This window comes from Pelobates fuscus, chromosome 3 (genome assembly GCF_036172605.1).
Source record: "Pelobates fuscus isolate aPelFus1 chromosome 3, aPelFus1.pri, whole genome shotgun sequence".
NCBI classification, from domain to species: Eukaryota; Metazoa; Chordata; class Amphibia; order Anura; family Pelobatidae; genus Pelobates; species Pelobates fuscus.
The window spans coordinates 209,549,886-209,694,064 of NC_086319.1; positions in this window are offsets into that span (position 1 = coordinate 209,549,886).

Here is a 144,179-nt window from a genome sequence, read left to right on the forward strand (position 1 = left end):
TGAAGACAAGTAACTGCTATTCAATCTATAACAGTGAAAAAAGTTTTTGTGTTTTAAATGCACGCTATTGTGACACCAGATATGAGTGGCAATATGCACTGGCAGAGGTTGGCAGAGTACATGCTGTAGGCCTGACACCCGCTTGAAGACAACTAACTGCTTTTCAATCTATAACAGTGAAAAAAACTTTATTGGTTTTAAATGCACGCTTTTCTGACACCAGATATGAGTGGCAATGTGCACTGGCAGAGGTTGGCAGAGTAAATGCTGTAGGCCTGACACACCCGCTTGAAGACAACTAACTGCTATTCAATCTATAACAGTGAAAAAAGTTTTTTGGTTTTCAATGCACGCTATTGTGACACCAGATATGAGTGGCAATGTGCACTGGCAGAGGTTGGCAGAGTACACGCTGTAGGCCTGACACTCGCTTACAGAAAACTAACTGCTATTCAATCTATAACAGTGAAAAAAGTTTTTTGGTTTTTAAATGCAATCTATTGCGACACCAGATAAGAGTGGCAATGTGCACTGGCAGAGGTTGGCAGAGTACACGCTGTAGGCCTGACAAACCCGCTTGAAGACAAATAACTGCTATTCAATCTATAACAGTGAAAAAAGTTTTTTTTGTTTTAAATGCACGCTATTGTGACACCAGATATGAGTGGTAATGTGCACTGGCAGAGGTTGGCAGAGTACACGCTGTAGGCCTGACACCCGATGGCAGGCAACTAACTGCTATTCAATCTATAACAGTGAAAAAAGTTTTTTGTTTTTTAAATGCAATCTATTGTGGTGGAATCTCAGTAAAAATAAATTTACTAGGACAAGATTGCCACGTGGTATGTGCACTTACATATGTTGATGTATCAATTAGTCAGTTACACGTAGCTAAGATACAATCAGTAGTGTAAGGAGCATATGTAGGAATACAGGATATACAAGTATTTCCCCTCCTCCATTGTGCTGGGCAAGCCATGTGGTCAAACAGGAATTTAGTCTCTATTCGGTTGATTAGATAAGAGTATGTGTAGGTTGAACTGATTATGGGAGGAGCTACATGCCTATATAAGGGACCTGCACTGTATGATCAGGACTCAGACTTTGCTGTTTTTTGGTGACATTCGTCCCTCTGAGTCCCGGTCGGTGAATCGAATAAAGAATCTCTTCCTTCCTGAAGAAACCTGTGTCCATCTCTCTGTGCTTGGCTTCCATCAGTTTCTCCGGTATCACTATTGCGACACCAGATAAGAGTACAACCAAAAAAGGTAAAAGCGCACACACACACCAAAAAGGAGTGATTACCTGAGATATGGCAAATAGTAGGTATCTCCTCCTTATACACAATGAATAGATTCACTTATAGAAAATCCCTATACAAAAAATATAAACACAGAGAAGGACATAGTGCAACCTGTATATTATATACAATACAAAGGGAAATTCTGAGATGGAATCACTCACACTTTAATGAGCCGTTTAGAAGTAGGCTCAGGACTTATGCAGCTTTCATGTCACTTAAATGGGACATGCACATTTCTTTGAATCCTCAGGCAGGTTCCCCTTGAGTCTCAATAATCGTCAAGTTTGGAGTCAGGAGCCAGGAGCCAGGAGTATCAGGATAAGTAATTTATTTTTAAAAAATAAATAAAAGATAAGCTATAAAAAGCAATATTGCACAGCGCGTTTCAACCAACTGTTAGTGGTCTTCCTCAGGTGCTCTTCCAAATTACAATGAATATACCACAACTTATATAAGGGGTAGTATTGCAAGCTTAATTACTTAATTTACAACACTTGTATAAGCAATTACCTTATATGGTCCGGACCGGATGTGGTCTGCCACCTCCAACATGGCTCCACATCCGGTTCGGAAAAACACATAGAAGGACAGAATAATACACGAAAAACAAATAGCATCAAAACACAATATTAATAATTCGTATCCTCCTCCCAACATAGTCAACATACATGATATGGTAAGATCATGTGTGACTATGGAGATAGGGGTGTTATGAGTCCATTCCGGTGTTCCGTCACGTCACTTCCGGTGACGCGTATAACAATGGAGTCCGTCCGTCGCGTCACTTCAGTATATATAGTGGTGATATACTTGGTTTTGGCTGCACCATTCACCTATTTGACCCTTTAGCGCCACCCGCTTGAAGACAACTAACTGCTATTCAATCTATAACAATGAAAAAAGTTTTTGGGTTTTAAATGCACGCTATTGTGACACCAGATATGAGTGGCAATGTGCACTGGCAGAGGTTGGCAGAGTACACGCTGTAGGCCTGACACCCGCTTGAAGACAACTAACTGCTATTCAATCTATAACAGTGAAAAAAGTTTTTTGGTTTTAAATGCACGCTATTGTGACACCAGATATGGTTTCTTACGCTCAAACATGTCCTTGACAGACACCTGACTGTGGGCAGATGAGCAGAAACTGCTCAAGGCAAGAGATGGAGGGGCGGATGGTTGAGAGGGGGCAAGGAGGACAGCAGTGGTTAACGTGGCTGAAGATGCTGGACCAGGAGGAGGATGGCTGCTTTGAGTTTGTGTGCTGCTTGTACTCATGTGTTGATCCCATATGCGTTTGTGATGTGCGTTTGTGATGTGCGCAAAGCAGTTGTACCTAGGTGGGTGTTGGACTTCCCATGACTCAGTTTCTTTTGGCACAGGTTGCACATGGCATCGCTGTCAAAATGCCACACTGCTGAGCTCTGCAATGACGGCATTCTGGTGGTGGCAACAGCATGCGCTGATTGGCGTGCTGTCTGGCTGACCCCGGGTGCCGATGCATGCTGTCTGACTGTGCCACTGGCTCCTTGCGACGACCTCCCCCTGCTTCAAACTCGTCTCCTCCTCCTCTCTGTCTCCCCATCTGAACTTTCGCCCTGTTCTTCTTCTTGCTGAGCGGGCACCCACGTGACATCCATGGATGCATCATCATCATCAACCGCTTCACTTGTATCTGACAACTCAGCAAAGGAAGCAGCAGTGGGTACAACATCATCATCATCATCACACCGTACGTCCATGTGTGTAATGCTGTGTAATCTACATCCTCTGGCAATAATGGTTGCGCATCACTCATTTCTTCAAACAGATGTGTAAATAACTCCTCTGACAGATAAAGTGAAGCGGCTGTGGTGCTAGTGTTGGTGGTGGTGGCAGGTGGGTGAGTGGTATCTTGAGAGGTGCCTGAAGCTAATCTGGAGGAGGATGGTGCGTCAAGGTTCAGAGCGGAAGCTGTAGAAGATTGGGTGTCCTGTGTTAGCCAGTCAATTATGTCCTCAGAACTTTTCAAGTTCAGGGTACGTGGCCTCTGAAAATTGGGCATTATTCTAGGGCAAAAGGGAATCACAGCACCACGACCATGACGGCCACTGTGGGGTGGCCTGCCTCTGCCTGTCATTTTTTTTTTGGATTAGTGGTACTATGCATGCAAGCTACTGTGAGACCAGATATGAGTGGCACTGTGCAGTGGCAGAGGTTGGCAGAGTACACGCTGTAGGCCTGACACACCCGCTTAAAGGCAAGTAACTGCTATTCAATCTATAACAGTGAAAAAAGTTTTTTTTGGTTTTAAATGCACGCTATTGTGACACCAGATATGAGTGGCAATATGCACTGACAGAGGTTGGCAGAGTATACGCTGTAGGCCTGACACACCTGCTTGAAGACAAGTAACTGCTATTCAATCTATAACAGTGAAAAAAGTTTTGGGGTTTTAAATGCACGCGATTGTGACACCAGATATGAGTGGCAATGTGCACTGGCAGAGGTTGGCAGAGTACACGCTGTAGGCCTGACACACCCACTTGAAGACAAGTAACTGCTATTCAATCTATAACAGTGAAAAAAGTTTTTGTGTTTTAAATGCACGCTATTGTGACACCAGATATGAGTGGCAATATGCACTGGCAGAGGTTGGCAGAGTACATGCTGTAGGCCTGACACCCGCTTGAAGACAACTAACTGCTTTTCAATCTATAACAGTGAAAAAAACTTTATTGGTTTTAAATGCACGCTTTTCTGACACCAGATATGAGTGGCAATGTGCACTGGCAGAGGTTGGCAGAGTAAATGCTGTAGGCCTGACACACCCGCTTGAAGACAACTAACTGCTATTCAATCTATAACAGTGAAAAAAGTTTTTTGGTTTTCAATGCACGCTATTGTGACACCAGATATGAGTGGCAATGTGCACTGGCAGAGGTTGGCAGAGTACACGCTGTAGGCCTGACACCCGCTTACAGAAAACTAACTGCTATTCAATCTATAACAGTGAAAAAAGTTTTTTGGTTTTTAAATGCAATCTATTGCGACACCAGATAAGAGTGGCAATGTGCACTGGCAGAGGTTGGCAGAGTACACGCTGTAGGCCTGACACACCCGCTTGAAGACAAGTAACTGCTATTCAATCTATAACAGTGAAAAAAGTTTTTTTTGTTTTAAATGCACGCTATTGTGACACCATGTCAGGATCGGGTCAGGGATCCAACACGCAGAGTACAAAGAGTAGCAGATACGTATACCGGTCCTTAGAATGGCCGGACTAACGTATAACTACAATAGAATGGTCAGAGACAAGCCGAGGTCGAGGGAACGAGAGGACAGGTAAGCGAGAGACAAGCCGGGTCAAGGATAACAGAAAGGCAGGAGAGTAAACAACAAAGCCGGGTCAGAACCAAAAGACAAGTGAATAATAAAGCACTGTGTGACTAGGCAGACTAGAACCACGACAGGGCAATGAGTGAATGAGAGAGCCACTGTTAAGTATCCTGGCTAGGGAGAGAAGACACGCCTCCGGCGAGTCCTGATTCGTCTCCCGAGATTTGAGTGGCAGGACGTTCCGGGTTGGCGTCATGACGTCTACCTCCGGTCCTCCTGTTATAAAAGGAAGTGACTCCCTCGCGGCCGGCGTTAGCAAGACCGAGTGAACCGCGGGAGGAGACATGCCGTCCGGACGGATAAACTTCTAAGTCTCTACCCCTCTCAAAGGTAGAGACTTCAGGTACCCTGACAGTACCCCCCCCCTCAGATACGCCCACCGGGCGGAAGGAGCCGGGGCGAGATGGAAAGCGGGAGTGAAATGCCCTGCGAAGACGAGGAGCATGAACATCCTCTTGTGGTACCCAACTCCTCTCCTCAGGACCATATCCCTTCCAGTCAACTAAATATTGTACTCGCCCCCGGGAGACACAAGAATCAATAATGGAGTTAACCTCATATTCCTCCTGACCCTCCACCTGAACAGGGCGCGGAGGGGCGATTGTGGAGGAGAATCTGTTACAGATTAGAGGTTTCAGCAAGGACACGTGAAAGGAGTTCGGGATGCGTAAATTAGCTGGGAGAGCCAGACGATATGCCACTGGGTTAATTCGAGTCAAGATCCTGTAGGGGCCAATATAACGAGGAGCGAATTTCATGGAAGGAACTTTAAGACGAATATTCCTAGTACACAACCACACTCTATCGCCTGGAACAAAATTCGGAGCCGCCCTTCTACGTTTGTCAGCATGTCTCTTAACCAGTACAGAATTGTGTAGAAGAATCTGTCGAGTCTGATCCCACAACTTCCTCAAATTGGCCACATGGACATCAACCGACGGCACTCCTTGGGAAGGAGAAACCGGGGGAAGAATAGATGGATGAAAGCCATAGTTCATGAAGAAGGGGCTTGAATGCGTAGAGTCACAAACGAGATTGTTGTGCGCAAACTCCGCCCAAGGAATCAAACCGACCCAATCGTCCTGGTGTTCGGAAACAAAACAACGTAAGTATTGCTCAATCTTCTGGTTGGTTCGTTCAGCAGCTCCGTTAGATTGAGGATGATAGGCGGACGAAAAATTCAATTTGATGCCTAATTGAGAACAGAAGGACCTCCAAAAACGTGAAACAAATTGGGAGCCTCTATCAGAAGTGATCTCCGAAGGAATCCCATGCAAGCGAAAAATCTCTTTAGCAAAGACCTCCGCCAATTCCGGGGAAGTCGGGAGTTTAGGCAAGGGTACGAAATGTGCCATCTTGGTAAACCTATCGACTACGGTGAGGATAACAGTGTGCTTTTTAGAAACAGGCAGATCCGCAATAAAGTCCATTGCCACACAGGACCAAGGTTTGTCAGGTATTTCCAGAGGTTGTAGAAGGCCACAAGGAAGCGAATGTGGTAGTTTAGTTTTAGTACAGACCACACAAACCCCGATAAAATCCTTAATATCCTTCCGTAACGACGGCCACCAGAAATCCTTGGAGATTAAAGAATACGTCTTGCGAACACCCGGATGACCCGCCACCTTACTCTCGTGAAGACACTGTAAGAGCTCCAATTGGAGTTCAGGAGGGACGAAAAGTCTGGAAGCCGGAGTCAGTCTAGGTGCCAGATGCTGCAAGTTCCTTATCTGATCAAGTAGCGGAGAATGAACTTTGAGAGTAGTGTAAGCGATAATGTTACACTTGGGGACTATAGAGGACAAAACCGGCTCAGATACAGCAGCAGGTTCATATTGGCGAGATAAGGCGTCGGCCTTAGAATTCTTAGAACCTGGCCTATATGTGAGTACGTAGTTGAAGTGAGTGAGAAATATGGACCAACGAACCTGTCTAGATGATAGTCGTTTAGCCTCTCCAATATAGGATAAGTTTTTATGATCTGTCAAAATAGTAACAGGATGCAAAGTACCCTCCAATAAATGTCTCCACTCCTTCAAGGCCATTATAACCGCTAGTAGCTCCCTGTCACCGATGTCATATCTGCTTTCAGTACCTGACAATTTTTTGGAAAAGTAACCACAAGGATGTAATGGTTTATCTACACCCAACCTTTGGGACAGAACAGCACCTATACCTGTCTCAGAAGCGTCAACCTCGAGTAGGAAAGGTAGAGTAGTATCAGGGTGAACTAAAATTGGTGCGGAAGCAAACAGCTCCTTGAGTGTCTTAAAAGCCAGAAGTGCTTCAGTAGACCAATTCTTAGTCTCAGCCCCTTGTTTGGTCATATTGGTGATGGGAGCAATGATAGAGGAGTATCCCTTAATGAAACGTCTGTAGTAATTAGAGAAACCAATGAATCTCTGGATAGCCTTGAGACCCTTAGGTAAAGGCCACTCTAATATGGATTGGAGCTTCTCCGGGTCCATTTCAAACCCCTCCCCAGAAATCACATATCCAAGAAAGGTAGTTTGGGATTGGTCAAAGCTGCATTTCTCTAGTTTGCAGTATAAGCCATGCTGAAGAAGTTTGTGTAAAACCCTTCTGACTTGTCTGTGGTGAGTCTCAATATCCCTGGAATGTATAAGTATATCATCAAGGTATACAATCACACAGTCATCTTGAAACTCCCTAAGAACCTCATTAATAAGGTCCTGAAATACCGCCGGGGCATTGCAGAGACCAAAAGGCATTACAGTATACTCATAGTGCCCATATCGAGTATTGAATGCAGTTTTCCACTCGTCACCGTCGTGGATTCTCACCAAATTATAAGCACCTCTAAGGTCTAACTTAGTGAAAATTTTAGAACTTTTTAATCGATCAAAAAGCTCGGTGATCAAGGGAATCGGATATACATTTCTGATGGTTATCTTATTAAGGCCTCGGTAGTCAATGCAAGGTCTTAAAGAACCATCCTTCTTTTTAACGAAAAAGAATCCAGCCCCAGCAGGAGAGGAGGATCTTCTAATGAACCCCTTGTCTAGGTTTTCACGAATATACTCTTCTAGAACTAAGTTTTCATTCGTAGACAAAGGGTAGACATGACCCCTGGGGGGCATGGTACCAGAAAGTAAATTAATTTTGCAATCAAAAGGCCTATGTGGTGGTAAGGTATCAGCCTTTCTTTTGTCAAATACTGCCTTTAAATCTTGATACAAGGACGGTATCTGTACTTTGGTAGAGTCGGTAGCGTTATTAAGTGAGTTGACACTACAAAGAGGTGACACTTTCTTTAAACAATTCTCTTGACAATTCTGACCCCACGAAACTATTTCCCCTGATCTCCAATCTATAACAGGGTTATGTCTCTTAAGCCAGGAGTATCCCAGGACTATGGGAACAGAAGGAGATGAAATGAGTAGTAAGGATATTTCCTCCTTGTGTAGAATACCAGCAGTTAAGTAAAGAGGTGTGGTTTCCCGGAAAATCACAGGCTCAACTAAAGGTCTACCATCAATGGCTTCAACAGCCAAGGGTGTCTTCCTTAACTGGGATGGGATAGTGTGTTTGGTGAGAAACTTTTGGTCGATAAAACTCTCAGCAGCGCCGGAGTCTATCAATGCCATAGTCTCTAAGGTTCCCTTCTCCCAAGTTAAAGAGACCGGTAATAGGAGTCTATGTTCTTTGTAGTTATGAGTAGAGGACAAAATCGAAACACCCAAGGTCTGTCCTCTAGAGAAACTTAGGTGCGAGCGTTTCCCGGACGGCTGGGACAGCTCAAACGTACATGACCTCTGACCCCACAATACATACACAGTCCCTCTCTTCTCCTGAACTGTCTCTCTTCCTCTGAGAGACGAGTAAGGCCTAACTGCATAGGTTCCGAAACCTGTGGATCTTTGGTTTCAGAAATTTGAAATGATGGTGCTAGTCTAGAGGAAGATTTAGCGGTTCTATCTCGAGTATTCTGTCTCTCCCTTAGACGTTCGTCAATACGAGAGATAAAGGAAATTAAGTCCTCCAGGTTCTCGGGAAGCTCTCTTGTCGCTACCTCATCAAGTATTACAGCAGATAATCCATTTAAGAATACGTCTATATAGGCCTGTTCATTCCATTTTACCTCTGACGCCAAAGACCTGAACTCTAGTGCATAATCCACAAGTGTTTGGTTGTCTTGTCTAAGGCGCAACAGTAATCTGGCTGCATTGGCCTTCCTGCCAGGAGGGTCAAAAGTTCTTTTAAAAGCAGCTACAAAGGAATTATAATTATAGACTAATGGATTATCATTCTCCCACAACGGATTAGCCCATCTCAGAGCTTTCTCAATGAGTAAGGTAATAATAAATCCCACCTTTGCCCTATCAGTAGGGTAAGAACGGGGCTGTAGCTCGAAATGAATACTGATCTGGTTCAAAAAGCCACGACACCTCTCAGGGGAACCAGCATAACGTACAGGTGGAGTAACTCGGGAAGAAGCACCTACAGTAGCTACCTCTAACCCCGAACCCACAGAAGAAGCAGACGTATTACGCATCTCCTCAGGTGGATTAATAGGGCGAGACAGCAGCGCCTGTAGTGCTAGAGCCATCTGATCCATCCTATGATCCATGGCGTCAAGCCTAGGATCAGGAGAACCAAGCTGACAATTTGTACCTGCAGGATCCATGGCCCTGTCGTAATGTCAGGATCGGGTCAGGGATCCAACACGCAGAGTACAAAGAGTAGCAGATACATATACCGGTCCTTAGAATGGCCGGACTAACGTATAACTACAATAGAATGGTCAGAGACAAGCCGAGGTCGAGGGAACGAGAGGACAGGTAAGCGAGAGACAAGCCGGGTCAAGGATAACAGAAAGGCAGGAGAGTAAACAACAAAGCCGGGTCAGAACCAAAAGACAAGTGAATAATAAAGCACTGTGTGACTAGGCGGACTAGAACCACGACAGGGCAATGAGTGAATGAGAGAGCCACTGTTAAGTATCCTGGCTAGGGAGAGAAGACACGCCTCCGGCGAGTCCTGATTCGTCTCCCGAGATTTGAGTGGCAGGACGTTCCGGGTTGGCGTCATGACGTCTACCTCCGGTCCTCCTGTTATAAAAGGAAGTGACTCCCTCGCGGCCGGCGTTAGCAAGACCGAGTGAACCGCGGGAGGAGACATGCCGTCCGGACGGATAAACTTCTAAGTCTCTACCCCTCTCAAAGGTAGAGACTTCAGGTACCCTGACACACCAGATATGAGTGGTAATGTGCACTGGCAGAGGTTGGCAGAGTACACGCTGTAGGCCTGACACCCGATGGCAGGCAACTAACTGCTATTCAATCTATAACAGTGAAAAAAGTTTTTTGTTTTTTAAATGCAATCTATTGTGGTGGAATCTCAGTAAAAATAAATTTACTAGGACAAGATTGCCACGTGGTATGTGCACTTACATATGTTGATGTATCAATTAGTCAGTTACACGTAGCTAAGATACAATCAGTAGTGTAAGGAGCATATGTAGGAATACAGGATATACAAGTATTTCCCCTCCTCCATTGTGCTGGGCAAGCCATGTGGTCAAACAGGAATTTAGTCTCTATTCGGTTGATTAGATAAGAGTATGTGTAGGTTGAACTGATTATGGGAGGAGCTACATGCCTATATAAGGGACCTGCACTGTATGATCAGGACTCAGACTTTGCTGTTTTTTGGTGACATTCGTCCCTCTGAGTCCCGGTCGGTGAATCGAATAAAGAATCTCTTCCTTCCTGAAGAAACCTGTGTCCATCTCTCTGTGCTTGGCTTCCATCAGTTTCTCCGGTATCACTATTGCGACACCAGATAAGAGTACAACCAAAAAAGGTAAAAGCGCACACACACACCAAAAAGGAGTGATTACCTGAGATATGGCAAATAGTAGGTATCTCCTCCTTATACACAATGAATAGATTCACTTATAGAAAATCCCTATACAAAAAATATAAACACAGAGAAGGACATAGTGCAACCTGTATATTATATACAATACAAAGGGAAATTCTGAGATGGAATCACTCACACTTTAATGAGCCGTTTAGAAGTAGGCTCAGGACTTATGCAGCTTTCATGTCACTTAAATGGGACATGCACATTTCTTTGAATCCTCAGGCAGGTTCCCCTTGAGTCTCAATAATCGTCAAGTTTGGAGTCAGGAGCCAGGAGCCAGGAGTATCAGGATAAGTAATTTATTTTTAAAAAATAAATAAAAGATAAGCTATAAAAAGCAATATTGCACAGCGCGTTTCAACCAACTGTTAGTGGTCTTCCTCAGGTGCTCTTCCAAATTACAATGAATATACCACAACTTATATAAGGGGTAGTATTGCAAGCTTAATTACTTAATTTACAACACTTGTATAAGCAATTACCTTATATGGTCCGGACCGGATGTGGTCTGCCACCTCCAACATGGCTCCACATCCGGTTCGGAAAAACACATAGAAGGACAGAATAATACACGAAAAACAAATAGCATCAAAACACAATATTAATAATTCGTATCCTCCTCCCAACATAGTCAACATACATGATATGGTAAGATCATGTGTGACTATGGAGATAGGGGTGTTATGAGTCCATTCCGGTGTTCCGTCACGTCACTTCCGGTGACGCGTATAACAATGGAGTCCGTCCGTCGCGTCACTTCAGTATATATAGTGGTGATATACTTGGTTTTGGCTGCACCATTCACCTATTTGACCCTTTAGCGCCACCCGCTTGAAGACAACTAACTGCTATTCAATCTATAACAATGAAAAAAGTTTTTGGGTTTTAAATGCACGCTATTGTGACACCAGATATGAGTGGCAATGTGCACTGGCAGAGGTTGGCAGAGTACACGCTGTAGGCCTGACACCCGCTTGAAGACAACTAACTGCTATTCAATCTATAACAGTGAAAAAAGTTTTTTGGTTTTAAATGCACGCTATTGTGACACCAGATATGGTTTCTTACGCTCAAACATGTCCTTGACAGACACCTGACTGTGGGCAGATGAGCAGAAACTGCTCAAGGCAAGAGACGGAGGGGCGGATGGTTGAGAGGGGGCAAGGAGGACAGCAGTGGTTAACGTGGCTGAAGATGCTGGACCAGGAGGAGGATGGCTGCTTTGAGTTTGTGTGCTGCTTGTACTCATGTGTTGATCCCATAGGCGTTTGTGATGTGCGTTTGTGATGTGCGCAAAGCAGTTGTACCTAGGTGGGTGTTGGACTTCCCATGACTCAGTTTCTTTTGGCACAGGTTGCACATGGCATCGCTGTCAAAATGCCACACTGCTGAGCTCTGCAATGACGGCATTCTGGTGGTGGCAACAGCATGCGTTGATTGGCGTGCTGTCTGGCTGACCCCGGTTGCCGATGCATGCTGTCTGACTGTGCCACTAGCTCCTTGCGACGACCTCCCCCTGCTTCCAACTCGTCTCCTCCTCCTCCTCTCTGTCTCCCCATCTGAACTTTCCCCCTGTTCTTCTTCTTGTCGATTGGGCACCCACATGACATCCATGGACGCATCGTCATCATTAACCACTTCACTTGTATCTGACAACTCAGCAAAGGAAGCAGCAGCGCGTACAACATCATCATCATCACACCGTACGTGTGTAATGCTGCCTGACTGAGACATATCCCTGTTATCTACATCCTCTGGCAATAATGGTTGCGCATCACTCATTTCTTCCAACAATGTGTAAATAACTCTTCTGACATACCAAGTGAAGCGTGAAGCGGCTTTGACAGCACAAGCATTTCATTGCCTAACCAAGCTCCAGCAATAGACTCCTCGGTTCAAAATATGCTACACAATCTGTAAACCTCAATGCAGGCTGAATTTGCCAAATTGGCCAGAGATGTGAGGTCAGATATCCAAGTCATCACAGAGAGAACCAACCAAATAATTGAAGCTCATAATACACTGGCAGACTCATATTTATAGCTACTCGCCAGAATGGGTAAGCTGGAAAACAAAGTGGCTGACCACGAAGATCGGGACAGGCGAAGCAACATCTGCCTGAGGGGCATCCCAGAAGAAATCCTTCCTAAAGATCTGGCCACATATACTATGGAGCTTATTCAAATGCTAGCCCCAGAGCTCTCACATAGAGACCTTCTCCTAGTCAGGATCCACAGGCTACCTAGACCACAAAACCTGCCGCAATCACTGCCTAGGGATGTGATAACCAAGCTACATTAATTCACAGCAAAAGAAAATATCATGCAGGCCTCACGCTGCTACCGAGAATCCCTCCTCTGTGCTTGGGAGATAATTGAATCAGGAACTGTACTAATCTAACCCTATTATCTCCATGCACAGAAAAACATACAATTTTATGAAACCCCAAAAAGTACCTTAAAAACATATAAAACCCCATAAAAGAAAATCACCCAGATCAGTTCAGGGGTTCAGGAATTTCCTGGAAGTCATAGTTTTGACCGACTGTGCACATAGTCCTATGCCCAAAACAGTTCCAGTGCTAACAGTCGGTCAAGTTTGGTAGTCTTTTAAAGGTTTACATGATGGGCCCATAGTCTGTGGGCAGGAGGCTGGCAAGCAGGCTCCTCCAGGAGCTCGTGGCAAACTCACTTGGAGAGGGGAGTTTATCACATATCTTCCCCCTTCCCGGGAGACTATCCAGACCCCAGACCTTTGGCTCTGGTGGCCTTTCCCAAAAGGCGTAGTTGTCCAGACGGCCTTCTGCCACAAGTACCCATTTGTACATCCGGTGTCCTGTGGGGAAACAACCTGGATGCACTTCCCCCTGGTGGGACCAAGTACTGACTTGGGATCGAGGGTGCAGTTTCCCTCTTCCGTGCCTGGTGGGCAGAGGCCAGCCGCTCTCTGTCCCGTAGCCAGCGGTTCAGCTGGGTTGGTTTGTGGGTCATCAGGCCACAGAACAAAGGGCTACTAGGGAAAAGGCTAGGGAAAAGGCCAGCTGCGCTCTGCCCAGATGCCAGCTCTTCTGCTGGAAGGAGGTCAGTAGAGGCAGTAGTTCCCTCTCCTGCACCTGGACCATGGCTAGGAATGGGCAGCTGTGGATCTGGGTAGGCTGCCCAGCATCCCTGTAGAGGGCCTGTCTCTGGGTGACAGCCCCAACCACTGGGGAGTGGGACTGATCATCTCCACTCCCTGTAACACACACTGCTGCTGGGGAGAGAGACCGACCGTTTCCTCTCCCAATAATACACTCTGCCACTGGGGAGGAAGGGCAACACCATTCTCTCACTGGACTTGTCTCCACTTCCTGTAACACCCTTGGCTGCTGGAGATGGAGCACACTGCCACTGGGGAGTGAGACCAGCTATTTCCACTCCCTGTACCTTACTCTGCTGCTGGGGATGGAGGACGATACTCTCCTCTCCCTGTAACTTTGTCTGCCGCTGGGCTGTGCTGGGCGATATACTCTACTCCTTGTAGGATACACTGCCGCTGGGGAGGAAGGACAGAACACTTCTCTCCCTGGGACTCCCCTACTGCTGCTGGGGAACAAGACCGTGGGTCTCTGTTCTCTGTACCTCACACTGCCGCTGGGGAGTGAGACCGACATATCCACTCCCAATAACTCTGTCTGCCGCTGGGGAGAGAGAGCGACTGTCCCCACTTCTAACATCTCCATCTGGGTTTGAAAATCTGGGCCGGCTGCCCATCACCCCCGTAGGGCTGGTGGAGAGACCTCGGTCCCATGTCCAACTGCCAACTGGAGGTCTTCCCAGGTCGATAAGGTCTTCTATCTCTGGGGTTAGTTGGGAAGTAGGTGGTATGGTGCCCTGGTCTCCCGATGACAGGCTTAATTGCTGGGGAGGAGTTACCCATTGGAATAGGCAAACATAATCCTGTTCTAGTTCCCACTCCTGGTTGGCAATGAAAGATATGTATGGTTTAATGGCAGAGATCTCAGTAAGGTCCCAGTTGTCTGCCCGCTCAGCTAGGATGGACCAGAAGCGAGCAATGTCGGTTTCTCTGAACCACAGACTAATTTCAATAGTATCCCACAACAAACCAGGACCGTCGTAGTCTCCCCCCTCAATACACTTGTACTCAGCCACACCTCAGTCTCAACTAGCGTCTCCAGCTTGCTTATCCATTCCTCTGAGGGCTGGTTTCCCAAGAATGGCATCCGCAGCTCTAGCTGTTCCGCTCGGCGCTGGTTGGTGGTCAGGATTTCCTCACTCTGGAAGGGTTGAATTTCATCGAGGTCCTCCTTCCAGAGATCTGTTCGAAGCACCACCCTCCACTCTGTCTCTCTATCCTCCGGGATAGGGTACTCCAAATTTCACAGCCCACCCTGTAGTCGCTGCTGGAGTCTGGCGTCGAAGCCGTATACTGCCCAGCATTACATGCCTTCCATACTGCAGTAGTGCTGGTTTTCCCAGGGCTAGGAAGCCATCCCACCACTTGCCACCAAATGTGTAGGACCACCTGGCGGCCCGACCGTGTGCCTCTGTCAATCAATACTCCAGGAATTTCCTGAACCCCTGCTCTGATCTGGGTGATTTTTGGATATGTTGTTCACCCAGATCAGAGAATTTATGGGGATATGTTGGAGTTTTAGGGGTGTTTCTGTACTTTGGGTAAGAATTTGTGTTTTCCTGCCTGTGGATAATTAGGTTATTGTATACCTTAATTGTATCACAGGCAGAGTGGAGGGAGTTTGACTGTGTGTTGGAGTGTTACAGTGTTAATTATTTTTCCCATTGGTTTATGTTCCTTGTGTCACTGTTTTCCATCAGATCCAGGAGGTGTGCCTCTGGCCTGAAAAACTGTATATATTCCAGGCTGTGGCAATAAACCTTCTGTTCTACTTCACCCTCAATCTAGAGTCCTGTCTCTTATTGGGGGCATCTGCTAAAAGGGATTGCTATGCTCTTCATACTCCCTTGAATAATCACTAAGCTCTTGTAGGAGCTTGTTCCTGGTGCTGCTTCACTCTCTGGGGAAAGAGAGGTTGACCCACTGGAACCTGAAGCCATGTCGAAGGTCCAGGTTGGGTAGAAGACAGCGAGAACCCAACCAAGCGGTTCGTGGGGTCTGCAGTGCTTATGGTGTCAAGTGGGGTGCTTGGAGCCCAAGAGTATCCATCAATGGAGGTGCCCAGTCGGGGTGCCAGGCGATCCTTTACAGTGGCCATTTGATTATTTATGTCCTGGGGGTTTTACATTTCTTTGTTAGTGCGTGATATTAAATGTGGTTTTTTAGATTGTGCTTGTTTTTTCCTCAGCATTGTTGCTAGGTATTTCTGTGCTTTGTTACCTTGTGTGTAATTACGCATTTTTAGCCATTGAAGTGTGTAGGATGTTGTGGCTAGGTGTATTTCACATATGCGTTTGGTTGCATCAGTGATGGTTTTCAGCTGTGAATCTGCAGGTTGCAGAATGTGTGCATTTGTGGCATCTCGTAGAGAGCACAGCAGGTCTATGTATTCATGGTGGGACTTGGGTTTCAGAAATTAGGCTCGGCTAATTAGAATGCCTCTAATGGTAGGTTTATGTGCCTGCCAAAGGGAGAGAGAGGATGTATCTGTGGTGTCATTTATGATAAAGTAGTCGTCCAGATTTTGTGACACTTGGGAAATGAACTTGGGGTCTTGTAGAAGGGAGTCATTGAGACAATACGGTACCTTGTCCTCTATGTGGGAATTGGTCTCTAATCGTCAGTGCAAGTGGTGCATGATCTGACCACACTATCTCTCCAATAGAGCACTGTGTGATCCCTGGCAGAAGGTGGCCAGATATTATCTATCCGGGAGAATGACTTGTGTACACTGGAGTAGAAGGAAAATTCTCGACCTGTGGGGTTAAGTGTTCTCCATGAATCGTATATGCCATGTTCAGACATGAGTTTAGGCAGGGCTTTGCTGTGTGTCCGTAGTGCTAAAAGGGGATGAATCTGGAAGAGTTGTATCAGCATTCGAATGTAGAACATAGTTAAGGGCTTTACGAACGAGGAGGGAGCTAGACGGTGCCACAGGAAGTCTGGTGAGCACTTTGTGTAAAAAATGTATTTGGTAGTCATTGGTGCCATAAATCCCCACCAGGGTGTGTTCTGCTTCATTTACCAGGCAGTGTAGGATAAGGAATCTCCCTTGGTTATCTTTCTTAATTTGTAACAGCTCAAATGATAAGGAATGGTGTATTAAAAAAGAGACCCCTTTTGTTTTAGAGGTGTGCGTTGCATGGTATTGGTTTGGGTAGTCACGTAGGCCAAACTGGGGGACCCTGTTTGTAACAAAATGTGTCTCTTTTACACAGAGTATGCCTATTTTGGCCCCTCGTGCCTCCCCGATGAGGATGCGGTGCTTATACGGGTGGTTTAACCCCCTTGTGTTATGTGATTGTATTTTCCCGGGCATGACATACCCTGACTAGGGGATACAATTTACTGCCGACCTCACCCATCAGTTATGGACAGTCTGCTCGGCTCCCCCTACCATCCCCAGACTAATGTTCTCTGTGAGCATTTTAATGGTACCCTCAAACAAATGCTGAGGACTTTTACTGACGAATACAGAGACTGGGAGCGATTCCTGCTGCACCTCTTGTTCACTTATTGAGATATACCCCAGGAATCCATTGGGTTGTTCCCCTTCGAGTTGCTGTATGGGAGAAGGTTGTGAGGCCCCCTGGATCTCATTTGGGAACACTGGCATGGGGGAATGGAACATGAGGGAAGCCCCATAGTGCCATATGTGCTGGAACTTCGGGACCGCATGGCGATGTTACCCCAGATCTCAAAGGCAAATCTCTAGGCAGCCGAGGGGTGACGGAGAGTCTGGTACAATCAGGGCATTCATCAACGTACATTCCAGGTGAGCCAAAAAGTCTTAGTACTAAAACCCACTAGACAGGATAAGTTGCAGGCGGCATGGCAGGGCCCTTATAAGGTGGTGGAACAATTATGTGACACCACCGATATAATTGCCAGCTGTGCTGATGAGAGCACCGTAGATCCTTCCACGTTAATATGTTAAAGGAGTATCAAAGAAAGGCACGAACACATAGCAGCGATATGTGCCCCAGCCACCGACGACTTCGACAATCTGACCTCCTTAGCCAGGTAAAGCTATGGGACCAGTTATCGCCCGTAGATAGGGTTCAGGTCCACCATTTACTGGACCTTCTCCCAAGAACCTGGGTTCACTACGCTAGCCACTCATAGGGTAGAGTAGAAACTCCTGGACAAGCCCCCCTCAGACAACCCTCTTATCGTATTCCTGAGGCCGTTAGAGATGGGATGCGAGGAGAAATACAGGAGATGCTAAAGCTAGGGGTTATTGAAACCTCTGACAGTCCGTAGGCCTCATCGGTAGAAAGATGGACCCACCTGGTTCTGTGTGGACTACCAGCAACTAAACAATCAGACTGTAACCGATGCCCTGGGTAGATGAACTATTAGATCGTATAGCCAGGGGAAAATATCTGACCACCACAGAGCTCTGCAAAGGTTATTGGCAGATTCCCCTGGCCGAGGAGGCTATCCCCAAGTAGGCTTTTGGCTTGTACCAATTTAAGATTATGCCATTCTGGATGAAAAATGCCCCAGCCACCTTTCAGCGCCTGGTGGTGCCTGGTGGCTCCTCAATGGCTTCCAGGAATTCGCCTGTGTATACCTGGATTACATTGTGATCTACAGTGAGTTCTGGGAGGAACACTTAGTCCATGTGGGGGCAGTGTTGGATCAGATTCATGCAGCCAGCCTGATCCTGAAGCCAGGCAAATGTCACCTTGGTATGGCAGAAGTCCCCACACCAAGACCTGAATATTGGCCTTCTTGGGGACAGCAGAGTATTATAGATGTTTTGTGCAACAATGCTATCGCCAAACCCCGGACTAAGAAGAATTTGCCTAGGCAGGTCCTCTGGTCTCCTGCCTATGAAACTGCGTTCCAATCACTAAAGACAGCACTAATTCATGCACCTTCAGGCAGTTCTAAGCCAAGTGGGAGAAGATGGAGGAGCGCACGCTGTTGCGTACCTCAGTAGGAAACTGTTACCCTGAGAGGTGAGCTATGCAGCAATGGAGAAGGAATGTTTAGCCTTGGTGTGGGCTCTGAAAAAACGTACCCCTTATCTGTATGGCAGAGAATTTACCCTAATGACTGACCACGACCCGTTGGTGTGGCTTAACCGAGTCACAGGCGACAATGGCAGATTATTGCGGTGGAGCTTGGCACTCCAGCCCTACAACTTCACTGTCCAGTATCGGCTCGGTAAACAAAATAGCAATGCCAACGGGTTGCCACGACAAACTGAGCTCAGCAACTAGAAGAAGAGTCTGGACATCCACAAGTTGACCTGAAAGAGCCAAGCCTTGTCTGAGTGTTTCACATGGGGGGAGCACTGTAACAGATCACCCTGTCCCATTAATACTGCAGTTCCATCCACTGATTGGTATACAAACCTAACCGAACAAGATTGCCTCGTTTGGTTCGTATACTGTACTAGGTGCCAAACACCTACACCCCCCAGAACTGTTGAAACACTTGAACTTTGTAAGTGGTTGGCTGGGTGTCCACCGTTCTAATAGCCCAACACGAGGTGACGACCATCTTTTTTTGTCTAACGCATCCAGCAGGGTTTGATCGTCGAGTGCATGGAACTATTATCGTACACTAGATGGCACGAACACCACTGAGGCTTCCACTCACACTTACGTTCGACTCTATTCATCTGAGAAAAGTAGCATTCGGTGAAAACAAGCTCCCGAACAAGAGACACTGGGTGAACATACAAACAAACAGTTTATTCATCTATTTTATTGGATTTTGGTACTCCTGAAAAAGACCTACCGCACAGCCTAATTTCATGGAAGTCTTTTGGGCAGTCTCCTTGTGTGCGGTCGGTCTAAATAATACCCTTGTGGCGTTCAATTACATTCGTGGGATCTGGGTGATTTCGACATATGTGGGGCGCTCAGATCCAGGCTTTCCGGGGATATAGGAATTGAAGGGGTACCTCATTGTTAACTGTATATTTTGGGGTAATTGTTGTTATGCAAGTCCTGGACTTGAGAGGTAATATAATTATGTGTGTGCTTATGTTGCTGTCCCCTCTCAGGTCCAGTGGGGAATGCCCCTGGAATATGTCACCAGAAATCCCTTGCATGAGGACAGGTCCAGTGGGGAATGCCCCTGGAATATGTCACCAGAAATCCCTTGCATGAGGACTTTTAATGGAGCTGTGGCTCCATTAAAATCAGTTCCAGCTTTACCCTCAACATAGAGACTTGCCTCGTGATTGTAGGGACCTGCTATACCTGCTTCTGTACCGCTTGGATTTATACTTGGGAACGCTTCAGCACTCTTCATACTAGGGGGAGAGGACATCTCTGGCGGCGGAAACCCCTCCACTCATGGGGTGGCTGTTACAGGAGTGCATAATTCCCTTCCCAGAACTACAAAGCAAATATAACCTACCAAACTCCTATATATTCAATTATCTCCAGCTAAAAAGCGTTATTGCAACACATGTCCACTTGTTCCCATTCGCCAAACAGTGGACCAGGGAGTTCTGCTACGAGCTACCACCCAAAGACTGGGTCTTGGCTATCAATGCTTTAAAAGGGGTCACAAGATGTTATTCCCTCATATAGGCTCACAGAAAAATTATATATCGGTGGTACCTCACACCACAACAACTACACAAAATGTTTCCCAAGACCTCTGACCTATGCTGGTGCTGTAGACAGAGTGAAGGCATCATGACACATATATGGTGGTTGTGCCCAACCATAATTCCATTATGGGATAACGTGACACAGATATTGACTGGAATTGGAATAACCGATTTGAACACCACTATAGGCACTTGCCTACTGTTGAAACTATCAGAAACCATATCTAGAAACGCCAAGATGAAAGGCCCCTTAATCATCATGGCTGCCATGGACCTCATTGCTCTTCACTGGAAGCAACAAATCTGACACTCTAGATCACAGCCTCTTGAAAAAATACAACTGTTTTACACATAGGAAAGAATGGTTGCAGAGTCCTATGTCCGATATGCCCCACAACAGAAAGTGTGGCAACATTGGGTAGCCTACTAAACCAAAGAATACACACACACTATGCACCACTGATGTTAGTCCAATATAAGAACTACGGACCGACCATGGTTTAGTAATTTCCCCCTTCTTTATCCCACGCCCTTCCTCCCTTCCTAGATATCCTTCATCCACCGGTTTAACATGCAATATGGCATAGACACAACCCATGATACAAAGGGTGTGACTGTAAATTCACAAACCAACCTAGAAATTACTAATTTGAGATGCTAAGCGATACAATGCCTTATGTTACCAACAACGCCAGTACTACACTTGGCTTTTGAACCGGGCCGGTGGTAGGTCTCATTTATATGTCATGCAAAACCAAAGATACTAATAACATCCGGTTGGTCAAGTCACTCAGTGCTGTCCCCACAAAGGGTTCAGGTGGACGGAACCACTGTTATAAATGTTATGTAGTTATAATGTCCATGAACTACAGAATGCACACTATAATCACTTATGAATAAAAAATGCAATCTATACTGTACATAAATAGTACCACACAAATAATACAAAAATAAGTAAACAAAAATTACAGCAGCAAGGGCAAATACAATAGCAATTAGTACAATACCAACAAAGCTCCACACAGCCCTAGGACAGAAACACGAGCCACAAAACCCCCAATGTTTCAGCAACCAACTGCTGCCTTTATCAATTATTACCCTTGATAAAGGCAGCAGTTGGTTGCCGAAACGCTGGGGGTTTTGTGGCTCGTGTTTCTGTCCTAGGGCTGTGTGGAGCTTTGTTGGTATTGTACTATGTTCTATTGTATTTGCCCTTGCTGCTGTCATTTTTGTTTACTTATTTTTGTATTATTTGTGTGGAACTATTTATGTACATAATAAATTGCATTTTTTATTCATAAGTGATTATAGTGTGCATTCTGTAGTTCATGGATGTTTGGTTACTTTGAACACCTGAGGGAGTGTTTATATGGTTTGCACCTGGATTGTTTATGTGTCTTGTCTCTCCATGTGCTTCTTATTTGTAAAATGTAGTTATAATGTATCACCCAACCTATGTTAAATAATACTAAGAATTGCTGTGCAATGAACAAAGGTACCTAAAATGTATGATGTATAAAATATACAATGAATTACTCCCCCCCCCCCCCCAAACCCCTCTCACTTTTTTCTGTATCCCTCACCTTTGTTTTATAAAACAATAAAATATTAATCTCAAAAATAAGACCTAGAGCTAGCACATAAATGTAGTACTAAACTGCAATTTTGTATACAGATGGTTGCTATGGAATTTGCATAAAACAAACTCATGCTAATATACACAATTTGATATTATTCACAAATAGCCTTGCAGGCTATTGTCTCTGTAGATCATTCAGGTGGCATAAAAAAAACAAAGAAAATTGGAGCGTGGGAGACAGGGGGAGGGGGGACAGAATAATTTCAGCCCACCATGGTAGACATTATGTTTTCTGTAGTTTTCTACAACTAAATTATATATTACCACTTGGAAGTCTAGGTAATATGACAACAGTATTGTTCATATTACTTGTCCATAATTCAAATCTATACAACTTAATAGGATAATAAAAGCATAGGATATATTTAAGAAATAAAAAAATATTAAAAAAAAAAATATTGCTATAATGAGTTAAAATTGTCATTGGATTATCTGTGCTATTATCTGTTCCCCAACTCCCATCAACCTTTCACTTTGGCTCTTACATTCTTACCTTTGGTTTTACATTCTTAAAAAGAATGGATTTTATTTAAATTTAGCAATTTCATTTTTTGCCAGTTTGCCACCACATTTAAAGCATTCACTGTAATATAAAATTCTAGAATTGCTCTGTTGTGTGCTGCACTTTTTTTTTTACAGTTAAGATTAAAAAATGTAGATAACAATAGATTGTTGAAGTGATTTAAAGTGAACTAAGGATTACATTGCCAAATAGAAACCTAAATACAAAAGTCATGAAAAATTCCAACTCAGCTGAGTTTTTTATAAACTTAATTTATCTTAAATATGCAAGTAATGTCTCAACTCACCACAACTTGTTCAGAAAATGGATTCAAGCAAGTTCATGTCTCAGATATCCAATAAGTGTCACTGGAATTCAAATAACTATTATGTAGCTAAACTTGTGTAAAGTTAAAGTGACATTGTTATAACAATGTCTTCCATTTTACAAGCCTTACTATTGACAGAAATATCCTGAGCAGTAAATAAATCTGGACAGCTCTCTTTAGGCATCAGATAGTCAGCAATTCTTACGTCCAGAGTTTGAGTTGACAAAACTCATTTGTTATGGCATGTAAAATACTGTTTCAGAAACTGATACAATCAATTGGAACAATACATGTTGGCATTGATGACTATAGTATGCATTTGCCAACAGTCCATTAGAGAAGACAGCGCATACTTTTTATTTTCTCTCACTGCTATTCTTCAGAATAATCTATGTAAAGTCACAGTCAGTAACTATTGTTTTCACATTTTTGTAATTAAATTACTTTTGTTACTCAAATTTCTTAAAGGATAGAAGTCTGAAGTGAAATTCGGCTCCTTGAAATCTAATTTAACACTTCCGATTCTGCTTTCAAACCCCATCTACTGCTCATTCTGTCTCACAAATTTAGAATGTATTGATAATTACCTCTTCTCACTATCAGTAAACACAAGAGAGCTGTTGTAATAGAAATGTTAAAATATATTCATGAAAATACAGCATTAAAAATGTTTAAGAAAAAATTCTGCAAGTGATTTGCACTTAAAACTTGTGCAGGGGGGAAATGTTAGGTTTTTTTCTGAAACACTTTGGCAGAAAAAAAGTTTTTAAAAAAATGAGTTAGCAGAATTTAGTTCTTAACGCTGTTTAGGTTAGCAGAAATTTTGTTCTTAATGCTGTTAGCAGAATTTTCGCTTGCGGTCGATCTAGATCAGTAGTTTCAAAATTAACAAACAGAGTCAATAGTCTTACACTGGAGCTTGTTCTCCTCATTCAGATGAACGATTTCACCGAACAGTGCCCTTCTAAGTTGTATAGAACCAAACGCAGGCGACGACGGAAGTCCAGCTGTGTTCGGGAGTTTGTGTCCGATTTTAGTTCCATGAGATTCATGCCCAAACACCACTGCCTGCGTTCATGGGAACAAGATGGCTGCCACCTCATGGTTGTCCATAGGAATTGCAGCCACCCAGATGAACAATTAGAACCCTGCAGTGAGAACAGTTCCAAGTTATTAATAGGTGTTAACAAGTTTCAGGGTGGTCTCTGGTTTGTGCGGTTGTTCGGTAACCTAACCATATAATCCCAATTGCACGAACAGAGCCTTTTTAAAGTATTTTAGCCAGGTCTATTGCCGGGGCCATAGTCCAGAGGCAAGCGGCTGGCGAGTAGACCCCTCCAAGAACTAGTGGCGAGGTTCTGTTCGCCACAAAGCCTTTTATTTGCATGCAAATTTAAATATGCTGGAGTGTATTCTGTTATGGATGTAAATTAGAGTTAGTAAAATGCCTATTTACTCATGTATACTCATATTCAATATTTACTCAAAATGGCTGCTCGAGACAACCCCTCCCATTGACTATCTACCTCGTGTAACAAGATTGCGCTGGAATCCGGAGTAGAATCCCGTGATGACAGTAACATCACGCCTTGTAGGATGTGCATTAGATAAAACACTTAACACCTAACCAATTATTGATGTATTTTCTCTGTTATCTATAATTTTGCATATGATGTATTCTTGAAACTTGTGTCTGGTGTGAATTACTTTAGGAGCGTGCACACATTAAATATCAATAATTTGGACAGGGGCAGATATTCAAATAATCAAACACTTGGTTTGGACCACAACATTTGGCACCCAATGTGGAGCTCGAGCTGTGACGGATCTTATTATTACCCTGCCCACGTTTTGCCTTCCCTACCCGCCCCAGTCACGCCTCCCCTTCCTGTCTCTGTCATGCCACCCCCTGGTTTGCCCACTTCCTCTTTGCCTTTCACTCCTACCCCTGCTCCACCCTCATTTCTGGTTCCCGCTACCTCCACCCTCACCCCATCCCCATCCCCTCGCTCTGATACTTCCACTCTGGTTACTCCTCTACCCCGATCCCGTCACCTCTACTCTTACCATACCACCTCTTCCCGCATCCGCCTTGCCTGCTCCTGCCATGGTCGTCACTTCCCCTCCAAGCATCCCTCTGGTCACTTCCCCTCTTACCCCTGCATCCGTTTCCATCCCCGTCCCTGTCATGGCCGCCTCCAGTGTGTCTTTCCCTATTATGACTGTTGGTTCTGGTGAATCTGTCGCGTCATCACATCATCCCCTGGTATCGCAGCCTTCACCACCCCAAGGCCAGGCACCCCACACCCCATACACCCCACCTGTACACAATCTCATTGCTGGGGCCGCGCAAGCCCCAAGTTCATCCGACACCGTCAGCTTCCATGTACCACAAATTCCCTCTGATGATGGCAGTATACATGGGGAAAGCCAAGCACAGCCCCCAAATAATACTCCTCAAGTACCTCCGGCCAACTCCCAAGCTGCCCGACTTGCCACGGATGGTGTACCTTTAATGTACATAACATTCAACCCATCCCAGCCCGCAACCTTGGTAGCCTCCCTCCCAGACCCAGAGAAGCAACCCATGCCCTTCTTCCGAAGGATTGCTCAAATCCGTAAAACATACTCTGCCGCATGGCATGATTTGTTAAGTCTCTGTGAGATTAAAGCTGAGGATGCCTACTGGCCCATAATGGAAAGAAGTTTTGATGATGCCCTTCTCACTAGCGACACAGATTTCCAGTCAGACATAATATTCTGTGAACAGCTCCGCGCATGGGCTCAGGATAAATTACCCGATCATGCAACTTGTATTAATGATATTGTTCAAGAAAAAACAGAATCAGTAGAGAAATATCACTCGAGGTTGACAGAAACCTTCTCTGATCTGGATTTTAATTTATATAACAAGGCCCACACCCAGATGTTATCAGCAGCCTTTGTGACAGGCCTCAAAGAGCCCATAAAGAAAGGCCTGGTCCTGTCCCGTCCTGAGTACGGGACAGGATACACTCCTCCTGGTTGCAAAGGGCCTGGAGTCTTCCCAACTGCCTTTGCCGAGGAAGTCTGCTCCCCTTATGTTTTCCTTCCATAATCCTACAAACAGGCCTGCTCCAGCCCCTGCTGGGTACCCCAGCCCCCAACTCCGGGCCCACTCATGTCTCAGACTCCTAGACCACAGAACAGAGCCTGCTATAATTGTAACCAGCAAGGTCACTTCAGGAAAGACTGTCCTTCCCCCATGGTTCCTAGGCAACAACCACAGGCTTTAAGACCACCCTACCCTGTGGCTGGCTACCCACTGGCTGCCTACCCTCCACCTCTAGCCCCAGGTTATCCCATGGCTGGCTATCCTCTTGCTCCTAGTTATCCTGTGTCTCATGACTATGCTGCCAGTTATCCCACAGATGACTATCTTTCCGATGGTTACCCACCCGTGCCCATCCTGCACCCATTCATCAGCGCTCTGCACAGCGTGCTCAGCAATCTAACCATCCTGCAGAAACCAATCGCCCCTGCACAGGCCCTGATCAGGCACATCTAGATCTTGTACAATAGATAACTGGCAAATCTGTGTCCCATGCCCCTGTCATGGCAGTGTCTACAGGGGATAAAGGGGGCCCCTAGCTACAGTGGTCCTACCCATTGAAGGTCACCCACCAACCTTCTTAGTTGACACAGGCGCAGCCCGTAGCGTTCTCAGAGAACAAGACCTGCCTGACTCCTCTTTCCTGTCCAACATTGATGTTTCATGTGTAGGTGAAGATGGTACCCCCTGCAGTAACCCATTAACTAAGCCCCTGCAAGTGGGTACTTTCCTAGATCTCCTCACACAGTTTGTGGTTTCCTCTACCTGTCCTATTAACCTGTTAGGTGCTGATGTTTTCCTGTGTACAGGCTTCTATCTCTTTCACTCCTGATGGTCAGGTACAACTACTAACTCCCCTGTCTAAAAAGATACTTCAGCTCTCTGTTCTCTGCCTCTTCTGCTTCACATGAAATCTTCCCGCAGGGATGAAAGGGTCCTAGATGATCCCCCCAGTGCACTAGACAGAGTCCCGGCTAAGTTATGGTCCACTGGCCCCGAAGACATTGGACGTCTCCAAGTTCCTCCAGTAGTTGTGAAATTACTCCAAGGTGCTAACCTACCCCGAAGGCCGCAATATCCCTTGAGGCCTGCTCAGGCTCTTGCTATCTCCAAGCAGGTTGAAATCCTACTAGAGAAGGGCACACTTTTCAAATTTGAATCTCCATGTAACACCTCTTTGTTTCCAGTGAAAAAGAAGACTGAAAAGGGTGAACCAGACAAGTATAGGATGGTTCAGGATCTCAGAGCTGATACCCCCATCGTTCCTAATCCTCACACTCTTCTGTCAAGTGTTCCTCCTACTGCTAAGTTCTTCACGGTGGTTGATCTAGCAAGTGCCTTCTTTAGTGTACCTTTGGATTCCTCCTGCCAATATTTATTTGCATTCACCCATGACCGCCAGCAGTATACATGGACTATCATGCCTCAAGGAGCACAAAATTCACCTAGTCAATTTGCAAAAGCCATGTCAATCATTCTGGAACCATGGCAAAAGACCCACACTGATGTGGTTCTCATCCAATATGTGGATGACCTTCTCCTCTGTGCAGATGACCTCCCAACTGTTGAACGTACCTCAGAAGATCTGCTTTGTTTTCTGGCAGAACAAGGCTGCAAGGCCTCCAAAAAGAAGCTACAATGGTGCCGGCCCTCTGTGGTCTTCTTGGGACATTGTCTTTCCCATGGCACCCGTTACCTCACTCGTGATAGAGTACGAGGCATCACATCCATCTGTCCACCACCAGCCCACAAGCCTCTTCATGCTTTCCTGGTCCTCATCTCCTACTGCAGGGCCTGGCTACCCAAAGCATCCACCCTAATGCAGCCTCTCTATGATGCACTCAAGACTGAACCTTTTTCTCTATCTCATAAAGCCCTCTCTAGCTTCTACACTTTACAACGTGCTATCTCCTGAGCCCCTGCATTGGGCCTCCCCAACTACCAGAAGCCCTTCAAGCTCTTTGTATCAGAACGGTTGGTTCATGCATCTGGTGTTCTTACAAAATCCCACGGTTCTCACCAACGTCCAATTGTCTATTATTCCTGTCAACTGGACCCTGTGGCAAGAGGAGGTCCTTCCTGTCTGTGAGCAGTCTTTGCAGCCTGTGCACTTCTGGATAAGACTAATGATCTAGTCCTTGGACACAAGCTCACTATACTTGCACCTCATGGCATTACTGCCATCCTCAATCAAGTCCTGCCGAAGCATCTCACATCTCAGAGACACCTGCAGACTTCTCTTTTCCTACCATACAATGTCACCTTGCAAAGATGTTACTCACTCAACCCGGCCACTCTTCTGCCACTTCCCGGGGGGGGAATACCGCACTATTGGTATAGCCTTGACATAGATTCTGACTCTGCCTTTGAGCTACAGGTACGAAAACCCACCATTCCACATGATGAGCAGCCCTTCCTACATCGCACTCTGTGGTTTAGAAATATTCCAGGACAAAGAACCGTGCACTGCAAGACAAACGGTTACCCTCAATATCACACATATCACAAATATGTGTGGATGCCCCTCCCACGGACCAAGATCCTGATGCTCCTCATGACTGCTTTAAACAGATGAAAATGGAAGCAACACATCTCCCAACACATCTCCCAACAGTACATGAGACTGCTTTACTAGAACCAGACTTCACACTGTTTGTAGATGGTTCCAGATATGCCGATGAGTAGGGAAAGTACAATACTGGATTCGCTGTAACCACAGTGGATCAGGTTCTTCAAGCATCATCGCTTCCCTTATCCATGTCTGCCCAAGAAGCTGAACTGAAGGGTCTCACCACAGCATGCCAAATGTCTGAAGTAAAACATGTCAATATCTACACCGATTCAAGATATGCCTTGGACGTAGCACATGACTTCGGATTAATCTAGAAACTGGTACGCCAGTCACGCATGGTACAGCTATCAAAAAGTTGATGGATGCACTACTGCTTCCTGAATAGGTGCCATACTGAAGGTGGCCCCGTCACCCATGGGAGACTGAATTCAGAGGAAGCATGTGGCAACTACCTAGCTGACCATGCTGCACATGCACCAAGGGAAGTGGACAGAAGAGTGTCCGCTGAAGAAACCCCCATATTCACTATGCAGACTTTACCTTCAGATCTCAAGTTCCTGAAAGAGCAGCAAGCAGCTGCTAACCCAGAGGAAAGACAGAGCTGGAAACAGAAGGGAGCAACCCTCCAAGATGGAATATATACCATTAACCTCAAGTTCTGTTTACCTAAAACCATGTACCCAGCAGTGGTACAGTGGGCCCATGGAGCAGAAACCCTCCAAGATGGAATATATACCATTAACCTCAAGTTCTGTTTACCTAAAACCATGTACCCAGCAGTGGTCCAGTGGGCCCATGGAGTAGCACACCTGTCCAAGAATCTCATGAACTCCCTGATCAACAAGCACTTTGAAGCACCAGGCATCACTTCTCTGACCAAGAACTACTGCAGATCCTGCACCATTTGTGCCAAGTGCAACCCTGGGAGAGTGGAAAAAGCTCCTCTCAAACATCTAGCCAAGCCTCAATATCCCTTCCAGAGGATCCAAATTGACCACATCCAGATGCCAAAGAGTGACCGGTATGAATATGCACTAGTCATAGTAGACATGTTCTCAGGATGACCAGAAGCTTTTCCAGTCACCAATATGACAGCCAAAACTACAGCCAAGCGCCTGCTCACCGAAGTTGTCTGCAGATATGGGGTTCCTGAAGTAATAGAGAGTCGCCAAGGCTCATCTTTTACTGCACTGGTAACCAAGGAAATCTGGGCAGCACTGGGGGTGACCCTTGCATTCCACACACCCTATCACCCACAGAGTAGCGGTAAGGTAGAACACATGAATTTCACCTTAAAGGCCAGAATGCTTAAGATGGCCTAAGAAACTAACCTATCCTGGCCAGAGAGTCTCCCAATATCTCTGTTTAGTGTGAGGTATACACCAAGAGGGAAGTTTGGCCTGTCCCCATATGAAATCTTGTTTTTCTCAGCCCCCAGACTTGGCTGCTATTTTCCTCAGCAGCTCCAACTCCAGTCAGATGTGTTGGTTGAATATGTAACTGCCCTCTCTCGGGCTTTGACCAAAATCCATGCACAAGTGATTTCTTCCATTCCAGATCCAGAGTCTGATACAGGCACCCACAAGTTACTTCCTGGTGATTGAGTTCTGGTTAAGAGGTTCCTGAGGAAAAGCACTCTTGAGTCAAGATATGATGGTCCTTTCCAAGTCCTCCTAACCATGTCTACTTCAGTGAAATTGGCCAGGAAGAAGACTTGGATATATGCCTCTCACTGCAAGAAAGTTCCAGCTCCAGAGGAAGCAGATCTCGCTAAGTCATGAGCTTCCTGTAACTTTTTCTGCTGCTAGAGCTTATAGAGGCCCAACAAGTTGCTATCACCAAAGATAATCATGTTTACACATTTTGGTACAACTCTTACAACACACATGTAGCCATATATACATTTGACTACTGTGATATTGTCACTTGTACATTCCCACAATCATTGCTATCAACAGTATACAAAGATATACCTAGTAAAAAGGACCCATACATATGTGTGACCGATGACTATTGGGGATATGACTGTAGTTCCTGGAAGGCGGCAGGTTGGAATACAGGATTAGCATTGGGTTATAAACCACAAAGTGCCCTAAACAGAGTGGACAGAAATGGGAAGTCCTTACTACACAGAATGACCTTACGGAAACCAACAGGGGCAACTCCAATGAAACTTGCCTTAAATATAGAGCACCCTAGCCCTGGAGATGCTGGTGAGTACGTAATGGCAATGAACAGAAAAGGGGGGGGGGGGGGCATACAACAAATTAGTGACTTTCTATCTACAAGACATGTACCAATCACCTGAATGGGTAGACACCCAAAACATGACGGTTAACCCCCTCAAACCACACATTAAGACTCTCAAAGACATGGTAGCCATAGCTAACCCCACATTTGAAGACACTATGGCAGTAGAAACTGGCTTCTCAGACACTAACCTATGGCTTGAATGGATGAGATATAATGCTAACTCACATAATAGAACTAATTGTTATGTATGTGGAGGAGCACAACCCCCTTTTGGTACCGTGCCCCTAGACTTACCCCCGAGGTAGAAACTTGTTTTTTGAGTCTTTATGCTTATCAGAAAACTAATTGGTCAGCATGTGAGTCGTGGAAAAAGGAATATCCCATAATTACCAGGAACATTAGGCCACCTGAAGGTGTCACTATATATTTCGGGAACTACACCTGCTACGCTATACACGGTGGGTCAGGTACATTTCTGGGAAATTTCCCTAAAGGCTATTGTGCTACATACAGAACACCACCTCCAGTTGTCCTCTTAATGAGACAAGTCAAATAACTGGGAGACATATTTTGGTTGTGTGGGGATATGCAACTCAGATCCAGATTGGAAGGTCTATGCTGGGGGGGAGGGAGGGGGAATGTGCCCTAGCTAAAGTTATCAGATAACCACCAAAGTCCTCTCGACACACCACACATGTACTTCAGAGCCAAAAGAAACACTCCTGTTAAAGGCAGTTTTGACCCACATATATATATATATTAATATATATGTATATAATATATATATATATATATATATATATATATGCCATAGGAGTGCCAAGGGGCTCCAAATGAATTCAAGGCAAGAGACGAAGTTGCAGCAGGATTTGAATCCATGATCCCACTAATCAACGCCAATAAGAACGTGAATTGGATTAATTATCTATTACAATCAACAGCGCTATGTCAATTACCCCAGAAATGCCCTCCAGGGTCTGGCACAGCAATTACAGGCTACCTCACAAATAACCTTCCAAAATAGAATGGCCCTAGATATGATTTTGGCAGAAAAAGGAGGAGTATGTAAAATACTTCCAGACACTATGACATGTCGCACTTTTATCCCTGATAATACAGGCCCTAATGGGAAGGTGACCCTGGCAATAGAAAAGTTAGAAAGAAGAGTTAAAGAGAAACTCAGGAGTCACTAACTCAGATGGTTCGGATGGTTGAGTGGCTGGCAGAAAGTGCTTATCCAAGTGGGTATGGTTGTCTTGATCATGATGCTTCTCTTTGTTATCTTTGTCTGTTGTGTGTTACCATGTGTTCAGAAATACCTGCAGAAAACAGTCGACCAGACAATTGACTGGACTACCCCAACCCTCCTCCACCAGGAGTTAGATGATGAAGACTATGATAAACCTCACTCACCTCATTCTCCATTGCAGTCCTTTCGCACCACCCATATAACCACTTCACTTTAGGGATCATAGGGATAGCGTCTGTCTTCACGGGCAAAGTCTGTAGCGGGGGAGGTAGTGGACAAGCCACTACTTGTCTAATGTGCAGCACCCAGAAGAGTTTGAGAGGCCTGTGGGACAGATGTGCGGCAGCCTATTAGGGACAGTATTAGGGATAGCTTGACTTTGTGCTTAGTGTAGTTGTTTAGTAAATAGTCATTTTAAGGGGGGACTGTTATGAACGTAAATTAGAGTTAGTAAAATGCCTTTTTACTCATGAATACTCATATTCAATATTTACTCAAAATGGCTGCTAGAGACAACCCCCTCCCATCGACTAACTACCTCGTGTAACAAGATGGCGTTGGAATCCGGAGTAGAATCCCATGATGACAGTGACATCATGACTTGTAGGATAGGCATTAGATAAAACACTTAACACCTAACCAATTATTGATGTATTTTATCTGTTATCTATAATTTTGCATATGATGTATTCTTGCTTTATAAGGGGCATGCCGGCCCCCTGAATAAACATTCCGGAAGTTTTTCATCAACCTGAAACTTGTGTCTGGTGTGAATTATTTTAGGAGTGTCCACGCATTAAATATCAATAATTTGGACAGGGGCAGATATTTAAATAATCAAACACATGGTTTGGATCACAACAATTCCCTACTACAAAACATCAGTTGTTGAGGGAAAATAGACATTAACTTTGAACCACTTGGCAAAGATTAGCTCTCGAAGATATCATAATTAGAAATATATGTTCTACTTGTTGCCTTTTTCCTTTAGTAAAATAAATTCAATGAAAATAAGATTAATTAAAGAAAATTGGCAGTTAATGAAGTAAAACAAGTAAAAAAAATAGATTAAAAAAATAAACAAAAACAGTATGCATTCCTGTTTATCTTAAAAACTGTGCATGAAAACACTTCTCTGAGGAATTCAAAATGTTAAATATGTTTATGATTGTTTACTACAGCATATCGCATGTAGACTTACACTTAAAAAGTGCTAGACATAGAGTTTTGTTTCAGTTTGAACTATAATTTGTTCAGATTTGCTACGATTTGGTGATCTCTGAATTTTAAACTTTTAACCGAAATGTTCACAAATCACAAACCAAACAAACCACGTAATTGCCAAGCATGTTTTGATTTGTGAGTCCGATTTCTGCCCGTGGCACCAAAAAAAGAATGATTGATTGGAAAAAAGACTATTGATGGTTAAGGGACAGTCACTAAATGTTGATTTTATTCGTAGTTGTAGTGAGGCATGAGCATAGAGGGAGATAAAGAGGAGCAGTTAAAATATATTTTTATATATACCATATTTTTCCTTGTATAAGACTATGTTTTTTTCTAAATTTAATTTGTCTAAAATTGGGGGTTATCTTATACACTGAATGTCACTGCAGGAGTTAAAAAACAAACAAACAAAAACTAGTTGTATGTGGCCGGAGCTCCTTCAAAATCTAATTATTAAAACAAATACTTACGGTACTTACTCAATTTGGGCACAAAACGTGGGTACTCGCTGACAGAACACTCTGTTCTGACTGTTGGGTTCGCTACTGCCAGGTTCCTGCAGCATAGGTTGTGTTGTACACCTCTGCGACCTGCTGACATCCTTGAAGCAGAGGAAGCACTTTTCCGTGAATTTGATCGATTATATGCGTGTGTCTGTAATATCTTGTGGAAGCGCATGCTTCTTCGTATCACTCTGGACCACGCGAAGACCTCATGGCTCCAGACTACAGATAAACATCGCAGGGTGAAGCCTTGCCTAGACAAACCCTGTAGAGGGAAGGCATTGTTACCGCCAACAGCAGGATGGTGGTCCAGGTCTTGATGTGAGGGGGCCAAGGACCGGTGAGGACCTCACTGCTATAGATAGTATTTATTTCTTATTTTTTGGCAAAAAAAATAGGGGTCGACTTAAACATGGGAGCGTCTTATACATGGAAAAATATGGTATTATATACTATAAATAAATAGAGTGTTTTACTGCTCCTACTGTTTTTCCATCTTTTGGTTACATTTTCTCACTTGATATATAAACCAAATGGCAGAAATATGCTCCTATTAGTGTACTGCATAGTATGTAGATATTATTATATTGTGTATATATTTGCAGTACATTAATTTGCCTATTTTTGTTATAATTTGTTCATGAATCAGGTTTTTGCCAACAAAGTTCTGTAGAGCTGAACTAACGTATAGCTAAAATTCCGTAGTCCTGATATTATTTTTATTTTTGGTCTGGTTTCAGCCAGACCAAATTTTCTTGCCATACACAAGCTTAACTGCTACTTTATAAGATACAACTGCTTGGTAAAATAAGCTGTCAAATAACAAATGATACTGCCCATTATATGTTTAGGCTCTTTATTCTGTAATTTCCTTATTCTCTAGGCCCAAAAATGGAAAAGAGTATGATAAGGTTAATTTCTGGGTTACTCTCTAGTTTTAAATGCAATGTATAACAGATGGAATATCAAATAAGCCTTTAATTTAGATAAGGTTTAAATATGCCATAGTGTATTCCCTACTACAAAACATCAGTTCTTGAGGGAAAAGGGACATTAACTTTGAACCACTTGGCAATAATAAGATCTAAAAGATAACATAAGTATGAATGTATGTTCTCCTTGTTAATATGTCTTTTTTGTTTCTTTTTTTAGTAAAATAAACTCAATGAAAATAAGATAGATGAAAGAAAATGGACAGTTAATGAAGCAGAACAAGTAAAAAACAAACAAAAAAAACTGTTTATGGTGAATACTGTGCATACATACAATTCTGTGTGAAGTTCAAAATGTTAAATATGTTTTATGCCTGTGTGCTACAGCATATCTGATGTAGACTTATACTTAACCAATACTAGGCATGGAGTATTGTTTCAGTTTGGTACGATCTGGTGATCGGTGAAATTAGCAAACTCTGAGCTGAAATGTACACAAATAACACACCACCAAACAAGCCACAGAGTGGCCAGTCATGTTTGTTTTGGTTCATGAGTCTGAATTCTGCCTGTGGCACCAAAAAAAGATGATTGATGGGGGAAAAAGATGATTAATGGTTAGGGGACAGTCACTAAATGTTGATTTTATTCACTGTTTGAGTTAGATGAGCAATTGAGGGAGATAAGGAGTATAAAAACATATATTTTTATAAACAGTATGTCATATATTGAAAATGATATAGGCTGCTGAGGTAGCTCACCGGGCTAATGCATCATCAATAGAATCTGTTCAACCTATAGGGGTTACAGGTTCAAATACCAGCAGCGTTGACTCAGCCCTTCATTCTCCCAAGGTAGATAAAATGAGTACCATTAAATTGGGTAATAGTAACAACCCCTGGATGTTGAGCAAAATTAACATGCATTTGGAAACCAGAGTAATCTGAATGTACCTTGCCTGGTTGAATATATTATTATATAGTCTGTACTGCTCCTGCTGTTTTTCCCTCTATTGGTAACTTGATATGTGAATCAAATGACAGGAAAATGTTCCTATTAGTGTACTGCATAGTATAAACGTAATATTATTTTATGAATATACTTGCCGTACATTTATTGGCCTATTATTGCTCCATTTTAGTTCATATAATTAATCTATGAGTCACGTTTTTGGCACCAAAGTTCTATAGAGCTGAACCAACATATACGTGAAATTCAACTTTCCTGAAATTGTTTGTATTTTTTGGAAATGGTTCGGCCAGATAAAATCTAATTGCAATGCACATGTTTGACAGCTACTTTATAAGATACAACTGATCAGTAAGATAAACAGTCAAATAGCCTCTTTTTTAGACTCACTCCTCACTTGAATTATTTATTGCAGTGTATCTTTTTTTTTTTTTTTTATTATGTCTTTATTGAAAAAGTTTTTCATTGTTATTTAACATAGACAACGAGTATGCTGAAACTAATACAGATCAACAAGTGTACACAAGTATCAAACAAATATATAAGTAATAGATGGTACATAATCAAACACAGTAATCGCATATTCAATTATAGACCAGCATAGCAGCATAGCAGCATACTAACATAGATTGACCACGACAGAAAAAAAAAAAAAAAAAAAAAAAGAAAAAACAACAACAAACAAAAAAAAAAAAAAAAAAAATTCCTTAGAGCATCCTAACAAACAACTCCCTTTCCATGAACTGAGGTTATTGGCTTCTGTTTTAATTTTATCCCTTCTTTCTCTATCTATACAGATATCTACTATAGCCATAGGAGAACTATCCAAATAATATACTATATTTGTCTAACCATTCACAATACCATCTCTTTTTCTTAGAAGTAAAAGTCGCATTATTGATCAACTCATATTCCATTGATAATTGAAATCTAATTTGGTCTATCAATAGTCTTTTTTCAAACGACTTAGATACTTTCCAGTGTCTTGCGATAATGATTTTAACCGCAACCAAAGAATGAATGGCAAAACAGAAATCTCTTTGTGAATCGAAAGACAAATTCAGATGTAAAATAGCCGAAGCAGCATTCTCCGGAATTCTGTTTGTAGTCATTAATGAGAAAATATTAAACGCCCAAGACCAGATAGACTTAACAGCTGGACATGTCCACCAGATATGTATGTAAGTACCTAAATGGCTACCACATCTCCAACAAGTTGGATCAGAAGAGTGAAACATTTTAGCTAGTCTAGCAGGTGTATAATACCATCTATAGAGAACTTTGAAGTGGCATTCCGACAGGTTCAGACAATGGATATATTTATTCACCCAACTCAAAGAGGAGTTCCAGTCGTCTAAAGAAATTTGCAGTTCTAAATCTTGTTCCCACTTCTTAATCAAACTATATGGGGACTCTTTAAGAACTTCCAGCATTGATAAGGCGACAGACATGCTCTTTTTAATGGGTTGAGACTTAAATATAACTTCCAACTTTTTCGCATAGATAGAAGACGATTTGAGCACATTTTTATGGATATAGTTTTTTATCCGCAGATAAGTAAAAATTTCCCTGCGTGGAATGTGGAAAATATCAATAATGCTCTGAAATGGCAAAATATTATCTCCTTGCATAATTTGTGAAAACTTTATTCTATCAGCGTTAGCCCAATTCTTTAAAGAGAGATCTTCTATAAGAATTTGCAGTATGTCAATTGTGCATGATTTGGGTATCATATTTCCTAGGGCTAGTTTTTTCTTAATTAATAACCACTCTTCTAGGATTTGGAATAGTATCGTTGAGTTCTTAAACAAATTCATTAGAGAGTTCTTTGTAACTATCCACATCGAGTGTTGCAGTCTGTCTGTTTGGACCATTTCAGATTCAATAGTATACCATGATTCTAAGACCTGCTCAGGGTCCTGAAGGAGGTAGATATGTCTAATAATATTAGCATGATAACTGTAGGTAATACTAGGAAAGTTTAAACCTCCGTTGGACAGTTTTCTAGTTAATATCTTTTGAGCAATTCTAGGTTTTTTATTATTCCAGATAAAATTATTGAAACTGGATTGAATCATAGCCAGCCAGGGCCCAGGGACTTTGAGTGGAATCATAGAGAATAAGTATAGCCATTTAGGCAATATATACGCATTAATAATATTTATTTTGCCTTGCCAGGAAGTTTCTAAATTTTTCCATCTTTTTAGTTTGAGATTCATATTTCTCATAAAGAACATTATATTCCTCTCCATTATAGCTGTCACTTTGGCAGTTATATATAGTCCTAGATAATTTAATTCCAAGTCTGTCCATACGAATTTATAGGCGTGGGCTAAAGTGTTTACCAGGTCATTGTTCATATTCACATACATTACTGTGGATTTGGTTAGATAGTATTTATTTCTTATTTTTTGGCAAAAAAAATAGGGGTCGACTTAAACATGGGAGCGTCTTATACATGGAAAAATATGGTATTATATACTATAAATAAATAGAGTGTTTTACTGCTCCTACTGTTTTTCCATCTTTTGGTTACATTTTCTCACTTGATATATAAACCAAATGGCAGAAATATGCTCCTATTAGTGTACTGCATAGTATGTAGATATTATTATATTGTGTATATATTTGCAGTACATTAATTTGCCTATTTTTGTTATAATTTGTTCATGAATCAGGTTTTTGCCAACAAAGTTCTGTAGAGCTGAACTAACGTATAGCTAAAATTCCGTAGTCCTGATATTATTTTTATTTTTGGTCTGGTTTCAGCCAGACCAAATTTTCTTGCCATACACAAGCTTAACTGCTACTTTATAAGATACAACTGCTTGGTAAAATAAGCTGTCAAATAACAAATGATACTGCCCATTATATGTTTAGGCTCTTTATTCTGTAATTTCCTTATTCTCTAGGCCCAAAAATGGAAAAGAGTATGATAAGGTTAATTTCTGGGTTACTCTCTAGTTTTAAATGCAATGTATAACAGATGGAATATCAAATAAGCCTTTAATTTAGATAAGGTTTAAATATGCCATAGTGTATTCCCTACTACAAAACATCAGTTCTTGAGGGAAAAGGGACATTAACTTTGAACCACTTGGCAATAATAAGATCTAAAAGATAACATAAGTATGAATGTATGTTCTCCTTGTTAATATGTCTTTTTTGTTTCTTTTTTTAGTAAAATAAACTCAATGAAAATAAGATAGATGAAAGAAAATGGACAGTTAATGAAGCAGAACAAGTAAAAAACAAACAAAAAAAACTGTTTATGGTGAATACTGTGCATACATACAATTCTGTGTGAAGTTCAAAATGTTAAATATGTTTTATGCCTGTGTGCTACAGCATATCTGATGTAGACTTATACTTAACCAATACTAGGCATGGAGTATTGTTTCAGTTTGGTACGATCTGGTGATCGGTGAAATTAGCAAACTCTGAGCTGAAATGTACACAAATAACACACCACCAAACAAGCCACAGAGTGGCCAGTCATGTTTGTTTTGGTTCATGAGTCTGAATTCTGCCTGTGGCACCAAAAAAAGATGATTGATGGGGGAAAAAGATGATTAATGGTTAGGGGACAGTCACTAAATGTTGATTTTATTCACTGTTTGAGTTAGATGAGCAATTGAGGGAGATAAGGAGTATAAAAACATATATTTTTATAAACAGTATGTCATATATTGAAAATGATATAGGCTGCTGAGGTAGCTCACCGGGCTAATGCATCATCAATAGAATCTGTTCAACCTATAGGGGTTACAGGTTCAAATACCAGCAGCGTTGACTCAGCCCTTCATTCTCCCAAGGTAGATAAAATGAGTACCATTAAATTGGGTAATAGTAACAACCCCTGGATGTTGAGCAAAATTAACATGCATTTGGAAACCAGAGTAATCTGAATGTACCTTGCCTGGTTGAATATATTATTATATAGTCTGTACTGCTCCTGCTGTTTTTCCCTCTATTGGTAACTTGATATGTGAATCAAATGACAGGAAAATGTTCCTATTAGTGTACTGCATAGTATAAACGTAATATTATTTTATGAATATACTTGCCGTACATTTATTGGCCTATTATTGCTCCATTTTAGTTCATATAATTAATCTATGAGTCACGTTTTTGGCACCAAAGTTCTATAGAGCTGAACCAACATATACGTGAAATTCAACTTTCCTGAAATTGTTTGTATTTTTTGGAAATGGTTCGGCCAGATAAAATCTAATTGCAATGCACATGTTTGACAGCTACTTTATAAGATACAACTGATCAGTAAGATAAACAGTCAAATAGCCTCTTTTTTAGACTCACTCCTCACTTGAATTATTTATTGCAGTGTATCTTTTTTTTTTTTTTTTATTATGTCTTTATTGAAAAAGTTTTTCATTGTTATTTAACATAGACAACGAGTATGCTGAAACTAATACAGATCAACAAGTGTACACAAGTATCAAACAAATATATAAGTAATAGATGGTACATAATCAAACACAGTAATCGCATATTCAATTATAGACCAGCATAGCAGCATAGCAGCATACTAACATAGATTGACCACGACAGAAAAAAAAAAAAAAAAAAAAAGAAAAAACAACAACAAACAAAAAAAAAAAAAAAAAAAATTCCTTAGAGCATCCTAACAAACAACTCCCTTTCCATGAACTGAGGTTATTGGCTTCTGTTTTAATTTTATCCCTTCTTTCTCTATCTATACAGATATCTACTATAGCCATAGGAGAACTATCCAAATAATATACTATATTTGTCTAACCATTCACAATACCATCTCTTTTTCTTAGAAGTAAAAGTCGCATTATTGATCAACTCATATTCCATTGATAATTGAAATCTAATTTGGTCTATCAATAGTCTTTTTTCAAACGACTTAGATACTTTCCAGTGTCTTGCGATAATGATTTTAACCGCAACCAAAGAATGAATGGCAAAACAGAAATCTCTTTGTGAATCGAAAGACAAATTCAGATGTAAAATAGCCGAAGCAGCATTCTCCGGAATTCTGTTTGTAGTCATTAATGAGAAAATATTAAACGCCCAAGACCAGATAGACTTAACAGCTGGACATGTCCACCAGATATGTATGTAAGTACCTAAATGGCTACCACATCTCCAACAAGTTGGATCAGAAGAGTGAAACATTTTAGCTAGTCTAGCAGGTGTATAATACCATCTATAGAGAACTTTGAAGTGGCATTCCGACAGGTTCAGACAATGGATATATTTATTCACCCAACTCAAAGAGGAGTTCCAGTCGTCTAAAGAAATTTGCAGTTCTAAATCTTGTTCCCACTTCTTAATCAAACTATATGGGGACTCTTTAAGAACTTCCAGCATTGATAAGGCGACAGACATGCTCTTTTTAATGGGTTGAGACTTAAATATAACTTCCAACTTTTTCGCATAGATAGAAGACGATTTGAGCACATTTTTATGGATATAGTTTTTTATCCGCAGATAAGTAAAAATTTCCCTGCGTGGAATGTGGAAAATATCAATAATGCTCTGAAATGGCAAAATATTATCTCCTTGCATAATTTGTGAAAACTTTATTCTATCAGCGTTAGCCCAATTCTTTAAAGAGAGATCTTCTATAAGAATTTGCAGTATGTCAATTGTGCATGATTTGGGTATCATATTTCCTAGGGCTAGTTTTTTCTTAATTAATAACCACTCTTCTAGGATTTGGAATAGTATCGTTGAGTTCTTAAACAAATTCATTAGAGAGTTCTTTGTAACTATCCACATCGAGTGTTGCAGTCTGTCTGTTTGGACCATTTCAGATTCAATAGTATACCATGATTCTAAGACCTGCTCAGGGTCCTGAAGGAGGTAGATATGTCTAATAATATTAGCATGATAACTGTAGGTAATACTAGGAAAGTTTAAACCTCCGTTGGACAGTTTTCTAGTTAATATCTTTTGAGCAATTCTAGGTTTTTTATTATTCCAGATAAAATTATTGAAACTGGATTGAATCATAGCCAGCCAGGGCCCAGGGACTTTGAGTGGAATCATAGAGAATAAGTATAGCCATTTAGGCAATATATACGCATTAATAATATTTATTTTGCCTTGCCAGGAAGTTTCTAAATTTTTCCATCTTTTTAGTTTGAGATTCATATTTCTCATAAAGAACATTATATTCCTCTCCATTATAGCTGTCACTTTGGCAGTTATATATAGTCCTAGATAATTTAATTCCAAGTCTGTCCATACGAATTTATAGGCGTGGGCTAAAGTGTTTACCAGGTCATTGTTCATATTCACATACATTACTGTGGATTTGGTTATATTTAGCTTAAAGTTCGAAATTGTAGAATATTTATTAATTTCGATCATTAGAAATTTTAGAGAAGACTCTGGGGATGTAAGAGTGAGTAACGCATCGTCCGCGTATAATGATATTTTAGCGTCCATCGAATTCGTATGGACACCTTGGATCAAAGGATTATTCCTAATATTGATTGCCAAAGGCTCAATAGACAAGATATACAGCAGGGGGGAAAGAGGACATCCTTGTCGTGTGCCGTTTTTAAGTGCAAACCACCCTGCTGTGATATTTGGTCCTACCGTTCTCGCTGTAGGGGAGGAATACAGAGCCATAATGGCGTCGTGTATCCATCCAGTGAACCCAAACGCAATAAGAAGTTCGCTAAGATAACCCCACCCGACCCTGTCGAATGCTTTTTCGGCATCTAATGACAGGGCCAGGAAGGGAATCCGATATCTGTTGGCCCAGTCTAGAGTGTCAATTATTCTTCTAGTGTTGTTTGATGCTTGCCTACCCGGGACAAACCCTATCTGATCTGGATGAATCAATGTCGCAATAATAGTCTTAATTCTGTCAGCAATTATGGCCGCATAGATCTTCATATCCACATTAATCAAAGCTATAGGTCTATAATTACTAGGGTTGTTACTAATTTTATCAGGTTTCAATATCGGAATAATATTAGCCTGTAGTAATTCAGTTGGAAAAAGTTTGTTTAGAGCTATTTGATTAAACATGTCTGTTAAAGGATTGATTAATAAGGACTGCATCTGTTTATAATATAGATTCGTAAAACCGTCAGGGCCCGGGGTTTTATTAATAGGGAGTCTATTTATTTGGAATTTAACTTCATCAGCCGAAATAATCCTATTTAAAATTAATAGATCATGCGCTGAAACTTTTGGGATCTGAGTGTCCGCTAAATAGTTTTGAATATCCATTAGATTAGGGGACATTTTGAGGTTATATAGATCTTCATAAAATTGATTGAATCTCTCCCCTATTGCAGCGGGTGTTGAATAGACCTTTTGGCCCTCTATCAGTTGTTCTACTCGATTTTTTGCGTGGTAATTTTGTAGTCTTTTTGACAAATTTTTATTAGCTCTGTTACCTGTACAATAGTTTTTTAATCTTAATTTGTAAATATTTAATTTAATTTTTTCTTCCACTTTTAAATTAATTTGTTTTTGTACATCATTTATTTTAGTTTTCATTTCTGCAGATGGATTTTGTTTATTTAACTTAGACAAGTTATAGAACTCGATATACAGATCAGATAGGGTCTTACCCTTCATAGATCTCGTTATATGGGCTAATTTAATTAGATAACCTCGCATAACTGATTTGTGTGTACACCAGTTATTTGCCGGCGATGTATCAGAGGAGCTGTTTTCTAACCAAAAAAATTTTAATAATTGGGTTAATTCTTCCTTATTTTTCGTATCATTGATAAGAGCATCATTCAGTCTCCAAGTAGTGCGCACCCTAGAAGATCTCTTGCCAAAGTCTATTAGAATGAGACTATGATCAGACCATAGACTCTCTTTAATTTCAATTGAATTACATAAGGGTATCGAATTTGCGTCTAATAGACATAGATCAATACGTGAGTATGAGCCATGCACACACGATTGGTGGGAGTAGTCTTTTTCCAGTGGATGTAATAGTCTCCAAATATCATGTAAATTATATTGTTTACAAATGTTATTAAATTTTTTAGACTGTTTGACCATTCTTTTATCAATTGAAGTAGTCGGAGTATATGTCTTATCCATTTTAGGGTTCGCCACACAATTAAAATCTCCAGCTATAATTAGATATCCCTTAGATACTTTATCAACTCTATCCATTATAGATAGAAACTTTGTCATAGGGTCGACATTCGGTAGATAAACATTTACTAAAGTATAGGACAGTTTATCCATTACACAAACGATAATTATATATCTAGCTTTTGGGTCCAATTCGATATATTCAATTTGCAAATCTATATTGCTGTTGAAAACAACTGCAACTCCTCTTTTTTTCTTGTCTCTTAAGGAAGCATGAACTATATTAACCAATTTGTCTCCACCCCATCTTTGCTTAAGACCCTGCAGCCAATGTGTTTCCTGTAAGAATGCCACTTGAATGTTATGTTCCCCAAGAGTATCATATAATCTGCTCCTTTTTTTATTGGTATTTAACCCTTGGACATTTAAAGATAGAAATTTTAACATTTCTGTTTGTCAATAAGTTATTCGAATATACTTATGTTGAAACCCCCAGTATCCATATGCAGGAATTTTAATATCTTTTGTTGTCCTGGATTTATCAAAAAATTCATATGCTCTAAAAAAAGAAAAAACAGACAGAAAAAAAACAACACAACAAAACACCAGACTACACCAAACACAAACAAGTTAAAATTGGATCGAAACAGATCCATCATCTTCATCCAGCCGATAGCTAGAGAAAAAATCAGAAAAAAGAAAAAAAAAAAAGAATTAACCGTAGATCTCTGGTAGTAATAGAGATCAACGGAAACAGTGTAGTATCACTACACCAAGAGGGGCAAGCCGGCCACTAGGCCCAGCGAGCTGTCCTAGCAAAGTCAACTATAACTAATATATAAATGAGGAGAAAAAAAAAAAAAAAAAAAAAAAAAATTATCTTTCAAACAGAACTTATATCATAATTTGTACATTGTGTGTCCCCAGAATCTACACCGTGACCAATTTCTTAAATTATTCTATTATTAAGGCTATTATTCTACTATTGAGGCTATTATATAGCAAATATACTATTCGTGATTAGCCAAAAATGTTTATTAACCTCGTGAAGATATTCAAACATATCCTATTTCATAAAAAAAATATATCGCTATATTATATTGTGTTATGTCGTTTTATCAATGTGTCCCTCTATTATATTATATTGTGTCATTTTATCACTGTGAAACCGAATATACCCGTGGGTATCCTTCCACAGTAGTGTTAAAATACATAATAAGTAACTACTTATATAATTGTGACATTACACACGTTACTGTTGTAGGGGAGAAAAAAAAAAAAAAAATATCAATTTGTGTTGGTATAAAAAAGGAGCCATCTTAATATTAATTTGACCGTTTATACACCTAATTTACAGTTTCCTTCCCCTTCTTTCTTCAATATCTTATTCCTATTCCACCCTGTCCTTTATATTTTCTTTGTGCACCTTTACTATTTCCATTTTCTCTTTACCTTTTAACCTAATACCCATCTTAAAAATCAAGCATTCCTTTAAAGTAGTGTCATTTTAAGTTAAATTCAACTGTGATGCACCAACCATTTACTAACACACATGTATTTGCCAAGTTATCAATAGACCCATCAATATTCAAAACCTATAATAGGGCTTGTTATCCTCAGTGACCATTTCATTAGGCTCATCTAGGGGTAGAAATGTAAGATTTTCAAAAAAGAAACTTTCTCTTTTTTTTTTTTTTCTTTTTCCCCCTTCCTTCTTTCCTTTCTCTTTCTACCCATTAACCCTGAGGGGGAAGGTTATTGATAATTCTTAACAATCATTGCACCCATAAGCCCTAGACCGTTCACGTTGCCCGAAGGGCAACGTGAGAGAAAAAAAAAAAAAAAAGAAAAAATATGCATATATATTCTGGTCTCCGACCCCAACCTTAACCCTTAGATCATCTATTTACAAAGTCAAATTGTTCCTTTTCAGCCAGTCTATTAATTTGGTATTGGACTCGAATAGCTCTCTTTTCCCTTCGTATGACAGACTTATTTTGAGAGGATAGAGCCACCTGTATTTTATTTCATGTCGTCTAAGAATTTGAGTAGCTGCGCTAAACGATTTCCTTTTTGTTCTCGTCTCAAACGATAGGTCCTGGAACACTTTTACATTTTGGAAACACCCCGAGGTTAACTGATTCTCTCTTGCAGCTTTCCAAATTTTTTCTTTGAAATCATAAGTGATAAAACATGCAATGATGTCTCGCGGAGCCTTGTTCTGAATGGATTGAGGTTTAAATAGTCGATGGCACCTTTCTATATACTGATTGTGTGAGTTATACTCCACACCCAGAGCTGAAAAATATTCCATCAAGGTTTGTCTTAGGTCTTCCGTTCTTCCCTTTTCTGCGATATTCCTAAAGCGCAAGTTTTTACATCTGGACCGGTCTTCGAGATCATTCATTTTAAGTTCCAGATCTGCGATCTTATGGTGAGCCTTTTGGCATTCTTCTGCTAGATTTTTTACATTAAATTCCAAATCTTTAATTTGATCTTCAAATTTATCTATTTTTGCCGCTAGTACATTTATTTCTTGTTTTATTTCTGATTTTATTTCTGCGGCAGTTGCGGCGAGTTCCATTTTTATCTGTTGCAGATTGTCCTTTAGGGTAGAGCATAGGAAAGTAATTGTTAAAGGCTCCTTATTGGCCTCTGAATCAAGGATTTCCAAGCTAGCATCAGTATCATTCATCTTCTGTTTAAGACTTTTGTGTTGAGGCGAGAAATACGTTGACAGAGATTTGTCCTGGGATGTATCTTTTTTCTCTTTCCTCATAGAGGATTTTGAGTCTTGTGCCTTTTTAGCAGCCATAGTATGGAATTAGCTAAATTGCAGTCACTCCAGTAATAGGTAGGCTGACTTTAATAAAAAAGTATATAATCTGACTTTGGCAAAATATATCCCCCAATTGGGATAAGTAACCGGACTAAATATATAATAAATGAGTATTGATTCACATCAAAAAAAAACGAAGAAAAAAAAAAAAAAAAAAAAAAAATATATATAAAAAAAAAAAAAAAAAAAAGTTATTTTCTTTTTCTCCTTTCCCCTTCCCTCCAATTATTACAACTGCAGCGTTGTATGTCAGTATTTTATGACAGTATTTTATGTCAGCAGGTACCACTCCAAAGTAGAATAAACTGCAGCCTCACATTATAACAGCTCAGCGGCTGATTTGTATTTTTTTTTTTTTTTTCTGCGGCTACAGATTAGATTAGATTGAAACAGCAGATTGAGACAGCTCGGCGGCTGATATATATTACCACAGTAAAGCGTCTCTGAAGATCCGGTTGTCCCGTATCAATTTTCAGCGTGGCTGATCATTAAGAGCTGAGACACGGGAGTCCTGGAATCCAGCATGGTTGAGAAGCTGGCTGTCCCTCTAGTGATTAGAGGCTGCGAGAGGTCAAACTGCCCCCGATATATTTCCAAATTTCTGCAGTTCTAGATGACCCCTTTCTGATGGCATACGGTATTGGAGAGAAAGAGACCTGGTGCTTCTCGAGGTCGTCTCCCGCCGGGCGCACCAGTACATGGCGGGCCGCCCCTCCTCTTCCGTCATCACGCCGTCAGCGCGTCAGCACGCCTCAGCACGTCTGCACGTCATGACCCACTCCCCTCTCATCACTCTATTGCAGTGTATCTTAATGCAAAACAAATAATACCAGCAATTAAACATGCCCCTCTAAATCACGTTTGGTGTAATTTGTATATTTGTAATTTCATATCTAAATGTTTAATGATATTGAACATGTAGCATTCAAATAGCTGGGAATATCTGTACATTTGACTGCTCATAAATTGTATATGCATGTACAAAGCATATGCAGTGCCCACCACTAATATTTGCACCCTTGGTTAAAATAACCAAAACAGACTGTGAACATTGTCTTTATTCTTTTGATTATGTCTTTTGATCTTTTGTAAAAAAAAAAATACACAGATTTATGGAAAACAAAATCTTTGTGAAATATATGTATTTAACAATTATTCACACCTTTTTACTCAAAACTTTGTGCTACCTCCCTTTGTCAAGGTAACAGCTCTGAGTCTTCTCCTATAATGTCTGATGAGGTTGGAGAATACATGGCAAGGGATCTGAGACCATTTCTCCATACAGAATCTGTCATGATCATTAACATTTTGAAGTTGATACTGGCGGATTCAGGGCCGGCGCTTCCTATAAGGTGCACTAGGCAGCCGCCTAGGGCGCCATATAGGAGGGGGAGCCTCAGGCGGCTGCAGCACTGCCTCTCTCCTCATCTCCCCTTCCCTGTAGCATGGCCGAGCTCCTCTCCGGTCCGCGGTACAGGAACATCCGTTTCCTGCACCCAGCCGAACTGATAGGAAGTGCTCACTGAGTGTGCACTTCCTATCAGTCCTGCCTGGTACAGGAAACAGAAACTCCTGTACCGCGGATCGAAGAGGAGCTCGGCCACACTACAGGGAAGGGGAGGTGGAGGGGGTGTGAGTAGTGAGACCACATGGAGGGAGGGGGGGGAGTAAAGAGAACACAGGGAGGGGAGGATGGGGAGTAAAGAGAACACTGGGAGGATGGAGGGGGTGAGTAAGGAAAAGACGGGGGGGGGAGTAAAGAGACTACAGGGAGGGTGTGAGTAAGGAGAACACAGGGAGAGGGGGGTGAGTAGGGAGAGCACAGGGAGGGGCGAGTAAAAAGAACACAGGGGGAGAGGGAGTAAGGAGAACACTGGGGGGGAGTAAGGAGAACACTGGGGGGGAGTAAGGAGAACACAGGGAGGGAGAGTAAGGAGAACACAGGGAGGGAGAGTAAGGAGAACACAGGGAGGGAGAGTAAGGAGAACACATGGGGGTGAGTAAGGAGAACACAGGGAGGGGGAGGTGAGGAGAACACAGGGAGGGGGGTGAGAAGAGTGCACTAGGGAAGGGGGGGACTCTAAGGGAGAGCTCTATAGGACAATGGGCTGGACAGGGAGCTCTTTCAAACTACGCGCACACACACAATACATCCCTATACATACACAGAAACACACAATGCATACCTACACACACATGCAAACACACACTGCTTATCTTACATACACACAGAAATACAATGCATCTCTTACACTCAATGCACCCCTTACAGACACACACACTTCATCACTTACAAACACAGAAATACACCTTGCATCTCTTATGCATACAAACACAGATTCACACAATACATCTCTTACATACAACCAGAAACACACAATACATCCCTTATACACAAACACACACTGCATCACCTACACAAACTGGTATCCCTATACACTACATTCCATAAGCACACACATTAGATCCTCTACAATAACACATAACACATCCCCTACATACTCCACTCCCTGTGAGTGAACTCATGGGTGGAACATGTAGGTTGACTTATGCGTGGGCCTTATGGACATACTCACCGTCAGGCCCTGGGGCCCAGACCTTGAGCCGTGTAAGGGGCCCCGAAAATGGATCTGCTTCCTGTTCTCCCAGAACATTGAATTTTGTGACCACAGTTACAAACAGCCTCCAGAGATCCTGTTCTACACCAGACCAGTAGAGCCAAACTGTAGCCAGAGTAAGTAGGCAATCTGTTCGTGGGATCTGGGCGCAATTCGTATGTTTGATCTGAGCTACCGAACGATTCGTGGAATGAACTATATTGTCTATAAAATGCCAAATGTATGTATTTTTACACTGTTTTCTCAGATACAATAAAGCATGGTCTTTTGGGCGCTTGGAGATAATTAGATTGTATAACCGTTGGCCTCATTATCTCCAAGCTGGGCAGGTATAAGTTTGAAAGATACATTGTATTGTGATTGGTTGACTAGTTGCATTGTACCTGTATCCCATCAGGTCCATAGGGCATGTCCCTTGACCTGGGGACTTGCATAAATTGCCATGCTTGTGTGCCATTAAACTCAGTTCGTTTTACCCTCAACTCGCAGCCTCGACTCATGTTGTAGGGATCCGGGAATCCTAGCGTTACTATAGTTAGTGGGATATACTACATTTACAGGTGTCTACCGATTGGAAACTCGTTCGACTCTCTGACTTCAGGAACCAGGACATCTAAGCGATCCAACCTCCTGCTAGACCGGAGGCAATCGGAACACACACATTTTAATAATTACTTAATATAATTGTATTATTAATGTGTGATATATGCTTACTTAATATAATTGTATTAATGATGTGTGATATCTGCTTATTGATTGTATAATCAATGTGCTAGCTAGTAACTGTTCTAATATATCAACCCAGTGTACATAACCTAAAGGTTTGTGTGATTTCATGCGTATACTGTTTAAATGTTTATTTACTGTGTGAATATTTGTAAGGTGCATTAATTGTTATCTACCTTTCTCAATACACAATTTAAAAAACTCTGGAAATGGCAATATTATATGGCATTAATTTGCTGTATATTTGAAAAATGATTTAAATTACTAGAATGTCTTTTTTTTCATACTTTTAAATCCTACCAAACAGGTCTTTTCTAGATGCTGTCAGAGATACCCAACATTAAACTAAGCTTGTGCCAAGTCAATGAGCTTTGCAATTTCAAAACAAAATTGTCCTCCATGACTGGGTATTGGTTTACTCAAATCCTAACAGCCTAAGTCAAATATACCTGCCTGAAATACTACAATTAACATTAAACAAAAATAATATTTCTAATCCCCATGTTATTTAATCAATCTTAAATAGCACAGGATGTATACAAAATGTTCTCTTATAACACATTAAACCTATTTTTCTCATTCTCAGTAGACTTCTGTTTTTCTTTGTCTGTAATGAAAATGTATAACACACTGTGGGAGTGCTACTTTTATTTTCGGTGTCTGCATTTTCCAATAAATATTCAAGTTGTTCTCCAAAGCACTCAAAATCTGCAGAATCCACACAGTTAATCAATACCATCAACTGAACATGCTGCTAAATTCTTATCAGCTCAAGTGCTTTGTCAAACACAAACTTGTTCCTTATTCCAGATCTCTTTGTGCTCTACAAATTTGTTTGGATGTTTGTTTAACCACAAGGGAATAGATAACCCACAGATTACCTCTTTACTGACTAAAAGAAATAAAAATAACAGCATTTACATTTTTTTCATAAAATATATAAAATACAAATACAAGTATTTATAATCCATTATAGGTTCACAAGATTTGTTATTACCTACACCTATGCTTTCTGTCATCACAAAATAAAGGATTTAAAAAAAAAAAATCCATTATAAATACTATATCAGTAAATCTTGTAATTGGTGAATGTTAAATACAGATATATTTATTTAAATATTATTTACAGTCTGTTATTCCAGCCCTAAATGTATATTTTGGTATGCAGGGCAGTGATAACAGGTTAATGTGTCAGGCATGGACTCTATCCCCAAAACCTAAAGCTTTAGGTTTCGGATGAAAATTATCAAAACTATGGAAATAAATGTTCTTGGTCATACATCCCAAATATGTATGTTTTAATACTTATTATATTAAATGAAATGTTATACAAGACTCTCGTCTTACATACTTCCCTAACTAAGGGTTTTCTGTATACATTCCCCTGTTCTATTCATGCCATATTCAGTGACAAATTAGTCATATTATACTATTAAATTAAAATACCCCTGTTCCTTCCTTCTTGCCCACCAACTAAAGAATGAATTATATTTGGTACCTAGTTTCAATGTTCAAACAAAAGTTAGACATACAACTTGTCAACTTAACTTATATTGCATCTTTCCTAGTGTATTTAAGAAAAGTAGGCATATGTTTTAACGAATCAGTTTACAGAGGCCTAATAACATCATTTTGTGTGCACTACACCGCTAATATTTATTTTTATTTATTTATTATTGCCATTTATATAGCGCCAACAGATTCCGTAGCGCTTTACAATATGACAGAATGGGACAGATTAGCTTATACTGAGCAGTGGAAGGCTGACTTAGGTGAGACCTTAGAAGGATCTGAATGGCACCACATATGGGAGGCTAACAAAACCACCTTGATTTGCAACTTAATACAGGAACAGTCCTGTACAAGACCATGTTTCTCTGGTACACAATGCCGGTCCAGCTGTACAACATGCAGAAAACTCCAGATGACCTTTGCTGGTGGAGATGTGGACATAAGGATACATATCTCCACAAGGAGACATATCTCCAGATGACCTTTGCTGGTGGAGATGTGGACATAAGGATACATATCTCCACAGTTGAAGATACCTTTTGGAGAGGGGTGGGAGACTTTTAAGCCCTGGTGCTCCAGCAGAACGTTGAGATTGACCCTTGGGTCTTTTTACTGTCCAGGCCGAAAAAAAGACTGGATGAAACCAGAACATAAATTGACTTTTAGCTGCCAGAAACATGACTGAAACCAGAAACTCCTTCCATCGACCTTGTAATACACAAAATTAAAGATACCTGCCTTATGGACAAACATACAGCACAAGTCAGGGACACTTCTGGGACATTTAAAAGAGTTTGGGAACTGTGGCTAACTAGTGATGTGAATGCTTAGAGTGGGGGAGGGGATTTCTTATTGTTTCCCTGCTTCGGCTAACATTCTCACCATTCCCACCTTTCCAAACAAGGATCCCTAGACTTCGTCTTGCAAGCAAACATCATTTTTGGCACCACATAGTCCACTGCCCATCCCCAACAATTGAATATCCCATTGCTCTTTATTACAACTTCTATATGAGGATACATCTCTATCTCTTTCTGTTGCTCTTTTCTAATATTCTTCCACTATCTTTATCTATGAGATACGCTTACAAGAAAGGGTGGTGTTCATACTTTAACTAGGTTGCTTATCACTTTATGATACTACCCGATCTTGCCTCATTAACATGAAGCACATGCTTTTTAATTTTTCTAAATTACATTGTTTTTAAGTTTTGTTAAAACCATTAGTGATGTGTGCATAAAATATGTAAATGTCAATGCTTGGATTACTCTCTACTTGATATGATGCATCGTTGTTTTATTTTTAAATTATTGTAAATAATTTTGAGCAACTCGTATGTCGCAACACCCAGACTTTTTACTGTTTTTCTTTATTGTGTGAGTGTTATAACAAGCGGTATCATTTTGCCAATACTAAAATAAAGAATGGAGAAAAAAAAGTAGGAATAACTCTATAAAAAAGAAATAAAAAACTGTACAAAAATAGTGTAGATTGAAAATAAATATAGCTGCTATCTACACTATGTATGTGTTGAACTCACAAGATGGTGAGCATTTTAAAACACTCAAAATATATATCCTCAATTTTGCTATTTCAAATGTACATCTTCATTTTTTGTAATTATTATGCATACATACTCCCATAGTGTAGTATGTACAAGCAAGCATTGTATGTAAAAAGTTAAAAGAAATGGGGCAGAGCCAACTGAAGACTAGAGCAATTGCACTCCTTTGACCTCTTGATACCTAAATAAAGTAACTTTCAGGTGGAATCTTGGCAAATATAAGGCTGAAATACCAGCAGGGTAACATGGATTGCAATTCTAAAAAGGAAAAAGCAGGTAAAGTGGTGGCCACGGTGGGATGTTCCTTTTCCCTGGAGTTCGAGCTTGACTTCAGAATTACCTTGGATAAGAAGCGGCTGGAGATCGGTTACTCTCAGTGCTAGCTGCTGGAAGCCAAAGGAGGATTTGCAAGCAACAAATCCGAAAAGACGCTCATCACCAAACTGATGGAGCTAGACCGAGCCAGCTCAGCGTCTTCAGCCTCTTTGGCCCCAACCAAAGAAACAGAACTGATGAGTGAGATTCAGAGCCGTCTGGCCCTTTTTGGCCTGAACCCATCCCAGGATGTCAACTTAAAGTTACTAGCTGATACTGACACTACGACCAAAAAGAAACAGGAATATCAGCTCAGAATCATTCAGATGCAGCGAGCAGGGACATCTCTGGGAGGCAGCCTGAATTCTCAGCTGGACACGCAAAAGGTTTCCTTTGCAGCTTTCAAAGTGTTTCAGGAATCTGAGAAAAAGATTGATGGGTACCTAGCAGATTTTGAATGCCAGTGTGCCTTACACAAGTTCCCCGATGCAGAATGGGTTCCCATCTGCGATGGACCGCCTGTCTCCCCGACTGGGTACCTCCATCAAGATCGCTTCCTAGCTCTCCACTGGGACAAAGGAGTGCTTCAGCCCCTAGCTGCTGCAGCTTGGCTGGCATCTCTCCGTCACTTCACACCCTGGAACAGGGTCCTGGGTACAGCTTCAAGTGATTAAACTCTCCTGCAGTAATCCAGACTGAGTGAAGAGTAAAAGGGAACTGCTTTATTATGGCCAAGTTGCCTGTTTATATACACAACCCCCAGCAAGGGGTCTTCACATAATACAATGCAAACCTCTCCCAAAGATCTCTGTGCCTGTGAGGTAATTGAGTTAATGAGTAGAAAGCTAATTATCTCCCAGGAACAAAGAGACAAACACAAAAACATAAAAATACCCCAAAACATCATAAAAATATACAGTACCCCACATATCACACATTCCTTTATAGCCCTGATCTGAGCACCCAAGTTCTCCAAATAGCGCTCAGATCCATGCAGTGTAGGGGAAACGCCACCGTGTTAAAGTTCTGACAATCCGCACACGTGGTCCTATGCCCAAAACAGTTCCATGGAATTTGGTGCTTTTGCCAGTCAACTTTCGGGAGCTCCTGCGACCGCTATTTCGGGTGCTCTGCCTGGCTCTCAGGTAGCGTTTGTTCCCCTTTGTCTCAGGCACCTTCCCTTAAAAAAGCGCTCTCCTGGCGGGTTGCAAAGTCATTCAAAACCTCGGAACAAAGTTGTCCGGGAACCACACGGTCACCTCATGCAGAAAACAGTTTCATAACATTCGCGGCTAAGTACCGCTTAGGTGACCGGGGACCCACAAAGTTCTCATGCCAAAATGTGTTCCATAGCGGTCGCGGCTAAGTACCACTAAGAAACTTTAGTGGGTTTGGTTCAGTACGGTGTGTTCAGTTCCATTCCAATGAAGGGAAAGTGCCGAACCAGGGGCACACAGGGAAAGCTGCTAATGATGACTTGGCAGGGTAACTCAAGAACAGTGTCACAGACCTGGACTATAGTTATTTAGCAGGAGTAGAGCTTGGGAATAGTAGATAAGGCCTCAGGAGAGCCTTTGCTGGTTCAGAGCAAAAAATAGAGCTTCAGAGCAAAAATAGAGCTTCAGAGCAAAAAATAGAGAAATAACACCCAGCAAAAATTGAGAAATCCCTTGAATCAAGGGGGTCCTAAGATGATCTCTCTAGTAACACAGAGATACCCCTATCTAGAGAAACATTAGAACGGGTATAGAAACAGTATCCAGGTACAAGTGGTAAGAAAGGGGGGGGGGGATAGTAGGCAGTATAGGCATGAACAGGGAGGGTACTAACCTCTAATAAGTATATATCACCCCCACACTTAGACCTTACAAAGAAACCCCCCTCCCAGAAAAGTAAAAAAAAAACATTAATAAAGCATGAAAAAACCTAGTGCTACCAAGTGAAAAATAAAATAAGAGTGCTCAACACGCGTTTCGGCGCATCTACACGCTGTCGTCAGGAGCTAGCTAGCTGTAGATACGCCGAAACGCACGCCGAGCACTCTTATTTTATTTTATTTTTAACTTGGTAGCACTAGGTTTTTCATGCTTTATTAAGGTTATTTTACTTTTAAGCACAATTTTTCCTAGGCAGGGGGAGTGTGGTCTAGGTAGATATTAGTGGAGTCTTCCACGGTACCGAGGCAAGGTGATAGAAGTAAAGACGAACAAGCAAAGCAGGCATTTCATGTTAACATAAGGGTAGAGAGGAAGAGGTGGCCGCTGTATGGTTGTATGTGCCACTGCCTTTGTAGACCACAACAATTTACCCCTACCGGATCTATTACTGCCTTTCCCCAAAAATAAGAAAAGGTCTTATATTCATTTTCTCCCCCGAAAAACGCACTAGGGCTTATTTTCTGGGGGATGTCTTATTTTGGGGAAAATCTGTAGCAAACATGTGCTAGAAAGCAGGTCTACGTTCCGGGAAATTCCCCCGAACATAGACCTGTTCACTAGGACATGGAATTCCGATAAACTTTACCGAACATAGATTAGTTTACCCATGAATGGAATCTCACAAATCTATGTTCAGGAAAACATCCCCGAACATAGATTAGTGAACTAGTGACTAGGGCTTATTTTCAGGGTAGGGCTTATATTATGAGCATCCCCAAAAAATATGCTAGGGCTTATTTTTGGGGGATGTCTTATTTTCGGGGAAACAGGTTACAGGTGACCCGATGCAGTATCTATATAGCTAGTCCAGCTAGAAGACAGACTAGGACCCCAGGTGAGGATCCAAGACATTCAGCTTCTCAAAGCCAAACAAGCCACTTTCTCAAAAGATCCGGGGTTCACTACGTTGGCTCTACACAGGGTAGATACTCCCAGGCATGCTTCCCTGTGCCAACCCTCTTATCACATTCCCAGAGGCAGTCCGGGAAAGAATATGAAAATAAATTAATTAAAAGCTTAGTTTGGGAGTCATTAATGCATCCAAAATCCTGTGGGCCTCGACGGTAGTCTTGGTACCGAAGTGGGACAGAACGACCTGCCTCTTTATGGACTATTGATGACTGAACGATAAAAAAGTCACAGACGCCTATCCAATGCCCTGAGTATATGAATTGCAAGACCGCATAGCTAGGGGATGCTATTGTCAGGATCGGGTCAGGGATCCAACACGCAGAGTACAAAGAGTAGCAGATACGTATACCGGTCCTTAGAATGGCCGGACTAACGTATAACTACAATAGAATGGTCAGAGACAAGCCGAGGTCGAGGGAACGAGAGGACAGGTAAGCGAGAGACAAGCCGGGTCAAGGATAACAGAAAGGCAGGAGAGTAAACAACAAAGCCGGGTCAGAACCAAAAGACAAGTGAATAATAAAGCACTGTGTGACTAGGCGGACTAGAACCACGACAGGGCAATGAGTGAATGAGAGAGCCACTGTTAAGTATCCTGGCTAGGGAGAGAAGACACGCCTCCGGCGAGTCCTGATTCGTCTCCCGAGATTTGAGTGGCAGGACGTTCCGGGTTGGCGTCATGACGTCTACCTCCGGTCCTCCTGTTATAAAAGGAAGTGACTCCCTCGCGGCCGGCGTTAGCAAGGCCGAGTGAACCGCGGGAGGAGACATGCCGTCCGGACGGATAAACTTCTAAGTCTCTACCCCTCTCAAAGGTAGAGACTTCAGGTACCCTGACAGTACCCCCCCCCCTCAGATACGCCCACCGGGCGGAAGGAGCCGGGGCGAGATGGAAAGCGGGAGTGAAATGCCCTGCGAAGACGAGGAGCATGAACATCCTCTTGTGGTACCCAACTCCTCTCCTCAGGACCATATCCCTTCCAGTCAACTAAATATTGTACCCGGCCCCGGGAGACACGAGAATCAATAATGGAGTTAACCTCATATTCCTCCTGACCCTCCACCTGAACAGGGCGCGGAGGGGCGATTGTGGAGGAGAATCTGTTACAGATTAGAGGTTTCAGCAAGGACACGTGAAAGGAGTTCGGGATGCGTAAATTAGCTGGGAGGGCCAGATGATATGCCACTGGGTTAATTCGAGTCAAGATCCTGTAGGGACCAATATAACGAGGAGCGAATTTCATGGAAGGAACTTTAAGACGAATATTCCTAGTACACAACCACACTCTATCGCCTGGAACAAAATTCGGAGCCGCCCTTCTACGTTTGTCAGCATGTCTCTTAACCAGTACAGAATTGTGTAGAAGAATCTGTCGAGTCTGATCCCACAACTTCCTCAAATTGGCCACATGGACATCAACCGACGGCACTCCTTGGGAAGGAGAAACCGGGGGAAGAATAGATGGATGAAAGCCATAGTTCATGAAGAAGGGGCTTGAATGCGTAGAGTCACAAACGAGATTGTTGTGCGCAAACTCCGCCCAAGGAATCAAACCGACCCAATCGTCCTGGTGTTCGGAAACAAAACAACGTAAGTATTGCTCAATCTTCTGGTTGGTTCGTTCAGCAGCTCCGTTAGACTGAGGATGATAGGCGGACGAAAAATTCAATTTGATGCCTAATTGAGAACAGAAGGACCTCCAAAAACGTGAAACAAATTGGGAGCCTCTATCAGAAGTGATCTCCGAAGGAATCCCATGCAAGCGAAAAATCTCTTTAGCAAAGACCTCCGCCAATTCCGGGGAAGTCGGGAGTTTAGGCAAGGGTACGAAATGTGCCATCTTGGTAAACCTATCGACTACGGTGAGGATAACAGTGTGCTTTTTAGAAACAGGCAGATCCACAATAAAGTCCATTGCCACACAGGACCAAGGTTTGTCAGGTATTTCCAGAGGTTGTAGAAGGCCACAAGGAAGCGAATGTGGTAGTTTAGTTTTAGTACAGACCACACAAACCCCGATAAAATCCTTAATATCCTTCCGTAACGACGGCCACCAGAAATCCTTGGAGATCAAAGAATACGTCTTGCGAACACCCGGATGACCCGCCACCTTACTCTCGTGAAGACACTGTAAGAGCTCCAATTGGAGTTCAGGAGGGACGAAAAGTCTGGAAGCCGGAGTCAGTCTAGGTGCCAGATGCTGCAAGTTCTTTATCTGATCAAGTAGCGGAGAATGAACTTTGAGAGTAGTGTAAGCGATAATGTTACACTTGGGGACTATAGAGGACAAAACCGGCTCAGATACAGCAGCAGGTTCATATTGGCGAGATAAGGCGTCGGCCTTAGAATTCTTAGAACCTGGCCTATATGTGAGTACGTAGTTGAAGTGAGTGAGAAATATGGACCAACGAACCTGTCTAGATGATAGTCGTTTAGCCTCTCCAATATAGGATAAGTTTTTATGATCTGTCAAAATAGTAACAGGATGCAAAGTACCCTCCAATAAATGTCTCCACTCCTTCAAGGCCATTATAACCGCTAGTAGCTCCCTGTCACCGATGTCATATCTGCTTTCAGTACCTGACAATTTTTTGGAAAAGTAACCACAAGGATGTAATGGTTTATCTACACCCAACCTTTGGGACAGAACAGCACCTATACCTGTCTCAGAAGCGTCAACCTCGAGTAGGAAAGGTAGAGTAGTATCAGGGTGAACTAAAATTGGTGCGGAAGCAAACAGCTCCTTGAGTGTCTTAAAAGCCAGAAGTGCTTCAGTAGACCAATTCTTAGTCTCAGCCCCTTGTTTGGTCATATTGGTGATGGGAGCAATGATAGAGGAGTATCCCTTAATGAAACGTCTGTAGTAATTAGAGAAACCAATGAATCTCTGGATAGCCTTGAGACCCTTAGGTAAAGGCCACTCTAATATGGATTGGAGCTTCTCCGGGTCCATTTCAAACCCCTCCCCAGAAATCACATATCCAAGAAAGGTAGTTTGGGATTGGTCAAAGCTGCATTTCTCTAGTTTGCAGTATAAGCCATGCTGAAGAAGTTTGTGTAAAACCCTTCTGACTTGTCTGTGGTGAGTCTCAATATCCCTGGAATGTATAAGTATATCATCAAGGTATACAATCACACAGTCATCTTGAAACTCCCTAAGAACCTCATTAATAGGGTCCTGAAATACCGCCGGGGCATTGCAGAGACCAAAAGGCATTACAGTATACTCATAGTGCCCATATCGAGTATTGAATGCAGTTTTCCACTCGTCACCGTCGTGGATTCTCACCAAATTATAAGCACCTCTAAGGTCTAACTTAGTGAAAATTTTAGAACTTTTTAATCGATCAAAAAGCTCGGTGATCAAGGGAATCGGATATACATTTCTGATGGTTATCTTATTAAGGCCTCGGTAGTCAATGCAAGGTCTTAAAGAACCATCCTTCTTTTTAACGAAAAAGAATCCAGCCCCAGCAGGAGAGGAGGATCTTCTAATGAACCCCTTGTCTAGGTTTTCACGAATATACTCTTCTAGAACTAAGTTTTCATTCGTAGACAAAGGGTAGACATGACCCCTGGGGGGCATGGTACCAGAAAGTAAATTAATTTTGCAATCAAAAGGCCTATGTGGTGGTAAGGTATCAGCCTTTCTTTTGTCAAATACTGCCTTTAAATCTTGATACAAGGACGGTATCTGTACTTTGGTAGAGTCGGTAGCGTTATTAAGTGAGTTGATACTACAAAGAGGTGACACTTTCTTTAAACAATTCTCTTGACAATTCTGACCCCACGAAACTATTTCCCCTGATCTCCAATCTATAACAGGGTTATGTCTCTTAAGCCAGGAGTATCCCAGGACTATGGGAACAGAAGGAGATGAAATGAGTAGTAAGGATATTTCCTCCTTGTGTAGAATACCAGCAGTTAAGTAAAGAGGTGTGGTTTCCCGGAAAATCACAGGCTCAACTAAAGGTCTACCATCAATGGCTTCAACAGCCAAGGGTGTCTTCCTTAACTGGGATGGGATAGTGTGTTTGGTGAGAAACTTTTGGTCGATAAAACTCTCAGCAGCGCCGGAGTCTATCAATGCCATAGTCTCTAAGGTTCCCTTCTCCCAAGTTAAAGAGACCGGTAATAGGAGTCTATGTTCTTTGTCGTTATGAGTAGAGGACAAAATCGAAACACCCAAGGTCTGTCCTCTAGAGAAACTTAGGTGCGAGCGTTTCCCGGACGGCTGGGACAGCTCAAACGTACATGACCTCTGACCCCACAATACATACACAGTCCCTCTCTTCTCCTGAACTGTCTCTCCTCCTCTGAGAGGCGAGTAAGGCCTAACTGCATAGGTTCTGAAACCTGTGGATCTTTGGTTTCAGAAATTTGAAATGATGGTGCTAGTCTAGAGGAAGATTTAGCGGTTCTATCTCGAGTATTCTGTCTCTCCCTTAGACGTTCGTCAATACGAGAGATAAAGGAAATTAAGTCCTCCAGGTTCTCGGGAAGCTCTCTTGTCGCTACCTCATCAAGTATTACATCAGATAATCCATTTAAGAATACGTCTATATAGGCCTGTTCATTCCATTTTACCTCTGACGCCAAAGACCTGAACTCTAGTGCATAATCCACAAGTGTTTGGTTGTCTTGTCTAAGGCGCAACAGTAATCTGGCTGCATTGGCCTTCCTGCCAGGAGGGTCAAAAGTTCTTTTAAAAGCAGCTACAAAGGAATTATAGTTATAGACTAATGGATTATCATTCTCCCACAACGGATTAGCCCATCTCAGAGCTTTCTCAATGAGTAAGGTAATAATAAATCCCACCTTTGCCCTATCAGTAGGGTATGAACGGGGCTGTAGCTCGAAATGAATACTGATCTGGTTCAAAAAGCCACGACACCTCTCAGGGGAACCAGCATAACGTACAGGTGGAGTAACTCGGGAAGAAGCACCTACAGTAGCTACCTCTAACCCCGAACCCACAGAAGAAGCAGACGTATTACGCATCTCCTCAGGTGGATTAATAGGGCGAGACAGCAGCGCCTGTAGTGCTAGAGCCATCTGATCCATCCTATGATCCATGGCGTCAAGCCTAGGATCAGGAGAACCAAGCTGACAATTTGTACCTGCAGGATCCATGGCCCTGTCGTAATGTCAGGATCGGGTCAGGGATCCAACACGCAGAGTACAAAGAGTAGCAGATACGTATACCGGTCCTTAGAATGGCCGGACTAACGTATAACTACAATAGAATGGTCAGAGACAAGCCGAGGTCGAGGGAACGAGAGGACAGGTAAGCGAGAGACAAGCCGGGTCAAGGATAACAGAAAGGCAGGAGAGTAAACAACAAAGCCGGGTCAGAACCAAAAGACAAGTGAATAATAAAGCACTGTGTGACTAGGCGGACTAGAACCACGACAGGGCAATGAGTGAATGAGAGAGCCACTGTTAAGTATCCTGGCTAGGGAGAGAAGACACGCCTCCGGCGAGTCCTGATTCGTCTCCCGAGATTTGAGTGGCAGGACGTTCCGGGTTGGCGTCATGACGTCTACCTCCGGTCCTCCTGTTATAAAAGGAAGTGACTCCCTCGCGGCCGGCGTTAGCAAGGCCGAGTGAACCGCGGGAGGAGACATGCCGTCCGGACGGATAAACTTCTAAGTCTCTACCCCTCTCAAAGGTAGAGACTTCAGGTACCCTGACAGCTATCTGACCACTATTGACCTCTGTAAGGGTTTCTGGCAGATTTTCCTAGACAAGGATAGCTAAGGAAAGATATCCCCAAAACGGCTTTTGTCAACCCGTTCAACTTATACCAATTTTGGTTAATGCCATTCGAAATGAAGAATGCAGCAATGTTTCAATCCCTTATGGGATCTTTATAAAGCTTGATAAAGATCCAATAAGGGATTGAAATGTTGCTGTGTTTGTCATGTTTTACCAATAAATCTGCTGATTTATAAAAACCTTGAGTGCCTGGACTACGCCACTATGTCATCTAGGTATGCACAAGCATAGTGTATACACCATCCTTTGGAAAGTAGTCAGGGCAATTTTCATTCCGAACGGCATAAACCCAAACTGGTATAAGTCAAACGGGGTGACAAAAGCCGACTTGGGGATAGCTTCCTTGTCTAGGGCAATACAGCAACGTTTCGATCCCTTATGGGATCTTTATTAAGCTTGGATTGAAACGTTGCTGTATTCGTCATGTTTTACCAATAAATCTGCTGATTTATGAAGACTTTGAGTGCCTGGACTACTTTGTTCTCACTATATGGATTAGGGGTTTGCCAGCCCTAGGTACAGTGCACAAGGTCTACAGGTGATGAGAGTGCGGATGCCTTCTTTGTTTGCAATCATAGTGGTCTACACTGACACATGGAAGGCTCATGTAGCCCATGTAAGGATGATTCTGGACAAGATTAAGGAAGCCAGCTTAACCGTAAAACCGTAAAACCATAAAAAAGTGTCAAATCGGTATGGCTGAAGTACAGTACCTGGGATACCGGGTAAGGTGTGGGAAGCAACGGCCATAGACAGCCAAGATGAAACAGTGGCTACCTGTCCCACACCCTGTACCAAGATTCAAGTCATGGCTTTCTTGGGGACAGCCAGCTACTACCAACGCTTTGGCCCTGACTATAGTGCCATAGCAAAGCCCCTGACTGACTTGACTAGGAACTACCAAGACAGATCCTATGGTCTCCGGAATGTGATAAAGCTTTCCAGGCTCTGAAGCAAGCACTAATTAATGCCCCTGTTCTGGCTGTCCCAGATCCTTACAAATGTTTAATCGTTCATACCGTTGCTTCCATGTTTGGACTGGTGGCAGTTTTGAGTCAAGTTGGCAAGAACGGCAGGGAACATCCAGTTGCCTATCTAAGCCAAAAATGTTTGCCTCGCAAAGTAAGCAATGCGGGAATTGAAAAAGAGTGTCTGGCCCTGGTATGGGCCCTGAAAAAGCTTACCCCTTATCTATACGGACTAGCCTTAACCTTGATCACAGACCACAACCCATTGGTGTGGCTTAACTAGGTCGCCAGAGACAACACACTGTTGCTGAGGTGGAGTCTGGCCCTACAACAATACAACTTCACCATACATTACTGATCCGGTAAGCAGAATGAAAATGCTGACGGGTTGTCTGGCAGACCGAGCTTGTAAACTAAAATACTTTTTCCCGGACATCCCAAGTTGACCCGAAATGTTTAAGCTGTGCCTGCCAGAGCATTGACAATGGAGGAGCAGTGTGACAAAACATCCCCATATTGCAGACTTTGTTGCCACTATGATATTTTAAAATTCACGACTCCCATGGTTTAGTGCCTTTGCCTCACGAAATAGGTCCCATTTAGTAGTTATACTTGTATTTGTGTCTTTGCACACACGTCTTCCATTTTTACAGGACATTTCTTAATCCTGATAGACAATACGTCTCAGTATTTTGTTTTGACATTGTCTCCCTAATGTATCAGTACCCCAGGTACTATTTCCCAGGGTTTTTAGGTAAATCACATGGCCAAACATGGTGATTTTCTTAGCCTGTTGCCTTTGAGAGAGTATGAAAGACTGGGTAATAACATTTCCACCATTATTGCATACTATTTTCAAAAGAAGGCAACATAAAATATTCCAAATAGTGCATTTTGAGATGTTTGGTCTAGCCAATTTATCACAAATCCCAGCCTCTTTTAGTGGTTAAACTTTTATTTGTGTTTTTCACACACATGAATTCCATTTTCACAGGACATTTCATAATCCTCATATTAGTTAACCCCTTCAGGACAGAGTGAATAGTACACGTTCTGATCAAAACAAAATGTAAACAAAAACTGGAATTCGCGCTATATGTTTGTTCAACCATATTTCACCACTTTCATATTATATTTACCCACACTTATTATATATCAGTTTGTTAAGGAGAAACAGGGCTTTCATTTCATATCAAATATGTATATATGAAACATAATTTCTTATGAATAAAATGAAAAAACTGTGAGAAGTGGCTAAGTGGCTACTAAAAATTACTGACAATACCCCATTTGCAATACATTGGGTTGTCTTCTTTTGCAAATGGTATGCCATCATGGGGGTAATTCTTATTCCTGGGCTACCATACGGTCTCAAAGGCAACATAACCAATCTGTCAAATTTCAATGTGAAAAAAAATGAAATGCAAGCCTTATATTTGACTCTCTAACTTTCCAATACACCATAAAAACTGTACATGAGGGGTACTGTTATACTTGGGAGACTTCACTGAACACAAAATAAGTGTTTTAAAACAGTAAAACATATTACAACAATAATATTGTCAGTAAAAGTGTCGTTCGTGTGTGAGAAATGCAAAAAACGTCACTTTTACTAAAAATATTATTGTTGTAATACAAGTTACCATTTTGAAACACTAATATTTGTGTTTAGCGATGTCTCCCGAGTAAAACGGTACCTCCCATGTACAGGTTTTATGGTGTCTTGGAAAGTTACAGGGTTAAATATAGTGCTTGCAATTCAAATTCTCTATACTTTTTGAATGGGTTGTCAGGCATGTCAATCAAATTTTAAATAAATAAATCACAGAATTATGTTAAAATATTACTTAAATATACACGTAGAATTTTAATATATATATACATATATATGTATTTAAAGTCTACATGTACACTTATGTAGTTATTTATGTAATTATATATATTTATGTATATATATATATATATATATATATATATATATATATTTGCAGTTATTTGTATTTTATAGATAGATAGATATAGAATGTTATTCTAAGTGTATTTTGTTACCAATATATATATATATATACACACATATATATATATATAGATAGATATATATACAAAGTCTGGCACTCTACCTTTGCATTAATCCAGAAAAAAGCCTCGGTGCTGCAAAGCGTGGATAAACAAGAAAACGATGAAGTGAGCACTCCAGAGGACTTATTAAGAATTAATAAGTCCTCTGGAGTGCTCACTTCATTGTTTTCTTATATATATTCTAAGTGTATTTTAATACTAATATATGTACTTATATTAATATTAAAATAAATTACGTATAACGTTATATATATATAAGATGTGTATATATATATTAGATATATAATATATATATATATATATATATATATATATATATATATATATATTATATATATATATATATATATATATATATACATATATATATATATATATATATATATATATATATATATATATATATATATAAAATACATTTAATTTATTTTAACATGTTTATTTTTATTTTTTTACACCTCCCCACCAGCAGGGGAACTGTCTGACATTTCAGACAGTCCCCTGCTGACAGATCCACAGCCAGCTATAGGGGGCCATGTGATCGCTCTTTGAGAGCGATCACATGGCCCCCGGGAGCCTGATTTGCCAGGGGAGGGCTGCCTGGGCTGTTAGGCAGCCCTCCAGAAGAGGATCACGGCGGAGGTGAGTAGTTGCAGGCTCCTGGGGGCTTAAGCCGTTACAGCGTTCTATGCCGCCGCAACGGCTTTAAAGCCCATTTAATACGGGACGGCATAGAACGCCGTAACTACGTTAAGGGGTTAATGTAATAAAACCTCAGTATTTTGATTTCAAATTATCCCATGAATATATCAATACCCCCATGTACCAGTTTTTCAGGTTTTGTAGGAAGTCAAAGGGAAAAATATAATAGATATTTATTTCAAAGTTGTAAATTTGATGAAGTGATTTACTGGGCCTACAGTATTTTGCCATTGAGACACTATGGCAACCTGATTAATAACATTCCACCATTATGCCACACCATTCACTAAAGTAGAAACACAGAATATTCCAAAAGGTGTAATTAGATGTTTGATTTAGCCACTTTATCGTGAATGCAGGCCCCATTTAGTGGTTATACTTTTATTTAGTGGTTATACTTTTTATTTTTTCACATACATAAATTCCATTTTCACATGACATTTCATAATCCTAATGTGCGTTATCAGTATTTTTACTTAGCATCACCAATAGTTCCCCCCATGTACCAGTTTTCCAGTTTTTTGGGGGGGAAATCACAGGGCAAAATATATCAGATGCTCTTTTCAACTTGTAAAATTGACAAAGTGAATTTCTGGGATTATGTTGATTTGAGAGAACATGGTACCCTAAGAAAGAAGATTGCCACCAATGATGGGAAACCATTTTAACAAGTTTCCTAAATATAGTATTTTGAGTTATTTGGTGTAGCCACTTTATAATAGATGGGCTTAATATAAACAGGGACAGGCCATGTTCAGGGGATTCCAGAAGTCAGAGCAGTAGGTATAACAAGCCAATAAGTCTGTGCAGACAGCTAACAATGATTAATGAGAACAAGTTGAGGTCAGAAAATCAGAATAATAAAACAAACTGACAAAATCACATACAGACACCGAGGACATACTTGAAAATGAGAGAAATCTCAATGTATCCTTCCCAATAGATAGATAGATAGATAGATAGATAGATAGATAGATAGATAGACAGATACATTTATGAATAAATAAATACAGAGTGATTCAATGGTCCAGCTCTATATGGTAGACTCTGAAACAGTCTGTTAAGCAGAGGGCAGATAGAGATGGGAAAGAATGGCAGTAATAACTGGAGTCCATTTGAACTCTATTTTATAGCAAGCACAACACTTTCTCTGGGTTGACTTTTTACAGGGCGTGGGGGGGATTCGGGACGAAAAGTGCTTGCCACAAAGTTTCTTGACATTGTCTGATACCAAAGAGGGAGGGTTGGGGGACAGGATATAAAAAATATTGGCCAAACTTTTTTTTTTTTATTATTGTACACAACATATATACTTTGTCATTAACATCAGTATTTTACAGGAAATATTTCCCATTTTCCATGACATACTTCACTGATATACAAACGATAGAAACAATGTGTGTATAATTTCTTTAAAAAAATAAATAAATAAGGGAGGGAGGGAAAATAAAAAAGATATATAAAGAGGAAGGGGAAGGGGGAAAAGAGGAGACTGGTGCAGTAGACATTGCTTACTTAGATTTCAGTAAGGCTTTTGACACTGTTGCACATAGAAGGCTTATCAATAAACTACAATCTTTGAGTTTGGATTCGAATATTGTTGAATGGGTAAGGCAGTGGCTGAGTGACAGGCAACAGAGGGTTGTAGTCAATGGAGTATATTCGAAGCTTGGGCTTGTCACCAGTGGGGTACCTCAGGGATCTGTACTTGGACCCATTCTCTTTAATATTTTTATTAGTGATATTGCAGAAGGTCTTGATGGTAAGGTGTGTCTTTTTGCGGATGATACTAAGATATGTAACAGGGTTGATGTTCCAGGAGGGATAAGCCAAATGGAAAATGATTTAGGTAAACTAGAAAAATGGTCAGAGTTGTGGCAACTGACATTTAATGTGGATAAGTGCAAGATAATGCATCTTGGACGTAAAAACCCAAGGGTAGAGTACAAAATATTTGATAGAGTCCTAACCTCAACATCTGAGGAAAGGGATTTAGGGGTGATTATTTCTGATGACTTAAAGGTAGGCAGACAATGTAATAGAGCAGCAGGAAATGCTAGCAGAATGCTTGGTTGTATAGGGAGAGGTATTAGCAGTAGAAAGAGGGAAGTGCTCATGCCATTGTACAGAACACTGGTGAGACCTCACTTGGAGTACTGTACACAGTACTGGAGACCCTATCTTCAGAAGGATATTGATACCTTAGAGAGAGTTCAAAGAAGGGCTACTAAACTGGTTCATGGATTGCAGGATAAAACTTACCAGGAAAGGTTGAAGGATCTTAACATGTATAGCTTGGAGGAAAGACGAGACAGGGGGGATATGATAGAAACATTTAAATACATAAAGGGAATCAACACAGTAAAGGAGGAGACTATATTTAAAAGAAGAAAAACTACCACAACAAGAGGACATAGTCTTAAATTAGAGGGACAAAGGTTTAAAAATAATACCAGGAAGTATTACTTTACTGAGAGGGTAGTGGATGCATGGAATAGCCTTCCAGCTGAAGTGGTAGAGGTTAACACAGTAAAGGAGTTTAAGCATGCGTGGGATAGGCATAAGGCTATCCTAACTATAAGATAAGGCCAGGGACTAATGAAAGTATTTAGAAAACTGGGCAGACTAGATGGGCCGAATGGTTCTTATCTGCCGTCACATTCTATAATGGTTGGTCATCATGTCTTATTTAAAAACTTGAAATCATGATTGATTGATAGAAAATGTATATAGTTTATATGCTTATTTTTGTTACGGTAGGCATTATTGATCATCTCGATCGATGGGTACAGCTGTCTGATAATCTACAAAACCTGGTTATGTAATTTTCCAAGGGAGCACCTTGTTATAATCACCTAAACAAAATCTTGTGTTTTTACAAATCTGTTTTTATATATCTATCCCATTTGGACCAGTCTTCCTTTCAAATGTTTTTTTTTTTTTTTGTAGTTTAGTTTGTCTAGCCATTTGTTCATAAAGTTTGTTTTTTTCTACAATTTATATACATAATGCTTTAGTTGGAGTGTTTTCTTTCAGCCACTCTCTACCTATAGCTGTTAAAGCTGCTATAATGATATGATATATAAGATGTTGTACTATTAAAGTAAGATTTTTAGGAAAGATTTGTAGCAAAAATGTTTCAGGGATATTAGAAAGCTCCACTCCTGTGCACATATATATAATTTTGCTAATTTCCATCAATTTAAAATATCAGTCTGATTTTGGCTGACTTTATACTCTTATTTCACTTTCTATCTCTCTCTGTCTGGAAGTATGTATCTAGTCTTACAAGGACATTTCCTAGGGTGTATGGATTATGGAGATTCAGTCATTCAATACTCCTATCCCTATAGCAGATCACAATAAAGCGTATTATTAGGGGGGAGTGAAGATATTTATTTATTTATTTATTTATTGAATTAGCTCCTTATCTTTACTACCCTGGGCTGGCATAGGACTGCAGGATTACTTGTATATACTTTGTTTAATTGGGGTCTCTGACCATATTATTTTGATAGCCAGGTTCTATTTTTAGAAGCAACCGCGCTATATATATATTTTCCAGACGATGCAGTAAGTTTCATTCACACACTGAAACTGCCTGCATATTTTCTTGTTTATTGTTCTGTTGATATTTGGGGTTAAGCCCCTTTGAGACATCTGGAGTCTCATACTGGTACTCCTGTCTCTGTGCAACACCGGGTAACACTGCCCCCTCTGGGGAGATCCTGGGGAGGTGTGTACGGTGGCTACACAGGGACATAGAATGTTTTGTTCTTTGCTTTTTTCTAATTTCCATCAAGAATTGTATTAATCTTGGGCATGACCACCAAATATGGGACATCTCCAACATGGACATCTCCAACATTTATCTGAGGCTTTGGGGTTTGCATATTTAAATCGAACTGGGACCATATACCATCTATATAATATCTTCCTTGTAAGTTCTATATGATTAATCCACATGGTAAGAGATTTATGACCTCTCATAGCTTCCTTACATAAGAAGTCGCTTAAGGTGCATCCCAAGTCTCTTTCCCAAGATTTAATAAAAGATGGTATAATGTAAACTAGAGTGAGCAATATCTTCTGCATATAATATTGCAGCCAACACAGTTATAGGTAGCGCAGGTGATATATATGTGGGTTGGTCCCTTTTACGGCATTGCTTGTCCCATACTTGAAGTGTGAGAATTGTATTAGGAAGCATATTAGTATATTTTGGACTGAATTCTTTGAGTATCCATGCAAGTAATAACAACTCTTGTTTATTTGAATGTTGTGTTTCTATATAGACCCAATGTTTGGAAGCAGTATGATTTGAAGAAGAAATTAAAGTGCTCATAATAGCTGCTTTATAATAAGAGTGTATGCTTCCTTTTTGATAAGGTTTAAATAGTGTGGCGGCCGCTACACTCGGTTTGTGTGTTGGCCCATAAGAAAGAGTTAATTATGTTTTGTGTCTTTTTGAAAAAGATAGATGGAAGATGTATAGGAAGCATTCTGAATAAATATTGAAGTCTTGGAAGGACCATCATGTTAGTTGCGGCTATTCTGCATATCCATGATTTATATTTCCCCTTCCATTTTTGTAACTGAGTTTTTATATCTTTAAGTAATTGTAAAGGCACCCCAAGTAGGGAAGGGGGTATCACCGCCAAAGCTGTTCTTTTTGTGAAGAATGTGAAGTCAGCTACCGAACACTCCTAAGCGCCAAGCAGAAATCATACGAATTATCCCCCCAAGTACGAGACAAGGCTCTGTATTGACGGTCAAGCAGGATCTGTTTAATGGGGGCTACATGTCAGCCTTTTATGCAGGTCTTCCAGCAAGGGACACTCCCATAGGGACCTTGTGGAAGACAGAGACAATGTTTACATTAGCCAATCACATACATTTACAGAATGCAAACACTCCCACACAAACAGTACAACTCTTCCTTTCTATCCTGGAGATCATTGGGTTAAGTGCTTGAAGTAACTCAATTACATCCAGGCATAGAGAATATCCCCATTTTACAGTAATGAAAAAAACACATAAAAATACATATTTCCAAATATACCGAACGGAACCCCCACAACAATCAACGTATCCCCAGATAGCTTAGATCTGAGCGCTCAATATAACAGAAAAACGCTGAGATCCCATACATGTAGTTCAATCGCCATAGAGTTAAAGTCTTGTACATTGTGTGTTTGACGAAATGAATGAGCTCCATGGGTTGACTATCTGGTACAGTTCCGTTCGTGCATTGTCAATTTACCAAATGGCACGCCGTTCGTATGAATTTGGAACAGAGTGATGGATGATCAGTGATTTCAGCGTGTTCATCGGAATCAGTGTCTGAAATCAGTTCCATGAGTTTGTCGACGAACACTGCTGAGCGTTCGACTGTCCAAGATAGCCGCCACCACGTGTTCGTTCATACGAACAACGACCACCGGGCCGACCGTTAGGGAGTTGGAAGTGTCTGCGGTTAACCACAATGTTAATGAGGGCAGAAAAGTTAATGAGCAGCACACTTCCTTGATGGGTGGCCTGCCATTTGGTAGTTTGTTTGTATTTGGATGAATACAAGCAGAAAACATACGAACAGCCGGCAATAACCGAACAAACAGACAAATCAGGTTTTAAATAATAATCCAAAGGCAGAGAGGTCTGCCAATGTAATATCAGATAATTTAGTTTAGATAAGTTTGCAATCGACCTAGTAAATGCTACCCCTAAAAATTTTAGATAATCTTTGCGCCAATCGTACGCAAAGGTTTGCGCCAAACGTACGCAAAGTTTTGCTGTAAGTCTGCCATTTTGTCTTTAGAAATATTTATGCCCGTAGCTTGTGTTTTACTTATATTGAGCTTGAAATATAAATACCTGCTATAATTTGTTAATATATTATGTAAATTAGGTAGGGAGACATGTGGTTGCTCAAAGGTTATCAAAATGTCACCTGCAAATAAGGTGAGTTTATATTCAGAATCTTTGACCTTAATACCATGAATATTTAAATTTCTTTTAAATAAAAGTGTCAGGGGTTCTAAGGCTATTATATACAATAAAGGGGGTAGAGGAAAGCCCTGGTGCGTCCCATTTGTTAGGGGAAATTGATAAGACATAAAACCACTATTTACAACCTTAGCTGTTGGGTTTGAATATAACGCCTGTATTGCCTTGGGAATCCACAATTTTTCAGGACCGTGAGGAGGAAGCCCCAGTGCACCCTGACGAATGCTTTTTCAGCATCCAAAGAAAGGAATACACTGGGCGGGGGGGGGGGCTCCCTTCTCGCAGCTCATACAAAAGGTCCAGCACTTTCCTCCTACCGTCTACTCCCTGTCTATTCCCCACAAACCCTACTTGGTTGCTATGTATCAGTTCTGGTTTAATGCTATTAAGCCTAGTTGTTTACACTTTTGCCAAAATCTTTATATCTGAGTTCAAGAGCGATATAGGGTATACATTCTGAACTTTATTTGGAGGTTTATCAGGTTTAGGGAGGATGACTATATGGGCTGCAAGCATGTCCTGTGGCATAGTCCCTGTTTTAATTATATGATTGAAAGCAAGCTCCAATTTAGGTGCCAGTATTAAAACAAACTTTTTATAAAAAAAAATGTAAATAGCCACCTGGCCCTGGAGATTTGCCACTTGGTAAAAGTTTGATAACTTGATTTGATTTCTTGAGTTGAAATTGAGATTGTTAATGTTTCTTGATGGGAGTTTGAGAGTTTGGGACGTGTTATAGATGCTAGAAAGTTATCTAAGTCTATTGATGTAAGTTGAAGAAGAAAATCATAATATTTCAGGTTATAGAGTTGACAATAATAATTAGCTATTTCATTATTAATGTCATGTTTCTGAGCAGGTCAAAGAGAAAACTTATGCCGGGTTTACTTCAGGTAGTTTATTTGAGTTAATAGACATAGTATGAACATGAATAGAAATTATAGGAAAAAGAGTGAGAAAACAGAAATAAAGGGGCATAGGCAATATGCCCTAAATAGAGTATAAACAGGAATGAAAGTAAATAATAAAAAAAAAACTATAGATAAAAGTATAGGTTAAAATAGAAGGACAAATAAAACAGAACAAATAGATTACAGGAAAAGGAGAACTTTAGTTAATCAGCCCCCAATTGGAAGAAGTATTGATCAAGCAGGAAAATATAACCATATAATAGTACTTTGAGACAGAGTCCAGATTGGTGTTATGCAGGTAGGTATGAAGCAGACAAGTTGTATTGGTCAGACTGGTAGAGATCAGGTGGGTAAGATAAAGCCTAGTTTAGGATGGTATCAAGCAGGGTTGGAAGTAAGCAAGATTGAGGAGTAGTTCAGGCTGGTATTGAACAGGTTTGGAAGTAAGCAGGTTACAAGCAAAGAAGGTATATCCACAGGAGCCAGGATCTGAAGTGTTTCAGGATGAGCATCAACTTCAATGTAAAGGCCCTGTGGTGAGTTGCGTTGCTTTTTGTAGGTTGCTCAATTAGTCCAGGCAGGTGAGGATTATAAGGTACATTTTCAGAACTAGAGGCAAGGGAACCCATGAACTTGGTTTTAAAGGAACAGAATAAATTATTGTCTTGAGGGTTCGAAATTTTACTACTGTTTTTTGTAACTGTATTCAATATTTTTAAAATTGTTTTTTTTCTGTCTAAGCCTATTTGCCAACATTATCCCAGCCCTATTGCCTTGTGTATAATATATCTGAGTTTTTGTAGTGCATATGCTGATTTATTGAGAAGTAGTTCATTTAATTGCTTAATTGTAATGTCAATTTTTTGTTGGAGCATGTTAGATGGACTTAGAAAAAGAGCGCTAGTAGTATCCCTAAGATTACGGAGTAGTGAGATATATTCATTCTGCTTTTTACATTTAAGGTGAGAGGCTTGGCTTATTAACAACTCTTTCTTATGGGCTTGCCAAGATATAGTTGGTGTAATATCAGGTGTTTCATTAAGGGTGAAATAAGAATTTACGTTTTCCTCAAGATATTTAGTAAAATCTTCCTCTTGTAATGATGTGTCATTTAATCGCCAAGATGTTTGGCCCCTAAGCTGAAATTTATCTCATAACACGACTGACACTGCTGCATGATCTGACCATAATATATTACCTATCGCACATTGTGATATATTGTGACATTAATATGAAATCAATCCTAGAATATGTTTTATGCACTTGGAAATAAAAGGTATATTCTCCATCCATAGGGTGGGTCACTCTCCATACATCTTAGAGTCCAAAGTCCATATTTAGTTTGATGAGTGCTTTCCCTTGTGATTACAAGGTTTTATGTCGAGGCAAATCCTCATTAATTGTGGTGTCAACTCGGATATCTAGAACATGATTCATATTGCCACATAAAATTAGGAGATCTAATTGATCTGGGGGGATTTTAGTTAGAACCTTAAGAAAAATGTTTCTTTGATGTTCATATGGTCTATAATTATTAAGGAGCGTGTATGTAATGTTATTTAGTACACAGTGTAAGAAAAGAAACGATAATAGTTTAAAGGACAAAGATTTATTAATGAATATTGATGCACGTCGTGATTTAGATGTATGAGTGGCATGACATTGTATTGGGTAGTCAGTGAGACCGAATTTCGGCACTTTGTTATGTACAAAATGTGTTTCTTGAACACATAACACATCGATTTTATTTTTCTGTGCATCCTCCATTAATACACGTCTTTTATGAAGGGTATTCAAACCTCTAGCATTTTGTCTGTATATTTTCATTATGGTCTAAAAAGTTGTATAGCTTATCTGCGTAACTGCAATGAATATTAAAATAAATATTCTAATAAAAATGCACAACTTGATACGTGAAAGCCAAGAGAAGAATTGCAAATTGCATAGTAAATTTATTTTTCTCGTGAGTAAATATTTTACTTCTTTATCTAGATTTTGAGGTGTTATCTAAATTCTGTTGATCATAGAAAACCCGCATATATAAGCTTATTAGCTCCAGTAGGGGAAGAAAAAAAACAGGGATAATTAAGGAGGATGTCTTGGAGTTGCCACATGCAAATAAAGTATATACAAATGTTTTAATATAGCATCAATAAATGGGTATGGCATCCCTGTGACTACTTTTTTTTATACATACGAATTAAAAATTACAACCGGGCAGAAATAGATTGCGATTTTCTTGTACAAATTTTTCACTTCACCAAATAAGGCTGTATACATTGTGTAGTCTACAATGCAATGCACTGTCCCAGCTGTTCAGTCTTCTGATTTACATTGGTACTAAACTTTTGTTGTGCATTGTAGTCAACATGTAAACATCTTTCTTTTTTTAAACATTCTGTCTTTATTGAGTTTTCATAGTCAAAATGCAGTGTTACAGAAAGGAAACTGGTGTTAGGCAAATCATTAATAACATTCAACTGTATCTGTTGTTTGTCAAGTACACTGTTTGTTGTCAGGTTATCAAAGTCATGCAGTAGATAAATGCATCTTGTTGGTTTGCGTGGCATGTGTGGTAGTTTGCATATGGGGTTTCCGTCTTGTGGCAAGATTGTTTGCCTGTTTTGGGGTTATTGTCAGTCATTACATTTTGTGTAGGCAACACATAATAAAACCAGATTATATAAAACATAAATATATACATAATTATAAATACAAACAATTGTAACCATTGGTTTGGGGGGTTGAGTTGTGGGTCAACTGAGCTTTCAGGGGGATTCCAGTTTGGGGTCTCAGTTGTGTGTGTGTGTGGACATGATGTGGGTCTGCCTTTTGTGGACCCCAGATTTGCAGACAGGTACTCACTGGCAAAAAAAATTACTTTAAAAAATAATTTCAAATTTCCTTGCATGTGCAAGAAAACATTCATCTACATTTCCAAAAATGTTATAGTTTTTCATAATGATACAATTAAGAGTTTTTAAAATAACTGCCAAATGTTGTGTTACATTACATATGGTGCAGGAATTGACCTAAATTAGTGCATCTATTATACATTATTATTTATTACTAATCCAGAATTTGTGTAACATATAGCATGTGCATCAGACAAGAACATACTTTCATAGCAATTAATTCAAAGGATACAAAGGATATTATTATGTGCTATCTATGAATAGAACAAGAAGATTTAATCATAAGTATAGCCCACCATATTATTAATTATTAATCAACCACGACTGACTTGCATCTCCATGGGAACAAGGTCAGACCAACACAGTTATTTTCACTTTTGTGAATTAAGAACCCTAAAAATATGATGTCAAAAGGTGATAATTTCCTGAAGACCACCATGCCTCTTTATGTTCTTGATAGGAGATACCTAATTCACCTATATTTGGTTTATTATAATTCTTTTTTAGCTTTTTTTTATTGACCAGAGATGATTTAACTCAAATCTCTTTTTCCCATGGAGACACTGGTTGGCCATGACATTTTTCAAACTTCATCACATCAGTATGCTTCACACGTCATTGATAAAGCATGTAGTAACCAGCTGCAACTGTGGAAAAAATCATGAAAATAAATTGCATGTGAAAAAAAGTCATAGTAATTATTTTTCGATCTTATTTTTATAAATATAAAAATAGACAGAAAAATACAGTGAGATAAAAGAACAGAACAGTGTGTATTACTAGAGTGTAATCAACCAACACAGTTGTAACATAAAATAATTGTTTAATTGAGAAAAGTAAGGTTAAATCAGTTTGTATGAACAATTTATACAAATGGTTTTAAGAAACACTGTAGTGTTAGGAATACATATATGTATACCAAACATTACAGCCCTGATGCCCCTTGTCATTTAGGTCTCCCCCTCTGTATACAAAAAAAAGTGAAATAAATAAAAATAAAACAATTTCCTTCGACTTGGATTGCGTCATCCTGGAGGCATGCCTAAAGAATGACAAACCAAACTGATACTCCTCATAAAGGAGCATTGTGGACCTTCGACTCATGCCCAGCACTCACCATGATGCGAATCAGATTCTGCATCAGAATTCTGAATCAGATTCTGCATCAATCATTTAACACAATTAAAAATATCCATAAAACCCAGTAAAAACTACACCAGTGGTAAAGGTATAAATGACCTAATAATATGCAGAAATATAAAGAAGGTTCTTCGAAGACTTCTCATACCATAAAATACATCATAAATAATCTGGAATATAAAATACAAAAAACTACAATAGTGAAGTACCGGTAAGTAGGAACACCAGGTAAAGTGGAAATATAAGTTGCACTCACAAAGGTAGATGATAACAAGGACGCACTTGTATGGACGCACCGTGAATTTCAATATGAGTTTCACCACAGTTTTCATCACAAAAGGGAGAAATATAAAAAAAATATATATAAAGGGGAAATAAGAGCAAGATTCAGTACTAATAATAGTAAGCATACTCAGCCATGTATATAATACCCATTTAAGAATGTATATATCGCATATAAGCAAACCACATATACTATAGAAAATTAATGTATGGATGTGTCCCCATTGGGTGTAATATCAATTGATATTTGTAGATATCAATAAATAGCATATATAAAAACATATTTTTAAATATATATATATATATATATATATATATATATATATATATATATAAAATTTGATTTTAAAATATATTTATTGATTAGTAAAAACTAATATAAAATAAAAATAATTGAATTGAATTAAAAAGATCATCCAAACAACCAATTAAAAAGCAACATAGACAAATTTTGAGATAAAGAGAGGGTTGGAGGTCACAAAAAACAAATCATATCAAAATCTGCGTTTAAATCCTCTGGCTTTAACCATACATCTGGCTTTAACCATCCTCTAAAGCATAACCATACATAAAAAAATTGTTGATTCTAGAATAAGAATTGTGAACATTGGAATAAAAGGTGAAATCTTTGTCTTGTACCCTCCAGATGTCATAGAGATTGTGTTTGACCAAAGATAAAGAAAACTTCTCTGCATTAGCTTTTAATCTGGCCTCATACCTCTTTTCCAAAATTAGCTATACAATTTAGATCACCGGCAATTATGGTAGTTCCTCTAGCAAATGTTTCTGTTCTTTTGATATTTGAGTTGAAAAAGCTTATAAGTACGGCCAGCACCACTGTTAGGCGAACTATGCATTCGCCTTGGGCGCTGACCTGCTGGGGGCGCCCACCAGGAGATCTCCCCCTGTCTTGGGCCGCAGCACTGGGCAAGTGGCTCTAGGGCCGCCCCCCCTCAGCACCTGGCCACTCCTCTGACGCCCAAAGGAGCCCTGTCACAGTATGGCAGAGCAGGCAGCCTTTTTACCTTGATGACATGTGTCTGCTCTGCCATCAAATGCCTGTGCCTGGAGAAAAAGCCAGGCAGCAAGGGAGGCTCTTCTTGCAGCCTCTCATTCCTCCCTCACATGCCCTCTGTCATGCTGGGAGCCAGAATTTGATATCATTCTGGCCCCGGCATACTACACAGCAGACAGGAGGAGTGAGGAGCTGCCCCACACTGGACCTCAGGGAGTGAGTGTGTGTGTCAGTAAATGAGTGTATGTCTGTCAGTCAGTGTCTGTGTGTGTCTGTCAGTGAGTCAGTGTAGGTCTGTCACTGAGTGTCTGTGTGTGTGTGTCTGCCTGTCATTGAGTGTTTGTATGTCAGCGAGTGTCTGTCAGTGAATGAGTGTGTGTCAGTGTGTGTCAGTGAGTGAGTGTATGTCTGTCAGTGAATGTATGTCTGTCTGTGTGTGTGTGTCTGTCTGTCTGTCAGTGAGTAAGTGTAGGTCTGTCAGTGAGTGTCTGTGTGTGTGTGTGTGTCTGTCAGTGAGTGTATGTCTGTCAGTGAGTGTGTGTCATTGAGTGAGTGTTTGTCTGTCAGTGAGTGTGTGTATGTCTGTCAGTGAGTGTCTGAGTGAGTGTATGTCTGTCAGTGAGTGTGTGTATGTCTGTCTGTCAGTGAGTGTCTGTGTGAGTGTATGTGTGTGTGTGTCAGTGAGTGAGTGTCTGTGTGAGTGTATGTGTGTGTGTCAGTGAGTGAATGTCTGTCAGTGAGTTTGTGTGTGTGTGTGTGTGTGTGTTAGCGTGTGTCTGTCAGTGAGTGAGTGAGTTAGTAACATGAAGGGGCAGCAAAGAAATACACATACAGAGACACAGACACACACATGCAGAGACACACACACATACAGACACACACACACACAGAGACACAGACACACACAGAGACACAAACACATACAGAGACATAGACACAAACACACTTACAGAGACACACACACATACAGAGACACAGACACACATACATACAGAGGCACACACATACAGAGACACAGACACATACAGAGAAACAGACACACACAGAGACACACACACACACACATGCAGAGACACAGACACACACACATACAGAGACACATACGCACATACATACAGAGACACACACATACAGAAACATAGACACATCTAGAGACACAGACACACATACATACAGAGACACACACACACATACACAAAATGTTTCCTACCTTGTTACTTTCCCTGAGGTCTAGTGGTGGCTCAGCCTGATGGGAGTCAGAGTTCCCACTCTGACTCCCTCCTCCTTCCTCCCGTGCGGGCTCTCAGTATGCTGGGAGGAGTGACCGGGGAATCACTTCCTCCCAGCAATGATGTAATCACAGGGGGCCGGTCGCGCTCTTAAAGCGCCCAGCACAGACCGGGCCCCCTCACAATCCATATCCAACGGGTGGCCCTGACAGTATGGGCCACCCGATGGACCCCTCTATATGCGGCTCGGCGGTTTGCTGCGCGGGCCAGGGCCGCAAAATGAGCAGCAGGCCTGTACCCGGTCGCAGGGGTCCGCAGGGTGGCCGGGTCTCCTGGAGTGCTGGGCCCGGTCGCAGCTGCGACCCCTGCGACCACAGTATGTATGTCACTGGGAGCAATAAATACAATTGAGTGTAAGAATGTGTAAATGTGTGTGCGTGTGTGTGTCTATCATTGTGTGTGTCTGTCAGTGTGTGTGTGTCTTTCATTGTGTGTGTCTGTCAGTGAGTGAGTGAGTGAGTGTGTGTCTGTCAGTGAGTATGTGTGTGTCTGTCAGTGTCTGTCAGGGAGGGAGTGTGTGTGTGTCTGTCAGTGAGTATGTGTGTGTGTCTGTCAGTGAGTGTCTGTCTGTGTGTGTCAGTGAGTGTGTGTGTGTCTGACTGTCTATGTTTGTCTGTGACTGTCTGTCAGTGTGTGTGTGTGTGTGTGTGTGTATGTGTGTGTCATTAAGTGTGTGTTGGTCAGTGTTGCATTGGTGGAGTACCTGGAGGTGCATGGAGACACGCAATGCCACATCAAACACTGCCAAAATGATGGGGCCATGACATCGACATGCTCCACCTTCACAGGGTTTCAAGAAGTAGCGGGAGGATCAGATTTGGCACAGCGTGCGGACGGCGCCATTTGGGGTATACAAGAGGCCGGACTCCAGAGTTGCATACTGGCAGCGGCAATGTGAGTGGAGTGGGGGCATTGCAGTAAAATGTTTTTTCCTTTCTTTTACTCAATAAAAGTAAGCATAGAAAGGTGGCTTACTTGCAGCAAAACAATATATTTACCAGTAAAAACGTCTAGAATTGCGTAGGTATCTACCGCCAATTATTACAGGTTTTTATAATGAATTTTTGCAGATTATATGTTCAGAGCTTTTGAAAAAAAGCTTAAAATAGTCTAGAATAACAATAAAGTTGTATAAACACTTATCTGTGAAATTCTATGTTTTCTCACTGTTCGCCCATTGTAGCAATACAGCAGTCTTTATTACTGAAAATTTTCCACGGTGAAGCGAGGTCTGTTACAGCTTAGTTTGATAGGAATTAACCTCTCAGGCAGTCCGATGTTTACCACTTGGTTGCCTCTGATTTTGCCACCTCTCTTGTGTTGAGGAGGTACGGGAGGCAGTGGTGTATCCTGGTTTTGTGCTGCCCTAGGCAGGACAAAACTCCGGCGCCCCCCTCCCACCCACGCCACCCTCACCCAACCCTCCCCCCCCCACCCGCGCCACCCCCACCGAACCCTTCCCCCGTCCCGCCTTCTAAATACACACACACACACATTCACTGACAAATACGCATACACTAGGTAACAGAAACACACTCACTAGCAGACACACACACAGTCTAACAGACACACACACAGTCTAACAGACACACACTTACAGACACACACACTGACATACACACACACTAACACACACACACACACAGACCCACACACATACAGACATACACACACACACATACAGACATACACACAGACACTAACAGACACACACACAGACATACACACACTAACAGACATACACACACTAACAGACATACACACACACAAACACACACACAAACTAACAGACACACACACAGACCCACTAACAGACATACACACACTTACAGACATACACTTACAGACATACACACACACACACACACACTAACAGACATACACACACACACTAACAGACATACAAACACACTCAATCACTCACATATTTAATACATTTTTTTTTTTTTTATTTAACCCCCCCAGCCTCCTTACCTTTGGGAAAGCTGGGGGGGGGGGATATCTGTCTCCCTGGTGGTCCAGTGGCTGCTGGGAAGTGCGGGTAGGTGGGCGGCCGGCGAGGGAGCACTTCCTCTGAGCGGTCTGCTCAGCTCCCTCGCGCGCCGCAGAGTGATGCTGGGAGGCGGAGCCGGAATATGACGTCATATTCCGGCTCCCAGCCTCACTCTGCGGCGCGCGAGGGAGCTGAGCAGACCGCTCAGAGGAAAGTGCTCCCTCGCCGGCCGCCCACCTACCCGCACTGCCCAGCAGCCCGCCGGCCGCCCAGCATGCCTTGTTAGCCGCAAGGCTAACAAGGCATTTGCCCTGGGCATTTGGGGGCGGCTTTTTTTGCCGCCCCCTGAAAAATGCCGCCCAAGGCAAATGCCTTGTTTGCCTCGCGGCAAATACACCCCTGACGGGAGGTACAAGATGTACGGGTACAGATGGGGCGGGCGGATGTCAACTTGCACGAGGGTTTGCAACAATATAAAGTTTGCAAAATTAGTGACTCAACAGTCGATTGAAGATACCACACTGTTGCAATCTTGAGTCAAATACTGCCAAAGCACTGGGGCCTAAGAGCGCACTCTCTCATAGCTCCATCATCACAGAGAAAGTTATCGCTTCCACCAAACTCCCGCCCGGTGTGCGATGCTCACACACACTATGTCAGCGCGACCAACACGTCATCCTAGCATTGAGGAATTTGTTAACACTTTATAAATAATATAGCCGTGTATATATATGATATAGACCGCTAGACGGTCGAAACGTCGATTTTTTTTACGTGCTATTTGAATACAGTAATTTGATTTACCAAACCCATGGAGTGCTCTAATTTCTTGCTTTGTTTATAGTATTTTGCACAGAGAAGCACCTGGTATGTATTATTATTTGGGAAGAGTGCCAGAAATTGCATAGTTTCTATATATATATATATATATATATATATATATATACACAATATTGTGTATATTATTTATTATGTGACCTGAGCTCCGGCACAGTATAGAACAGAACTTACCGGCAGAGTTTCTCAGGTACTGAAATTACCATGTAGATGGGGCAAATGGCTCCACATTGGACTATATATTCTTCATATCCTCCTCCATCCTGGTTCCCTCCATGCTTTCCTTTGGGTTGTAGCAGGGTATAGATAAAGGTACCATAAAAGTATATAGTGGTCCATACACTATATACTGTGGTCCCCTAGGATCACAGCAAGTCCAAACCCCTGGTCACTAAAGGGGTCTCTCCAGGGGCTGTGTACTGGAGACTTCCCAAGGGAGAGAGGCTGAACGCCCAAGGGGCTAGAGGATCCAATCCTCAGGTGAGCCATAAAAGAAAACGTTTACGTAGTCTTAAGACTAACATGTCCTATAGAGATAAACTGAGCGAGGAGGGGATAGGAGGGGGTACTTATACCTTTTCATTTAATTAATTCATGTCTAGGAATAGGGATAGGGAGGAGCTACCCAATGTGGTGCTGCCATGGATATGGACAGGAAATATATATACCCGTATATACTCGAGTATAAGTCGACCCGAATATAAGTCGAGACCCATAATTTTACCCCCCAAAACTGGGAAAACTTATTGACTCGAGTATAAGACTAGGGTGGGAAATGCAGCAGCTACTGGTAAATTTCTAAATAAAATTATATCCCCCAAAAATTACATTAATTGAATATTTATTTTGTGTATATAAATAATGCAGCGTGTGTGTATATATTGCAGAGTGTGTGTGTGTGTGTGTGTATGAATGCAGTGTGTGTATATAATGCAGTTGTGTGTATGAATGCAGTGTGTGTGTATGAATGCAGTGTGTGTGTGTATGAATGCAGTGTGTGTATGTGATGCAGAGTGTGTTTGTGTATATGATACAGAGTGTGTAACATAGGTGGGGGGTGGGCATTTTTTTTTTTTTAAATCATTATTTTTTTTTATATTATTTTTTTATATTATTAATATTTTTATTTTATTTTAATATAAATATTTTTTTATTTTATTATATTATTTAAATTTGTATTTATTTATTTTTTGTCCCCCCCCCCTCCCTGCTTGTTAGCTGGCCAGGGAGGAGGACTCTCATTCCCTGGTGGTCCAGTGGCATTGGCTGTGTAGGAGGGGGGCTGGTAGCGAGCTGTAACTTACCTTTCCTGTAGCTCCGGTCAGCTCCCCATGTCAGCACCCACTGTAAGTCTCGTGGTGTGACAACAACCCGTGGCAACGCTTTGACCCTGCGGCTCTCGCAAGATTTACAGTGGGAGCTGACAGGGGAGCTGGCCGGAGCGCAGGAGGAGGGAGCTGACAGGAGCTGCAGGAAAGGTAAGTTACAGCTCGCTGCCAGCCCCCCAACAGGACCGCCAGGGTTGTAATGAGCCCGGCGGTCCTGGTCTGTATTATGGCAATGTAAGTTGCCATAATACAGACAGTGACTCGAGTATAAGACGAGTGGGGTTTTTTCAGCACAAAAAATGTGACGAAAAACTCGTCTTATACTCGAGTATATACGGTATATATACACATACACACACAACTGAAAACTGAGTGCATATTTGACAATGTATAGTTGAGAGGATTATAAAATATGTGAGAAAAAAGTCCATGTTACATATTGATAAATGTTATTTATTTATTTATTTATTTATTTTTGCTGTCCAGACAAAATATAAATTTTTGTTTCCATTAAATATAATGCTATCTGTGCATATTGAATCAACAAATACATGTAAACATTACTTTCAAGGATATCTAGAATACTTGGAGTCTGGGGGTGGTTTGTCTTGGTAGTGAAGGGGTTTATTAATATATGAGTGAGATGCACTCATTAAACCGTTTAGTAGATAATTTTTTCTTGTAAATAATAATTAATTACAACCTATATGTACACATAGTAGTCTTATATTAAGGTACATTAAAATGATACAACTTAGTATGTAAAGCTTCATTCTGTTTTTAAGAATTCTACAAAGTTAGTCTTTTAAATATATTTAATGGGTCGTGTTGGTTGATCTTGAAAGTTCATTAACATGTTTTCAGTATCTTGTGAAATATCTGTGGTAAATATGATTTCTGGATACCCACAGCAAATGTGTCTATTTGTCAATGTACTTTATAACTTCTGCCATCATGAGAGAATCCCCAGCTGTGAATCTTAGTTTGTTTGATGTTGTGTGAAGAAAAGGAAACACAGCATGTGGGCTCTCAAGCAGACAACGTGACTGAGGTAGCTAAGCTTGGTAGTCAAATGTTGCATTGCAGGCACTGAGCTATCAGGTTAATGTGACAGGGCTTGGAACCCTAAATTAACATTTTAAGGCTAATGCTATGCAAGCACAAACATATAAATGTAATCTATATGTCATATACACATATTTAGAAATTGGGTTATTAATGGGGAAACTAGTAACCTCATTCCAGTCCTCATTACAATAAATAACATAGAATGAACAGTAGCTCATTTAATATTAATATATAATTACCTTACAATTGTGCTTGGGGTGCATTGCTGACTCTTTATTGACAAATAAATAACAATACTCGTACCTTACAATTGTGCTTGGGGTGCTTTGCTGACTCTTTATTGACAAATAAATAACAATACTGGTCAAAGGTAACCTTTATGCATAGGATTTAAAAATAAAAAATCAGGATTCATTATTGGAAATGGTAATTCATTATGATTGCAATTCATTATGATTGTATTTCATGAAATTGTGTCATGACTGTAAAGGCTTATATATTTAAAGAAGGTAATTTGTTAAAAAATAAATGCATACATACATCATAGACATTCTTGAAAATATTAGAGCTAATATTTAAATTGCATCTTTATTGACAAGAGAGATACAAATATGTAATCTGGTTGAAGCTGAGGTTTTGTATCCTTAGCTTTGGTTGTCAAAATGTTGTAAATCCATTTAAATTCATCCCACCTCACTGATTATTATGTTGACACATAACATAAGTTAAGTCAAGTGCAGTTGTCACATAACATAAGTTAAGTCAAGTTCACCATTTCAAAAAATATGTAATATTATAGTATATACAGGGCATACAAATTCCAGCATCCACTAGGCACTGGCAAGTATAAATTCACCCATGGTGAATGTGCCATAAACCCTCCAGGCGTGCAGTGGAGAGTAACTATTACTGGCTAGTTGCATAGGACTTAAAGGACCACTATAGGCACTCAGACCAGTTCAGCTTAATGAAGTGGTCTGGGTGCCAGGTCCATCTAGGTTTAACCCTTTTTTCTGTAAACATAGCAGTTTCACAGAAACTGCTATGTTTACCTATGGGTTAATCCAGCCTCTAGTGGCTGTCTCATTGACAGCCGCTAGAGGCCATTCCGCGCTTCTCACGGTGATTTTCACAGTGAGAAGACGCCAGCGTCAATAGGAAAGCATTGAGAATGCTTTCCTATGGACTGGCTGAATGCGTGCACGGCTCTTGCTCCCCCTATAACTGCTCCCCCTTTTTCCAACTATTCACTTCTCACTTTATTGTGAATCAACATTTAGTGGCTGTTCCCTAACCATAATATTTTTTTTTTCAATAAATTAACTTATTTACTTATTTTTTTTTTTTTTTTAGAGCCAAGGACAGAACACAATCACAAAAAAATAGTTCAACCATTGTCCATTTTGCGATTCAGCTATCTGGCAATTCATAGCTAGGGATTTCTGAAGAATCAAGAGTATATCCTTTTGTCCTTAACAAACCTTAAACTCTATAGCAGTAAGAAAGGGTAAAAAGGGAAAGGGTAAAACAATTGTGTTTCCTTGAAAGCAGGATAATGTGTATATACACCATATTTATTCTAGGTAGCACTCTCTGAATTGTGATTAGCTGGTTTGCCACAAATAACATACCTTTATAATAGGGGACATCACTATGGACTTCAGTTTTGAAATAGGTGCATGAATTGCTAAATGTTTAGACAAATAGATAGTATACAGCAACAAGAAATCACTAACAAGTGATAAGTATGGAGTAGTGCCTCTCAAGGTGTTGCCTAAAAAAAACCCACCCAAAACAATAAAGTGAACAAAAAGTGAGGAGGAACCCACCCCCAAATAGTGAATTCCGTTGAAAAAGAATGTGACAAAAATACAACCTTATATAGGTCCAAACTAATCTATAAAGGAAAAAAACTATACATACTGTAAAATAGTATATATAGAATACTTACATAGGGAAGAGGTAAGTAGAAAACTCACAAACTTAGAAATTGCATCAGACTTTTCCGTGGTATTAAATATATATTTTTGGGGAGCTTTTCTGTTCACTTTAGACAAAATAGAAACTCACAAATAGAAACTCACAGCATATGGAAAATTAATCCTTGAAAGGTCTTTATTGGGACTTTAGTAGTTTTCATAAATTCATAAGGCCTCAGCTCAAAGCAAAGCATCATGATCTATCCACTAAGGCCACACCCTTGTCTCTTCCCAATGCTACTACTTGCGTACTCCCACTCTTAACTCTTAGACTTATTCCCATTTGGATCCTACTTAGACTCAAAACATCTAACATCTTGTCCTTCCCCGCATTCTGACCCTATAACCACTATGCAGAAGACTCCCATTGTCACTATATTTCCATATCATAGAGTCATCACATTCCAACCCCATTGACAAAAGTATAATTGGAGGCAGTACCGGAACATGCATTTCTAAGTACAATAAAACGAAAAATGTGCGCTCTCTATCTGATAATAGCTGCAATTCACCAACAAGGAGTTCCCAAACCCTTTTGAAAAAAAATCAAAACAGATAAAAGCAACTAGGTAAACAGCTCTAGAGATATGAAATACATACGTATAGGGAGAGAGCGATATCCAAAGATGTATATCTTAAAATAAAAAGGACACAATAATAGTGCAATATGCAATTACACTAGTGCAGATATTTGAATAGTGCCGAATATTGATATATGCTATATAAGGTCTATTACTTGAGCCTGGATGGAATAATCCCCATCTAAGGATCTTTGTAGATATCAGCACTACTTGACTCGCAAGTGGGTAGAGGTTATCATATATAAAGGGAAACAAAATAAACCCAGTAGTATAGTATGTAGGGCAACAATAATAGAAAAATGATAAAACCTACTTACATCACCTAGAGCAATGACCTGTTCTAGTGTGTAGAACTTTAGGTGGAACAATCCCCACCTAGAGATACACGTGGACCCGGATCAGCAGCAGAAAACTGGATGTGAGGTGAGTATATCAATGACTGGGTATATATGCATATATATATAGAATTTTTTTTAAAAAGTTCTTTATTATTAAAATAAGTAAATAAACACAAAATTAATGCCTTAACAGCGTTACGACGTACCATGCCGTCACGCATTAAATGGGCTTTAAAGCCGTTGCAACGGCATGGTACACCAGAATGGCTTAAGCCCCCAGGAAGAGAGGTGTACTTACCTAGGCCGCGATCCTCTTCTGGGGGGCTGCCTGAGAGCCCAGGCAGCCCCCTTGCGGCAAATGAGGCCCTCGGAGGCCATGTGATCGCTCTCAAAGAGCGATCACATGGCCCCCTATAGCTGGCTATGGATCTGCCAGCAGTGGGACTGTTTGAAATATCAGACAGTCTCCCTGCTGGTAGGAGGTGTAAAAAAAATAAAATAAACATGTTTAAAAATAAATTAAATATATTTTTATATATATATAATATGTATATATATTATAAATATAAAATATATACATATTATATATATGTAACGTCATACAACGTGTATTTTAATATTAATATAAGTACATATATTAATATTAAAATACACTTAGAATGACGTTACATATATATAATATGTATATATATTATATATATATAATAGATGTACATATATATATATTATATATAAATACGTATAATTAAAATAATAAATAAATAAAATAATAAAATAAATAAATAAAATATTGAAACAAAATTTAATATAAATTATATATGCATATGTAATTTCATTCTAACTGTATTTTGTTATTAATATATATATATATCGGTAACAAAATACACTTAGAATGACATTCTATATATATCTATCTATATATAAAATACAAATAACCGCAAATATATATATATATATATATATATATATATATATATATAGATAAATACATATAATTACATAAAAGATTACATTAGTATACACGTAGAATTTAAATACCTATAAATGCATATATATTAAAATTCTACGTGTATATTTAAATAATCTTTTAACGTAATTATGTGATTTGATTAATTAAAATTTGATTGACATGCCTGACAACACAGGGAGAAAGTGCAGAGAATTTAATTTGCAAGCACTATATTTGACCCTGTAACTCTCCAAGACACCATAAAACCTGTACATAGGGGGTACTGTTTTACTCGGGAGACTTCGCTGAACTCAAATATTAGTGTTTTAAACTGGCAAATTGTATTACAACGATGATATTTTAAGTAAAAGTGCATTTTTTCAAATTTTTTACAAGCGAACAGCACTTTTATGGTCTATATTATTGTTGTAATATGTTTTACTGTTTTAAAACACTAATATTTGTGTTTAGTGAAGTCTCCCGAGAATAACAGTACCCCCCATGTACAGGTTTTATGGTGTTTTGGAAAGTTAGAGAGTCACATATAAGGCTTGCATTTCATTTTTTTCACATTGAAATTTGGCAGATTGGTTATGTTGCCTTTGAGAGCGTATGGTAGCCCAGGAATGAGAATTACCCCCATGATGGCATACCATTTGCAAAAGTAGACAACCCGAGGTGTTGCAAGTGGGGTATGTCCAGTCTTTCTTAGTAGCCACTTAGTCACAAACACTGGCCAATTATTCGTTTTTTGCTTTTTTCACACAAAAACAAATATGAACGCTAACTTTGGCCAGTGTTTGTGACTAAGTGGCTACTAAAAAAGACTAAACATACCCCACTTTCAATACCTTGGCTTGTCTACTTTTTCAAATGCTATGCCATTATTGGGGTAATTCTCATTCCTGGGCAACCACACCGTCTCAAAGGTAACATTACTAATCTGGAAAATTTCAATTTGAAAATGGAATGTTCTATATTTGACCCTGTAACGTTCCAAAACAACATAAAACCTGTTAATGGGGGGTACTGTTGTACTCGTGAGACATCGCTGATTACAAATATGTGCATTTTTTTGCAGTAAAACCTAACAGTGTTATGACATTCACAGTTAAAATGTCAGACGGAAATGCAAATTTAAAAAAAAAAATCTTATTTTCTCACATTTTTTTAAATTGTATTCATAATAAATTATGTTCCATATATGCATAGTTAATGATAGATTAAAGCCCTGTTTCTCCTGAACAAAATGATATATATAATAAGTGTGGGTGCATATAATTTGAAAGAGGGGAACTACGGGTGAACAGACATATAGCGCAAATTCCAGTTTTTGTCCCTGGTGTCTCTCAGTGTCGCCATTTCTGTGGACCTAGTCTCTCAGTTTCCCCTAGACTCTCAGTGTCCCAATGTCTCTCCCAGTGTCCCCATGTCAAATTGTATCCCAATGTCTCTAAGTGTCCCCTAGTGACCCAGTGACATGGGGACACTGGGAGAAATGGGGACACAGATTCTAAGGGACACTGGGAGACATGGGGATACAAACACTAGAGGACACTGAGACACTAGGGAACACTGAGAGACATGGGGACACTGGGAGACACTGGGAGACACAGGGAGACATGGGGACACTGGGCAAATTTGAGACCTGAGAGACATGGGGCACTCGCAGTGTCCCGATGTCTCCAGGCCAGTGTCCTCACATCTTCCAGTGTCCATGGTGTCTCTGTGTCCATAGTGTGCCAGTGTCCCTAGTGTCTCAGTGTTTCCTAGTCTCCCAAAGTACCCTAGTCTCCCAGTGTCTCAGTGTCCCAATGTCACCCAGAAAATATCTCAGGCACTGTGATAAATTTAAGCAGGTTTATTGGACACCACAATGTTTCGACCTGTACCCAGGTCATTATCAAGTCTACAGTGTCCCCTATGTATTACAGTGTCCCCTGTGTATCATAGTGTATCAGTGTCCCTGGTGTCTCTCAGTGTCCTTAGTGTCTCAGTGTCCCCTAGTCTCCCAGAGTCCCCTAGTTTCCCAGTGTCCCCATGTCTCACAGTGCCCCCAGGTGTCTAAGTGTCCCCTAGTATAAAATAAAAACATCTCAGGCACTCAATGTGATATATTTAAGCAGTTTTATTGGACACCGAAACATTTTGACCTGTATCCAGGTCTTTGTCAAGTCTCCAGTGTCCCCTATGTATCACGGTGTCCCCTATGCATCACAGTGTCTCAGTGCCCCATGTCTCCCAGTGTCCCCTTGTGTCTCAAAGTCACTCACTGTCACCATGTCTCCCAGTGTCCCCAAGTGTCTCAGTGTCCCCATATCTCCCAGTGTCCCAATATCTCTGAATGTCCCCTAGTGTCCTAGTGACATGGAGACACTGGGAGACATGAGGACACAGACTCTGCGGGACTGGGAGACACGGGGACACGGACATGACCCCTTTTTGGGTATGTTCGCCCCTTTCGGCAGTTCTGGTTACGTGATTTGCATCAGTGGAAAAACTTTGGAAAAAATTTTAATCCGTCCATAGACTTACTGCTTCAATGGACACTGCTGTTAGGGGGTATGGATTTACTTGAAAGATGAAAGCGTGAGATTAGCATAGGGTATGTGTTTTCTCAAAGCTGCATCCTATGAGTTTCCCTCCAGCACCATCTCCATCAGATACATGACGCTTGGGAGGTAGGATTGTTTTAGTGTTGTTGGTCAATAAGATTTTGTAATTAGGCCCATCATAATTGTCAGCACCAGCTCCACTGGGCTCTTAATCTGGCCCTGGAGACAGGCAATTGACAGTCGAGAAAAGCACAAGAATGTATCAGCTGACAGTCAGATTCAAAGAGAGAAGCAGGCAAATCGAAACAGACATGCTGACCAATTGTTTTAGAGGGAGAGACAGTGGCGTACACATGACCTAAGGGGCCCCGGTGCGAAAATTGATCCATGGGCCCCCCCGGCACGCTTACTCTGCGCAGGCCGGGGCCGCAACACATGGCGGCGGGCACCTGGTCGCAGGGGTTGCAGGGTTGCGACCCCTGCGACCGCGGTATGTACACCAGTGCATGCAGATGCACACACACTTAAATGACCACTACAGACACCCAGATCACATCAGCTCAATTAAGTGGTCTGGGTGTCAGGTCCCTCTAGTTTTAATCCTGCAGCTAAAATCATAGCAGTTTCAGAGAAACTGCTATGTTTCACTGAGGGTTAATCCAGCCTCTAGCGGCTGTCTCACTGACAGCCGCTAGAGGAGCTTCCGCAATTCTAAGACACTGAACGTCCATAGGAAAGTATTGAGTAATGCTTTCCTATGGGCGGTTTGAATGCGCGCACGGCTCTTGCCGTGCATGCGCATTCGGAGCTGAGCGGCGGAGGGATCCCCAGCGCCAAGGGAGTCCGGCGCTGGAGAAAGGTAAGTGCTGAAGACACACACACACTCTCATGAACAGACGCATACACACTACCTAACAGACACACTCATTTACTGACAGAGACACACTCAGCGACAGACATACATACACACTCACTTACAAAACATACACTCTCACTGACAAACACACACTCACTAACAGACATCAAACAGACTCACTAACAGAAACACACTCAGTAACAGACACACACAGTAACACACTCACTGATATTTACTAGCAGACACACACTCACTGACACTAACACTAACACACACACTAACATTCACAGTAACACTAACACACACAGTAACACACACACACTAACACTCACAGTAACAGTAACACACACTAACACTCAGTAACACTAACACACACAGTAACACTCACAGTAACACTAACACTCACAGTAACACTAATACTCACAGTAACACTAACACACAAACACACACACTAACACATTTTTTTTTATTTAATCCCCCAGCCTCTTTACCTTTTGGAGTACTGAGGGGATTCCCTGGGGTCCAGTGGTGCTGCTGGGCTCCTGGGGGGGCGGTCACCCGGCGGGCAGGCAGGCTGGCGGGCGCGCGGGGGAGCACTCTCCCCTGAGTGCTTCCTCTTCAGCTCCCTTGCGCGCCGCTTACTGATACCGACGCCGGAAGATGACGTCATCTTCCGGCTCCGGTATCAGTGCGGTGCGCGAGGGAGCTGAAGAGGAAGCACTCAGGGGAGAGTGCTCCCTCGCGCACCGGCCAGCCTGCCTGCCCGCCGGGTGTAAGCAGGGCCAGCCTCGGGGGGCCTGGAGGTGGCCGGCTCCTGGGCCCCCCAGGAGAAGAGGCTGGCCCAGTGCGTACATACCGGGTCGCAGGGGCGGCTGGGCCCCCTGGTGGGCCGAGCCCGGTCGCAGCCGCGACCCCTGCGACCCTGGTATGTACGCCACTGGGGAGAGATAAACAAAGCCAATCAGGAAATTTTTTTGAAACTGACTGGAAGAGGCTAACAGAAAAGTTGACAGACATCTGAGATGAGAGAGACAAGTAGGCAGGGCATGATATATTAAAAAATCAAACAAACATAGATAAGGAAAAAGAAAGCGAGGAAGCCAGTGAGGAAGACAAGCAGACTAAATGCTAAAACGAGCTAAATGCAGTTAACATATCTTATTTATTGACCTTACAAACACGCCTGTCAAGCTGTGGCTGTCCCAGGAGGCAGATGGCAGGCGTAGTTATATGGATGGTTTGTGGGAGGCTGTTAATCATGATGGGGGGGGGGGGGGGATTGCAGAACATTGCAACCTTATCATATTATGATTTAGTGATTTGTGCATGACATGCCTCAGGGGACTCAGAGCTGTCATTGAAACTATGACAAAAGTCAGACAAGAGTAAACATGGAGCTCAATCCCCTATAACATAGCATCTCCAAGGATCTATAACTGTTTAGTTTGTACTTTGCTTGTTGGCCTAGCAAGGAAAGAGTTAATTAGATTGACTGGTATTTTATTGACTTCTACTAGCAATGATTCATAAAACCATGTTTTTTTATTATTTATTTAAATGTTTTATGAATTCTGCCTTTCTTCTGTTTGAAAAGATATATATATATATATATATATATATATATATATATATATATATATATATATCTTTCATATTTTTCCTTCCCATGATGCATACAATACTGACATCTGGTAGAAAAAAATTGGAAGTGACAGTTTGGGTACATTATGTGTCAGTCCAGCACTGGAACAATTATCTTCTATTCAGTGACTGTTCAGCATCCTACCCAGAACAAATATGAATTGGCTCTTCTGCGAAACACCATGTCTGTTCCAGGCTATTGGCATCTTTTAAAATAACCCTTCCTTGGCTACTTGCTACAGCTTATATTGTAAAAATATACAATAAAGTGTGGATACTAATTAAATCATGTTAATTTGCACTGGTATTGAATTGACCATTTTCGCTAATTATATTGAGTATTGCATTATAAATCAAGTAGAACTACTTTCAGGTTTTGTAGCAAATTCATATATGACTATGATACCTTTTCTTTATAAAAAAATAATTCTTGTTAGCTGCACTGAAATCAGTATTATTGTTAGTATGGATTTTTCATAACTCTAGAAAAAGAATAATATGGGATGGTTTTTAACTAAAACACTATGCATTTTTAGGATGTCTGTCTTTTTTGAATGAATTTAACATTCAGTAGAGATTAGCTTAATCCAGATTTACAATATATAAAAATAAATTACTTGACATTCTATAGAAAATTAAAATAAAAACAGACACAGGCCAATTAGAAAATCTAGTCTTCCCATTAGCCCAGGCATATCTCAGAGTATTGTGTGTATTGCTTTTGTATTATCCTTCACAATGAAGGCAATTTTGGAGGGGGATGATTTTAGTGGGTTCTGCCTATGGCTATCATTTTATGCTATTGATTAACAACCATTTTGGAATATGTTGGCATTTTACAAATAAGTTTATAAATACAAAATAAATATAAAATAAAATAAACTTGACTATTTAAATGTTGTATACATGATAATAAAAAAGAAGATAAGTGGAAGAAGTTTATAAAGAAAAGGAAGGAAAAGAAGAATATTATTTTCAGCTTGCTAAAATAATGTAGAACTTGCTGCATCATATTTTAGAATATTTTAATGGGTGTCAGACCAACATGAAAAGGCATGAAAAAGCTTTTGTTAATAGCCTAAACTATCATCTGTCACACATCTAAGTCTTCAAGTGCAGCACTGATGCCATTCCATTGTTTCTTTTTATTTTTTATTTTATTCAAGGCAGCACGCAGATCAATAATAAGCAATAAGCACTGTGCAGGCTAGACCACCCCTAGAGCTCACAGCCTCTTACTGATATATGTACATCAAAACATTTGTAGTAATGATACGGGGGTGTCCAGAATTTGGAGAACACCATTGCAGACAAACTCAATCACTTCCAAACATTCTCACACACAAAATATACATTAACCACTGGCTCATAAAACTCTTGCAAATACTAAACAATATTTTATGATTACATTTCTGTCAATATACTGACAGAAAAGTGTTTAGTGTGATATTCCCCTAATGGTGGGTGCAAGGGATTTGGCCATCTTACAATGAAGATGTATTCAATGTCTCACCATGCCACTCATTCAAAAATATTTTCTTCAATTCCTCTCTCATCCTAAACAAAAATACCCCAAACAAACTTCTTGTATGGAAACTGAAAAATTGTTAAAGAAATATACCACGAGTAGGTAGAGTCTTACCAGTTGTGAAGGTTTTTTATTTTTATTATTTTTTTTTTTAATCATTTTTATTTTTGTTTTCCAATACAACAACATTTCTGAAATATAAAGGAAATTACTAAAGTGCAATTAAATCTACTACTTGACTGCAGATCAACACAAAATTGATAAGTAATATTTACAGAAATGTAGCAGATTTTATGGCAATATACATAAATACAAGACAGCGAAACAAAAATACATAAGAAACCAAGGATTACATATAAAAAAGGACTTCAACCATTGGGGCTCAATCGATATAGTGAGGAGGTTATATATATCCAAGTGATCTCCTGTTAAACCTAGGGGATCAGTAAATGTTACCTAATTAACTAGGCCCACTATCCCATCTTTATGCTCAGTCGGATTGGATTTTATTTCTATAGATCGACCAAGGAAGCCATGAGTCTCGATAGTTCCATAAGAAGAGACAAAATTACATTCCAGTGTGTATTGGTAATCTATTTGGTTTAAAATTTCTTGCCATAAAGGAGGATGGCTAGATTTCCAATTACAGGTGATAGAGATCTTAGAAGCTCAAAGAATCTGTGTAATAAGAGATTTATATTTTTTCTCCATTACCGGGAAATCTAAGTTGAATAAGAAAAGAGATGGTGAAAGTATTGTACAAACCGGAGTTAAATCTGATATCAGAGAATTTATGGAGTTTTAACATTGTTCATCCATACCCACCAAGTAATTTTGTGCTTATGCATTACCAAATCATACATGTAAATATCAAACTTTATTTCTAATTAAAGAGATTATTTTTAAACTTTTTCACATCTGAAGAACAGGGAACACAATGACTTCCAAAGTCTGTAGTAGTTTATACTATTGAATATAAACTTTATTTTCTATCACAATTTCCCTATATTCGGTTTCTGCTTTTACATCTTAGCATTTTAACCTTATTTCATTTATTTGTATTTGATATATGTTTAAATGGAAAGCTGTATTGAACTCATTCTGTGTACCTTGTGAACAACAGCAGGGAATCTTTAGATCTGTGGGAAAAATGGGGATTCACTCGAGTTTGTGATTCCGTGTGGCTTTGCCTTAAAGAGAGCAATGTGGATTAAACGATTTCAAAGACCAGTTGAGCCAATTACTTTATGCCTAGCTTTTTACAATACTCACGTGTGATACAGAAACATATTTCTAAGGTAAATGCTCCTTATTGTAATAGAAAGCACATTGGAGACCACTCTAAATTCATCCCTGCATGTCTGCCCTTATTAGATGTTCTTATTTAAATTCAGGATACAGCAGCAGAGAAACTCCTCTCTGTAGGACAGTGATGCAAATATATGATGAACTAGTAGTTGTTGGATTTTATTACAAGAAAAGAAAAATGCTAGCCACTGTCCCTAAGTGTTTGAAGCTGGAAATTAGATTTTGTTTTTCTTTTGGATGATCTGATTAACTAGAGGGATCGTTTAAACAGCTTGCAAAGGGCTATTTGATGGAAATTTCATCTTTGGAGGACCTCATTTATGCAAGTGCCAGAACATCCCCACCAGCTGCCCATTTTCCTCGGCAGTCCCCCACAACATAAGAGACCTGTCATAAAAAAGCACAGAATGGGTTTGCTGCAAACAAGGTTTTTGATCCTATTTTAACTTTTCACAGTCTTTAATATACATTTATCATAGTCTGTGAGGCATACTGTTTTCAGAAACCTAGAGCACGGAAAAGACTGATGAAACACTGCTTTCTAAAAGAACAGATTTTTTTCAAAAGGTTATTTGGTTCACTTAATAATTAGATTTTAAAGGCAGTCCTCTAGTATTTGTGTAATATGCGAGTGACTGTCATCTTTAGAATACAGAATTCATTCTATGTATATAACTGTGCAAGATGTGTAATAAACAGATCCTCATAATGTTTCATGCCATGTAATATGTACAGAGCTAAGCATTGTATAATTTTTTTTTATATACACTCTCAAGCTAGAGTTGTTTTGCACTTGTATGTATGGTTTCCGTAGCCAGAGATGAACATTTTTTTTTTTTTTTTTTAAGAAGAAACTTTTGGGATATTTTAAAAATAACAAAATATATTATTTTAAGAAATTTTTTTAAATACACATGAATTAAGATACATATTTTGGATCCAAGGGAAATGTATTCAATCAATTTTTAATATTTATACCACTGCATCCCCGTTTCTGGGAAATCTTAGTAAATGTGGATAAATTATTTTATTATGTGGTATAATACAGATTTAAATACTCTTATACAAATAAGGAAAAAAATAAGGGTGGGACCTGAGCCTCATGGTGGCTGTACATGCTTCATGTGAGCTCTGAGCTCAATCTTCACTTTAAGTTAAATATTTGCTTATTAGCTTGCCTCATCATCACAGTCTGAGACTCACCTGTTCCAGGAGCCAATTGAGGTGCCTGGGATTCACCTGTTTGAAAGTATTTTGTGAATTTGAAGGAGGATTGAGTAAGGCCTAGTGGAATCACTTGATGGTTGAGGCGGTCGATTTCCCACCCTATGTAACTGCGCCCTCAGAGACTTACCTTGTGGTTCCACCCTCTGGACCAGTGAGGGTTATCCCAGTCCCCTCAAGCTGATAATTCACTTCAGCATTGATATCTGCTTAACTTCACAAGATGGTGGCTCTAAATATTCCTGGGAGTCCCAGTTCCATTCATCCCGAGATGGAACCTTTCAACCACATCAAGCCCTTTAATAGGTAGCTGGAGAAGCTACCTGGCTGCTTCTGGGCCTTCTTGGAGGCAAGTCAGGCAACCAACTATCCTTATCCTTAGAGGGAGAAATAGGAGAGTGAGGTTCAGTCAATGAGTGGGCCTCCTTACTCAAGCATAAATAACCAACAAATCTGTTACCTGCCCACTTTGGCCAAAGGCTATCAGGGGCAAGACCCAATTGCATTGTCCACACAGAGGACAGACCTCCTAAGATGGCTACATAACCTCAAAGCCTTCTATATGTCCCTTACACAATAGAGGTGTTAAGATCCATAACCCAGAGGTTTGCTTCCTTAATTGTTAATTTCCTGTCTAGAAACACCTCACTTTTTGATGTGGTTGGTTAGCATTTGACTCTAGACAGGTGTTCCTTGACCATATATAAGGTTATGTGTTTATATTTCTGTTCTTCCTTTTTGTGGGTTATGTTCTGTACATAACAGCAAACTGGCATATAGGCTGATATGTCATGCTTGACAATATAGGATTTGTACTATAAAAATAGAAAATATAAAACAGAAAAAGCCTTTATTAAAGAGGCTTTATTGGGCATATTCTGTTTTATCATAGTAACCTTTAATATTGGTCCCTGAGGAAGTCATCCACGGTGGACAATTTTTTACTTATTTGTTTTAATATATGCCAATTAATAATTTTGTACTTCAACATATACTTAGAGTTCCGGAAATGTCTGGCTTCCAGATTGGGACCACCACCTGGAGTCGGCTATACCCCCCATAACAGGGGAGACAACTTGAAGGCTTTCTTATCACATCAAATTTGTGAGTTCAAGCATTAAACGTCTTGCTATTTGATGTTAAAACAATGTTATACTAAGTTTTGTTTTATTTATTTACTTTAGTAATTTCAGCTAGATCCCTGTATTTTGTTTATATTCTTTTATTGGTCACCATATTGGGAGGTAGCTGAAGGGAAGATGGGTATCCAAAGTTAAGCGAAATGTATTTATTTCCACCATACACAGGTGAATAGGTGGAAGATTTTTATATTATATATCTAGGTAAAACACTGATCACCGGAAGATAAAAAGGGTTTAGGGAAATTCTGACCTTTCTAGTTGAAAGGCACAATATTGAGGGAAGTATTACCTAAACTACCAGTGGTAATATATATATATAAAAAAAAAAATATGTTGTCAGGTTTTGGTGTATGAAACCCAAAACTGCAGAACTTGTATTAGCAAAAATAATAAACAAAAGTCTAAGCTAGACAAATCCAATGGGACAAGGCAAAGGCAGAGTCAGACAATCCAAGATTCAAAGTCCAGGCAGCAATGGTTCAGTAATAGTATGGCAATCTAAGGTCAGGTAAAAGGAAGTCATGACACAAGTAACACAGGTAACAGCAGGATGTAGAACAGAACAACTGAGCAATAAAGGCTCAGCTGTTGCAGGTTTAAATAGGCTGCCAGACTGAAGAATCACCTACTTTGACAAGCCTCCATAACACCGTATTGGTGTATGGGGCTGTCCATCACCTGGGCTGCCATGGGAGGTAATAATGTTTTTAAATTGATTCCAGCCACACCCACAGGGCTGTTCTGAAGCATGGAATGATCGTGCACATCTCCCAATTGTCTATCATTGCCTGGGAAATGTAATCAGAGTTTGAAGGTTACAATCTGCCCCATGAATTTGCACATGTTCAGGCAGTTGAGGCTTGGAGATGCCCCTGAAGCACCAAGGGGGCGAAGGTAAGTCATGACAGTTGGCACCTAGTCACATTAGAAAGAAGAAAGAACATACAGGTTGTGAAGGTACAAAAGGTTTCAAAGGCTGCCGTAAATGCAAGGCATGTTTCTCCATGCAATTTTATAACATGACAGGAGGCTTCGTATTTGCTTAAGTCTCTCTTTACTAGAACTCCACAGCAGCACAGAAAAACAACCAATCAGAAAAAAGTTAGGTACTATAAAACTCCCCTCCTCATGCATCATTTCCTCTTTCTTTGCTGCTCCACAGACAGTACAGGTCAGAGTACCACTGCCTCCTGCTAATAATAGTTGGTGGCTTTGGGATTTATTTAGGATATATATTTATTTATTATTTTGGGTCGCAACTGAAATCAAAAAAAGAGATCAGGTGCAGTGGGTCCAGGAGTCAGTTCATTCAGAAAGGCTTATTCTAATGTATTCTGGTGATTCAGAAGGAGCACAGCACTTGCATATATGGGGTGTATGTCTTTAAATCTGCTAAAGGCAGAGTCAAATTTTGCTACACACCAAATAATATACTTTTGATTTGAAGCTCCAAACAGGAAAGGATGCTATAGGAGAACAGTATGAGGAACTGTTCCCTATTTGTGTCAAAAAAACTTGAAATAATTATATATGGTGTATACGTCTTTAAATCTGTTATAGACAGAGTTAAACTTTGTACTAGAGATATAAACCTCTTGTATTATGTATTAGATATACGGTATATATGGCTGTATTCTATAATGTAATACAAACCATATCTCTTTAAAACCGTTAAAAAATATATAAAAAAAAAGGAGAAAATGAATAAGTGAATAAAGGCAGTAATGTGGAATTTATTGGATATAATTTTTCAATCAAAAGTAAAAACACTAGGAATTTATAAAAATAATAATTAGTATTAAAAGTATAAAAATATGAGCCAGGAACGTATAACAAGGATATTACCAGCAGTTTGGCAGTTCTAAAATCGAATAAACCGCAGGGACCTCCAAGGATGGATATAGATACAGTGTTGCAAGAAACTGTAATCTTCTGGCTGTCGGCTGTGAGGTTGGCGTGCGTCCCAGACCTCACTCTGGGTAATGCGCGCTGTAGGCCGATTGGTCCCCAGATCTTAGGGTGCACACTCTCACTAGTCGGGAGAGGAGAGGGAATCCCTTGTTGCTGGTTTACGAAGTCCTGTGTCCGTATCCTGCTCAGTACTGGTGTGGTCTAACGCGTTTCGTGGGTGTTAGCCCCACTTCATCAGAGACAAGACAACATTATTTTGTATTTAGTCATAATTATTATTTTGATATCATATTATATTGATTATATTTATTGCTTGTATATATTTTATGTTATGATTTTTAGTTATAGCCTTTATCCTTTTCATATGTTTATTTGCAGATTATTTATATTATTTTTCGTTATATATTTATTAATTTTGCTTCGGGATTTCTGCCCGTTTTTTTGCTAATTTCCCCTGTGTCTTTGGGGTTGTTCTTCCTGACATGTGGTGGTTTTCGGGGGGGCCCTTGGGATTCCCTTCTGTTTGCTTGACCCCCCCCACCCCACTCCCTAGCGCCATTCTATTAGTTCCCCCCTGTGGGGCTGCGGGTGCTCCGCTCGGGGTGTCAGGAGACTAGCCGTTTGGCTGCCTCCTCGGACTACCCGAGCTCCAGCGTGAGCCTGCCGGCGACCGGGGTTTCTCGCGGTCAGACGCGAGTACCCTGCAACCGGGTCTGCTCATGCACGTGGCCGTCTCGCCGCGGCCGGTTTTTTTCAGCCACGTGCATCCGACCGGCTAGAGAAGGGGCGCCTGCTCGCGGCCCCTCCTCCTTCCACGGTCGGATCTCGGCGTTTGTTGCCCTGCTGGGATTTCCCGGCAGATCTCAGCAGGTTTACCACAGTTTTCTACTATATGACTATAGTTTTATATCAGTGTAGATCTCACAGCTTGCTGTGAGCTTTATGGCATTTTTATATCAGATTTATTTTTATGTCAGACTTCTGAGTTTCTATGACAGTTTTTATTTAGCTTGCTCTGTGTTTTACTGCCAGTGTACATCACAGTTTGCTGACAGTGTATATCACAGTTTGCTGACAGTGTATGTCACAGTTTGCTGACAGTGTATATCACAGTTTGCTGTGAGTTTGTTGACAGTGTATATCACAGTTTGCTGACAGTGTATATCACAGTTTGCTGTGAGTTTGCTGATTGTGTATATCACAGATTGCTGTGTGTTTTACTGACAGTGTATATCACAGATTGCTGTGAGTTTGCTCACGTTGTATATCACAGATTGTGTTTTACTGTCAGTGTTTATCACAGATTGCTGTGTGTTTTACCGACAGTGTATATCGCAGATTGCTGTGTGTTTTACTGACAGTGTATGTCACAGTTTGCTGTGAGTTTGCTGACGGTGTATATCACAGTTTGCTGTGAGTTTTGCTGACAGTGTATATCACAGGCTACTGTGAGTTTTACTGACAGTGTATATCACAGATTGCTGTGTGTTTGGCTGACTGTGTATATCTCAGGATACTGTGAGTTTTGCTGACAGTGTCCATCGCGGATTCCTGTGAGTTACAGGTATTATGAACTAGGATTCATGTGCTTCACAGTATATATATTTTTTTTTGGGTCCAGCCATGGGGTCTCAGAGGAGACTACTCTGCTATGAATTCACTGTCCTTGGCATATATATATATATATATATATAAGTTAACAGACCTGGATCTGGCTCAAACTGGTATGGGAGACCAGTCTACACTGATACTATACAATATTTTCAGATATGATGATGGTATCTATATTATGATTGAAACATCAAACAGATCTGTGTGAGCATGTGCATACCAATTCACAGTTTAAGGAGAGTATCACTCAATGTATCTTACGTTCATGGACATGGTAATCACTGAAACAACTTCCACTTATACCCAATACAGCTGGGATACCGCTATTTGCCTGCTGGGCATTTAGGGACTGCCAGTCCCGGTTCAAGTTATTCACGCTGTCTAAAAGGGTTTATGTCTGGGGGCCCTATGTCAGGGTGCTCGGAGGATCTACAATTTTTTGGGGGAACTCTACCCAAGCTCAGAGGTCCCCATTACTCATTCAGGACCCATGGTAAAGCGCTGCGGAATTGGATGGCGCTATATAAATAACATATAATCATACGATATAATATACAACCCAGGATTGGCCTGCTATGTCTGTGCCCCATTGATTGGCCTGCTATGTCTGTGTTCCATTGATTGGCCAGCTATATCTGTGCCCATTAGAACGGCCTGCTATGTCTGTGCCCATTAGAACGGCCTGCTATGTCTGTGCCCATTAAAACGGCCTGCTATGTCTGTGCCTATTAAAACGGCCTGCTATGTCTGTGCCCATTTAAACAGCCTGCTATGTCTGTGCCCCGTTTATTGGCCTACTATGTTGGCGCCTATTTGAATGGCCTGCTATGTCCGTGCCTATTTGCATGGCCTACTATTCTGTGTCCATTCATTTGGCCTGCTGGGCTTGTGCCCTTCTGACGGGCCTGCTCTATTGGAGCCGAACCCCTTTTGGCCGCAGGCCTTGGGGAATATCACTGAGGAAAAGCCAGTGCCCACCAGTGACATGGAAATAGGCAGGTGTACAGACAAGCACCATTGCCATACTATCCAAGAGGACACCAGTGTACGGCCATCTGAATATGGTGGGAAGGGTGAAGGCTTCAAACCTCATGCCTGAAGGGCAGGGTTTCTTATGAAGACCCCGGACACACATCTCCAAGGAGAACTTCGCACAGGCAAGAGCCGGTGCTCAGACACCTACAGGAGAACTCAGTGTTTTCCTCGTCTTTAAAGGGAAACTCCAGTGCCAGAAAAACGATCAGTTTTTCTGGCACTGGAGGGTCCCTCTCCCTCCCACCCACCAATCCCCGGTTACTGAAGGGGTGAAAACCCCTTCAGTCACTTACCTGGGACAGCGGCGATGTCCCTCGCCGCTGTCTCCACCTCCGCGACGCTCCTCCTAGTGATTACGTCGCCCGGTGGGCGAGACTAATCTCGCTCACCGGCCGAGGAGACCTAATGCGCATGCGCGGAAATGCCGCGCATGCGCATTACGTCTCCCCATAGGAAAGCATTGAAAAATCATTTCAATGCTTTCCTATGGGGTTTTGAGCGACACTGGAGGTCCTCACACAGCGTGAGGACGTCCAGCGACGCTCTAGCACAGGAAACCTGTGCTAAAAACAAGGAAGTGACCTCTAGTGGCTGTCTAATAGACAGCCACTAGAGGTGGAGTTAACCCTGCAATGTAAATATTGCAGTTTATGAAAAACTGCAATAATTACACTTGCAGGGTTAAGGGTAGTGGGAGTTGGCACCCAGACCACTCCAATGAGCAGAAGTGGTCTGGGTGCCTGGAGTGTCCCTTTAACAACTAACTCCGTATCTGCCTCCGGGTATCCATATAGGTATCGGTAGTTATTTCCTGCATAAGGTTAGCCCCTGGCCCTGTTCAGTGGGGCTTACTTGTCTTACCTTCCGGCCTGCTATTTGCCTTCTAGCTGAGATAGAATTAGCATTTTTACTCTTATCTACGTTATTGTTGTTTTTTTGTTTTCGTGACTTCCTTTTCCTTTCGCTCGGGTCGTCGAGAGGTCTGACTTGACTTCCTCCGACCTCCCGGGCGCTCGTGGATTGCGGAGAACATCTCCAGCTTTCCTCAGACTACCAACGGTCAGCCTGGACCCCGCGCGCGCACGGGATCTGGACGGTCAGTTGATAGTTTTTCCATCGTTATTCCGTAGATTACCCTCAGCCTTATGCTGATACTAGTATTTGGTGTACCCTGCAGTTGGTCACCCTGAGTCTCTAGGGACTCTAGTTTGGATCACAGGAGGGTGCGTCCCTCCATCACTTTGATCTGAGAATATTTTATCTTCAGGAACAGAGAGCGAACCCCTCTCAGATATGGAACCGGACACTGATTTGTTATTAGAGGGCGCAGCCCTCACTCAAACTAAGCCAGAGACTGGGCTGGATACAGGGGACATGTTTGGAGGACACATTCTCATAGAGAGGACCGGTCACGGATGTAGACTCTACTGTTTGGTTATTTACAGGTGCGGCCTGCTCAGGCTAGCAGCCGGACGCTATCACGGTATGTGATCACATTAGTAGAGAGTGCGTCTCTCTCATACACTCCACAGTGCCGACCATTTGTTCATCACACAGGCTTGTACCTGTGCAAGACATCGATGACTACATGGAGGGGTGTCCCTCCTGCATTCAATTAGATCTGACGTCCATGCTACTGATTTCGTTATAGAGGACTGCCTGGTCATGCAAGATATACATATTTAGACTGGATCCCTCTATTCAATCTCCTGTAATGGATCTACTGGATCCGGACCGCTCTAACACACGCAAGACATTCTCGCAGATGTATAACGGGGGGAGACTCCCACTTATTTACACACACTCCTGGAGATGGTATGGCTAACGGATGGACCTCAGGTATTATGTGAGTGCAGGTTTTGGTATATTCTGCACCATATAAAACAGAGGATTGCTTTCTGTTTTTGGATATCCAGACCATTGCGAACAACTGCGCAGACAGTTTCTCCCATATTTAGGTGACAGGAGATACGGAGACCTTCATGGAGCAAACGGGCACTGCCTTGCTCGAGTGACAAGATTAAGGAAGGCCTATTACCCGGTCTGAAGGTAAACTGTTCGCATGGATCACATGGTAAGACCGGTAACCCCGGTTGTATTGAGTTCCCCGGTCATTACGATCTTGGAATAGGATGGCAGGACTGCCCCATCTCCTCGGAACGCATACCTGGTAAACAGGGTTCGGAGATGGGGGTCCTCCGTCTATACTCTATTTATCCCTCATGGGAGCAGTTTTGTTCTGGATTCGCGCTAACCTACTTTTCAACTACCGTCATGGAGACCTACAAGACTTTGTGGGGGGTACCTGGTGTGCCTGACTCCTACGCAGACATCTTTCACTCTTAAACGAGGACATATCTGGATGGAAATCTGCACTCCGGTTGGCACTTCCCATCCCTTTGAATATTCCTGGGATTCGCTACTCCCAGAATAGTCGACCACTGTTCCTCCACACAAGTTCAGTTCGGAACCCTGAATGGACGTCCTTTTGGAGTCTTTCCTCTACCGCGTCCAAGGATTACACAGTTCACTTGGAATATTGGAATCACTTAGGATACGGCTAGTTTGACCACACTCTTGCCTTCATTATAAATTTATTCTCGGAGGAGACATCTCACCGGGTAGGCCAGGAGGGAACGAAAGATCCTACTCAGTTCTATTGCGATTTGGTGGTGGACTTAGACGCATTCCTTGAGATTGAAGATCTGCCTGCAAGGCCACATTGCCGGGTGACCCTGGCACGATCGGTGGAGCAACCTTATACATCAAGAGTTGAGATATGGTAGCAGTGTCTTATCGCCGCCCTAAGTCCACAAATGACCTTCGACATTTTATGACCGCAGGGAAATGGCTAATAGGTCAGTTTGCCAGCTCATGGACCAGCTGGTAGGTAACAGGTCGCGACCCCACGTACATTGGATCTATCATGGAGGATGTTTTTTCCATTTTTGGGATACTTCATCAACTGGCATCTCCATCAGTCGGTGTATTGTCATCTATCGCAGTTGGAAAGTCCATTTAAGATTGCTCGGATAGCTTCGAGAATAGGTACCAGCGAAACAAACAGCGTTGGATTTGTTGACTGAGCGTTAAAACAGCAAATACGAAGCCTCCTGTCATGTTATAAAATTGTAGATTATGCTAGCTTTAGTGTACCTATAATCTTAATTTTATTAATGACAGGAGGCGAGTATTTCCCACCCATTCTTATCCCTCCCTTGTTTTAGGTTAATAGTTTGGTTTAATCAGGTACGTATGCATCTCTGCTTGTTGTCTCTGCTACCTGTCGCCTGTTTTTATGTCTATTTTTTCATAAGTAGGGTTGGGATATCTACATTTTAAGGTAATTTTGGTTGCTACATTGGGTGCACACATGTTTATTCAGAGTACTTTTCATTGGATAATCAACCTGTTCGATTCTGTTTTTTCTCTCGTTTCAGTTTACAGTCCATCATCACTACCTGGTTTGGCGGTTCTTCTCGGATGGTGGACATCGTTGTATTCATCGTATCTAGGACTTCGTTTCTTCCCCATTATGTTTTCTGCCTTTTGTTCTGTTTTGTCACAGCTTGAAAGAGGAAATGGGGAGGGGAGTTTTATAGTACCTAACTTTTTTTTCTGATTGTTTGTTTTTCTGTGCTGCTGTGGAGTTCTAGTAAAGAGAGACTTAAGCAAATACGAAGCCTCCTGTCATTAATAAAATTAAGATTATAGGTACACTAAAGCTAGCATAATCTACAATTGTGTGGGACTATCTATTTGAGCAGTGGGAAGCATTGCCCTGTTAATCATAATATAGATTGCAGGCATTTATTGTGAGAATCTATGGATGTGGTATATTAAGTGCAGGTATTTAGTAAAAGCATACATTTCATTTGCTAAGGAGTGGCTGTATTGCATAGATGAACAACTGTTATATAGAAAGTAAAATAAAAAGTGAAAAAATAAAAAGATAAAGTAAGGTAAATAAAAAGTTAAGAAGTTAAATAAGCAAATAACAAAAGTGATGGCATAAATCCTCAAATGTTCTTAACAGGCATGGAAAGACTACATGAAAACATATAATAATGTAGCCAGGATTAAGGCAGTGACAAAGTTATTTATTGTTCTAGATAAACTGAAAGGGAATTTAAAGAATTCTGATTTCATAAACTGAACTTAATATTGCTAGTGCATGCAGGAAAGCAATAGGAAGCTCAGTTGAACATATCTGCCACTCAGGTTAGGTCCACTCGTACACTTCAATGGAGAAGTATCAAGGCCTTTGCTGCATTGAGCAGTGAAGGTTTATATAGTTGTTTTAAGTGGCTTTTAAAAGATTCAAAGCTTGAGTAACACGCTTTACTTATGTGCTGTCCTAAATTTTCTAACAGCAGTGTAATGATTTGAATGATTTTTTAATACATTGTATAATTTTCTATTTGCCACAGTACAGGCAGTTCTGCATCATTTTACATTATGCAGAAAGCACAAGAGCTCAGAGACTTTGATGCATCTATATAGTAACTCAGCACCTCAAGGAATATGTAGGTGGTTTGAATTTGCTAAAGCTTTTTGAAGGGTCAGCACTCAATTCTTCATCATTTACAGTGTATTAAAGTGGGAATGACCCTTGATGGGCTTAGCTGACCCAAAGCCAGAAAGAAAAGATCAAAAACTACATTAACCTCTTTCAGTACTGGATGTTATTCTTGAGCTGTACAACTTTCAGTTAATAACCTTCATTTAAAAGCTTCCAATACAAAAAAAAAAATGGTACAAGTAGTTGATACATATAAAACAGTTTAAAACATTTTAGTACAGTTTTTGTAGGCAAACAGTTTGAAATCTTAACTAAAAAAGCAGCACATATTTGACATTTACAATATAATAAGCATCAACACTATCAAGTCATCAAACTGGGATATTTCTCTTCTATCTAGAAATATAATAATACCCAAGGTACAAGTAATTAAAACACATTATCTGTCATATATCTTGGGAATATATCTTCTACCTAAGTTTATTTTTGGACAATGATAAAAGAAATGTTCTATTGCACATTTAATTTGTTTCTGAATGGCTAAAAAATATATATTAATTGATTGTGTTGGTTCTTAACCTCTGTCCAACTAAATTAGTGAGTGAAATATATATATATAGTTGCAAGAAAAAGTATGTGAACCCTTTTGGAATGATATGGATTTCTGCACAAATTGGTCATAAAATGTGATCTGATCATCAACTAAGTCCCAACAATAGACAATCACAGTCTGCTTAAACTAATAACACACAAAGAATGAAATGTTGCCATGTTTTTATTGAACACACCATGTAAACATCCACAGTGCAGGTGGAAAAAGTATTGCTGAACTGAAACAGTTCTGTAAAGAGGAATGGTCAAGAATTACTCCTGACCGTTGTGCACGTCTGATTTGCAACTACAGGAAATGTTTGGTTGAAGTTATTGCTGCCAAAGGAGGTTCAACCAGTTATTAAATCCAAGGGTTCACATACTTGTTTATTGTTGTGACTTAGATGATGATCAGATCACATTTTATGACCAATTTGTGCAGAAATCCATATCATTCCAAAGGGTTCACATACTTTGTCTTGCAACTGCATATATATATATATATATATATATGTATGTATATGAAAATAAATGAAGAGATGCACTCTCACTTTACGATGAAAAAAATAAGGATTTATTCCAATAGGTATTACATCGAAAAAATAACCGAAGTTTCGACCCGTTCGGGTCTTTCTCAAGGTCAATGTACCCATATACAAAAGTTATATATATAAGAAATATACAAATGTACTCACCAGTAGTGAATAAACCCCTGATTCCCTTCGTGTCTACCCTGAAGTGAAACCCGCAATCACGTGACATGCCGCAATGAAAACGTGATGACGTGTAAGTAGTTGCTAGGATACCAATAAACAAATGTAATTTAAAAGATCGGTGTTCAATTCCGTGTTGTTTTCACAGTGTGATAATATGATAAGGACGAAGAGTGATAGAGAGAGGACTTAAGTCCTCACTAAAGAATGTGCATAATGTGGAATGTGAATCGAACATTGGTGATGTGTGATAAATATCATGCAAGTCATAAAGCCATGTCCAACAAAATCCTAACACATTCTAAGAACAAAAGAGAACAAAAGAGAAAAAAACATGCATACATTTAAAAACATTTCAAATACCAAAGGAAGATTCTGATATATATACATCAAACATTACGTAAGAGGAAACTACAGGCATACAAATATACAGGCTCATAGTTAATGAATAAGAAATAAATCTTAAGAGACAGATCTCAAAAAGATCTAGGAGTCAGATGAACTGCTAACTAATAAATTTAGATAAATAAGCATAAAGAAAATAAGTGTATATGGATATACATTAAGAATTGCAATCATGGATTTAAATTCAAAGGAGGCAAACACAAGAGTGTATGTGTGTCATAGATTCCATGGACATATTGAATATAGCAAAACAAGGTTCACTCTATATCAAATAATATTGCATATAAGATTATAAAAATAATCCATACTGCTGTACTAGCCACTCAATTTTTAGAAAGAAATTAAAATAATGAAAAATTAAAAAAATTAAAAATTTAAAAATGTAATCAAACATTTTTTTAGCAAAGATTTTTTTTATAAAATAATATATGACAAAATAATAAAATAAATTAGAGGATTTTAGCAAAATCCTCACCTACTAGTTAAAAAAAATATTTTTTTATTTTTTTTTAATGAGGAACTTGATGAATTAAAGAAACATAGAAAACACAATGTTTTCATTGAGTCCTTTAGGTGTCACCGTGTCCAATCGATGGATCCATTGTTCCTCTCGTTGTAGTAACATCCTCGACCTGTCACCCCCTCTGGACAATTTATTGATGGCTGAGAAAGGGTGAGTGCCAAGATGTCTATTTTTGTTTTTATATATATAATGAAATGAGCATCTAATTTCAATCATATGTGTAACCTGTTTAGATCTAGTTGTATGATGAACCAATACACACTTTTTTCTGTGGTTTGATGTACATAGTGTCAGGTGCACACATACTGCTGAGTTAAAACTGATGTGAAAATAGGTTATCATTATAAGCATCAAATAGTTAAAAGAAGGCCACTCAGCAAGAACATTATTTAAATTTTTGTGTAACTTTTTTTAATATTTGCACAACAATTCTGTTCTTCATAAATGACCTACAAAAATGTCATGTTTTTATGTTCACATTTAACCCGTTAAGGACAGAGGTCATTGTTCACAGTCTGATCAAAACAAAATATAAACAAACCATAACATCTGAGCTATATTTGTGTTCAACCATAAAGTACATATTTTATATTAAGTATACCCACACTTATTATATATAATTAAGTTCAGGAGAAACAAGGCTTTCATTTCAAATTCAATATTTATAGATGAAGCATACTTTAATATGATTACAATCTAAAACTATTTGTGAAATTAAGAAATGTTATATCTGCATAGCATCTTTACTGTGAATGTCATAGTACTGTAAGCTTTTACTGCAATAAAATACACATATTTGCATTCAGGGATGTCTCATGAGTACAACAATACCACCACCCCCATCCCCTCTCTCCCATCCCCACCCCCTTTCATGTACATGTACAATGGAGTTTTGGAGAGTTACAGGGTCAAATATAGCACCTTTCTCAGTTTTTACACATTGACGTTTGTCAGACCTGCAAAAAGAGGGTCCACCTGGAGATAATAAAATAAATAATATTGGGAGAGGAGGGGAACTTCCGAAATTGGCAACGACAGGTAAGCAGGGGTTAAGTAGGCCTTAAGTAAGCCAACAAATCCCTCCAACAATTTCAGGCTTATGCCTTCCACTTGTGTCTGGGATATTATAAGCCGTATAATTAAAAATGTATGTAATTTGATAAGAACATAAGTCGGTTGAGGTGAGCCAAAACAGACAAGAGGTTAGACTTGCAATAAAGTGGGCCCACCTGGAGATATTAATACAAATAATAATGGGTGAGGAGGGGAACGTCCAAAATCGGCAATGACAGGTAAGCAGTGCTTAAGTAGGCCGACAACCCCCTCCCACAATTTCAGGCTTATGCTTTCCACTTGTGTCTGGGATATTATAAGCCGTATAATTAAAAATGTATGTAATTTGATAAGAACATAAGTCGGTTGAGGTGTGTCGAAACCGACGAGAGGTTAGACCTGCAATAAAGAGGGCAAAAATATGAAAACAAGTTTATTTATTCTTTTCACAAATAGATTATAAAATCTATTTACAAATCCAAATGGATTTGTAAATAGATTTTATAACGAAATGAAAGTTCAAATACTAAGTCAACTAACAAACACTTTTAACAATGCTGTTTATAAAGGAAGATTCCCAAGTGAGATGCTGAAAGTAAATATCTTACCAATACTTAAACCTGGGAAAGATCCAACAAATGTAAAAAGCTATCGCCCAATAGCCCTTATTAATGTAGACATCAAGCTATTCTCTTCTATTATTGCTCAAATATTAAAAGAAGTATTGAAATCTCTAATCCATTCTGATCAAATAGGCTTTGTACCTGAAAGAATGGTGAATAATAATATAAGAAGATTGATTGACGTATTAGATATATCTCAACAAAAATTAAGTCCTATGCTGATCCTGTCACTAGATGCCAAAAAGGCTTTTGGCAGGGTCAGTTGGGCCTTTATGAAAAATACTCTTGAGGCATTTGGAATATCAGGTTGGATTTTAACTGCATATCATACAATTGGGCCTATCATGTTATGGGCAAATGCAAATATTACAAGTTTTAGAATGAAATGTTGTATTTCTTAAACTGTGTACTTTGTCTTTAAGAGATATTGCAAACTGACAAGGTGTTAGAAATGGAACATATTGTTTTTCATAGATGTTTCTTTAAACAATAACCTCAGTGCATAATATGTTTGCGACATTTTGTCCCAGACGAATTACAATAACAATAATGCATAAACAAGCTTCAAGGCTATACTATGACTCTTTCAGTACACAATATACTGTGGTAACCCCAAATTAATGGAACTTCCCCAAATCCGGGAATCTCCTGTGCACTTACATCTTAGTATAAACAACAGATAAGCTATTCAGACTTTAAGATGCCATCTTGAACTAAGTCAGGAAAATTTCCATGACGTATGCACCCTTTAGTAATGGCCTTGTATGTTTGCCAAATTAAGGGAGGTCCTAAAATTAATAAAGTAAAAGAAGTGTTACTTTTTCATATATGAACTACGGTAACCCTAGAATGATGACACCTAAGGTATAAATAGGTGTACTTGATTAAAGTATCGGATCTAGATACTTTATATATATTTTATCTACAGAAGTACTGGCTACAAGAATTAGACAGAGCAGAGAGATAAGTGGTCATTTAACAACAAAAAAATAATTAAAACTGTCACTTTATGCCGATGACACCATCCTGTACCTAACAAATCCTTCAACTTCTCTACCATCCGATATGTCAGAAATAGAATTATATAGTTCAGTATCAAATTATAAATTAAATAAATCAAAATCAAATGTATTATATATTAACGTCTCTAAAAATGATATAACTACTTATCAAGATAAAAAAAAATTGCACTTGAAAACATTTATATATTTAGGAATTAAAATGTGTAACAATATAAATATAATTATGCAAATACATTGTATAGATCTTCTGAAAGAAACAAATAAAATGGAGAAAACTTGAAAATATCCCAGGGGGACAGGGTAAACATCCTGAAATCATATGTTCTCCCAAAATGGATACACATGTTCAGTATGCTCCCTATAACCATTCCTATGCCATGGCTAACAATGGTCAAAACAGCCTTCTCTTATTTTGTATGGAGAGGAAAACAAACAAGGATTAAAAACTCAATGATATATAGGGGAAGTAAGGATTAGGAATTCCCAAATATTATAAAATATTATAAGGCTGGAATAACTATGCATGTAATGACATGCCAACTAGAGCAAAATAAAACAACCTACCTGTGTACACAAGCACTTCGGGAATAAAATATGCAATCTCAAAATACATGATTGTATATATTCTAAAGAACTTTGAGTCCAATGTGGAGAAAAGTGCTGTTTAAGTTATTATTATTATTATTATTATTATTATTAATAATAATAATTTATTCTTATGACCACAATTGCATCTTTTTTAGCCTGCTGTATTTTTAAGGTGACATATCTCTCCCAAAAAAAACAAATACTAGATGGAAGAAGGGTCTGGGAAGAGCTTTCATATTGGATAACCAAGTACTGTGTTATCAGAATTTACAGACAATGCATGCCAAAAGTCTACATCGACCGCCTGTTCTATCATAATATATCACTGATTAACAAACAATAAAATCTTCCCCAGTTGCTATTTTACCCGAGGTATTCTTTATATTTTATGCAAGGCACATTTCCTACATAAAATTAGACCCATTTAATTCCTGCCACAAAAGAATGCAAATCACTGGCAATAATGCAATGTGTTTAGTGTGGGGAAAAAATGTTTTTCTTTGATCGATTAACCTATGTGTAAAATTTATATCAGATACTAAAATGAAATAGGACTTGAATATAATTATCTTCAAGAGAAATCAAGGAGCATATGCATAATTTTGGTGTGCTTATATATTATAATAATGATCCAAAGTCGCCTTCATTGGCACCAAGAAGACACTCAATAATCGTATATGTTTATGCAAAGAGTCAAAGTTGTGTATTTAAATACGAATGTTCACACAGTAATCGATGCAATCTTAAAATTGCTAAAATTTTCCTGATGCTTGAATCATTTAATATTGTATCAGTTTTAATATAGTTCATAAGATTATGATGTTAGTGATAAATATAAATAAATAAAAATAGTAAAATACATAAATAAAATCATGATGGGAAAGTAAGCCACTGGTCAACCAATAATAATCTACTATTGGTCACTGTAAATTTGCATTCCACTGTGAAAACAGAAATATTTGAAGTCATTTCACACTTTAAGCAACAAGAAAAAATCTAAAGAAATCTTTATAACATATCATAACCTTGCAAAATACATCGGTTCGTACTTTATTACTAGAAGATATTTCTATCATTGTAATAGATAGTGTATGAACCTATATCTGAGGCAAGAGGTCAATGACTGAGATGTAATGCCCGAGCTGTAATGAGATATAGCATGCTACTAAAATATCTACTATTTTCTTTCTAACAACACATCTTACCTCTTTCCAGCCACCTGAACTATTGATTTTCTTCACCTATAGGAAAAGACATCTAATCTACTAAAATTCCAACTAAAATAAAAATGGGTCGTTTAGAAAGGGGGCCTGTATTTTTCCTCTGATAATAATATTGAGCATAGTGTGCCCTCTGCCCCCCAATAGTCGCAAGATATACTATAATGTGATATTAACAAAGCCAATACCTCACAATGATACAATTTAAAATCTAGCAACAAGCTGCGATGGAGGTGATCAATGTTACATATGTGGACATTTATAGAAGATAGAGGACTAAATTACAAATACGCACATTTAAAAAAAAAAATAATACTATAGATTTTGCAAAAGTAGCCATATAAACCAATATGGTCACCAGATCATATGACATATAGACTCCACTTTTCAGGCGGCATAGTATATCATCGCTATTTATCCCCACATCACATTGTAAGAAGGTTTCTAAAGTACTTATGATTAAATAAATAATGTATGTCCAATATTTGTGAACATTTCAAAAAGTTATCAAACTACATAAGTGGTTAAATTTGACTATAGATCACCACATAAATAAGCACATACAGTTTTACATCTTTTCCAAAATAGATTTCAAAGTAAAAGAAACTCACATATTTTAAAATACAGGCACAATTATAAATAAAATGTATGAATAAAATAAAATCTGCAACACAATTTATCACCTTATGTTACAAAGCTCACCACTCTCTTCTACAATTCTACAGAGGTTTAATGATTTTTATTATTTTTGTTTGAATGAAAATGTGCCAGTATACATTATTCTAAGAAATAATCACATATTTGAATATATTTGCACAAATGCTCAAATATGGCTGCCAAACCATGCCACCAACTGGCTTAGTAACATAAATAGGCTTCTCTTGAACAAAGCTAAATTTAAATGAACATTAATATATATATTGTTATATATAGATGGTATTACCATCCCAACATTTGACCATAGACATCTATGTTACATAACTTATAGTTCACTATATGTCTCTAACATCACACAATATTTTGAGGATTGATTTGATTAAAAATGCAACCATGACTGCAACTTTGCTGCAGCTTTGTTATAATACTACAAACAAAAATAATAGGTTGTGCAGCAACGTTGCTGATTAGTTACTTAGATAAATATGTTATAAAAAACAACTAATCATCAACAAAAGAAAATATAAATAAGATCCACTGCTGCCCCAGCATACGTACAGGGTAGGTTCTCATACTTTGTTCATGGGGTGAGTAGTCACAAAACACCTTTAATGTAATGAAGAACAAAGGAAAGCAAATGTAATCTAACATATACAAAGCTCCAGCAGAATGAAAATAAACATACACACTTTTTAATAATGAAAAATAATACAAACAGTAGAATATTAAACCATTCCAGGCAGTTGTATAAAAGCACAACAACATGCATCTCAAAAAGGAGGAAAGGGTGGGGGGCGTACCTAGATAGCTGGAATTGCTTTGCATCTAACTAAGTTTACTCAACAGCTATAGCAAAAACAAAAAAGCATGCAGTAATTAAAAACTAAAAGAATTCCCCAAATATATCATACATATTAGTCAGCTTTTTTTCTGAATAAGATTATTCCTACAGATCATTGATTTATTATAGTTTGATGGACTTATTTTAATTTCTAACAAAATACCATACTTAAAATGAATGTGGTGTTGATGGTGACAGGCCACAGCTTTATTATTATCAAATACAAATCCATAAATTATTAACCATACATTGTTATAATGTAACCATAACATTCCCAGTTCCACACCCTTGCCAACCATTCCTGCTGATCCTGGGCACTTGCCTTCCCCCCTCGTCCTATACACCAACTGGCCTCAAAACTGGCCTAACATTAACTCCGTCTAACCACTGTCCTGCCTCTCTTAGTGGGCATGTACATCCCATAAACATAACCGAGGTTAGGGGAGGGATCAGCCCCAGGGGTGGACCGGGATCACCCCCACCGGTCCCGGGGGGGGGGGGGGTAGTGGGGTACCCGCTTGCAGCAGTCGGTCCCCGGGCCACTCCAGGCTGGGAGCTCGGCCGCCGCTCTCATCCAGCGCGCCCCAGGCCGCATGCCCTCGCGGGTGTTGCCTGCTGTCCTTCGTCCACCTACGGGCCGCATCACCGGTTTACCGTGGGGACTGAGTGTTAGTAAGTCACTTGGGGTCATGTTTCGTCTTTTGTATTGTTTTAAGGGTGCCTTTTCATCTGTTTTGCAAAGATCTGGAGGGAGCTTCAGTTTGGCACGTCTTCCCTCCATGACAGGCAGGCCCCGCCCCCCAAAGTGGAAATGTTTTAAGGCAAATAATAGACAAAAAATATAACTATTATATAAAACATAATAAATAGCTAATTAACTTGGACAATGCAAGCTTGTACTGTATTTGGGTAGATCAATGGAGGTTGGTCCACAGGAGCAAGAAGAGCTGCACTCCACCAAGTTCTTGCAAAAAAAAAAGAAAATATTGGAGTTGTTAGGGTTATTGATAAGTGTATGAGAGTAAAGTGTGTCTAATTGTGTACTCCTCCACCCCTTCTTTACTAATGGACAGAAATAATATGAAGAATCTGAGCAACTAACCTTGTCAAGATTTTGGAGCATGTTGAAAGAAATGCTTTGCTTTTGCATATACACCCCTCACACATGCATAGTCTGCACTACCTGGATTTCTGACATCACCCATTGGCATTGCATTTGTCCAACAAATCAACCTAAAAAATAGGCCTGGGTATTGCCCTGTCTTCTAGGCCTGTCACGAGTAATATCGTCAGGTGATGACATACAAATACATATATGTACAGGCTGCTATTGGTGAATGAGACACTATGTCTCACTGGGTCAAGGGTTGAGTAAATTATGTTAATTGCACAGTGTCTAGCAACCCACCATCTTGAAACTTTATCAGCTTCCTTTAGGTAGAAATGTTTTACCACATGTTAGTTCCAGTGGCCATTACTGTGTGTACTGTATACCTCTAAAAGAACAGATACAAATGCTTAATTTCCTGGTACGCTATAGTTATATGTACTAAAAAAAAGTATAGTGAGACCTAACACGATTACACACCCCCACCACTGGATTATGCAAATTTAAAGTTATGGATGTTTGTAATCTACACATCTGAAGTAGGCCCTCGGGAAAAGTCATCCTTGGGCACATGTATTCTGAAAAGCCATATTTCCTCAATTCTTCCACACTCATCATCATCAGCATAATGTTGGCTCTTGTTGTTCCGAACACTGGTATTGTAGTTTGGGTGTAGATTCAAACGTTTCCCAGATGAATGCAGCATCCAAGCAGTTTCTCCCCAGCAAGTAGACAGTTACCCAAACATCAGCCTAGACTAGATGAAGGGTACAAAAGGGATGAATTTTAATGGTGCCACACGCTTTTATGCAAATCCCCATGCAAGGGGCACTCCCACATGAACCTTGTGGGGCACTACAACACAAAGTTACAAACCAATAGCAACAAGGTTACAAAGTATGCCATTCCCCTACATACCATACAATCCCTCCTCTCTGCCTGGGAGATAAATGAGTCAGATACTGCAATAACTCAATTATCTCCAGGCAGAAAAAACATATTTTCCATAAAACTTCAAAAGTACCCCAAAACACATAAAATCCTCACAATTACATCCCCTGATAGCCCTGATCTGGGTGACCAACATATCCAAAAATCACCCAAATCAGTGCAGGGGTTTAGGAGTTTCATGGAGGTCTTAGTTTGAGTTTAGGTTGTGCGGTCGGTCTATTTCGGAAAGTCTGAAAACCAAACAAATCCACGAACAGTACCCCCTGGCTCATAGTAGTGTTTGTTCCCCTAGTTCGTGGGGACAAAACTACAGAATAGCGCTCTCCTGGCTGGTCTGGGAAAGGAAGCAGGCATTTGCAAAGTTTGACCGGTGTTTGGGAAGTCGAGTGTACGATTTTAGTTCCAGACACTCCACGACCAAGTCCCACTTCCTTCTTTCGTGCGAACAAGATGGCCACCGTTTTCTCCTATACGAACGGTGGCCACATAGGGAGAGTACCTAATTCACTGTTCTCTTTGAAGTTAATGAGCAGGGGTGGTGTTCGGTGGTGTTTCATCACACTTGTAGGAGTTTAACTATCTTTTTTTCAGAAAATAGGTACACATTACATAGACTGTGATGACACCAAACACAATACAACTCCTCACTGATTTGTGAAAACTCAGAATTTACTATTCTACACCATCTACATATCTCAAGGAGGACGTTGAAAAAAGCTTGTCTTGGTTACATTAATTTCAAGAAATCATGTTTTCACAATTCTTTTTAGCTTGACATGCAAATGTCAAATGTGTCTTTGACAGAGGACTTGAGTTGATAAGAATTTAGCAGCATAGTTATTGATGTTATTGATCGCCCATGTTGATTATGTTGCTTGGAATACTTTGGATAACAACTGGAATACCTATTAGAAACGGACACCAAAAACAAACCACATAGTGTTATACACTTTCATTAAAGAAAAATGAAAGCATCAGTCTCCTGAGAGTGTGAGAGAGAATGAGAGTATACATAATGGAAAACTATGTATTATGGTAATTTATTTTCTGTTGAAGGGTTTAGGACATATAAAAAAACGCAAGACCGAACTTCTAGATGGCACAATTCCCCAATACGCACTTCACTGTCATGTACTTTTTATATAACATTAAATTTTTGACTAGGTGGTAGTTAACTGAATGTTGGGCAAAATTTATAGTATTTGTCCATAGAATAAAGGACAACAACAGCAAAATGAGCGCAAAGAACTCCAATAGAGAAAGTAATGCAAAGTAAAGAAAGTAAGAGCCTACCAACTCTGCAATAGGTCTAATTATTCTCAACCACTATTCTTTTTTCTTTGGTACATTTATTACATATTTTAACCCCTTAAGGACAGTGGGCGTGCTATGCCGTCCTTGTGGACCCAGCTCTAAATGCCGGTGGGCGGGATAGCACGTCCACGCCGTCCTTCCCACTTATCTGCTCGCCGGCGATCACACGCCGGCGATCGCGATGGGGGGACTTACCTGACTTCCCAGGGAGTCCTAGTGAGAACCTTACAATCACATGGACGGAATCGCTGTCCATAGTAGTGCCAGCAGGTGAATGAGAAGTAGTCCCACTGCTGTCTGTAGAAAAGTTTAATAAAGTTTTAAAACAGTGTAAAATAAAATAATATATACATATACACTTACACATACATACACATATACTGTCTGTGTATTTTAATATTAATATATATATATCAAAATATCAAAATACACCTAGAATGATATTAAATGATATATATTATATATATATTATATATATATATATATATATATATCTACACACACACACACACACACACAATTAGAAATATATATATAATATAAAATAAATATATATATATATATATATATAAATATGTTAAACATTTAAAATAAAAAAATTATAACAAATAATTTAAAAAAATAATATATATATATATATATATATATATATATAGAAAGAAGCAATGAAGGGAGCACACTAGGTCTTCGTAAAAGTGCAAAATTATTTACTGCATTCCAAAGAATACATATATACATATGTGTGTGATGAACTGGACTGGAATTCTTGGAGGGGCCTCTTACCCTGTGACTATGGCCCCTGTGATAAAACTTGGTTTAAATCACTGTTTGTGTCTTTTTGGACTTATGAAGCAGCACTTACCGAACAACCGCATGGACCAGAGACCACCCTAGAGCTTGTTAACACCTATTAACAACTTGGAATGTCTCTCATCGCGGTGTTCTAATTGTTCGTCTGGGTGGCCGCAATTCCTATGAACAACCACGAGGTGGCGGCCATCTTGTTTGCGTGAACGCAGGCAGCGGTGTTTGGTCATGAATCTCATGGAACTGAAATTGGATACAGAAACTCCCAAACACCGCTGGACTTCCTTCATCACCTGCGTTCATTTCTATACAAGTTAGTTCGGTGGGATCATGCGTCTGGGTGAAGGGAACAAGCTCCAGGGTAAGACTATTGACTCTGTTCGGTAGTTTGTTCGTTTTCAAACTACCAAACTAGACTGACTGCAAGTCCTAATTCTCTGGAACTTTTTTGGGCATGGAATCATGCCTGCGGTCGGTCAAATACATGACTTCCATAACATTTCTGAACCCCCGGAACTGATCTGGGTCTATATATATAGATAGATAGATATTAAAATACACTTAGAAAATTTTACTTTTATTACCTTAAATAAAAATGCCAACGTTTCAGCTTGATTCCCTCAAGCTTTCATCAGGACTCATCACTATATATATTTATACACACACACCTATATATAAATAAAAATAATTTAAAACAATTATATATATATATATATATATATATATATGTATATATATATATATATATATATATATATACATACACACACACATTCATTAATTATACATATATATTTATGTAATACTTTTACATAATTAAGTAATTTTATTAATTGCAATTTGCAGGACCTGCCTGATAACCCAGGCAGAAAGTCCAGAGCATTTAATTTGCTAGAACTATCTTTAACCCTGTAACTTTCTAAGACACCATAAAACCTGTACATGGGGGGTTCTGTTTTACTCGGGAGACTTCACTAAACACATATATTAGTGTTTCAAAACAGTAAAATGTATTACAAAGATGATACCATCAGTGAAATTGATTTTTTTTTTTGCATTTTTCACACACAAATAGCACTTACACTGACGATATCATTCTTGTGATACATTTTATGGTTTTGAAACACTAATATTTGTGAGTATAACAGTAACCTCATGTACAGGTTTTATGGTGCTTTCAAAAGTTACAGAGTAAAATATAAGGCTTGTGTTTCAGTTTTTTTACATTGAAATTCGCCAGATTGGTGTCAGGGTACCTGTAGTCTCTACCTCAGAGGAGGTGAGAGACTTAGACGTTTATCCTCCCAGAGGGGTTGTTTCTTCCGTTCCTCGCGGTTCTCTCGGCCATTTACAAGCCGACCGCAGGGGATCCACTTCCTTATATGACGCGACGCTCAGTAGTCGACGTCATGACGCCAACCCGGGTCGACCTGTCAGTCAAGTCCCGAGCACTAATCAGGACTCGTCGGGGGCGTGATTACCCTCTAGAATCAAGGTATAAAGTAAGGCTTTCTAGCCTGTCTAGTCTGTCTAGTCACTCAGTGCTCTTGTATTCTAGTTGTCTCTTTGGTTCTGACCCGGCTTGTTTGTACTACCCTGTTTATCTCTGTTACCCTTTGACTCGGCTTGTCTCTCGCTTACCTGTCCTCTCGTTCCCTCGACCTCGGCTTGTTCCTAGACCATTCTCTACTTACTCCTTACGTTAAGTCCGGCCATTCTAAGGTCCGGTATACGTACTTACCACCTGTTTGTACTCTGCGTGTTGGATCCCTGTCCCGATCCTGACATTACGACAGGGCCAATGGATCCTGCAGGTACAAACACTCAGGTTGGTCCTTCTGACTCTAGGTTCGACGCCATGGATCACAGAATGGACCAGATGGCTCTAGCACTACAGGCGTTACTATCTCGTTCTAGTAATCAACCAGAGGAGATGCGTAATACTTCTATCTCTCCTGTGAGTTCAGGTCTAGAGGTAGCCACTGTAGGTGCTTCTTCCCGTATCACTCCACCTGTACGTTATGGTGGTTCTCCAGAGAAGTGTCGTGGTTTCTTAAACCAAATAGGTATCCATTTCGAATTACAACCCCGCTCCTATCCTACAGATAGGGCGAAGGTTGGATTTATTATCACATTACTTGTTGAGAAAGCTTTGAGATGGGCCAATCCATTGTGGGAAAATTATAATCCGTTAGTATATAATTATAATGCCTTTGTAGCTGCTTTCAGAAGAACTTTTGACCCTCCAGGTAGAAAGGTCAATGCAGCTAGATTACTGTTGCGCCTTAGACAAGAAAACCGAACACTTGTGGATTATGCACTAGAGTTCAGGTCCTTGGCGGCAGAGGTTAAGTGGAATGAACAGGCTTATATAGATGTATTTTTAAACGGGTTATCAGACATAATCCTTGACGAGAGAGCTACTAGAGAGCTTCCTGAAAATTTGGAGGATTTAATTTCTTTTATTTCTCGCATTGACGAACGTTTAAGAGAGAGGCAGAACACTCGAGAGAGAAACCGTAGACCTTCCTTTAAACTAGCTCCTTCATTTCAAAGTTCTGAATCCACAACCTCACTTTTTCCAGAACCTATGCAGATAGGCAATACTCGCCTCTCAGAAGAGGAGAGACAGTACAGGAGAAGGGAGGGGTTGTGTATGTACTGTGGAGTCAGAGGTCATTTACGCCTAAATTGTCCTAATCGCTCAGGAAACGCTCGCACCTAAGTTTCTCTAGAGGACAGGCCTTGGGTGTTTCTATTTTGTCCTCTAATCTTAATTATAAAGATCACAGGCTTCTGCTACCCGTTTCTTTAACTTGGGAGAAGGGAGTACTAGAAACTATGGCATTGATAGATTCCGGAGCTGCTGAGAGCTTTATCGACCAAGTTTTTGTTACCAAACACGCTATCCCATCCCAGTTAAGGGAGACACCCTTGGCCGTTGAGGCCATAGATGGTAGACCTTTAGTTGAGCCTGTTATTTTCCGTGAAACCATACCCGTTAAATTAACTGTTGGTATCTTACACGAGGAAGACATATCTTTATTGCTTATTTCTTCTCCTTCTGTTCCCATAGTCCTGGGGTACCCTTGGTTAAAAAAACATAACCCTATTATTGATTGGGAATTAGGGGAGATAATCTCATGGGGTCAGGGTTGTCAGGACAGGTGCTTACGGACAGTGTCACCGCTTTGCGCAGTTAACACACCGATTAATTCTACCTACTCTACAGAGGTACAAATACCGCCCCTGTACCTGGATTTAAAGGCAGTATTTGACAAAAAGAATGCTGATACTTTACCTCCACACAGGTCTTTTGATTGTAAGATTAATCTACTACCTGGTACTATGCCCCCCAGGGGTAATGTATATCCTTTGTCCACTAAAGAGAACTTAGTCTTAGAGGAGTATATTCGTGAGAACCTTGAAAAAGGATTCATTAGGAGATCCTCCTCTCCTGCCGGGGCTGGGTTTTTTTTTGTTAAAAAGAAGGATGGTACACTAAGACCTTGCATTGATTATCGAGGTTTGAACAAAATAACCATTAGAAATGCCTACCCAATTCCTTTGATTACCGAGCTCTTTGATCGTCTAAAAGGCTCCAAGATTTTCACCAAGTTAGATCTCAGAGGGGCGTATAACTTGGTGAGAATTCAGCAGGGACACGAGTGGATGACGGCGTTCAATACCCGTTATGGGCACTATGAATACACAGTAATGCCTTTTGGCCTCTGTAATGCACCGGCAGTATTTCAGGACCTGATCAATTAAGTTCTTAGGGAATTTCAACATGACTGCGTTATTGTATATCTGTCAGGATCGGGACAGGGATCCAACACGCAGAGTACAAACAGTAGAAAGGTACGTATACCGGGCCTTAGAATGGCCGGACTAACGTACAGAGAATAATAGAGAATGGTCAGAGACAAGCCGAGGTCGAGGGAACGAGAAGACAGGTAAGCGAGAGACAAGCCGGGTCAGAGGGATAACAGAGATAAGCAGAATAGTACAACAAGCCGGGTCAGAACCAAAGAGAATACTAGAATACAAGAGCACTGAGTGACTAGACAAGCTAGAACCACGACAGGGCAATGAGCTGATGAGAGAAGCAAGCTTAAATACCCTGAGTCCGGAGAGTAGACACGCCTCCGATGAGTGCTGATTAGATAAAGCCAATAGAGTGACAGGTCGCTCGGGATAGCGTCAAGACGTCACGTATCGAGCGTCATGTTAGAAAAGGAAGCGGATCCCTTGCGGCCAGCGTTTGAATGACTGGATGGAGTGCGAGGAACGGGAGAAATGGCCCGTCTAGATGGATAAACAACTAAGTCTCTACCCTTCTCAAAGGTAGAGACCTCAGGTACCCTGACAGTACCCCCCCCTCTCAGATACACCCACCGGGCGGAAGGAACCGGGACGAGAAGGAAAGCGGGAGTGAAACGCCCTGCGGAGACGAGGAGCATGAACGTCCTCCTGAGGTACCCAGCTCCTCTCCTCAGGACCATATCCCTTCCAGTTGACCAGATACTGTAATCCTCCCCGGGAGAATCGGGAATTGATAATGGAGTTGACTTCGTACTCCTCCTGACCGTCCACCTGAACAGAACGAGGTGAGGAAACCTTAGAGGAAAATCTGTTGCAAATCAGTGGTTTCAGCAAAGACACATGAAAGGAGTTCGGAATACGTAAGGCCGATGGCAGGGCTAGGCGATACGCAACCGGGTTGATACGAGACAAAACCCTGTAAGGACCTATGTACCGAGGCGCAAACTTCATAGAGGGAACTTTTAAACGAATGTTCTTAGTACTCAGCCATACTCTATCCCCAGGAACAAAAACTGGTGCCGCCCTTCTGTGTTTATCAGCGTGTTTTTTGAACAACATAGAATTATGCAGGAGAATTTGATGAGTCTGATCCCACAACTTCTTCAGATTGGCGACATGATCATCAACCGACGGTACTCCCTGGGAAGGAGAGAGCGAAGGAAAAATGGAAGGATGAAAGCCATAGTTCATGAAGAAGGGGCTAGAACGAGTAGAATCACAAACGAGATTATTGTGTGCGAACTCTGCCCAAGGAATCAAACCGACCCAATCATCCTGGTGTTCGGAAACAAAGCAGCGCAGATATTGTTCAATCTTTTGATTAGTACGCTCAGCGGCTCCGTTAGACTGAGGGTGATATGCAGAGGAAAAGTTCAATTTGATACCTAATTGAGAACAGAAGGATCTCCAGAATCGTGAGACAAATTGAGAGCCTCTATCAGAAACGATTTCAGAAGGTATCCCATGTAAGCGAAAAACTTCTCTCGCAAAAATCTCCGCTAATTCAGGAGACGTGGGAAGTTTAGGCAACGGCACAAAATGAGCCATCTTAGTGAATCTATCAACCACCGTGAGAATAACCGTCTGTCTCTTGGAAGCAGGTAAATCCACAATAAAGTCCATGGCCAAACAGGACCATGGTTTCTCAGGAATGTCCAAGGGGAGCAACAAACCACAAGGGGATGCGTGAGGCTGTTTAGTCCTGGTACAAGTCTCACAAGCTCCGACGAACTCCTTAATATCCTTTCGCAAGGAAGGCCACCAGAAATCCTTGGAGATCAGGGAATAAGTCTTGCGAATGCCAGGATGACCAGCCACCTTGCTTTCGTGGAAACACTGTAAGAGTTCCAGTTGGAGTTCAGGGGGGACAAATTTTCTTCCCTCAGGAGTCTGTCCAGGTGCCAGATGTTGTAAGTTCAAGATCTGGGCAAGCAACGGAGAATGGATTTTGAGACTTGTGGTAGCAATAATATTGCATTGGGGTACAATAGAGGACAGAACCGGTTCAGAAGAAGCCAAAGGTTCATATTGGCGAGATAGAGCATCGGCTTTAGAATTCTTCAAACCAGGCCTATAAGTAAGGACATAATTGAAATGGGTGAGGAATAACGACCAACGAGCTTGCCTGGAAGACAATCGCTTGGCCTCTCCAATATAGGACAAGTTCTTGTGATCCGTTAAAATAGTAACAGGATGTAATGTCCCCTCCAATAAATGTCTCCATTCTTTTAAAGCCTTGATAACAGCTAGTAGTTCTCTGTCACCAATGTCATATCTGCTCTCAGTACCAGACAATTTTTTAGAAAAAAATCCACATGGATGTAACGGTTTATCCACACCTAACCTTTGGGATAGGATAGCACCTATGCCAGTCTCCGAGGCGTCTACCTCCAGTAGGAAAGGAAGAGTGGTATTAGGGTGAACTAAAATTGGGGCGGAAGCAAAAAGCTCCTTGAGAGTTTTGAAAGCAAGGAGAGCTTCCGTAGACCAATTCTTAGTATCAGCCCCCTGTTTGGTCATATTGGTGATGGGCGCAATAATAGAAGAATATCCCTTAATAAAGCGCCTATAATAATTGGAGAACCCAATAAATCTCTGAACGGCCTTAAGACCCTTGGGCAGAGGCCAATCTAGAATGGACTGGAGTTTATCCGGGTCCATCTTAAATCCCTCCCCAGAGATCACATAACCGAGGAAGTTTACTTGGGATTGATCGAAACTACATTTCTCCAATTTGCAGTACAGCCCATGTTGAAGAAGTTTGTGCAAAACCCTTCTGACTTGTTCGTGGTGAGTCTCAATCTCTCTAGAATGTATGAGTATATCATCTAGGTATACAATGACACACTCATGCTGAAATTCCCTAAGAACCTCATTTATCAGATCCTGGAATACAGCCGGTGCATTACATAACCCAAAAGGCATTACTGTATATTCATAGTGGCCGTATCGAGTATTGAACGCCGTCATCCACTCGTGTCCCTGCTGGACTCTCACCAAGTTATATGCCCCTCTGAGATCCAACTTGGTGAAAATGTTAGAACCCTTCAAACGATCAAAGAGTTCGGTAATCAAAGGAATGGGATAAGCATTCCTAATGGTTATCTTGTTTAAACTTCGATAATCAATACAAGGCCTCAGTGTACCATCCTTCTTTTTAACAAAAAAAAATCCAGCCCCGGCAGGGGAGGAGGATCTCCTAATGAATCCTTTGTCTAAATTCTCGTGAATATACTCCTCTAGAACTGAATTCTCTTTAGTAGATAACGGGTATACATGACCCCTGGGAGGCATAGTACCAGGGAGTAGGTTAATCTTGCAATCAAAGGATCTGTGTGGAGGTAAGGTATCGGCTCTCTTTTTATCAAATACTGCCTTTAAATCCAGGTACTGAGGCGGTATTTGTGTCTCTGTAGGATTAGAGGAGTTAGCCGACGTGTTAGCTAGGCAAAGAGGCGAGACCTTCCGCAAACATTTCTCTTGACACTCCTGGCCCCATGAAACTATCTCCCCTAACTCCCAATTAATGATAGGGTTATGTCTCTTTAACCAGGAGTAACCCAGGACTATGGGAATAGAAGGAGAGGAAATGATCAACAAGGGTAGGTCTTCCTCATGCAAGATACCAACAGTTAAATTAACAGGTATGGTCTCACGGAAAATAACAGGCTCAAGTAAAGGTCTACCATCTATGGCCTCAACGGCCAGAGGTGTCTCCCTTAACTGGGATGGGATAGTATGCTTGTTAACAAAAACTTGGTCGATAAAGCTCTCAGCGGCTCCAGAATCGATCAAAGCCATGGTTTTTACTACTCCCTTCTCCCAAGTCAAAGAAACGGGTAACAGAAGCCTGTGATCTTTATAATTGTGAACAGAGGACAAAATAGATACACCCAAGGCCTGTCCTCTAGAGAAACTTAGGTGCGAGCGTTTCCCGAACGATTGGGACAATTTAGGCGTAAATGACCTCTGACTCCACAGTACATACATAAACCCTCCCTTCTCCTGTACTGTCTCTCCTCCTCTGTGAGGTGAGTATTACCTATCTGCATAGGCTCTGGAAAACGTGAGGTTTCGATCTCAGAATTTTGAAATGCAGGAGCTAGTTTAAAGGAGGGTCTACGAGTCCTATCTCGAGTGTTCTGCCTCTCTCTTAAGCGTTCATCAATGCGAGAGATAAAAGAAATTAAATCCTCCAAATTCTCAGGGAGCTCTCTAGTAGCGACCTCGTCAAGGATTACATCTGATAACCCATTTAAAAATACATCTATATAAGCCTGTTCGTTCCACTTAACTTCTGCCGCCAAGGATCTGAACTCTAGTGCATAATCCACAAGTGTTCGATTTTCCTGTCTAAGGCGCAACAGTAATCTAGCTGCATTGACCTTCCTACCAGGGGGATCAAAAGTTCTTTTAAAAGCAGCTACAAAAGCATTATAGTTATAGACTAACGGGTTATCATTTTCCCACAAAGGATTAGCCCATCTCAGAGCCTTCTCAATGAGTAACGTAACAATAAATCCAACCTTCGCTCTATCTGTAGGATAGGAGCGGGGTAGTAATTCGAAATGGATGCTGATCTGGTTCAAAAAGCCACGACACTTCTCAGGAGAACCGCCATAACGTACTGGTGGAGTAATACGAGAAGAAGCACCTACAGTAGCTACTTCTAGACCTGAACTTACAGGAGAGATCGAAGGAGTACGTGTCTCCTCTGGTGGGTTACTAGCACGAGACAATAGCGCCTGTAGTGCTAGGGCCATCTGATCCATCCTGTGTTCCATGGCATCAAACCTGGGGTCGGAAGAACCAAGCTGACTGTTTGTACCTGCAGGATCCATTGGCCCTGTCGTAATGTCAGGATCGGGACAGGGATCCAACACGCAGAGTACAAACAGTAGAAAGGTACGTATACCGGGCCTTAGAATGGCCGGACTAACGTACAGAGAATAATAGAGAATGGTCAGAGACAAGCCGAGGTCGAGGGAACGAGAAGACAGGTAAGCGAGAGACAAGCCGGGTCAGAGGGATAACAGAGATAAGCAGAATAGTACAACAAGCCGGGTCAGAACCAAAGAGAATACTAGAATACAAGAGCACTGAGTGACTAGACAAGCTAGAACCACGACAGGGCAATGAGCTGATGAGAGAAGCAAGCTTAAATACCCTGAGTCCGGAGAGTAGACACGCCTCCAATGAGTGCTGATTAGATAAAGCCAATAGAGTGACAGGTCGCTCGGGATAGCGTCAAGACGTCACGTATCGAGCGTCATGTTAGAAAAGGAAGCGGATCCCTTGCGGCCAGCGTTTGAATGACTGGATGGAGTGCGAGGAACGGGAGAAATGGCCCGTCTAGATGGATAAACAACTAAGTCTCTACCCTTCTCAAAGGTAGAGACCTCAGGTACCCTGACAATATCTGGATGATATACTTATACACTCTAGAGAGATTGAGACTCACCACAGACAAGTCAGAAGGGTATTGCGCAAGCTTCTTCAACATGGCCTGTACTGCAAATTGGAGAAATGCAGCTTTGACCAATCCCAGATAAACTTTCTTGGTTATGTGATTTCTGGGGAAGGGTTTAAGATGGACCCGGATAAGCTCCAGTCCATTTTGGATTGGCCTTTACCCAGGGGCCTCAAGGCCATTCAGAGGTTTATTGGATTCTCCAACTATTATAGGCGCTTCATTAAGGGTTACTCTTCAATTATAGCTCCTATTACCAATATGACCAGACAGGGGGCTGACACTAAGAACTGGTCTACTGAAGCCCTTCTTGCCTTCAAAACACTCAAGGAACTGTTTGCTTCTGCACCAATTTTAGTTCACCCTGATACGACTCTGCCTTTCCTACTCGAGGTAGACGCCTCAGAGACAGGTATAGGTGCCATCCTGTCCCAAAGGTTAGGTGTGGATAAGCCCTTACATCCATGTGGGTTTTTTTCCAAGAAACTATCAGGCCCTGAGAGCAGATATGACATTGGTGACAGGGAACTACTAGCAGTTATCATGGCTTTAAAGGAGTGGAGACATTTATTGGAGGGCACCTTACATCCTGTTACTATTTTGACAGACCACAAGAACCTGTCCTATATTGGGGAGGCCAAGCGCTTGTCCTCCAGGCAAGCTCGTTGGTCTTTATTCCTTACGCATTTCAATTACGTGCTCACTTATAGACCTGGCTCTAAGAATTCTAAAGCCGATGCTTTGTCTCGACAATATGAACCGTCTGCGATATCTGAGCCGGTTTTGTCTTCTATAGTACCCAGGTGCAATATTATCGCCAACACGAGTCTTAAGATTCACTCTCCGTTGCTTGGTCAGATCATGAAGTTGCAGCATCTGGCGCCTAGACAGACTCCTGGGGCAAGGCATTTCGTTCCTCCTGAACTCCAACTGGAACTCTTACAGTGTTTTCACAACAGTAAGGCGGCTGGGCATCCGGGTATTCGCAAGACATGTTCCTTGATCTCTAAAGATTTCTGGTGGCCTTCTTTACGGAAGGATATTAGGGATTTCATCGGAGCATGTGAGGTCTGTATGAAGACTAAGCAACCTCATACGCTTCCATGTGGGTTGTTACATCCCTTGAACATTCCAGAGAGACCATGGTCCTGTTTGGCTATGGACTTCATTGTAGATTTGCCTGTTTCTAAAAAACAGACTGTGATCCTCACGGTGGTTGATAGGTTTACTAAGATGGCTCATTTCGTGCCCTTAACTAAACTCCCGACTTCTCCTGAATTGGCGGAGATATTCGCGAGAGAGATTTTTCGCTTACATGGGATACCTTCCGAAATTGTTTCCGATAGAGGTTCCCAATTTATTTCACGTTTTTGGAGATCCTTCTGTTCTCAACTAGGCATCAAATTGAATTTTTCTTCTGCCTATCACCCTCAGTCTAACGGAGCTGCTGAACGTACCAATCAAAAGATTGAACAATATTTGCGTTGTTTTGTTTCTGAACACCAGGACGATTGGGTCGGTTTGATTCCTTGGGCGGAGTTTGCACACAATAATCTCGTTTGTGATTCTACTCGTTCCAGTCCCTTCTTCATGAATTATGGCTTTCATCCTTCCATTCTTCCCTCGGTTTCTCCTTCCCAAGGGGTACCGTCGGTTGATGTTCATGTTGCCAATTTGAGGAAGTTGTGGGATCAGACTCGACAAATTCTCCTACATAGTTCCATGTTGTTCAAGAAACACGCTGATAAGCACAGAAGGGCGGCTCTGGTTTTTGTTCCAGGTGATAGGGTATGGTTGAGTACTAGAAACATTCGTTTGAAGGTTCCTTCTATGAAATTTGCTCCTCGTTACATTGGCCCTTACAGGGTTCTGACTCGAATTAACCCAGTTGCGTCTCGCCTAGCTCTTCCAGCTGCCTTACGCATTCCTAACTCCTTTCATGTTTCTTTACTGAAACCGCTAGTCTGTAACAGATTTTCCTCCACTATATCCTCTCCTCGCTCTGTTCAGGTTGAGGGTCAGGAGGAGTATGAAATCAACTCCATCATCGATTCTCGAATCTCCCGGGGGAAGTTACAATATCTTATTGACTGGAAGGGATATGGTCCTGAGGAGAGGACTTGGGTACCTCAGGAGGATGTACATGCTCCTCGCCTCCGCAGGGCTTTTCACTCCCGTTTTCCATCTCGTCCCGGTTCCTTCCGCCCGGTGGGCGTTTCTGAGAGGGGGGGTACTGTCAGGGTACCTGTAGTCTCTACCTCAGAGGAGGTGAGAGACTTAGACGTTTATCCTCCCAGAGGGGTTGTTTCTTCCGTTCCTCGCGGTTCTCTCGGCCATTTACAAGCCGACCGCGAGGGATCCACTTCCTTATATGACGCGACGCTCAGTAGTCGACGTCATGACGCCAACCCGGGTCGACCTGTCAGTCAAGTCCCGAGCACTAATCAGGACTCGTCGGGGGCGTGATTACCCTCTAGAAACAAGGTATAAAGTAAGGCTTTCGGCATCTGCTCATTGCCCTGTCGTGGTTCTAGCCTGTCTAGTCACTCAGTGCTCTTGTATTCTAGTTGTCTCTTTGGTTCTGACCCGGCTTGTTTGTACTACCCTGTTTATCTCTGTTACCCTTTGACTCGGCTTGTCTCTCGCTTACCTGTCCTCTCGTTCCCTCGACCTCGGCTTGTTCCTAGACCATTCTCTACTTACTCCTTACGTTAAGTCCGGCCATTCTAAGGTCCGGTATACGTACTTACCACCTGTTTGTACTCTGCGTGTTGGATCCCTGTCCCGATCCTGACAATTGGTTATGTTGCCTTTGAGACCGTATGGTAGTCCAGGAATGAGAATTACCCCCATGATGGCAAACCATTTGCAAAAGTAGACAACCCAAGGTATGGCAAATTGGGTATGTCCAGTCTTTTTTAGTAGCCACTTAGTCACAAACACTGGCCAAAATTGGCATTCAACTTAGTTTTTTGCATTTTTCACACACAAACAAATATTAACGCTAACTTATTAGTTGAAGGCAAACTCAATATTGGTTTGTTGCATAAGAAAAATACTAATTAACTCTCAAGAAAGCTAAAAAAAAAAAAAGTCCAAAGAGAAGTTAAATGTAATGCTTAGTGTTGAACAGAGTTAACAAATGCCCAAAGGTTATCAATATTTTATTGTGACTTCGGTAGCTTTTTTGCAGTTACGGTAGCTGTGTCATCAGGAATGTTCTTTGCAACATCATATTGCACATTACGAACATCATGTGATGATCATTTTTAGATATGTTATCTCACTATAAAATAAAATAAAAAACAGTGACTTGATATTACATGAAATTACTAAACATTTATCAATATAGGAGCACTGCAATGTGAATGTATTAATTCGAACACAGAGTCATTATAGAGCAGGGTACTATGGTACAACCATGATCTAACTTCGTATCCATACGACTCAGGGCAAAGAAGAGTTCTTAAATCTAACATGAATATAGGAAATGAGGTGTACTGCAACTCCCAGCATAATCCGCTGGATTGTTCTAACAAACATGAATAATCCTTTAACCCTTAACATCGACACTGTGAACATTATGAATTGCATATGATTAATGAATTTCATGATGAAATAACTATGTCAAGAAAGAATGCGGCATCATTATAGTGTAGCTACAAAGATTCTCACCATTTCTAAACTGGCATTTTGATGGTACTGTATAAATGGATACCAATCAATGGGGCAGATTGTTTTCTCTTATTAAAAAATACTTAATAAAGATTTCTAGTTCCCCTTATCGTCATTTGAGCACATTGATCATTCAACATCAAACTGCAGCTTGACAAAGCATTGCTTCCTAGTACAGCAGAATGCTAGGAACTAATGAGCTCAACTGTTGAAATGTCAGGCTCTTTTAGCTACTGGCTTCACATGTTCTCACCAAATTTTTTCTCATCTGTAGCTGTCTTGACTCTTACAAATAATGATGCAATTACAAAATGTATTTTTACACACTGGAGTACATTTAGATCTATAAGTGGTAATTACAGCAAATGTACTCTATTATTACTATAAACTACTTTATGTGAAGAAATGTTAAGGTGACAAAGCGGCTTTAAATTATTAAGGTTTTTGCACATAAAACCCTCAACTATTACCCACACTTGTAAATTCTAATGACCAGAGCAGAGATGCCCAAAAGATAGAGTCCCAGAAATTGAAGGACAACAATTCTCATAATGCGTTTCCATCCATTATAATGGCAAAGTTGTTGTTCCAAAAAAATTCAAATCTACTTTTTGGGCATTCATTTACTAGAAAAGGAATGTTCCTTGAATGAAGAAGAAGAAAAAAAAAAGTACAGGCCTGACCAGTAATATTATATTTAGCAACTTTAGATAAAACTATTTTATTGAGATTCAGATAACTTAGGAAATATTTCTGAAGACCATATCAGAACTTTGTCAAATTATGAATAATAAAGACGTTGGATATTTCATGCTAGTATACAGACTACTGAGGTGTGGATTTTGGTTGGTGTTTAAAACTTTAAGGGACACTATAGTCACAACAACAATTTTAACTTAATGACGCAGTGTTGGTGTACAGAGCATGCCCCTGCAGTCTCACTGCTCAATTCTCTGTCATTGAGGAGTTAAATTGCTTTGTTTATGGATCTCTAGTTACACCAAACTGCACAGCTTTCCTAAACACTTCATTTAAAGAGAGCTCTAATATTTAAACTTTCTTTCTTGCATATTCTATTCAGTTTAGAATTTCTTATCTGCTGCTCTGTTAATTGCCTTCTAGATCCTGCAGAAACTTCCTGTGTGTGAGTAAAGTTTGATGTTGATAAAAATGTCGAAAGCAACTGAAAATTAAACCACTTTTTTTTTTTCATGCAGGCTGTGTAACAGCCACAAGAGGTGTGACCAAGGCTTTCTTAAATAGAAACAAATGTGGTTTAATTCCTAAATGGCAGAAAATTGAGCAATGAGATGCATGATCTATTTACAAGAACTGCTTAATTAAGCTAAAGTTGTTTTGATATCTATAGTATCCCTTGAATTTTAAATATTGTTCCAATAACTTTGATGGGAAATCCAACACATCTGTCAAATTCTGCAATTTAGTTTTAACATAACAAAATGTAATAGTTTAGTACCTTAAAAACTGATTATTAGTTTAGGAATAGTTCTGCAAGGCTCAAATTTGTAGTTTACATTATGTATAGTTTCACAGCCAGGGGTGTTGCTAGGACTTAAAGACACCTGGAGCTTTAGCCCAAAGCAATATGAGATTATTTCTCAAAGCCATGCTTACCTAGTCATACACATTTAACAATTAGACAATCGCTCACACACATACGCATGCACATATAACTTGAGAATTTCTTACCTATACATATATTTAAACATAAATTAACACATATATACCTAGAATATACCTGGAAAACACAAATATATTAAAACAAATGTATTTTTATGAACACACGCATGCATACACACAGATATACTTGCTGATAGAATTATGAGTTATGACACATATGGGTGTTCATTGCATTTACAGTGGTACAATCTAAATAACATGAGTCTGCTTGTGATTCTTGTATTATATGAATGCATAGTTTGTGTATTTTATTATAATTTTATTTAATTCATTCTAAATTGTAAGCAAAACATGTACAGAGCAACATTTCAACCAATAAGCAGTCCTTCTTAACCCCTTAAGGACACAGTACATGTGTGACATGTCATGATTCTCTTTTATTACAGAAGTTTGGTCCTTAAGGAGTTAAAGCTAAAATGCCACACAAAGTAATTAACATACATAGTGTATAAACAAGAAATAAGATAGAGGGAAATTGTACATGTATAAAGTGTCACATACATAGTTTATATAAATAAAGTAAATATTGTTAATTTAGTTAAATGCTAAATAATTCTTGTGTGAACATGAGATGAATATTTAATACCATTAAAATATTATTTAAAAAAAGTTTAAGAATCGTCCCAGTTATCCACAAATGTGGTGGAAGCTCGGTAGAAATTAAATTTAGTAGGCCGAGATTTCCACGTGGCATATGTGTATGTTGGTGTATCAGTTAGTCAGTTACACGTAGCTAAGATACAATCAACAGTGTACTGAGCAAGTGCAGGAATGCAGGAGCTGAAAACACTTCCCCTCCTCCATTGTTCTGGGTGAGCCATGTGGTCTAACAGGTAAGGGAAGTTAGGCTTTGTTCAGCTGATTGGGTAAAGAGTATATGTGGGTAGAGTTAACTATAGGAGGAGCTATATGTCTATATCATTCATTTACACAGTCAGTTCTGGCCTCAGACTTTGCTGTTTTTTGGTGACATTAGTCCCTCTGAGCCCCAGTCGGTGAATCGAATAAAGAATCTCTTCCTTCCTGAAGAAACCTGTGTCCACTTCTCTGTGCTTGGCTTCCGTCAGTTTACTCTGGTATCACAAACTTAAAGAAGATGCATAAAACCAAATATAGCTTATTAGATGAATTATAGATCCAGCTGTCATCAAGTCCATGGGTTAACTTGGAACTGAATCAGCTAGCCCTGGTCTTGATGATTAGTAAAATGAACGTTATCTAAGAGCTAGACTTTTATAATTGTATTTGCAAACACATTTCTGAAAAAGAGAATCACATATATTACAGAGAGGCTGTCATCAATCATGCACAGTATGCAGTATATGGTTAAACAAACCATCTGTGATCTAGTGCATCACTATGTTTGCAAAAGATAACAATTTGCATAAACCTATTTATGCATGTTTAAGGCATATTTTGAGAACATAATTTATAATGTGTAACCTATCGTCTTGCTTAATATGTCTTCAGCTACAATCACTGTAGTCAAATGCAACAAAATAAATTGTTTTGAAAAAAAATCACAATGCCCTTATCCAGTTCTGTTTAGCTTTTTAAAATGGAGTTTCATGTATTATTCTAAAATGTAAACTGGGAGGGAGAGAGTAACACAACATTAAATGAATTATTTATTTGAATAGACAATATTATGATATTCAGGCAGTATCAAGGGTATACAATAAACCATTGAAAGTCGCCTTCAGCCAGGAGACCAACAGATGTAAAACAATATCTTAATCTATTGATGTCAAGCTGTAAAAAATAAAACCCAAAGACCAAAATGCCAGCACTATATTCATGAACACCACAAAAGATACTGATAACCTCAAACTAACCTTTATATTCAGACAGCTTTAAACCAACATTCATGATTCATAACATATATTTGTAATTCATTTATTTTGTTATGTAAAGTGAACATATGCAAATAATGCACTATTTGGTAATAAGATAAATTTGTGTAGTTTAACGCATTTTTAAATTTCTCCATAAGCAAAAAGATTTTGTTTGCCTCTTTATGGCTTTTATAATAGGGGTTTTTACCTGTATTAAAAAATTAGCTTCAACATATTCTCCTGTCTCATGCATATGTGGTCATACAAAATATCTCAGAACACAGAGCTACATTTGCTCTGTCCGTGGGGCTGTTTAAAAATAGATTACACCTTTTGTACATATTTTAAAAACCGCACTATACTATATGGCACTATTGTACATTCAGGGAACATAAAACTCACAATATATTCACAATAAAGTGAAATAACTGAGAACTGGTATATTGCAGAGAGGTAGTATGAGTATAAATGTTTTTAATAATTCATGTGGCCAGCTTTGATTAGTCCCTTGAACTGTGCATGAACTTCTTTTTCATTTTTATTTTTAATTCCTGCTTTATACCAGTGGGACAGTCTTTTTACTTCAGTTCTAATATATATTATATGCATCACTAGAACTGCATTAGTTTAATATTTTATTTAAATTTGCTATCACCTAATGTCACATAAACAGTATTTGTGAGGCCTGACACGGTGTAGATCATAGCAACAATCCCATACTTTGTAAAAGCAAAAATACCAGCAAAATAAATTACAAAAATTAAAAACAAAAGTGAATCATATATTAATTACAATGGCTGTGCTGTTTTGTATTAGTACATCACTATGGTGTCTTTACAATAAAACGTGAGTAGGTAAACAACTGATTTGCAAAATGTAGCATGCATTACTAAACTAGAACCAGTCTCCAACGTTTTCACAACTCACTGTTTAGCGAAACAAAACTTAACTAGGAAAATATGTATCTAGAAAACTGTGATAAAGTTGATGTAATGGAGCCAATTGTTTTCTAAAAAAGAGCAAGACATGTTGTTTAACCCCTTAAGGACAGAGCTTCGGAAGCTTGTCTTTCACTTTGTGACAACGGCATTTTTTGCATTTTTTGCTGTTTGCGTTCAACTGCAATTTGCATTTGACTAATTTATTGCACCGACGCATATTATATACCGTTTTTAAAGGACAGAAAGGGCTTTCATTTGATGTAACATATATATATATACATGCTTATTTATTATAAAAAAAATACAGAAAAATGCAAAAAAAATTTAAAATTTTGATTTTTTTTACAGTTTTTGCAATAATAATGTGTGCCTAATTAGTGCAGGTTAAGGAAAGTAATTAAAAATAAATTCATTTAGTTGTTCTGATTTACAGAATATATAATGTGTCTGGGATTTTCAGTTTTTTTTGGTAGTTACAGGTCACAAAGCACAAGGAGTAAAATAAACTTTTAATATGGAGCGATTTTAGAATTTGGTATGTTTGTCTTGTAAGCTTTATAGCCATAAAAGAAAACAAAATTGCCACACAAAAGTATATATTTATATAAAGTAGACACCACAGGCTATTTACCTAAGGTTGTTTTGACACTTTCTACGTAGCCATTTTACCGCCAACCTCTGCTAAATATTGGAGTAAAATTGTGTTTTTTGGGGGTTTTCGCACACAAACTTATAACAAAGAACTTCTCATGTGTATTTTGTAAAGTTGGTGTGTGCTATTCCTGTACAAAGATTTATTATGTGTTCAGTTACTTCTGCTGAGTACAACGGTACCCCCATTGTATGTCTTTGGCACTATTTCGTGAAGCTACAGTGCCATATAGGAGACCTGTCCTTTTCAGTATTCACAGTAGAATTTTGAGAGACGGATTTAATGAGCCTATGCTTCCATTTGGGGTATTATAACAGTTTGACTGTTCAAAAAAAACCCACAAAGGCCTACCATTTGTAAAAGTAGACAACCCAGGGTATCTCATAAGGTGCATATTGTGCCTTAACATGCCCCCATTTTTTTACCATTACATGCCAAAGTATGTGGTAAAAAATAATTTTGTGCATTTTTTACATACGGATTGCATTTTTGCTGAGCATTTTGTATATTTCATATGTGCCACTAAGTTCAAACCCCCCAAATTATGCTCAGCTAAGTCTTCTGAGTAAAAGGACACCCCCATTGTATGTCTATGGCACTATTTCATGAAGCTACAGTGCCATATAGGAGACCAAGCCATATCAGTTTTTACCGAACTTTGAATTTTGACGCCGGGCCTAAGTGCAATTTCCAAGCATATTCGCAGGTTTTAAATTCAAACTACCCCACAAAGGCCTACCATTTCTTAAAGACACCCCAGGGTATTTCAAAAGGCATATTTTGAACCTTAGCGTGGGATCATTTTTCCGCTAGCGTGCACCAGGTGTAGTGGTAATAAGCGTTTTTTCTGCCTTTTTGACACACAAAGTGAGTTTGCACAGTATATTTTGCAAACCATATGTGTACTACCACTGTATAATACTTCATATGTTGCTCAGCTATGTCTGCTGAGTACAAAAATACCCCCGTATGTACCTTTGCCAGGTATATGTGGACATCGGAGGGGCACATTTGGGACACAGCCATTCCATTTTTTTTTCCAACTTTCAATTTTTACGCTGTGCCCATGTCCCATTTTAGAGTATTTTACCAGGCTATATAATCCAAATACCCCATAAAGCCATACCATTTCTTAAAGAAGACATCCCAGGGTATTTCAAAAGGCATATTTTGAACCTTAGCGTGGGATCATTTTTCCGCTAGCTTGTACCAGGTGTAGTGGTAATAAGCGTTTTTTCTGCCTTTTTGACACACAAAGTGAGTTTGCACAGTATATTTTGCAAACCTTATGTGTACTACCACTGTATAATACTTCATATGTTGCTCAGCTATGTCTGCTGAGTACAAAAATACCCCCGTATGTACCTTTGCCAGATATATGTGGACATCGGAGGGGCACATTTGGGACACAGCCATTCCATTTTTTTTCAAACTTTACATTTTTACGCTGTGCCCATGTCCCATTTTAGAGTATTTTACCAGGCTATATAAACCAAATACCCCATAAAGCCATACCATTTCTTAAATAAGACATCCCAGGGTATTTTAAAAGGCATATTTTGAACCTTAGCGTGGGATAATTTTTCCGCTAGCTTGTACCAGGTGTAGTGGTAATGAGCGTTATTAAATGTATTTTTTTACTTTTTAAAAATTTTTACTTTTTAAAACTATTTTTTAAACTTTTGTTTTGCTTATTAATTTTTTTAAAGTTTCCTAAACTTTTGTAAAACTTTTTTTACAGATTTCACATTTTTCTATGCTTGTTTTTTACGTTAACCCCTAACTAGCAGTAAGCAGCACTAACAGTAAATTCCCCATTTTCCCATAACTCCCACCCACCCCAGCTAGCAAAATATTTAATTATACAATATTTAAATTAGTTAATTAAATAAATTTAACCCCTGAGGGTTAAAAAATAAATAAAAGTTAATCGTCAGGGGTTAAAAAAAAATTAGATCACAGTATAATACTGTGATCTGTATTTTGATCACTGTAGGCAGTGATCGACTGGCAGGGAAGGGGTTAATTTTTATTTGGACTGGGTAAAGGGTTTATTTTTTTACATTTTTTACTTAAACGTTATTAAAACTTTTTTTTTACTTAATTTTTTAACTTTTTAAAGCTTATTTTTAAACTTTTTTTAACGTTAACCCCTAGTTAGCCTAATACTAAATCCCCCAATTCCCCACTAACTTCCACCCTCCCCAGCTAGCTAAATTTATAACTTTAAAATATTTAAATTAATTAATAAAATAAATTTAACCCCTGAGGGTTAAAAAAAATAATAATTAACCCTCAGGGGTTAAAAAAAAATCAGATCATAGTAAAATTTAATCCCTGCCAATTGATCACTGTAGTCAGTGATCAATTGGCAGGGAAGGGGTTAATTTTATATTAAAATGGGTAAAGGGGGGGTAAAGGGGGGTGGGATTTTAATTAAACTTTATTGTTTTGTCACCAGGGGGCAGGATCAACACTGATCCGTCTCCCTGCACTTCACACTGAACCCGGAAGTGCAGGGAGGCGGAGGTGAGTATAGAGAGCACATGTGCCCGCTCTGGCATGCTGTCAGAGCGGGCACATGTACTGGGACAGCCGGATCCGGTGCTCCCGGTCTGCCTCTAATGCAGAGGCAGACCGGAGCACCATTAACCCCACGATCGCCGCGATTGCGGCGATCTGGGGTTAATTTTAATGGGTGACGGACGAGGTCCATCACTCGTCGTTAAGGGGTTAAACAGATCATAATTGTTGCTGTATATGTTGCCAACATGCCCACAAGACAAAAATAAGATTTTTAGGTTTTCGATAGTCAGACAGAGGCATAGTTGAAATATTTTTTACTTCACTGAATCTTCTTTTCAAAACACATTATTTGTGTTACTTTTGAACATATTCAAAATGTATTTTGTAAAATGTATTCTTTCTAAATTAAAGTATATTTTCAAATATGCCATGTTTCCACCAAACACACATAGGATAAATCTGAAACTGAAAATGCAAGAAAAAAAAACTGTCCCAAACAGAACTGCAATGAAATATTGTGTTTTTTCATAACTCTCCCAGAGTGCAATTCTGGTTATGAACATGACACAGACAGCATTCACGTTTCAGATTCTCAACCAACATTTTATGTTGCATCACTTTGCAACAACCCATATAATAGATAGTAGTTGCCTTCCTCATATATTAAAGTAGATCTGTCGCTTCCAGAGACAAGACAGTTCCTTGTTCACTCAAGCCAGTAAGTGCTATTTCATGCTTTACCATGGTGAATAATCCATGGGAGGTAAAAAATAATGTTTCATCAACTATGCCACCCCATGATGAGTGCTCACACATCTAGCAGAGAAATGACATATCAATCCATGCATGCGCCACACTTTCTCCAGCAGTGCTGTACGCACGCATGAGCCATGCATATGGCACTGCTAGGATTAACTCATTTACGTCTTATAAATAAGAAAATATCGAGAATTTTAAAATAATTTCATTATTTATTTGATTTTTTATAAATTTGAGACAACTGTCAAAGTGAAGGTTGAAAAAAGTAACACATGCTTTTAACTACTGCTAATACTTATTTTAACTACTACTAAAAAGATTTATATGTGAAGTTTTTAGGTTCTGTTTAATGTTCCTAATGAATATGAACTGTATGTGGAAATGTCAGTGCATAGTTTTCTTCCAATCAAATTCTATCTAAAAAAGTCTGATCTTGGAAATGTGATTTAACCATGTCTTTAGTAACATTTGAAAAACAAAAATCATCTTCACAATATTCTGTAACTAGTTTTCTGAAAAGGATAACCAGAATGTTTGTCTCTTCACAGTAACTTGACCCAAGTTACTGATGTTAAAAGAATGTTTCCATTGGTCTACTGTCAGGAAAGTACAGATTTTGCATTGGGAAAGGTTGATTAAGGGATTGGGGCACTTTGTGTGCCTTGCTGCTGATGTATGCATATATATACACCAAGACAAGCTCTCTAGAAACAATATATGTTTCAATCTATTATCCTAGCTTTTTTGTAAAATAGTCAAATCCCACCCAATGTGTTCTGAACCCTGTATGCAAAGATGCCAGAAACTGGAGCCAAGTTCTGGTTTCCATACTAAGTGGTTCCAATCAAGAAATCACAGTCTTGAAACTAGTTACAATATAGGTTAGCTCTTCTTTTCTGTTTCTAAAAACATATAGGTTATTTAGTTCACTTGAACTTGATGTTTACTGGCTAGTTTAAGATGTGCTTTTTAAAAAAATATTGTCCATGTATAGATTAATTGGTTCTGCAATCATCTTGAAGACGTATCAACAATTCATTACATACAGATTCATTCATTTTGACAATTTTGGCTAAACTTGGACTGTTGGTGGACTTGATACATGGCTAAACATTATACATATAGGAGCATATCACTTTGCATCTGGAGACACATCAAAACTAGCAAAGGCTAAACATATCCTTTCTTGCACTTATTATATAGTAAAATCAGTTTTAAAGAAATTGTAAGAATTTTCACAATAGTCACAAAATACAAATAGTTTCATGTATAAAACATGTTAAATAAATATGCTAATCTCACAGTAAACACAGGATATGATGAGAATTCAGGATATGCATAAGTAATTACTTTTTCAAATTCATTTTTTCAGTTAAATATATCTGTGTTAGCCATATTTTAAAGCACAAGCTCATTAATTAGCAAGATCTGGAAAATGTGATGTTTAGTATACAAGTCTTGTGCTTAGAGTTGTCTACGAATAGGTCTACGAGTAGATATTTCTATTATATAATACTAAGGGGATTTCACTGCTCAAATAAAGGAAAAATATGAGATTAGAATTATCATCAAAGACAGAAACTTGATGTTCCTTGGGAAAGATATTGTAAATCTAACCTTTGTACAAGGTTAGATTTCAGTGGAGACAGATGGGGTATACAGATGATGAATAATACAGCCATTCATTGGTTATATAATGGATTACCCAATACAAGGCTTAGTGATGTTCTTAGACAACAAATATTTGTGGAAAGAAATTATAACAAACACATGAAAAATTTTTATTTCAACAAAGAATATCCAAAGTAAATGTCTAGAATTATCTACAGATATAAACCTCTTACTCTTTTTTTATCAATATTTTATAGATTGCTCCGCTTCTTTACCTCCTAATTAACATGTAATCTCCTTAAAAAAATAGTGCATTACAAGATAATGTAGAGAGAACACAATCAAGAAATATCCAAATGGTTAATTTTGTGCGGTCATTGATCAAACATGTGACTTCCTATGAAAATAAACTCTTTTTTTCTTTAATTATGGTATTCATGAACACTTTGCAGAACTTGCTCCAATAAAAAAAGTTGTATTAATCTCTGATGACATATTTATTTAAATATAATTCTAACCTCTCTTTATGTAGTATTGGCATTTGATTGGAGGGGTGTGTTTGTATGTAGTGTTGGCATTTGATTGGAGGGGTGTGTTTGTATGTAGTGTTGGCATTTGATTGGAGGGGTGTGTTTGTATGTAGTGTTGATGTTTGAATATGAATGGTTCTATAATCTGATAAATCCAACACATGAAGAGTACATAACTCCATTGATTAAGGAACATTTTACTCACTACTAATATAAGACATTTAAGAGTGCTGCGATTAAGTGATTCTGTAAATACATTCAATTATGTCCAGCCTTTTTTCACATTTTCACATTTTAGCTTCAACAAGAACTGTGAGCTTAAAAAAACTGAACATGGACAATTATTTCTTCCCAGATATGGCAACATCTGCATTTAACCATCCACTTCACACAGGCTTTGCCAGAGTAGACAATGGTTTGCCCATTGACCTTAAAAATAATTTACTTTGTTTGCATTATTTTATAGGTATAGTTTTTTTCAGTTTTTTGACGAAGCATAACTCATAAGTTAAATAATGATTGACATATTCATTGTGTATTCATTTAAACCAGCTATGGTGTGTTCAGTGTAAACAGCAATATAATGTATACAATGCATTATTAAATATAGTATTGCATCTTATAAAGACGCTTTCACGTTAATATATTTTTTAACTATTTAATAGCTCTGTGCATTTCCTAAAATAATGTTTCAAATGTTTTGC